This window comes from Bufo gargarizans, chromosome 8, assembly GCF_014858855.1.
Source record: "Bufo gargarizans isolate SCDJY-AF-19 chromosome 8, ASM1485885v1, whole genome shotgun sequence".
Classification (NCBI taxonomy): Eukaryota; Metazoa; Chordata; class Amphibia; order Anura; family Bufonidae; genus Bufo; species Bufo gargarizans.
Genome location: NC_058087.1, coordinates 31,296,404 through 31,400,428, shown reverse-complemented (window position 1 = coordinate 31,400,428; position 104,025 = coordinate 31,296,404). Strand labels below are relative to the sequence as shown.

At 43.9% G+C, this 104,025-nt stretch overlaps 4 protein-coding genes across 5 annotated transcripts; 3 read left to right on the top strand and 1 right to left on the bottom strand.

Annotated features, from left to right (window-relative positions):
* The first annotated feature begins 14,434 nt into the window (after positions 1-14,434).
* LOC122944447 (angio associated migratory cell protein) lies at positions 14,435-30,446 on the top strand. Its single transcript, XM_044302720.1, has 12 exons — positions 14,435-14,573; positions 15,236-15,415; positions 16,980-17,132; positions 18,524-18,643; positions 23,485-23,624; positions 25,650-25,794; positions 25,975-26,058; positions 26,274-26,389; positions 28,241-28,344; positions 28,899-28,989; positions 29,511-29,665; positions 29,932-30,446. The coding sequence occupies exons 2-12, from the start codon at positions 15,271-15,273 to the stop codon at positions 30,005-30,007; spliced, it is 1,329 nt and encodes a 442-aa protein (XP_044158655.1). The 5' UTR covers positions 14,435-14,573; positions 15,236-15,270; the 3' UTR covers positions 30,008-30,446.
* A 7,507-nt stretch (positions 30,447-37,953) lies between these two features.
* GPBAR1 (G protein-coupled bile acid receptor 1) lies at positions 37,954-50,912 on the top strand. The gene is made up of 2 exons (XM_044302723.1): positions 37,954-38,090; positions 47,361-50,912. The coding sequence occupies exon 2, from the start codon at positions 47,460-47,462 to the stop codon at positions 48,468-48,470; it is 1,011 nt and encodes a 336-aa protein (XP_044158658.1). The 5' UTR covers positions 37,954-38,090; positions 47,361-47,459; the 3' UTR covers positions 48,471-50,912.
* Positions 50,913-70,882: 19,970 nt separating this feature from the next.
* Positions 70,883-88,482, bottom strand: LOC122944446 (keratin, type II cytoskeletal 8-like). Its single transcript, XM_044302719.1, has 9 exons — positions 88,121-88,482; positions 80,809-81,017; positions 79,060-79,120; positions 75,529-75,624; positions 74,385-74,549; positions 74,057-74,182; positions 73,153-73,373; positions 71,833-71,882; positions 70,883-71,373 (listed from the first exon to the last, which is right to left on the bottom strand). The coding sequence occupies exons 1-9, from the start codon at positions 88,406-88,408 to the stop codon at positions 71,237-71,239; spliced, it is 1,353 nt and encodes a 450-aa protein (XP_044158654.1). The 5' UTR covers positions 88,409-88,482; the 3' UTR covers positions 70,883-71,236.
* A 1,740-nt stretch (positions 88,483-90,222) lies between these two features.
* Positions 90,223-101,752, top strand: LOC122944448 (keratin, type I cytoskeletal 18-like). Of its 2 annotated transcripts, none has more exons than XM_044302722.1 (8): positions 90,223-90,741; positions 92,702-92,784; positions 93,099-93,255; positions 96,415-96,579; positions 98,071-98,196; positions 98,356-98,576; positions 99,293-99,336; positions 101,622-101,752. In XM_044302722.1, exons 1-7 carry the CDS (start codon positions 90,364-90,366, stop codon positions 99,327-99,329), a joined length of 1,167 nt encoding a protein of 388 aa, XP_044158657.1. In that variant the 5' UTR covers positions 90,223-90,363; the 3' UTR covers positions 99,330-99,336; positions 101,622-101,752. The 2 variants fall into 2 exon arrangements, with proteins under 2 accessions (XP_044158657.1, XP_044158656.1); XM_044302721.1 differs by having other exon boundaries at positions 99,293-99,321; positions 101,622-101,731.
* The last annotated feature ends 2,273 nt before the right edge of the window (positions 101,753-104,025 follow it).

Here is a 104,025-nt window from a genome sequence, read left to right as displayed (position 1 = left end):
AATATCGATAGCCATTACTCACCTGTGAAATCCCTCTCTGCTCCAGCACTGCCTTAGCGATGACGTCCCCACTGCAGCCAATCGCTGGTCACATTCTGAACATGTCAGCATCACTGCTAGGCCTGTGATTGGCTGCAGTGGTCACGTGAATGATGTGTGTGACTTAATTGCTGCGAGGACCAGAGCAGCTGCGCTTGGGTGGCGGGACATTAAGGGGCGAGTACGTTTTTTAGTTTTTTTTTCATTAGTTATTTATTTATACCAATAAAATCCCAGACTACACTGTGTAACTGCTGAAGACAGTAATTGGCTGCAGTGATCACATAGTGATTGGTTACGTCGTCTGTGCAGAGACCAAGCTCTACATTAGTTACATGTCTTACTAGACCATGTAACTAGGGATGAGCGAATTTCATATTTTAAAATTTGTTTTCGGCTCGGGTTGTGGTATAATGTGAATTGCGTTACAGATTTCGTTACCACGGACCATAATTCAATTCCATGGCGGAATGCCTTTAGAGGACTCTCCTGCATAACGGAAACAAGATGGATCCGTTATGCAGGCCATAGACCGTTATGCATTCAGTCATGGAATTGCGTTATGGTTTGTGGTAACGGAATCAACAACGCAGTTCACATTATACCACAACCCGAACCGAAAACGAATTTCAAAATATGAAATTCGCTCATCTCTACGTGTGACTGCTGAGGCCAGTAATTGGCTGCAGTGTTCCCATGGGGATTAGTCAGGCACACGTGATTGCTGCATTGATTACGTCCCTTACTATACCATGTGACTGACTGCAGTGATCCATGGGAAATGGTTGGGAACGTCGTCTGTGGCTGCAATGATTACGTCTGACTATGCCACGTGACTGCTGAGGTCTGTGAGTGACTGCAGCGATCACATGGATTAGTCGGTCATCGCTGCAGAGACAGGCCTTGCATTGATTACGTCCCTGACTACACTATATGACCGCTAAAGACAGTAATTGGCTGCAGTGATCACATAGTGATTGGCCTGGAACGTCGTCTCTGCAGAGACCGGGCTCTACAATAATTGCGTCTCATACTGTACCATGTGACTGCTGAGGTCCGAGTGACTGCAGCCATCCCATGGATTAGTCGGGCACATCATCACTGCAGAGCATGTGGCTGCATTGATTAGGTCCCTGACTACACCTTGTGACAACTGAGGCCAGTATTTGGCTGCAGCGATCACATAGTGATTGGTCGGGCACGTCGTCTCTGCAGAGACCGGGCTCTACATTTTGTCTCGCTGTACTTTTTGTAGCAGCCGAGCTGTTCACTTGCATTACTGTTCAGCCCGAGATGCATCTGATACATCGGCTTTGTTTTCAGAAAAATGGCGGCTTCTCCTGTGGAGGTGGGATCGTTTTCTTCAGTCATTACAATGACTTGGACGTACCTTAGTGCACCTCAATATCTCCTTCACAGAAGTCTGTTACGTCTAGGATTCAGCAACCTCTGGCATCCCAGCCGCTGTTAAACTACAACTCCCATCATACTGCATTCAATGCTATGGGAGTTTTGAGAACAACTGAGCAAAGTGTGCATGCTGGGAATTGTAGTTTCACATGAGCCAGAGTACCGGAGGTTTCTGACCCCTGCTGTAAACTATTAAAGAGGACATTTTCTTATACCTGTCGTTCAGTTGTCATTATTTTCACCTTTTTGTAAATTGTGTGGTCACCTGTTGGCCCTAATTACCTGTTGTTTAATACCATTCGCTTGAAAGGGACTGAGCCGCGTCAAGGCCATGTGACCGATGAAATGACGTCACTGGCCTTGACAGAACTTGCACCGTTGATTGGCAGGGGGTGGCAGGAGTCAGTCCCCCACCAATCATATACTGAGGACTGATCCTGAGGATAGGTCATCAGTATTAAACACTTGGACAACCCCCTTAATGTATCATTTCATTTCTCTGCAATGGAAGTCTATGCCAAAAAGTATCAGTCGGTTTCCGATAAACCGGGCAGTGATGTCATGGGCGTTACTAGAAACCAAACTTCTCTTTCATTTTCAAAAATGTTCTGGCTTCGTCATAATGTTTAGCTTATTGTAGTCTGAGAATAGATGTGGGGCAGGCGGATATTGTCCTGCTCCCCTGCCCTCGTCTTATGGCTTCCTGACGTTTCAGTGCAAACCTCCCTCCCGCGATTCCACTCCTATAAAATGTAACAAGGCGCAAAACATGATACTCATACGGCACATGTATTTGGTATCCCCATAAAGGTAATAACCTCCGTAGGCCTGTATGATGACCACCTCAACCCTAGTATAAATTCACACCACGCATTAGTAGGCGCACGTTATTGCATCTTAAGACAACCTGCACACAACGTGGGTGAACGCGCATAAGATCCGCACAAATTTCAGTGCGAATTTCTGCAGCATATCTGCACCAAAATCCATGGTGTAACTGCGGGGTTTGTGGCAGATCTCCCCTTTCCATTGATACGGGTGAAATGCGCAGCTAAAACCACAAACATAATTAACATACTATTTGTAAATCCACAACAGGTCAATTTTCGCATGGAAAAAGAAATCTGCAAAGTGTGCTAATGTCATAGACGTTGCTGGTACTGTATTATACAGCGGTATTTCTGCATGAAAAACCGCATGTATTATGCTACGTGTGTAGGTGGCTAAAAGGACTTTTCCGACACTTAGATATAGGATCGAAGATGAGATAAGTCACCAATATCAGATTGTGGTTGGTCCGACAGCCGCCAGCACTGGAAACTAAAGAGCGGATGGAGCAGAAAGCCACTTGGTCGTGGCCAGGATCTGCAGTACGCCGCGGACAACGCCTTCTGCTTCCTAGTGTCCAGTGCTGGTGGCTGCCCAAAACTGCTGATATTTGGGGGTGCCACAGTGTCCACTGCTGTAAGGGAGCTGCAATATTACAGTTTTAGTTGTTTTTTGGCTTGTAAATATTGCCAAGAACTTCTGGTGTTTAAATACAATTTTTTTTTTTTTCAGTTTATTTCCTAGAAAAATCTATGGCAAAATGGCTAAAAACAATACAAAAAAAAACATCACATCCAGATGCAGCTCGATAAAAGCGAAAATGCAGTTGACCACAAAAAAATCCACCTCAAAGTTGAAAAAACATGACTTTGCTTGTTTGTCCCACGTTTCATATTTCTTGTAGACTTCCATTGAGCATCTCGAGCTGCTGTTTTTTTTTACCTTAAAAAAACAAAACAAAACACCTAATAGTGGCCATACTGGCTGCTTTGGGTAACTGAGCCAGTTCTACTTTACACCAGCTTGATAAATCTCCCCCTAAATTATTTTATAGAAAGATTCAAACATAAATTATTTTTGGTAACTTTAACTTATATACATTTTATTAAACAAAAACATATTTTAATGCATAAAAAGGTAATAAGTTTAGATCAGCTTGACACCTTATATGACCCTGGAGATCTCAGCGATGGTAACGTATCCGGGCGTCTCCACTATGGGGGATCTGTTCCTGGGTATGAACTGGTTAATTATTGTGCAGAAAACGAGGCAGGTGTAATATCAGAGCGAAAGCAATTCCATCTCATGAGCAGCAGGGGGCGCAGTGCCAGCGACTACACAGATTTGGGGAACCTCTCGCTCATGTATTCCCCCTTGTTAGCATCCCTCATCCTCTGTAGAGCCTTCATCTGCTCCAAGCGCCTCTTGTCAACTTTGTTCTTTGCAAACAAAAACAGCAGAATGCCGGAAGGCAAGCCGATCACCCTGCGGTGCAAATAACAGAGGATGTACATGGGGCTGACGAACTTTACAACAACCTAATAACAGATTACCATTAACCCACTTATCTGGTCTACGTGCATATACACATTACATTACTTAACATGTACTGATGCTCCAGAGCTGCACTCACTATTCTGCTGGTGCAGTCACTGTGTACATACATTACTTATCCTGTACTGATCCTGAGTTACATCCTGCATTATACTCCAGAGCTGCACTCACTGTGTACATACATTACTTATCCTGTACTGATCCTGAGTTACATCCTGTATTATACTCCAGAGCTGCACTCACTATTCTGCTGGTGCAGTCACTGTGTACATACATTACTTATCCTGTACTGATCCTGAGTTACATCCTGCATTATACTCCAGAGCTGCACTCACTGTGTACATACATTACTTATCCTGTACTGATCCTGAGTTACATCCTGTATTATACTCCAGAGCTGAACTCACTATTCTGCTGGTGCAGTCACTGTGTACATACATTACTTATCCTGTACTGATCCTGAGTTATATCCTGTATTATACTCCAGAGCTGCAGTCACTATTCTGCTGGTGCAGTCACTGTGTACATACATTACTTATCCTGTACTGATCCTGAGTTATATCCTGTATTATACTCCAGAGCTGCACTCACTATTCTGCTGTTGCAGTCACTGTGTATATACATTACTTATCCTGTACGGATCCTGCATTACACCCTGTATTATACTCCAGAGCTGCACTCACTATTCTGCTGGTGCAGTCACTGTGTACATACATTACTTATCCTGTACTGATCCTGAGTTTTACAGCAAGACACGGAGGCTCCTATTGCTATCTCCTTCTTTACTGTCCACCAATAGCAGCAAAGAAAAAATTTACATCACATAACGTAACCATAGTAACATCACCCTCCCCTCACAGTCCATATAACAGACGGCTCCTCCTCTCAATCTTCCTCTTTCTTTGCTGCTGCCACCAAGATAAGTACTCATTTTGGCAGCTCCTGTGTCTGTAGTTTGCATTATATTTAGATTGCTTTGTATTGCTTCTTATTTGTCACTTGCTTATATTACTTGCTTCTGTCAGCAGATATCATGCTGCTCATGGCTTGGGACTAGTTCCCTGCTCCCATTGCGGTTGCTGTTTTATTTTCCTCACATTTTGGGTCCGTTTTCCCTCCCCATAGGTTCCGCTTTGAGCGGTTTCACTGTGCGCCATTATAATATTCTATTGCAGGTTCCGTCTTACCCACATTGGCGCGGCGTTTTCCCGCGCTCTCCTCTGTCTCTGCCTATGGCCGCGTGATCTCGCGAGATCCCGGCGGCCATTTTGGTACTCCTTTGGCCGTCTCCCGCTTGTTCTCGCGGGATTTCGGCGGCCATTTTAGTTTTTTCTTGCGATACTCCTGCCGGGTCTCGCGCGACCTCGGCGGCACTTCCTGTTTCTCCGCATCCGTCCTGCGATCCAGTCGCGCGCTCCGCTACATTGGGTGACTAACCCTGTTTTCTTCCCTGCGCTGCTTGCCCTGCGATTTAGCTTCTCCCCGGTCTGTTAGACTTATCCTTTATCCCCACTTTAGCTCAGTGTAGCCAGTATCCCCTATCAGTTATATATATAGGGATAGCTTCGTTTTGCCCATCATGCCTCTATCTGATCCAGCCCCTGAGGCCTCTGCACCTTCACCCCCTGGGAGGGATGCCCTTAATGAGGTTGACACGCAGGCAGTAGCGCTGCAGCGCTTTGTCTCGGCCGCTATCACTGCTGCAATGGACTCTATGTCCTCTGTGCTGTCGCAGACTATTGCACAGGCACTGGCTAGCCGCCCGGTTTCATGGTCTGCACAGCCTGCGGCCCCCACTGCCCAGCTACCTCCATCTGTGAATATTCCTGTACCACAGGAACAAATGACTGGTGCGCCTCCGGCCACCCTTGAACACGCGCATAGATCGCGTAAGAGAGCCTTTCCGCGCCAGGCAGAACGGGCGCGGCCTTGGAAAAGCGCTAGAGCGCAACAAGTCAGCGATTCTGACGCTGAGATCGGGTCAGATGAGGAGGCTTTTGCTGAGGCTAGTGCTGATTCTGAGCACGAAACGCAGTCGGGTCCCAGTGCCCCACACTGCCCCACTCCTTCCACTTCTCAAGTGAAGGATTCCTCTGCTTCGGTTGCTCCGGCTTCTTCCCTGATTGACTCTTTGGGAGAGCCCATGTTTGACCCTAACGCCCTCCACCATCCCAGATCGGCGGAGTGGCTGCCGACAGACCATGTTGGCAAATACCTGGAGCACTGGGTCCGCCGCCCCCTTAGCAAGGAGGCGCGCAATAAGATGAAGGCTGAATGCCCTAGGCCCATTGTACCTAATAAGGTATGTGACACCCCTGTGGTGGATCCTAAGGTCTCACAATTTCTCGCCAAGTCCGGCTGGAATCCCCGTTAGGGGTTAGACTCAGCTCTGCGTAGCTGTCAGGACAAGCTCCTGGATGTGTTTGGTCCTCTGGCCAAATTGTTTGAGATGGCTGAGAATGCCAGGTCAGATGGGTCCCCTATTGACCCTGAGGAAATGAGTGGCTGGATCCAACGAGCGATCTGCATCGCTGGCAACGCCAATTCCTCTCTAGCAATTGAGAGAAGAAAGGCGATTCTATTTAGAATAGACCCGAAACTGGCCAACCTGGCCCTGACTGAATCAGGCGCAGATGCTCAGGGTCATCTTTTTGGCGATTCCTTTATTAAGGATTTGAGCCGGTTCGTGGGAGCATTCACTGCCCTAGATAAGGCCCAATCTTCCATTAGGAGAGTATTCCAGGGACGGGTCTCCACCAGGGCCGGCAGTGCTAGGGGCCGTCTGTCCGGCCGTTCCAATTTTCAACCCCGCAACGCGGGCAGAGGCTCCTTTCATCAACGCCCCGCCTTCCAGGAACAGAGATTTCCATCCCCTTTCTTCCCTGCCAGAGGTGGACAATGGCGTGGCAGATCTTACAGAGGGAATCAGTCTTCACGACGTCCTTTCGGTAAGTCCTCCCCCGAGGGGGGTTTCTTTGGATCATTGCATAGGGGGCAGACTCCGTCGTTTTTCCCCTGCTTGGGCGGCGATAACATCCGACCCTTGGGTTTTGTCCACTATAGAAGGCTTCCACGTGGAACTCGTGGGTTCGCCGGACCAGATTCCATTCCCTCCCACCTCCCTGCTGTCTCGCCCCGACGCCGCGCTGGTGGACCTAGAACTCACCTCCCTCTACCACAAGCGGGCGATCGAGAGGGCACCGCCACACACGACAGGGGTCGTCAGCTCTATCTTTCTGGTCCAGAAAAAAGGGGGTCAGATGCGCCCGGTTATCAATTTGCGGGCTCTGAATGCGATTGTCCGCTATCGCCACTTCAAGATGGAGGGCATCCATCTACTCCGAGATCTCCTTATGCCGGGCGATTGGTTTGTGAAACTGGACCTCAAGGACGCTTACTTGACAGTCCCGGTGTCCGCCCCTTCCAGGGACCTGCTGCGTTTTGTGTGGAAGGGAGAGATCTGGCGTTTCTCGTGCCTCCCTTTCGGCCTTTCCTCAGCGCCATGGTGTTTCACCAAGCTGATGCGTCCGGTTGTGGCCTGGCTCCGCAGTCGTGGGGTCCGCCTCATCATATACCTGGACGACATTCTTATCATGCATCAGTCGGCCCAGACTCTGTTAATACATCTTCGCTGGACGACGGACCTTCTAGCCCGTCTCGGTTTTCTCGTAAACCACGAGAAGTCGTGCTTGGTACCATCGCAGAGGATGGAATTTTTGGGTTTCACCGTGGATTCGATGTCGGAATCCCTCTCTCTACCCACGTCGAAATTGCGTTCCATACGCAAGGAACTCAGACATGCCCTGTCTCTGCCTCTGGTGTCTTTACGCCATCTGGCCAGAATCATCGGACTCCTCGCCTCTTCGATCCAAGCGGTGTTTCCAGCCCCTTTGCACTACAGGGCCCTTCAGCGCTTGAAAATAGCACATCTCCGTTCTGGCGCTGCGTTCGCAGACACTCTGACCCTGGACCCGGAATCTCGGGAAGAGATCACTTGGTGGATCGACAACCTGGAAGCCTGGAACGGCAGGGCGATATTCGGTTTACAACCCGATTTCACTGTCGAGTCGGACGCCAGTCTTCACGGCTGGGGTGCCCACTGCAACGGGATCTCCACGGGCGGCCGGTGGTCCACGGAAGAGGCGCGTCTTCATATCAACGCGTTGGAACTTCTTGCCGGTTCCTTTGCCATTCGGAGTTTCACCAACGGGATGGCTCGGGCGTGCATTCGTCTCCGGATGGACAATGTGTCTGCAGTGCGATACATCAACCGGTTGGGAGGTACGCGCTCGGCTACCTTGGCTCGGTTGGCAAAAGATTTCTGGTCTTTTTGTCTCTCCAGGGAGGTCATGGTTCAGGCGGAATATCTCCCGGGACTCCACAACAGTCGGGCGGATTGGGGCTCCCGCTACCTTACGGACAGCAGCGATTGGATGCTGGCTCCGGAGATTTTTTCCGAGTTATCCAGGAATTGGGGTCCTTTTGCTATAGACCTATTTGCCTCACGTCTCAACACCCAACTTCCGCGATTTTTCAGCTGGCGTCCGGATCCGGCAGCGGAGGCGGTGGACGCGTTCCTTCAACCGTGGTCCGGTCCGCTGATGTATGCATTCCCGCCATTTGCTATGATCCCGAGGATGATGTTACATGTTCGTCGTCAGCTGGCCGAGTTGGTGGTGGTGGTCCCTTTCTGGGGGACTCAGGCGTGGTTTCCGTCGCTGCTGGGTCTCCTGATAGATGTGCCTTTTCTTCTCCCGTTTCGGATGGATCTCCTCCAGGACCCTCGAGGATTACACCACCCGCTCCTGTCGGACGGATCTCTACGGCTGGTCGCGTGCCGGATCTCAGGAAACCTGGAGAAGTCGGCGATATTTCGGAGGCAACTAGACGCCTTTTGGACAACGCATGGGCTCCCGGCACCAGAAAATCTTATCGGGCAGCCTGGCGATCTTGGTCTGGTTGGTGCGTGGAACGGGACTTGGATCCCGTTTCGGCCCCTGTGACTCAGCTTTTGGATTTTCTTACCTCCCTCTTCGAAGCGGGTAAGGCTTATCGGACGATTAATTTGTTCAGGTCCGCTATTTCATCTTCTCATCAGGGTTTTGATGGTGTCCCTGCGGGACAGCACCCTTCCGTATGTCGCTTGCTTCGCGGTTCCCGCATGTCTCGTCCTCCCTGACCTCGCTTTACCACGACTTGGGATGTGTCTTTAGTCTTGTCCTTTTTGTCCAACTGGCCTGGTAACCCTGATCTCACGGTGCGGCAGTTGTCGGCCAAGTTATTGGTTCTTTTTTGCCTTATTTCCTGCAAGCGGGTCTCAGATGTTCGGGCGCTTGATCACGATGCCAGATCGTTTACTCCGGAGGGGGTCACCTTCAATATATCCAGACGTACGAAGACCAACATTAGGTCGGTGTCTTATCCGTCTTTCCCTTCTTCGCCGGCTCTTTGCCCGGTGGCTTGTTTGAGGGAGTATGAGTCCCGGACGCGTGCTTACCGGTCGTCTTCGGTTCCTCAGCTTTTCTTGTCCATTCGGCATCCGTTTGGTCCTGTGTCCAGCCCTACTTTGGCGCGCTGGATGAAGTGGGTTATGTCGTTAGCAGGAATTGATACTTCCATATTTACTGCTCATTCCGCTAGAGGCGCATCGGCTACCGCTTTGGCTGTTTCGGGTGCTCGATTGGAGGATATCCTACGTCTGGCGGACTGGTCTTCGGCATCAACATTCAGGGAGAATTATTTTAGACCGCCTCCACATTTGTTTTCTGCTGTTATTGCTCAACTTTAAACTTAGCAATAGGAGCCTCCGTGTCTTGCTGTAAAACTAGGTGATTTTCCTAGTCTATGACGGAAAGTCATGGTTTTATTAAAGACACGGAGGCGAGTATTGCCCGCCCTGGGGTTCCCTCCCTTACGATGTATTTTTGCGGTTTTCAGTCTGATTTGCATGATGTGTCGGCTATGTCGACTTAAGATATTTATTCTGGCAGGATCGCGTTGGACTTGCGATGTTTTGTTCTGCCCATTACTTAACCTGTTTATTACTTTCAGGAGGAAGTTGATTCGCTTCGGGTCTCCGTTGCCCTGTTCCAGTTATAGCCATGTTGGCTTTCGTTGAAAAGAAGATCCGGTGATCCGAGTTGCTGGGTTTCGTTGGGATGTTCCGGTGGTTCCGTGCTGGTCGTTTCCCGTTTCCAGGTTCCGGTTTCGTGTTCGGTGGTTCCGGTCATGGTGTCAGGCTCGTAAAGAAAGAGGAGGATTGAGAGGAGGAGCCGTCTGTTATATGGACTGTGAGGGGAGGGTGATGTTACTATGGTTACGTTATGTGATGTAAATTTTTTCTTTGCTGCTATTGGTGGACAGTAAAGAAGGAGATAGCAATACTCGCCTCCGTGTCTTTAATAAAACCATGACTTTCCGTCATAGACTAGGAAAATCACCTAGTTACATCCTGTATTATACTCCAGAGCTGCACTCACTATTATATAAGGGACAATGAAAGGGGTGTCTGTACTGTATCTAATGTGAAATTGACAATTTCCTGAACCCAAATCAGCAGAGTAAGCTCAGTACAGATACTCCCATGCAAAGAAAATGCTGGGGGATTTCAGCTCTGAAGCCTGTAGAATTGTCACTACCCTGGACCCAGATGTCCATTATTAGACCAGTGAATGTTAACCCCGTGTGACATGGGGGGGGGGGGGTATATTGGGGCGATCTGCAGACTCTTCCACTTACCATGCAATCCCCACTTTCTTCATAGGATTTTGGCCCTTGGCCCCTGCGACGTACATGCTGCTTCTGTGCACGGGCTCCTCATTCTTTCGGGCTGCACATAATGGAGACGCACTGTGCACGGATTTAGCCATTTCCGCTATTGAGGGTCTCGGGAAGAGGGTCCTTCTGCAGATGGCGCCCAGAAGAGAGCCTGAAACCAAAGACATAAAAGGGGAAGTAGTACTGTGCACCCGTCTACACACAATATAGAGAATGGGAAGTAGTACTGTGCACCGGTCTATACACAATATCGAGACTGGGAAGTAGTACTGTGCACCGGTCTATACACAATATCGAGACTGGGAAGTAGTACTGTGCACCGGTCTATACACAATATCGAGACTGGGAAGTAGTACTGTGCACCGGTCTATACACAATATAGAGAATGGGAAGTAGTACTGTGCACCGGTCTACACACAATATAGAGACTATGGGAAGTAGTACTGTGTACCAGTCTATACACAATATAGAGACTATGGGAAGTAGTACTGTGCACCGGTCTACACACAATATAGAGACTATGAGAAGTAGTACTGTGTACCAGTCTATACACAATATAGAGACTATGGGAAGTAGTACTGTGCACAAGTCTATACACAATACAGAGACTATGGGAAGTAGTACTGTGCACAAGTCTATACACAATACAGAGATTATGGGAAGTAGTACTGTGCACCCGTCTACACACAATACAGAGATTATGGGAAGTAGTACTGTGCACCCGTCTACACACAATATAGAGAATGGGAAGTAGTACTGTGCGCCGGTCTACACACAATATAGAGACTATGGGAAGTAGTACTGTGCACCAGTCTATACACAATACAGAGACTATGGGAAGTAGTACTGTGCACCAGTCTATACACAATACAGAGACTATGGGAAGTAGTACTGTGCACCAGTCTATACACAATACAGAGACTATGGGAAGTAGTACTGTGCAGTTAAGAAAAAGGTAAAACAAAATTATGATCACAAAACACAACATGAATAACCCAGTGTAACAGAGAAGCACTACAATTCCCAGCACCCTGCAGCCCTCCTCACTCATGCTGTGCCCCCATTACCCTTGCAGCTCCTGACACCCCCTGACAGCAGCACTGCCGCCCTGGAAGCTGCCATCTTGCACTGAGCCCGGCCTGCAGCACAGTTTCTAAAGCTGCTTCCTGCTGAACGCAAAGCATTGTGGGAGTTGTAGTCTTTTACCGATTCTCTGCTCTTGTTTTCAGATCCTCATTTTATAAACAGCAAGAAATAAAATAAACAATAGAATCTCGGCTACTTTCCCACTCGCGGCAGAGGATTCCGGCAGGCAGTTACGTCCGGACGCTAACGGATGCATTTGTGAGGCGGATCCATCTGACAAATGCATTGCAATACCAGATCCGTCTTTCCGGTTCTCATCCGAAACGACGGATCCAGTATTTTTTTTTCACATTTTTAAAGGTCTGTGCATGTGCAGATCGGGAAACTGGATCCGGTTTTCTGAAACACTTAGTACCGGATCTGACATTCCGACAAGCATGCTGCAGTATTTTCTCCGTCCAAAAAACGGAAGAGGGACTGAACTGGTGCATCCTGAACGGATCGCTCTCCATTCAGAATGCATTAGGATCAGTTCTTTTCCGGTATAGCGCCCCTGTGACGGAACTCTATACCGGAAAAGAATAACGCTAGTGTGAAAGTACCCTGACAATCTAACAATTCCTAAACTATGGATCGTTTAAAGAACTGTACCCCAAACAACAAAGTGATGGGGTCCCCCCACCGAGATCACTGGGGTCTGCTGTACTCCCCTCATAGCTGAGTGCCTTCATGTCCCACAAATTGTCAGCAGACAGGTGACCTGAATATCCCGGGCCCGGAAACAAGTCTGCACAAGGGGCCACAACCATTTATATGCAGCTCCACATACCTTAATATCGCACCTCCATAGACATCAACTAACTAAACTGAAATCAGCCCCTCATATTTGTTAGGTCATTGTTATGGGGGATCTGTGGATAACACTGTTATGGGGATCTGTGAATGACACTGTTATGGGGGATCTGCAAATAACACACTGTTATGGGGGATCTGTGGATAACACTGTTATGGGGATCTGTGAATGACACTGTTATGGGGGATCTGCGAATAACACACTGTTATGGTGGATCTGTGGATGACACTGCTATGGGGGATCTGTGGATAACACTGTTATGGGGATCTGTGGATGACACTGTTATGGGGGATCTGTGGATGACACTGTTATGGGGGATCTGTGGATGACACGCTGTTATGGGGGATCTGTGGATGACACTGTTATGGGGGATCTGTGGATAACACTGTTATGGGGATCTCTGAATGACACTGTTATGGGGGATCTGTGAATAACACACTGTTATGGGGGATCTGTGAATGACACACTGTTATGGGGATCTGTGGATGACACTGTTATGGTGGATCTGTGGATGGCACTGTTATGGGGGATATGTGGATGATACTGTTATGGGGGATCTGTGGATAACACTGTTATGGGGATCTGTGGATGACACTGTTATGGGGGATCTGTGGATGACACTGTTATGGGGGATCTGTGGATGACACTGTTATGGGGATCTGTGGATGACACTGTTATGGGGGATCTGTAGATGTCACTGTTATGGGGGATCTGTGGATAACACTGTTATGGGGATCTGTGGATGACACTGTTATGGGGGATCTGTGGATGACACTGTTATGGGGGATCTGTGGATGACACTGTTATGGGGGATCTGTGGATGACACTGTTATGGGGGGATCTGTGGATGACACTGTTATGGGGGGATCTGTGGATGACACTGTTATGGGGGGATCTGTGGATGACACTGTTATGGGGATCTGTGGATGACACTGTTATGGGGGATCTGTGGATGACACTGTTATGGGGGATCTGTGGATGACACTGCTATGGGGGGATCTGTGGATGACACCGTTATGGAGGATCTGTGGATGACACTGTTATGGGGGATCTGTGGGTGACACTGTTATGGGGGATCTGTGGGTGACACTGTTATGGGGGGGATCTGTGGATGACACTGTTATGGGGATCTGTGGATGACACACTGTTATGGGGGATCGTGGATGACACTGTTATGGGGATCTGTGGATGACACTGTTATGGGGATCTGTGGATGACATTGTTATGGGGATCTGTGGATGACACACTGTTATGGGGGATCTGTGGATGACACTGTTATGGGGATCTGTGGATGACACTGTTATGGGGGGATCTGTGGATGACACTGTTATGGGGGATCTGTGGATGACACTGTTATGGGGGATCTGTGGATGACACACTGTTATGGGGCGATCTGTGGATGACACTGTTATGGGGGATCTGTGGATGACACTGTTATGGGGGATCTGTGGATGACACTGTTGTGGGGGATCTGTGGATGACACTGTTATGGGGGATATGTGGATGACACTGTTGTGGGGGATCTGTGGATGACGCACTGTTATGGGGGATCTGTGGATGACACTGTTATGGGGAATCTGTGGATGACACTGTTATGGGGCGATCTGTGGATGACACTGTTGTGGGTGATCTGTGGATGACACTGTTGTGGGTGATCTGTGGATGATACTGTTGTGAGGGATCTCTTATACTGTCTTTCCTGCTTACTTTCCTTTACTTAGGACACTCCACTAACCAGAAGAACGCATATAAAACTACAACTCCCAAAATTCACCGCGGCGAGCATGCGCTCTGCACCTTGTTTACGTGCGCGAAGTGCGTTGTCACTCTGATTTGCTGGGAGGGGAGCTGCTTCTGATTGGTTACCGTCTGACAACCTGTCATGCTATTGGTTGCGGTGTGTACCGCCCTCGTCCCAGCTGACGGTTCAGGTTAGGTTTCGCCGTGTGCTGGGAAGGAGGAGCGCCCACGTGTGTCAGGCCGGAGCGGATCCCATGGGCGCATCATTCCTCTGCTAGTCTGTACTGTAAGTGCTCTCGGAGGTCCTGGAATAAACATGGAGCCCCCTGGTGGCAGCAGTAGGACACGGGGCGTGTGGGGGAGGGGTTAGTTGGGGGTCCCCGGTGGGTCATCACAGATGACTTCTTGAGCATAGGTGAGGGAAGCGGGGGGCTCAGGCCTGTGATGCCCACAGTTTAGGATCAGGTAACCAGGCTCCTTCTGTCCATTCCAATTTTGCAAGTGTTTGCCATTTCCAAGATCACTGCTTGCTGTCATTGGGTGGAAGCATTCCTGTTTACATCTGGAGGCTGAAAACATGTAAAGAACTTAGACACCCGTTGCTGAGGGTTTGTTACAGTTGTATTTGGCGAATAATGGCTGATACATTGTAGCAAACTCTCAGGGCCGGAGAAACATTAGTGTCTGTTATGTTAGACTATATAACACTGTAACAGACCTGTGTATAAAAGCTGTACAGGTTGTCAGCATGTGGACGTGAGCAGGAATGTTTCCATTCACTGATGGCAATGAGAGATCTTATAAAGAGTTATAGACGATGTAATAGACGCAGAGATTCTGCAATAAACCTGTTGTGTGTGAACTCACCCTGAACATTGACAGCTATTAAGTTCCTCTGTGTCGGTCTGCACTGTCTAGTGATTCTATTCCTCTTGCTCTCATTTTCAGAAAGTGCCGCCCTGTGTCCCAGTGCTCAGAAAGTGATGGAAGGAGCCGGTGACGGAGGAGGCTCTGGATCAGCCAGTCCAGAGCCGGAAGAAGGAGGCGCTGCAGCAGCCGCAGTGGACTTTCATGACGATGAAGAGATCATTGAGGTTCTGGAGCTAAATGAAGCAGAACCAGACCCAGGTAGGTGTTCAGGAGGGCGGGCAGAGCCCCTCGTGTATTGGTGGCATGGGGCTCATATGAAGATGCCGCCCTCTGGTCGTCCTTCACTGGATATTGGCTGATCGGCCTGCACAGCTTAGAGCAATGAGGAGCGGATCATCAGGGGGCGCCACTGGGACCATGGCCGAAACGGCTGCCTGCGATCCCCTGTGTAATCCAGAAAGGAGAGCAGCACAAATCCTGCCCATCTATTTGTATGACCGCCATGTACTACTACGTTTTCTTACATGTCCCCAACAGGTGCTGGGAGTGGATCCTCCGCCTGCCAGTCCCATGAGACGCCCCCTTTAATAGGGGCTCATCCAGTCCAATTATTTACACTGCAGGGATGGCTGTAAAAATGCAAAAAGTAGCAAAATTGTTGCGCAACTAAACCCAAAAAGTTGCGAAGCAAAAAGTTTCAGAGCGCAGGGTGCGATAAATTTCCTCTTTGAGTTTCATTTCCTCATCACTTTCAAGACCTCTGCTGCCTGACAGTGAATTATGCTTATATGCAGAGGGTAGTAAAGGAGTTGTGCAATCGGTACATATTGATGACTATCCTCAGAACAGGCCGTCAATATCTGATCAGTGGGAGTCCGACTCCCGGCGCCCCCCACCGATCAGCTCTTTGAAGAGGAGGCAGCGATGCTACGCAGTGTAAATACAAGTGAATGGAGTAACTACACTGCGCCGCTGCTGAGACGCCTGAGACGTTGCGGAGTGTGATCTTGAAGAGGGAGTGGAACTCGTACGGTCGCTGACTTCTCTTCAAAGAGCTGATTGGCCGGGGGTCGGACCACCACTGATCATATACTGATGTATGGCTGCGAAACCCCTTTAACCATTCCTGGGCATCTTAACCCTAAGTTCACACTTGAGCGTTTTACAGCGCGTTCCTACGCGCTGTAAAACGCGCAACACATGAAAACCAATGCTTCCCTATGGGGCTGGTTCACATTTTCGCGTTTTACAGCGCGTTTGAACGCGCTGTAAAACGCCCGACGCTCAAACAAGTACAGGAGCTTTTTTTGGCGCGTTTGACGCGCGTTTGGGCCATAGACTCTTTGGACAACACTGCTGTCAATCACCCAAACGCGCGTCAAACGCGCGTTCACTATTACAAAAAACGCGCATAAAAACGCGCGACAAAAATGCGCATAGAAACGCGCGTTTGAGAAACGCTTAGGTGTGAAACCAGGGTAAAGGGAATCTCACAGCGCTAGGAAAGATCCGTTAAGGAGACAGGTTTATTTAAAAAAATTCACTTCCCAATTTCAAATGCTGTATCTTTTGTATCTGATAGTATGGCGGCTCACGTTTACTAGGCGCATGTTAGGAAGGGGTTAAGCGTAACTTTACGTTCTAGTTATCACTGAGGAAGAACTTTAATCTTGTGCCCGCCATTCCGGCAGGTGTCCACCGGGGGCTCCTTAATGCTACAGTGCTCTTACCTCTCTACACTAAATGCATCCCTGACCCCCAACCCTTGAGCGGCAGGCTCTGGGGTGGGTCACTCAAGCTAACGTCCCCCTCTGCTCCGCAGATGACCTGGCCAGTGACATGGAGGACGTGGATTTTGCAGATGAACCAGAAGATGGAGAAATGGCAGTCGAGGAATGGGAGACGGAGGACGAGGGGGTGGAAGAAGGAGCCGAACCCCATGATGACAGCGAGCTGACTTACTCCAATCACACGGGTAGGTGCAGGACTGGACTACTGCATCAATGACTTTACATGAATTATTATTTCTTACCATTTTTAGTATCTCTGCTTGCTGTCTGTGAGTTGGAACACTTTTCTTTACATCCAGATGATCGGCTGCATCTCACAGCTGACAGTTTGCTACAAGTACAGCTTCCTCTGTGAGTTCAGTATCTCAGAAATCCAGATCAGCTTGTTACAGTTCTCCTGCAGGGATACAATGTACGTTACAGTTCTCCTGCAGGGATACAATGTATGTTACACTTCTCCTGCAGGGATACAATGTACGTTACAGTTCTCCTGCAGGGATACAATGTATGTTACAGTTCTCCTGCAGGGATACAATGTACGTTACAGTTCTCCTGCAGGGATACAATGTACGTTACAGTTCTCCTGCAGGGATACAATGTACGTTACAGTTCTCCTGCAGGGATACAATGTATGTTACAGTTCTCCTGCAGGGATACAATGTATGTTACAGTTCTCCTGCAGGGATACAATGTATGTTACAGTTCTCCTGCAGGGATACAATGTATGTTACAGTTCTCCTGCAGGGATACAATGTATGTTACAGTTCTCCTGCAGGGATACAATGTATGTTACAGTTCTCCTGCAGGGTTACAATGTATGTTACAGTTCGCGGGCAGGGATACAATGTATGTTACAGTTCTCCTGCAGGGATACAATGTATGTTACAGTTCTCCTGCAGGGGTACAATGTATGTTACAGTTCTCCTGCAGGGATACAATGTACGTTACACTTCTCCTGCAGGGATACAATGTACGTTACACTTCTCCTGCAGGGATACAATGTACGTTACACTTCTCCTGCAGGGATACAATGTACGTTACACTTCTCCTGCAGGGATACAATGTACGTTACACTTCTCCTGCAGGGATACAATGTACGTTACAGTTCTCCTGCAGGGATACAATGTACGTTACACTTCTCCTGCAGGGATACAATGTACGTTACACTTCTCCTGCAGGGATACAATGTACGTTACACTTCTCCTGCAGGGATACAATGTACGTTACAGTTCTCCTGCAGGGATACAATGTATGTTACAGTTCTCCTGCAGGGATACAATGTACGTTACAGTTCTCCTGCAGGGATACAATGTATGTTACAGTTCTCCTGCAGGGTTACAATGTACGTTACAGTTCTCCTGCAGGGATACAATGTACGTTACACTTCTCCTGCAGGGATACAATGTACGTTACACTTCTCCTGCAGGGATACAATGTACGTTACAGTTCTCCTGCAGGGGTACAATGTATGTTACAGTTCTCCTGCTCCGCTCCATACTAAGTGATTGTGTGGATCGGCGCAGTTTGTGCCCCCCTGTGAATATGTCTGTCATGTCACTGCTCTGTTTCTTGGCAGCTTCTGTGTTCTGCGTCAGTCTGGACCCCAAGGAGAGCGCTCTCGCTGTGACCGGAGGAGAAGACGATAAGGCCTGTGTATGGAGAATAAGTGATGGAGAGACGCTGTTTGAGTGCACGGGTAACTATCATATAGAACATACATGGATTCTCTCATTCTATGTGAGGCACAAGGCACAGTGAACCTCAATACCTAGCGCACCCCTATTGCTGAGTATTTAAAGGGGTTTTAATACGAGTGACTTATCCTCAGACCAGGTCACCAGTATCCGATTGGCGGTGGTCTGACAGCTGGGGACTAGAAGCAGCTCAGCCCCATAGAAGTGAATTGGGCTGAGCGCGATACCAAGTACAGCCGCTATGGCGCTGTGATTGGTTAGCTGAGAGAAGGCCTGGCGCTCACAGAAGTGCCTTCTCAAACAGCTGATTGGCATGGGCCCCGGGTCTGAATCAGATACCGATGACCTATCCTCGATAGGTCTTCAGTATTAAAATCTTGGAAAACCATTTTAATCAGGTTCAGTCAATATGCCATGAATATGGCCGATTGCAAAACCCCTTTAACCACCTCCGGACCGCCTAACGCACATGTGCGTTCCGGAGGTGGCAGCGCTGCGCACAGTCACGCATATACGCGTCATCTCGCGAGACGCGAGATGACGCGACTATGCGCGCGCGCATGCGCAGTTCGCGCCGGCATTTCGCACAGAGGTATTTCGTCAGCAACCTGCCAGCCAATGATCGTGGCTGGCAGGTTGCTGATTTTTAAAAAATCCAATCAAAGTGCCAGATAGCAGATCATATTAGTAAATATGATCTGTTATATGGCTGCCTGCTCCTCTGCTGGTTCTTTTCGTCGGTTGGATCCAGCAGAGGAGCAGGCTTCACAGTGAGTACACCAAACACCACACTATAGCCCCTGATCACCCCCCCTGAACCCCAATTAACCCTTTGATTACCCCTGTCAATCACAAGTGAAAAGAAAAAAGTGATCAGTGCAAACTGTCACTTTTTTTTTTCACTGTTATGGACCGTTAGGTTTTAGGTATAGTTTAGGTCCCTTGGTTAGGTAGTTAGCGATCAGTTAGCGCCCAGCCCACCGCACCGCAGTCCGTTATTCGCTGATTAGCGTATCGCTAATCAGCATTTGTACTTTTATAGTATCTGGAAGTGATCAAAACTGATCACGGTCAGATCTATAATAGTACTAGTGTCACTTTAGTTCGCCCTCCACCCAAAACGCAGTGTTTGCCCGATCAGGCCTGATCGGTCGCCCACACCCGCCCCACCGCAGTGACAAAAAAAATTTTTTTTTTGATCACTAACGCAGATGTGCGTTCCGGAGGTGGCAGCCCTGCGCACAGTCACGCATATATGCGTCATCTCGCGAGACGCGAGATTTCCTGTGAACGCGCGCACACAGGCGCGCGCGCTCACAGGAACGGAAGGTAAGCGAGTGGATCTCCAGCCTGCCAGCGGCGATCGCTCGCTGGCAGGCTGGAGATCCGAATTTTTTAACCCCTAACAGGTATATTAGACGCTGTTTTCATAACATCGTCTAATATACCTCCTACCTGGTCCTCTGGTGGTCCCTTTTGTTAGGATCGACCACCAGAGGACTCAGGTAGGTCAGTACAGTCGCACCAAACACCACACTACACTACACCCCCCCCCCCCGTCACTTATTAACCCCTTATAAACCCCTGATCACCCATGATCACCCCATATAAACTCCCTGATCACCCCCCTGTCATTGATCACCGCCCTGTCATTGATCACCCCCCTGTCAGGCTCCGTTCAGACGTCCGTATGATTTTTACGGATCCACGGATACATGGATCGGATCCGCAAAACGCATAGGGACGTCTAAATGGAGCCTTACAGGGGGGTGATCAATGACAGGCGGGTGATCACCCATATACACTCCCTGATCACCCCCTGTCATTGATCACCCCCTGTCATTGATCACCCCCCTGTAAGGCTCCATTCAGACGTCCGCATGTGTTTTGTGGATCCGATCCATGGATCCGTAAAAAATCATGCGGATGTCTGAATGGATCCTTACAGGGGGGGTGATCAGTGACAGGGGGGTGATCACCCTGATCACCCCCTGTCATTGATAACCCCCCTGTAAGGCTCCATTCAGACGTCCGCATGTGTTTTGTGGATCCGATCCATGGATCCATGGATCCGTAAAAAATCATGCGGATGTCTGAATGGAGCCTTACAGGGGGGGTGATCAGTGACAGGGGGGTGATCCAGGAGTCTATATGGGTGATCACCCCCCTGTCATTGATCACCCCCCCCCCCCCCCCCCCCCTGTAAGGCTCCATTCAGACATTTTTTTGGGCACAAGTTAGCGGAAATTTTTTGTTTGTTTTTGTTTTTGTTTTTTCTTACTAAGTCTCATATTCTACTAACTTGTGTCAAAAAATAAAATCTCACATGGACTCACCATACCCCTCACGGAATCCAAATGCGTAAACATTTTTAGACATTTATATTCCAGACTTCTTCTCACGCTTTAGGGCCCCTAAAAAGCCAGGGCAGTATAAATACCCCATTTCGGAAAGAAGACACCCCAAGGTATTCGCTGAGGGGCATATTGAGTCCATGAAAGATTGAAATTTTTGTCCTAAGTTAGCGGAAAGTGAGACTTTGTGAGAAAAAAACCCAAAAAATCTATTTCCGCTAACTTATGCAAAAAATAAAAAATTTCTAGGAACTCGCCAGGCCCCTCATTGAATACCTTGGGGTGTCTTCTTTCCAAAGTGGGGTCACATGTGGGGTATTTATACTGCCCTGGCTTTTTAGGGGCCCGAAAGCGTGAGAAGAAGTCTGGGATCCAAATGTCTAAAAATGCCCTCCTAAAAGGAATTTGGGCACCTTTGCGCATCTAGGCTGCAAAAAAGTGTCACACATCTGGTATCGCCGTACTCAGGAGAAGTTGGGGAATGTGTTTCGGGGTGTCATTTTACATATACCCATGCTGGGTGAGAGAAATATCTTGGTCAAATGCCAACTTTGTATAAAAAAATAGGAAAAGTTGTCTTTTGCCAAGATATTTCTCTCACCCAGCATGGTTATATGTAAAATGGCACCCCAAAACACATTCCCCAACTTCTCCTGAGTACGGCGATACCAGATGTGTGACACTTTTTTGCTGCCAAGGTGGGCAAAGGGGCACATATTCCAAAGTGCACCTTTCAGATTTTGCAGGCCATTTTTTACACATTTTGATTGCAAGGTACTTCTCACACATTTGGGCCCCTAAATTGCCAGGGCAGTATAACTACGCCACAAGTGACCCCATTTTGGAAAGAAGACACCCCAAGGTATTCCGTGAGGGGCATGGCGAGTTCCTAGAATTTTTTATTTTTTGTCGCAAGTTAGTGGAATATGAGACTTTGTAAGGAAAAAAGAGAAAAAAAAAATCATAATTTTCCGCTAACTTGTGACAAAAAATAAAAAATTCTAGGAACTCTCCATGCCCCTCACGGAATACCTTGGGGTGTCTTCTTTCCAAAATGGGGTCACTTGTGGCGTAGTTATACTGCCCTGGCAATTTAGGGGCCCAAATGTGTGAGAAGTACTTTGCAATCAAAATGTGTAAAAAATGGCCTGCAAAATCTGAAAGGTGCACTTTGGAATATGTGCCCCTTTGCCCACCTTGGCATCAAAAAAGTGTAACACATCTGGTATCGCCGTACTCAGGAGAAGTTGGGGAATGTGTTTTGGGGTGTCATTTTACATATACCCATGCTGGATGAGAGAAATATCTTGGCAAAAGACAACTTTTCCCATTTTTTTATACAAAGTTTGCATTTGACCAAGATATTTTTCTCACCCAGCATGGGTATATGTAAAATGACACCCCAAAACACATTCCCCAACTTCTCCTGAGTACGGCGATACCAGATGTGTGACACTTTTTTGCTGCCAAGGTGGGCAAAGGGGCACATATTCCAAAGTGCACCTTTTGGATTTCACCGGTCATTTTTTACACATTTTGATTGCAAGGTACTTCTTACACATTTGGGCCCCTAAATTGCCAGGGCAGTATAACTACCCCACAAGTGACCCCATTTTGGAAAGAAGACACCCCAAGGTATTCCGTAAGGGGCATGGCGAGTTCCTAGAATTTTTTATTTTTTGTCGCAAGTTAGTGGAATATGAGACTTTGTAAGGAAAAAAGAGAAAAAAAAAAATCATCATTTTCCGCTAACTTGTGACAAAAAATAAAAAGTTCTATGAACTCACTATGCCCATCAGCGAATACCTTAGGGTGTCTACTTTCCGAAATGGGGTCATTTGTGGGGGTTTTCTACTGTTTGGGCATTGTAGAACCTCAGGAAACATGACAGGTGCTCAGAAAGTCAGAGCTGTTTCAAAAAGCGGAAATTCACATTTTTGTACCATAGTGTGTAAACGCTATAACTTTTACCCAAACCATTTTTTTTTGCCCAAACATTTTTTTTTTTATCAAAGACATGTAGAACAATAAATTTGGCGAAAAATTTATATATGGATGTCGTTTTTTTTGCAAAATTTTACAGCTGAAAGTGAAAAATGTCTTTTTTTTTTGCAAAAAAATCGTTACATTTTGATTAATAACAAAAAAAGTAAAAATGTCAGCAGCAATGAAATACCACCAAATGAAAGCTCCATTAGTGAGAAGAAAAGGAGGTAAAATTCATTTGGGTGGTAAGTTGCATGACCGAGCGATAAACGGTGAAAGTAGTGTAGTGCCGAAGTGTAAAAAGTGCTCTGGTCATGAAGGGGGTTTCACCTAGCGGGGCTGAAGTGGTTAACATTGAACCTGTCAGATGCTAGGATCGTCCTGAGACATAGGTGGTATAGTTACAGAGGTCGTAGTTTGCATTTTATTCATTACTGTGCAGCTGCTTCATGCTGATGTATAGCACCGCAACCTCCTGATCTGCATCCATCAACATTTTCCAGGTCACAAGGACTCGGTCACCTGCGCAGCATTCAGTCATGACTCTACCATGGTGGCTACGGGAGACATGAGCGGTCTCATCAAGGTGTGGAAGGTGGAGGACACACAGGAGATCTGGTCATTCGAAGTGACTGACCTTGAAGTAAGAGGTTTTTCTCCATAGGAGCAGTATTGTAGTAGTTATATCCCTGTACATAGGAGCAGTATTATAGTAGTTATATTCTTGTACATAGGAGCAGTATTATAGTAGTTATATTCTTGTACATAGGAGGCAGTATTATAGTAGTTATATTCTTGTACATAGGGGCAGTATTATAGTGGTTATATTCTTGTACATAGGGGCAGTATTATAGTGGTTATATTCTTGTACATAGGAGGCAGTATTATAGTGGTTATATTCTTGTACATAGGAGGCAGTATTATAGTGGTTATATTCTTGTACATAGGAGGCAGTATGATAGTAGTTATATTCTTGTACATAGGAGCAGTATTATAGTAGTTATATTCTTGCACATAGGAGACAGTATTATAGTAGTTATATTCTTGTACATAGGGGCAGTATTATAGTAGTAATATTCTTGTACATAGGAGCAGTATTATAGTAGTTATATTCTTGCACATAGGAGACAGTATTATAGTAGTTATATTCTTGTACATAGGAGGCAGTATGATAGTAGTTATATTCTTGTACATAGGGGCAGTATTATAGTAGTTATATTCTTGTAGATAGGAGCAGTATTATAGTAGTTATATTCTTGTACATAGGAGCAGTATTATAGTAGTTATATTCTTGTACATAGGAGGCAGTATTATAGTAGTTATATTCCTGTACATAGGAGGCAGTATTATAGTAGTTATATTCCTGTACATAGAAGCAGTATTATAGTAGTTATATTCTTGTACATTGGAGCAGTATTATAGCAGTTATATTCTTGTACATAGGAGCAGTATTATAGTAGTTATATTCTTGTACATTGGAGCAGTATTATAGTAGTTATATTCTTGTACATAGGAGGCAGTATTATAGCAGTTATATTCTTGTACATAGGAGCAGTATTATAGTGGTTATATTCTTGTACATAGGAGCAGTATTATAGTAGTTATATTCTTGTACATAGGAGGCAGTATTATAGTGGTTATATTCTTGTACATAGGAGGCAGTATTATAGTAATTATATTCTTGTACATAGGAGGCAGTATGATAGTAATTATATTCTTGTATATAGGAGCAGTATTATAGTAGTTATATTCTTGTACATAGGAGCAGTATTATAGTAGTTATATTCTTGTACATAGGAGCAGTATTATAGCAGTTATATTCTTGTACATAGGAGCAGTATTATAGTAGTTATATTCTTGTACATAGGAGGCAGTATTATAGTAGTTTTATTATTGTACATAGGAGGCAGTATTATAGTAGTTTTATTATTGTACATAGGAGCAGTATTATAGTAGTTATATTCTTGTACATAGGAGCAGTATTATAGTAGTTATATTCTTGTACATAGGAGCAGTATTATAGTAGTTATATTCTTGTACATAGGAGCAGTGTTATAGTAGTTATATTCTTATACATAGGAGGCAGTATTATAGTAGTTATATTCTTGTACATAGGAACAGTATTATAGTAGTTATATTCTTGTACATAGGAGGCAGTATTATGGTAGTTATATTATTGTACATAGAGGCAGTATTATGGTAGTTATATTATTGTACATAGGAGCAGTATTATAGTAGTTATATTCTTGTACATAGGAGGCAGTATTATAGTAGTTATATTCTTGTACATAGGAGCAGTAATATAGTAGTTATATTCTTGTACATAGGAGGCAGTATTATAGTAGTTATATTCTTGTACATAGGAGCAGTATTATAGTAGTTATATTCTTATACATAGGGGCAGTATTATAGTAGTTATATTCTTGTACATAGGAGCAGTATTATAGTAGTTATATTCTTGTACATTGGAGCAGTATTATAGCAGTTATATTCTTGTACATAGGAGCAGTATTATAGTAGTTATATTCTTGTACATAGGAGGCAGTATTATAGTAGTTATATTCTTGTACATAGGAGGCAGTATTATAGTAGTTATATTCTTGTACATAGGAGGCAGATTAGAATAATTGTGTAAATAACTTGTTTCATTGAATCCCTTCCCTTGCAGTGGTTGGAGTGGCATCCTTGTGCCCATGTGTTACTTTGTGGTACAGCAGATGGCAATACTTGGATGTGGAAAATTCCCAGCGGAGAGTGTAAAACGTTTCAAGGTCCCAACTGCCCGGCTACCTGTGGACAGTTCTTACCAGATGGTGAGCTTGACTTGAGATGATGACAGATAACATAGGCTGTTTTTCATGATCTGCTGTTGTTAGGTCCCTTATCTGTATATTATATAGACTTGTAGCTCACTTCATCAGTTCCTATTTAGATTCCCTTCCAAAAATTAAAATCTTCGTTCATTTATTTTATTTTATTTTTTCCTTCTGAAGGCAAGACAGCAGTAGTTGGCTATGAAGATGGAAGCGTGCGGATATGGGACCTTAAGCAGGGGAGCACTGTGCATGTCTTGAAAGGTAAATGGGATATATCATTGTCCTGCAGCACTCCTAGTGGACACTCTGTGAATTGCGATATGTAAAGGAAACTCCTGGTGATGGTTTTGTTCACATTGTTCATTGTCGTGCACAACGTATTTTTTTCACTTATGGAAGAACATTTGGTTCACGCCGAAGTTGCAGCGTCTTTTGATGATTGTTGTCTCGATGGCTGATTTGCATTGTCCCTCTAGGTTCTGATGCTCATACAGGACCCTTAACATGTGTGTCCTCCAATGCTGACGGCAGCCTGATCCTCACCGGTTCTGTAGACTGCGACACCAAAATGGTGAACACGGCCACCGGGAAGGTGAGTCTTCCAGCTCATTGTCATATAACACTATGTAATAAAGTATCTGTCTCCTGCGTCTTATGGAACAGCGGAAGTCATTACAGACAACATCTCCACAATTGTGTGGTGCAGTTTGGTGGTGGGAATGGGGTCTTAGAGGGGTTGTCTCATGGGGACAGCTTATGTCTATATGCAGAGCAGCCCTTGGCCGACTGGGCTTTGCTCATTTATTAATTACATCGCCTCCTATTCATTTAAAGAAGTTGTCTCGCCATTAAATATCATTCATCTTACAGATAATACAAATATTTGCCATATACATGCATAAAAAACAACCCATACATAGTGTGTCATTCCCGGCTGGTCCTTTTACTTAATGTCGTCCCTCCTGGTGTTCATTTACTTACAGAGTGTGGGTCACCTGGTGTTAAAAGTGTACAGCAATGTGCATGTCCATCTTCTGGACTGCAGTGGTGGTCACACATGCTCAGTCACTCTCCCCACAGCCAGGTCTCTGGATAATGATCCTCTGTTCACTGCAGGGCAGCCAATAAAAATCTCTACTCGTCAGGGAAGGAGCAGCCTCCTCATTAATGTGGCAGTATAGCTGAGAACACTGCTGCTGGGGATTGCCTTGTGAGCAAGCAAGTAGTATTTCCTTTCCGTGCTCCAGACTTCATGGGACCATTATTATCTAAATATTTGCAAGGGCGCTTACTGGAAACCATACGTACAGCTGCTAGAGAGGGGAAGGAGACTTACTGGACACTATTATTATGGCTGCCAGAGGGAGAGAAGAGTTGACTGGAAGCTTACTGTGGACTATTATTATGGCTGCCAAAGGAGAGGAAAGCTGACTGGGAGCTTACTGGGGACTATAATTATAGGTGCCAGATGGAGAGGAGAGTTGACTAGGAGCTTACTGGGGACTATTTTTATGGCTGCCAGAGGGAGAGGAGGGTTGACTGGGAGCTTACTGGGGACTATTGCGGCTGCCAAAGGAGAGGAAAGCTGACTGGGAGCTTACTGGGGACTATAATTATAGCTGCCAGAGGGAGAGGAGAGTTGACTGGGAGCTTACTGGGGACTATAATTATAGCTGCCAGAGGGAGAGGAGAGTTGACTGAGAGCTTACTGGGGACTATTATTATGGCTGCCAGAGGAAGAGGAAAGCTGACTGGGAGCTTACTGGGGACTATAATTATAGCTGCCAGAGGGAGAGGAGAGTTGACTGGGAGCTTACTGGGGACTATTTTTATGGCTGCCAGAGGGAGAGGAGAGTTGACTGAGAGCTTACTGGGGACTATTATTATGGCTGCCAGAGGAAGAGGAAAGCTGACTGGGAGCTTACTGGGGACTATAATTATAGCTGCCAGAGGGAGAGGAGAGTTGACTGGAAGCTTACTGCGGACCATATTTATGGCTGCTAGAGATGGAAGAATAACTGTTGGTGGTGAGGAGAAGGGGGAGTGAAAGAAGTATATGCATGTGTAGGTCGGAGAGATAGGCCGTGTCCCTTCCATGAGCCCACACACAATGCTGAGGGGGTTACAGACAAGGAAACAAAACAATGAAAAAGGTATTTATTAATTTTTTGTAAAAAAGTCTAAAGTACTTTAAAATAATGGTAGATACCTTTTTGGAACATGTTATGTGATCTTGAGATAACCCATTTAACTAGCTTTCATGTCATGCCGCTTTCCCCCACTAGTGGCCGCTACAAAGGAGTTGATTGATCAGAGTTGATCACTGGAGGTTTCTGAAAGGGTCCCCCCCCCCCCCCCCCCCTTAATGAGCCGATCTTTTAGGCTCCGCCTTGGGATTCCCAGAGATGCATGTCTCACCCGTCTGCCTCTGTGTCTTCCCTAGGTTGTCGGAGTCTTCCGGACAGAGAGTAATGTTTCCAAAGCCTCTAAGCGAGAAGATGGTGAAACGGAAACCAATTCGGTAGAGTCCGTGGGATTCTGCAGCGCGTAAGTGCAGATGGTGACGACTCATTACGGCACACAGATGTCATGACCGCGACCACATGGTATCTCATGGCAAATCACACTTTTGAACAGCTTCTGGAAAATAAACTGCTGCCAATAGTCTTATAGATTGTAGAGAGATTGGCTTTAGGGTTGTGGTGCTGTGTTTCACGATGTGTTTAGAGCACCCCTCTGTTAGAAGTAAGCAATGGTCTGATCCACTATGGTGCAGTCAGTTGGGGAGAGAAGCCCTGTGTGCTGTGGAACAGACCACTGTATGCAGATATTGTAGGGGTGTTCTTACTGAACTTAGAAGTGCAGTTTTCATAATCAACAGGCACAAAATATTCTGAAATCCCAAAAAGGGACGAGTAACCCCACACTGGATCACCATAAGACTAATTGAGATGACGGCTCATTCATGCGGCGGGGCACAGGACCCGTCTTATGATCTGTGCAGGTCCCAGCAGGCAGACTATGACCAATCAGGGACTTATCATCTAGTTTGTCTATATATGAAAAGGCCGATATATTTCGAGCATATTGTGTCCTTGCAGTCTCCCTCTGGCCGCGGTCGGTTACCTGGATGGAACTCTTGCCGTTTACGACATTTCTACACAGACTCTACGTCACCGGTGTCAACATGAAGTGAGTGATCTCCATCTACCCTTCCTGTGCCGCCCTGTACAGGCTGAGTATGTTCCTTCGTCTCTATATGGGTTAGAGCACCCTTTTACTGCTGCGGAGCTCCAAATTCCTTTTGTGGGCATATATTGGAGCAGCCATTAGAGGGCGCTCTCTGTGATAGTTCAGTCTTATTTCACTATGTTGGGAGCTCCCTCTAGTGGCGGCAACAGGCAGCTGAAGATTGTATTTTAAATCTATGTCTATTTAAGGAGCTTTGGAGCTCTGTGTCCCAAAAAAACGGAGCTCTTTACCCATGCTGACATCACAGGTCACGTGATGTAACCGAGTCATCCGGTACATTAGCTAGGCTCAGCTCAGGTTGTGTTTGGCCCATATCTCTGACATATAGGTCTTCCCCCAAGGATTCCTATATGCACAGGGAAGCTGCCGGGCTCCGCGCCTTCATGTCATGTGACCCTAATCTACTATAAGTGGAGTGCGTCCACCGATGGGTGTAACGTCCGTCCCTCTCTGTTCCGTAGTCCGGCATCGTACAGCTCCTCTGGGAGGACAACTCGCCTGTGGTCTACACTTGCAGCTTGGACGGGGCCGTCAGGCTGTGGGACTCTCGATCGGGAAAAATGATCAGCGAATACTGCGGCCACACTGCCGAGATTCTGGACTTTGCACTTAACAAGTGAGTATTTAATTGGCCGCGACGACATCTAGTGGCCAAAACGCTACAGTGCAGACAAGAAAAGCTTGCTTTACAGCCTGCAGTAAAACGGAATATTAACCCTTCAACATCACTAGTGAGTAACAGGAAAGGGTTGGTGATGTCACATACTGAAGGGTGGGGCTATCCAGGCTGGACTGATGATGTCACTGCCCATTTCAAGTTCTGTAGGGCTCGACATGGCACAGTGACATTGATCCTTCTCTATGTTCTCTCCTCTGTTTCAGAGACGCTTCCATCGTGGTAACTGCCTCTGGGGATCACAAGGCGAAAGTATTCTGCGTGCAGAGGCCCGACCGTTAGACGTGCCCGTCCGCACCCTGTAAAGCTCACCCCCATTCTGTTCTGTTTGGATGCGTTTTACTTGCTACTGACAATTCCTTCTGTATATAGGTGGATATAAACTCAAACGAGGGGTCACGTGTATCCATCCTTCACACGGTCTTCGAGGGTGGTGGGGGGGGGCTGAGAAGGAAAAAGTTGTAGATGGTAAGAATTCTTGGTTACAAGCCATGACTTAAGTGGTGTCCAGCACTGAACGGACGTTGGACAGCGTAGATCAAGATGGCTGCCACCATGAGTGAGAATTAAGTGTTGATTTCAGTCATTATCTTAATTTCTTAGGCTACTTTCACCCTAGCGTTTACGTTTTCCGGTATTGAGATCCGTCATAGGGGCTCAATACCGGAAAGAAAAACGCTTCAGTTTTGTCCCCCTTCATTGTCAATGGGGACAAAACTGAACAGAACGGAGTCACCCGAATGCATCCCATTCCGTTTAGTTGCGTTCCCATATCGGAGAGCAAACCGCAACATGTTGTAGTTTGCTTTCTGTCCTGGGATGCGGATGCAAGACGGATCCGGCATTATCCCAATGCAAGTCAATGGGGACGGATCAGTTTTCTCGCCACAATAGAAAAAGGATCTGTCCCCCATTGACTTACAATGGAGTTCATGACGGATCCGTCTTGGCTATGTTACAGATAATACAACCGGATCCGTTCAGCACGGATGCAGACGGTCGTATGATCAGTAACGGAAGCGTTTTTGCTGAGCACCTGCCGGATCCAGTAAAAACGCTAGTGTGAAAGTCGCCTTAGAAATAGAATTAACTGGATTAATCGAATTTACCCAAAGTGCGACGACCTGGATCAAGGCTGTGTTTTTATAATTATTTTTTTTACATGTAAGGGCTCGTCATAAAGTCGCTTTTGCATTTCTAAGGCTTGGCGTTCACAAAAAATATAATATCTAATGATGATAAATATATGTATAATGTGTAAAATGATATATATCACCTATAGGAATCTTCAGGAACCGCTGCTGGGAATGTTTACTGAATAGAGCGGAAAAACGCACATTACCTTTAATAAATTCACTGCAGGCATGTTACTTAAAGGGGTTGGCTCACGAGAAATCTATATCATGATCCCGGGGGGGGGGGGGTCTGACTGTTGTGTCCCCCACTGATCACAAGAACAGGGGGTACCCTTTGTGAGTAAAGCCGTAATGCACATGCGTGTCCGCCATTCCATTCACTGTCTGTGGGCGCATGCGCGGCTATCCCCAGCATTACTTTACGATAGAACGGAGCGTTGGTCATGCAGAGGACCCTGTTCTCATGATCACTGGGGGGTCCCAGTAGTCAGATAACGTTGTTCGCTGGGCAACCCCTTTAAGAGTGCCAGCTGACTGGTCCGCCACTTTTATACGTGTGCTCCAGTCTATATATAGAAGAGAAACCAGTTATTTACAGTATAAGGCCTCATGCACACGACCGTTGTGTGCATCCGTGGCCGTTGTGCCGTTTTCCGTTTTTTTTTTTTTGCGGACCCATTGACTTTCAATGGGTCCGTGGAAAAATCGGAAAATGCACTGTTTGGCAGCCGCATCCGTGATCCGTGTTTCCTGGCCGTGAAAAAAATATGACCTGTACTATTTTTTTCACGGCCAATGGTTCACGGACCCATTCAAGTCAATGGGTCCGTGAAAAAACACGGATGCACACAAGATTGTCATCCGTGATCCGTGTATGTTTTTTCCTATCATTTCAATGGCAAACTTGACTTAGATTTTTTTTTTTCATTTTTCATGTCCGTGGATCCTCCAAAAATCAAGGAAGACCCACGGACGAAAAAACGGTCACAGATCACGGACCTACGGACCCCGTTTTTGCGGACCTTAAAAAAAAACGGTCGTGTGCATGAGGCCTTATACAGGTGTGTGATGCCTTCTCTGCGGTATATGTTCTCCATCAATTTACCCCTTCCTCCAAAATGGCGGCCTGTACAGTGGCGGCATCTCATACCTCGAGCGTTCTAATGATATGGACTTTCCAGCCAGCAGTTACGTTTCCCCTGTGATCAGAGCGTGCCTTAGTGCGCCTCCAAATCTCCTTCTACAGAGGCCTTTACTCCCCTCCCCCCGATGAGGCTGTGATCCCTGCGCGGAGCGATGAGCTCGTCCGATTATTTATACGACTTGTATTACTATACGTGAATGATGCTGTAGACAATTAAAGAGAAAGCTTTCATACACCGGTCGTTCAGTTGTCGTTATTTTTGACTTTCTTGTTAATTGTTTGGCCGCCCGTCGGCCCCAGTAATCGTACTTCACAGCATTGGTTAATTAGGTCTGTGAAAAGTACGTTTTTCAAAAAGTTGGTTAATTGTCAGTGATAGTAGTTATGTGGGCCTGCCAAATTCACAATATTTCACACAATATTCCTTCATTTTTCTTTTGCTAAAATTTGCAACAAACTTGCTACAACAGCAATAAGGCTACTTTCACATTAGCGCTAGCAGGGTCCGGCAGGGGAGGAGCCTGCCGGACCCATACTACTGCTAGTCCACGTGCCGCCGGAAGTCCACTCTGGCCACATTCACTATAATGGGCACGGGCCGGAGGTCCAGCCGCAGCGCGGTAAACATGCCGAGAGGCGGCCGGACAAAAACTGCAGCATGTTCCCGCCGTGCTGGTTTCCTGCTCCAGTTCACATCCCTGCTGTTCCACTTCAGTAGGAGGGATACAATAGAACAGTGTTTCCCAACCAGCGTGCCTCCAGCTGTTGCAAAACTACAACTCCCAGCATGCCTGGACAGCCTTTGGCTGTGCGAGTATGCTGGGAAGTGTAGTTTTGCAACAGCTGGAGGCACGCTGGTTGGGAAACACTGCAATAGAATGTAACAAAAATTATAAATGAAAACTACAATAAAAAGAATATAAAAATAAATAACAAAAGTAAAAACAAGATCACAAAGTAAAAGAAACAGACCATAAGAAAAAAATAGAATGATTCTACCGGGAGCTTTATTTTTTTAATTTAATTTATTTGATGCATTTTAAAATAATTAATTTTCCTCAATAATGACTCCTACAGAATCTACTGTACAATTTGAGTTAGATAATGGTGTTTTATGTATGATAGTCGTATAGATGTAAATGTAAGGCCACGTCTATGCCGTGATGTGTAAGGGCTTTTTTTTTTTTTTTTTTTTTTTTGTTCCGTTTTTTTTGCGTCCAGTATACGGAACCATTCATTTCAATGGCTCCGCAAAAAAAAGCAGAAGGTACTCCGTATGCCTTCCGTTTCCGTATTTCCGTTCAAAGATAGAACATGTCCTGTTATTGTCCGCATAACGGACAAGGATAGTACTGCTCTATCAGGGGCCAGCTGTTCCGTTCTGCAAAAAAACAGAATGCACACGGACGTCATCCGTATTTTTTGCGGATCTGTTTTTTGTGGACCTCAAAATACTGAAAAAGCCATACGGTCGTGTGCAAGAGGCCTAAGGCTGTAGGATATTTTATCATGGCCTTTTTACATATTTTGTGACCACATCGTTTGCAAATTTTTGTGCAAAAAAAATAAAATAATGCCTCCTACAGCCGTACAAATTTACTATAATTTAAGCCAGAAACAAGGTATTTTATATCACAAACCTGTGAGCAGGCCTGGATTTACTTTTCAGGTGCACTTAGTGCTAAAAGATGCACCAGATTTTATTTTTATTTTTTTAACAGCCTGTTCTAGGTAATGCGCTTTTAAAAAATAAAGAAACGGCAGAAAAACAAATGTAGAAAATGGCAAAAATCAATACAAAACAGTGTTTTTATGCTTTTTTTTTTAAGTGAAGAAGGTCTAAAAAACAGAAAGTAAACCTTGAGTCTTCACACAGGAAAATCAGATGACGAGATTAGATCTTCGAGGTTTAGATTTCCTTCCAAATCCGTTTTTTGGCACTTTATATGTCGGTGCAGTTTGCTTCAGAAGTCAAAAACATCAGAATCATTTTGCAGATAAATTTCCCCACAGATGATAAACAACCACAAAACCCACCGGACTGGAAATGAGGGAGTTTGGGAAATTATGGACGAGCACACGTCTTGGTGTGAAACAATTTGTGCAAAACTCTCACACCGGCCAGGAACAAAGGGGGTGAGGCGGGACGCAAGGATTCAGGGCAGTAAAAGGGAGCGTGCCCCTCAGACCCTGCACCGAGCGAAACTGATAATAAAGGTACCAAGTAAGAACTGTGCCCGGGGCCCACGGTTATCCGCACCGCCCGATGCCATGATGTCATCACTTGCAGCGACTTTATATCTCCTCTGATACGGAACTGAACGAGAAGTCACTATAATGGCGCCTCACAGTAAAGTGTCGTCACAGGGACAGACAGGGGAACGGATCTTCCAAACTGCAGCACCCATACAGGCGAACTATGGAAATTTTCGTGAATCTGGAAATGCACCCCCAGCGGGAGTTGTCCTGGAGGCCATGCTGGTGGTCGCCCCCTGCTTTCTCAGAAACTGGGAATATAATCTATGAATCGGACATTAGAAGACGGTCAATAAGCTTGTGTGGCAGGTCGTCTATTCAGGATTCAGCCACCGGGTGGCGCTGTTCTGTTGGTATCTATAGACCAGCGATCACTGACCTGAGGCTCTACAGCTGCAGTGGGTGGTACTACAAGTCCCAGCATGCCATAAAGCTGCACACTGTCACTGAGATGCTTGAGTCTATGGTTTCACGACCGGTGGAGAGTTACAGGTTGAAGCCTTTATGGACCTAGATGAGGGCAGAGCCATACTTTATATAATCGCTGTGTACGTCTGTGGCGTTCGTCCATGTGGAAGCCTCGAATGTTCCCATTCTGCGCGTAATCGCCTTGTGTGCACCCAGATATCTGAGCCCACCTGCCGGGGGAGCGTCTGCCACCATGTATCATAGATGGGGGTCAAACTTTTTAGTCAACTGAGCCAAAAATCAACAAATCCGTGATTGAAATTTCTTTTAAGAGCCAAATTTTTAAAACCTAAAATATATAGGAAGGTGCACTAATTTCAATAAGTGTCCGCTGATGATAATCAATATGAAGAAGACGACTAGCATAGTATGCGCATAAACCCATCAGGGTGACATAAACTTCAGGTGAAAACATAAAAAGACTATCGGCCGCAAAAGTCACACTATATTGAAATTGCCTCAGGCGGCACCCTATTTTTGTGGGGCTTATTAACTAAACTGCAATCTCTCACCTTTCTACAGTTTGATCACTGCATTGCCTTTTTATGTTGACATCGGACTTTGGGCCATGACATAAATGATTTCTATGTCTCATGTCGTCAATAGCACCAGTGAGGACTATTAGAGTGTGGTTTTACATATTTTTATATGTACTTTCTGTTATTTTGATCTTAAATATTATTTCATTTTATCTTTATAATTTTTTCTATTAAACTTGTATGCCGAGCCAGTGCCAGGCGTGCGCGCCTATTTTATTACTTTTTCTGTTTAGATAGTTTACATGCCATGTAAATGATGATGCCAAATAATTAATGAGAGTCACCTGTAGAAGGAGGTAGCGCGCACTCGACTATGGCGTCACGTTCGTAGCGCAGCAAGTGTTCCGTTCCTGTTGTGACGCAGCACGTTCCGACGTTTAGAAGGAGGTGTCTACACCCAAGTGAGGGCGATTACATGATGCGCGTGCGCTAATAGTGGGAGGATATTAGTGATGAGAGGGAGGTGCCATATTCGATTGAATATTCGTATTATATTCGCTGAAATCGAATATTCGTAATTATTTCATTTATCGCAAATAATATGCGATTAAATTAATCGTGCAATTATTATTTTTTTTTTATTATTTTTTTTTTATTCCCTTGTATAAGACAATGTTCCTATGACTATGGTTAGGCTAATATGTGTATTTTACGAATATTCTTAATATTGCTCTAACTTCATCTTTTAGAATATTACGACTATTCTAAAAGACGAAGTTAGAGCAATATTACGAATATTCGTAAAATACACATAGAGACTGTAATTTATGTGTACTGTTATTCCACTTTGGCATACTGCTCCCCGACAAGCGTCCCCGTCACCATGGGAACGCCTGTGCGTTAGAATATACCATCGGATCTGAGCTTTCACGATCTCAGGGAAAACTCAGATCCGATGGTATATTCTAACCCACAGGCGTTCCCATGGTGACGGGGACGCTTGTCGGGGAGGAGTATGCGAACAACTGTACAGATAGGAAAAAAATAATGCCAAAATTCTAAATAACGAATATATTAACTATATTGCTATTTATTCGTTTTTTAGAATATTCGTAATTTTATTTTCCATATGAAAACATGATTCCCCCCTGATTAAGTTGCTTGCGGGGTCAATGGCTTATTGACCCACAAGCAAGAAGCAGGGAGGAATCATATTTTCAGATAATAAAAAAAATAAAAAATATTTGATTTCGCGAATATATAGAACTATATTCTAAATATTTGCGAAATCTCGAAGTTACGATATTCGAGAAAAAAATTCGCAATTCGAATATTCGAGCTGAACACTGGAGGAGATATGGGCACGTGACATGAGATGTACACGCCCTCTCCAGCTTTGCGCAACACAAATGCGTTCCACAGGCAAGAAGACTGTAGTGCGTGCGTCACCAATCTGCAGGAGGGGTCGGTCTTTCGGCTATGTGGGAGCCCGCACCTGTAAGAGCCGCGGTTTGCCGACCACTGGTATAGGATATACTTAGAGGGGAGAGACCCCAAATATAACGTATCCTCAGCAAAGCTACCAACGAGACAGTGTAATGCTGCGCTGTGTATCTAATCCTCTCATGTGTCGTCATACTGTCTGCTCAGAGGTGTATCTAATCCCATCATATGTGATACATTCTGCAGAGCTGTTTTTAAGCCTATCTTATGTACCATTGTCTGCCGAGTTGTGTATCTAAGCCTATCATATGTGCTATTGTCTCCTGAGAGGTGTATCTAATCCTGTCACGTCGTGTACTCTGCTGCGTTGTGTATCTAAGCCTATGATATGTGATGCTGTCTCAGAGGACCAGACAGCACGATGCTCCTAGAAATGACTTTATACGCCCCCTCCGCATCACAGTATAACTAGTGATGTATTCAGATACACAGTTCAGCAGACAGTATCGCACATGACAGGCTTAGATACAGTGCACGGCTGACCGTATCGCATAATAGGCTTCGGTAAACAGCTCGGCCGACAGTGTCACACATGACAGGCTTAGATACACCAGCTCAGCAGATACACTCACACATGATAGGCTTAGATACACAGCTCAGCAGACAGTATCACACATGACAGGCTTAGATACACAGCTCAGCAGATACACTCACACAGGGTAGGATTAGATACACAGCTCAGTAGACAGTATCACACGTGATAGGCTTAGATACACCAGCTCAGCAGACAGTATTGCACGTGATAGGCTTAGATACACCAGCTCAGCAGACAGTATCGCACATGACAGGCTTAGATACACCAGCTCAGCAGATACACTCACACATGACAGGCTTAGATACACTCACACATTATAGGCTTGGATACACCAGCTCAGCAGATACACTCACACATTATAGGCTTAGATACACCAGCTCAGCAGACAGTATCGCACATGACAGGATTAGATACACCAGCTCAGCAGACAGTATCACACATGACAGGCTTATATACAGCATCTCTGTAGACAGTATCTCACATGACAGGCTTAGATACACCAGCTCAGCAGATACACTCACACATGACAGGCTTAGATACACTCACACATTATAGGCTTAGATACACCAGCTCAGCAGCACACCATTCCCGGACATCATTTTAGATTGCTGATTTGTGGGTTTCCTCTGCTCTTGGTGGTGTGTCTTCTGTTGCAGCCGGAGTCAGTGGGAGGGACAGGAGGACATCGCAGGACGTCCCCTCAATCCTGAAGACAGAAGTCATCTCTGACCGGATCACTCCCACCGCACAGAGGATCCAGAGGGCGCAGAGTTCAGACGCCCCCGGAGATTACCTGCATCCCCCATCCCAACTCGGGTACAGGGACACTGGCAGCCTTTGAATTGTAAGTCTTCTGTGTTTGAGAAGGTCAGACTCTCATGTAGCAGAGCTGAGCTTGTCAATGAATTGGTTTGCACTATGTGTACTTCTGCTTTGTCATAATGTAACAGTCGCTCGCAGTCCTATGTAAAACCATACCCTTGTAATATCGCCATAAGTGGTGGAAACTGACAAGCTCAGCTCTGCTACATCTGTGTTTCTCTATCGCTAGATGGCTGTTGGTATTACTAGGTTTCCTGGTCAGTAAGACTTGTGATGTTTTGTACGACTCCGGGGGCGATAACGGGATGAAACTTGTGCCGTATATTTAGTCTCTGTATAACGTATATATGTTGTGCTTCCATTCCTTGTCGTTTCCAAAATAACTGCTTGTTGTCAGGGAATTGTGAGCATTCTTACTTGTATTCTGTCTCAGGCAGCTGAAGGTTTGTTACAATGCGTTAGTGCAGGAAATCCCCAGCGACAAGGACCTTTCCAGACACCACCCGCAGACTGGTATGGCGCTGTTTCTGCAAGAAAGCAGCCATGTTTTTCTAATCATGGATCCCTTTAAAGTGCTCTTTCAAGGACTTTAAAGGGGTATTCTGCTTATAAAAAGTATAAGGGCTCGTTCACGCGAACGCGTGCTGCCTGTTTCCGTATTGCGGACCGCATTGGTGGATCCGCAATACACAGGCACCGTTGCATGGCCATTCCGCATCACGGATGCTGACCCATTCATTTCAATGGGCGATGCGGAACGGAAGAACGGAAAACTACGGAGTGCTTTCTGGGGTTTTGTTCCGTGCTTCCGCACCGTAAAAAGATAGAACTTGCTCTATCTTTTTGCGGAACGGAAGGATCGCGGACCCATTCAAGTGAATGGGTCTGCAATCCACATGTGTCTGCCCCACGGACGGTGCCCGTGCATTGTGGACCGCACGGGCACAGCCATCACACGTTCGTGTGAATGAGCCCTAACCCTGTGGATCCTCCCTGAAAAGGATGGAGCAACAACTGGTCAGAATAGTGCACTGCCGCTCCATTAATTTGTATGGGAGTGCCGGAGATAGCCAAATACAGAGGCGATCTCCGGCACTCCCCATACAAATAATTGGGGTGGCGGCGGCGGCGGCGTGCTTTTCCCACCAGCTTTCTAGAACCAGAATACTCCTTTAATATTGATGACTGACAGTCAGTCACGGAGGCCGGGTCTGGCACTTTAGCATAGTCCCATTCCAGCCCTGCAACTTTCTAGTCGAGTTTGTGTTTCAATTCTTTCCAATTCACATGATCTCTGCTTGCTTTCAGTGAACAGGATCATTCTTGTTTACATCCAGAGTCTAAAAACCTGTACAGACCTAATCCATCTTACAGCTGAGGGTTTGTTACCATTGTACCCAGTCTACACAATCCTCCGTAGGCTGATACATGTTACCTGCCTTGATACATTGTAACAAATTATCAGGACAGTAGAGATGTGCTGCTGCTGCTGTGTTTAGACTCGATACAGCTGTAACAAATCCTCAGCTGTGAGCAGCTATAGGTTTTCAGCTTCCGGATGTCTACATTGTTTCCGCATTCTCTTGGAGGAAGCAGAGCTCTTGAAAATGGTGAAGAACTGAGACACAGAGTCTATTAGAAAGTGGCAGAAGTGACTGTTACACAAGGGTTAGACCTCATTTCCTTACCTCCTATGGCTGGACCTGGGCGATATCGAGCTTGTCAGAAAACTGCACGATGATGTCAGGGAATCGCACAAGTAGCAATTCCATAATGGGTATCTGTAATGGAGATCATGGAACGATTTGATGATGATGATGATATATAAACTGGAGAAGTAATAAAGTCCACAGCAGATGATCATAAATCTCCGTCCTGTCCGCTGCTTTGCATGGAGACAATGCTCCCTCATGTGGCGGGAGGAGATGTGAGACGTCCGGTGCAGTATGGATCACACATCCACCATGAAGAAAGTTTTATTTAATTGTGCTGGGTAAGTGCTTGGACTAGTTTTAGGTTGGAGCAGCAGAGCACAGCGCTCCTGTGCCTCATGAGGGTAATACACATAGTCAGTGCTCATGGGCAACCCTATGATAAGCCTGCAGGGCAGAGGGAGTCTCACATTCACTGCCCTCTGCAGAACACAAATTAGCATTTCCAGGCAGCCTCTGCAGAATACAAGCTGCCATTTCCAGGCAGCCTCTGCAGAATACAAGCTGCCATTTCCAGACAGCCTCTGCAGAATACAAGCTGCCATTTCCAGGAGCCTCTGCAGAATAGCCATTCAGCCTGCAGAATACAAGCTGCCATTTCCAGGCAGCCTCTGCAGAATACAAGCTGCCATTTCCAGACAGCCTCTGCAGAATACAAGCTGCCATTTCCAGACAGCCTCTGCAGAATACAAGCTGCCATTTCCAGACAGCCTCTGCAGAATACAAGCTGCCATTTCCAGGGAGCCTCTGCAGAATACAAGCTGCCATTTCCAGGGAGCCTCTGCAGAATACAAGCTGCCATTTCCAGACAGCCTCTGCAGAATACAAGCTGCCATTTCCAGGGAGCCTCTGCAGAATACAAGCTGCCATTTTTAGGAAGCATCTGCAGAATACAAGCTGCCATTTTTAGGGAGCCTCTGCAGAATAGAATACAATCTGCCATTTCCAGGCAGCCCCTTGTATTGTGTCCACAAGATCTGCTGTGGGATCAAGACAACCTCAGGGAGAGAATTCTATAAGAATCCCAGACATCTTTTGAAACATTTTAATATTATTTATGTTCCTTTTCCTTCCCCTTTTAAGCTCTCTGCTTGATGTCAGTGAATAGGAACATGCATGCAGAATTTTAAAACTGAGAGTTTTGAATCACAGCTGAGAGTTTGCTACAATATTTCTCTGTGGTTTTGATATCAAGACTATACACCGCAGCAAACTTCAAGAAACATTAGGTTTGGGTGAGTTTTCAGTCTCTTGCGGTAAAATGTTCTCATTCACAGATGGTAAGCATAGATCTTGAATACAGATATGAACTGCAACCCAAAGTCACAAGACAGAAACTTTTTCTGCGGATTGAGGCTTACACAGTTACACAGATCTCTATCCTCTGACTTTGGGATGCAGATCCCAGCCATTTTTAATATCTATGGTTGCTGTCATTGAAAGGGGAACATTCTTGGCTACAGAGAGTGAAGACCTATCCTGGGCTTTCATTTCTCTCAGCTGAGGCTTTGCTACAATCGTATGCAGCCTCGACAATCCTCTGTGAACGAATCACATTGGAAGCCCAGGTCTCTCTGCGGTCCTGATAGTTTGCTCCAGTGTCTGGCTGCTGAGCTGTTTTTCTCACTGACTGGATACAACTGTAACAAACCCTCAGCGATGAGATGTGTTGGGTCTCTATAGGTTATCAGTCTAAATGTTTTGAACCCCAAATCTTGGAAATGATGAAAAACTGAAACAGAAAATCTATTAGAAATTTGCAGAACATTATAAAAAATTTACATAAAACCAGAAAATTCTTAAACGTCACGTTCAATACTTTTTCTGGATTTGAAGCTAGTCGGGCATGCTGAGAGTTGTAGTTTTGTAACAGGTGGAGTTGGAGAACACTTCACAAAACCACAATAATAATTGCGTGCGCTCTTTGTGGCCACGCTGAACATCCAGTTTTAGCAGTTTTGGGCTGGAAGTTAATTATTTGCTGTTTTCCAGCCCGGCCGCGTGTTTACCTTTCTTTTATAAGTAATAAATCTGTTTGCAAATCGGTTTGGCCGGAAAGCGGCATTCTTACGGACTCCTAGAAACTGTATTTACCCTCCCAATGAATCTGCGCCATTTTCCGCATGTTACCAGATATTGCTACATCTCGCCCTACACGCCAGGAGCGCCGCTCTATAGGGAAGTTAAACATTAAGCCGCCTCCTGTCACACCTCATTACTCCGAATTTATGGAAAATCCCGGAACTGAGACGTTTCTGCGGCTACTGCCAGTAATTACGTCATGAGGAAATGTACTAACGTTACATTATGGGGAATGTAGTGCAGTATGTCCTAGGCTTAGATACATTGTCTCAACAGACCGGATCACACGTGATAGGCTTAGATACACAACTCTGCAGACAGTATCGCCCATTATAGGCTTAGATACACAGCTCAGCAGACAGTTTCATACATTATAGGCTTAGATACAAATCTCGGCAGACAGTATCGCCCATTATAGGCTTAGATACACAGCTCTGCAGACAGTATCAAACATTATAGGCTTAGATACACAGCTCAGCAGACAGTATCGCCCATTATAGGCTTAGATACACAGCTCAGCACACAGTAACACCCATTATAGGCTTAGATACACAGCTCTGCAGACAGTATCACACATTAAAGCTTAAATACACAGCTCTACAGACAGTATCATACATTATAAGCTTAGATACACAGCTCTTGAGACAGTATCACACATTATAGGCTTAGATACACAACTCTGCAGACAGTATCACACATTGGCTTAGATACGCAGCTCTAGAGACAGTATTACACATGATAGATACACAGCTCATCAGATAGTATCACACATTATAGGCTTAGATACACAGCTTAGCAGACAGTATTATACATTATAGGCTTAGATACACAGCTCTGTAGACAGTATCATACATTAAAGCTTAGATACACAGCTCTGCAAACAGTATCACACTTTAATACACCAGCTCCATTGCTCATGCTCCTGATTACTGTATAATGATATGTAGGAGCATTACATGATGGGAGTTATAGTACCGTGCGGATTCCTACAGACATGGCCAGCAATGTGAAATCCAGATTCTAACCCACAGTCCACAGAATGCGGTTCATACAGAATACAGACGACACACAGGGTGAAGGATGGGTTCGCACGTGTAATTTATTGCTGTTTTTTTTCCCCTCCACTATTGTGTTTATTGGTACCTTTTGTTGCAGTAAAATCGCCAGCTCCAGCTGTTAGCTGAAGGTCTATGGGAAATATGAAACACAAGACACACAACAGTTTTTTTGCTCCTGGGGTTTTTATTCATTGGGTGGCTTTTAGTGTTTATGGCTTCTTTACATCTTGACATCTACATTACACAGGGAAAGCAGGATCTCTCTCTCCTCTTCTCCCTGCGCTACCAGCACCTGTCCCCTCCATCCCGGCTGAGACCATAGCCCGATGAAGAGGGGGCCGCTTTAATCTGCTCTATCTCAGGCTCTATAGCAGCCAGAGACATTAGCCTGGCCTTCTTTTAAAACTAAAAATCTAAATGATAAAATCAGTTGGAAGCAGAACCTTTAGAAACCAGCTTTTGTGACCTGCAGACCTCTCTCCTGACCCCGATTCTAAAGGATCGATCTCTGGCTGTATGGCAGCTAGCACCGCAATCCATATCTTGTTCTAAGCTTAGCTTGTCAGCTTCAAGAACAATCCTGGCTGCTATACAGACTAAGATAGAGGAGGCTACAGCAGCCTCCCCTCAGCTGGCTATGGTCTGAGCCTCCCTGATATTGCCATCCCCTCGCAGCCACTATGGCTGCTACAGCAGTAGTGTCAGCCCTGGACAGAAGAAGTCTTAGCTCATGAAGAACCATGAATGACCTACTATGCCCGGCTCTAGCATCCACCTGGGCATGCACCTAGGTGATGGCGCTCCTCCATTGCTGTTTCTGCTTACTGTTTGCTGATTAGAACAATATAAGTGAACGCTTCTTCACTGGCAGCGGCTATAAAAAGTCCATTCCCGGCACGGATGTTTATGCATTTTGCCTCCAACGCCCCATAAAGAAGGGAGAATTTTTTAGTCTTTTTATGGCTCTGGACCCATCCCTGACCATAAAGCAAGCTGTTGCTATAGTTTTCTAGGAAAGTCATTTGTGACCAGGGGAAGACTCGTAAACTCAGTGAAGAGAAACAGATTTTTATTCTCAGCCCTGCATGACTGCATCACCCATCATTATACTATGTAATGACTGGAAATGGGAGGGGGGTCGGTTAATCCTGGGGCTCCCCTGCTCAGCCATGATCCGACACCCATACATCTATGCACATACACATAGATGCATGACATGCACACATACAGTATACATACATATGGTCATGACACTGAGGCTGAATATGTCCATAGTCGTGTCTCTCCTGGAATAGGGGGGGGGGGGGTCCTTTGCACCCCCAGGAGAACCACAAACTTAGCTCTCTCCGTTTCTTTTCCTTCTTCTGCACATAATGTCAACCAGGATCGGAGGGAAGAATCAGGGAGGTGAATATCTGTGTGTCTGGTCTGAAGTCTCTAATGGGGTAGATTAGGGTCAGTAAAGGGGGGGGGGGGGGGGGGCTTTGGTCAAGGGATCTGGTCACGGGTCTGTTTTTTTTTTAGTTTGGGCTAGGGTCAGTATTTTTTTGAAGGGGTCTAAACTTTATATTTTTGAAGGTGTCTGGTCTGGGATTTCTATGTTTTAAGGGATTGATCTTGTAGAGGTCTGGTTTGGGATCTATGGGTCACATTTAAAAAAATATCTAAAACAAAAACAGATTTTTTGGGGGATTTTTTTTGGGCCCACAGCAACCAATCACAGTGAAGGCTGCGCTGTGATTGGTTGATGTAGGCAACAAAGACAGTTTCACAAATGTTCCCCTTATATTTTTTGTAGAATGTCTGGTCTGGGGTCTGTATTCTTTGGGGAGTCTGTATTTAGGTGTCTTATTTGGGGTTCTGGGATTTTTAGAGTCTGGTCCAAGTTCTATATTATACAATTTTTGGGGTCTTGTCTCGAGTCTGTGTCTTTTAGGGATCTGGTCTGGGGTTGGTATTTTTGGGGACTCCGATGTAGGTTCTATATTTATTTTTATTTTTTAGGAGGTTTGGTGTCTGTATTTTTAGGGGTCTAGACTCTACAGAAGGACTGTTTTAAGGTGAGTGGTCTGGGTTCACTATGAGCCTGTATTTGTTTAGGGGGTCTGGTTTGGAGGTCTTTTATTAGAGGTTCTAGGCTCTATTTTTAGAGTCTGGTCTGGGATTTTTATTATTATTACCCCATTGCAAATTACCTAAAATAGACCCTAGAACCTCTAAAAAAAAAAAAAAGACCTCCAAACCAGACCCCCTAAACAAATACATTGTGAACCCAGACCACTCACCTTAAAACAGTCCTTCTGTAGAGTCTATTTGCGTTTAGGAGTCTGGTGTGGTCTGCATTTTTTGGAGGGGGGGGGGGGGGGGCTGAAAAGGGTCATATTTGCTATTTGTGATTCCAATGCCATATGTTGTGGACATGTCATATTTAAATGTGTGGGGCATAAATCCCCAATATTTTGTGCTGTGTGCAATGCATGTTGTGCCTCCCTCTCAAATCTGCCTTATGTCCCTTCCCAAAAGGTATCAGGTATGATTATGTCCCCACTCAGTCATCGTGCTGCACAATTTCATAAAAGCACAGAACATACCTTACCACTACTATGCAATAGCCGCTGCAGATGTAATAGTGGTATAAAGTACATAATACCATTATACTGTATAATGGCCAGTGCCTATACAGTATATTAGCGCCATATAGTGCTCAAATAATACTGCTAGTAACATTTCAATAAAGAGATATACACTAACATTTAACAGGGTTTTGTTAGGGGTAGGGCTCCTGGTCATGCAGGGTAGATACATGAGCACAGGCTATACGCAGGTGTTTATAAGGCCACCATAACAGTGCAGCCACACTGATAATTGGGCTTATGAGGTCCAGCATGGACGCCCCCTCCTGAAGCTGACAGTAGAGCGTATATTTCATATGACCTATGGGTGAAAACGATAACATCAAGCTACGATGTACAACGGTGTGGTGGACAGATAGTATGACACTGGCCACCAGTACCTCTGAAGAATAGAGGGTGACCACTAGTGTTGAGCGCGAATATTCGAATAGCGAATATCACAACTTCGCTAATTCGCGAATATTTCGAATATAGTGCTATATATTCGCTATATCGAATATTCGTCATTTTTTTACATCTGAAAACATGATTCCTCCCTGCTTCTTTCTTGTGGGTCAATGAGTCATTGGCCCCGCAAGCAACTTAATCAGGAGGGAATCATGTTTTCATATGGAAAAAAAATTACGAATGTTCTAAAATACGAATATATAGTGAATATATTCGTTATTTAGAATATTTTTTATTTTTTAATGTGTACTGTTATTCCACTTCGGCATAAGCGTCCCCGTCACCATGGGAACGCCTGTGGGTTAGAAAATACCATCGGATCTGAGTTTTCCATGAGATCGTGAAAACTCAGATCCGATGGTATATTCTAACCCACAGGCGTTCCCATGGTGAGGGGGATGCTTGTCGGGGAGGAGTATGCCGAAGTGGAATAACAGTACACATTGAAAAAAAAAAAGACGAATATTCTAAATAACGAATATATTCGCTATATTGCTATAACTTCATTTTTTTGAATATTTGTCATATTCTAGAACAAGAATATATAGCAATATAGCGAATATTGGTAAAATACACATAGACTGCAATTTAGGTCATATAGTGCTATAAACTTTTTTTCATAGTCGTAATTTTTTTTCTCTTATGAACTTCAGATTTGAAGAAAAATTACAACTTTGAAAAAAAAAGGTTATAGCACTATATTAGCTAAATTGCTCTATATGTGTATGTTACGAATATTCGCTATATTGCTATATATTCGTTTTTTAGAATATTCGTCATAGTCTAAAACAAGAATATATAGCAATATAGCGAATATTCGCTAAATACAAATACAGAGCAATTTAGCTAATATATTAATATAATCTTTTTTTTATAGTCTTATTTTTTTTTCTCTTCTGAACTTCAAATTTGGGAAAAATTTACACTATAAAAAAAAAAATATTATAGCACTATATTAGCTTAGCTAAATTGCTCTGTTTGTATTTTCTCGAATATTCGCTATATTGCTATATATTCTTGTTTTAGAATATGACGAATATTCTTAAAACGAATATATAGCACTATATTTATTGCTATATATTCTTTTTTGATCAACTTTGCGCTACGCGATTTTTACAATTTAGATTAATCACAATCGCGAAAATAATCTCGAATACAAATATTCGCAAATATGAAACGAATATTCATGAAATATCGCAAATTCGAATATGGGACCTGCCGCTCATCACTAGTGACCACTAGAAAGAGGAAAATGGGCACCAGTAGCGGTCCATACTGGTGGCAGGCCTTGCAGAGATGAGGAAAGAGGTTGCTCCACCATTGCAGGTTGACTTCATATCCTTTATCTTCTTCCTTTCAGTGCATCCATTGCAAATCTCCATTGCTGTTTCTGAGCCATCTGGAGAATGTTCTCAGAGCCTCAGTTAAGGACGTGCCATAGTCGTTGACTCTGTGAGGGATGGAGTCAGATGAATCTAACAATTCATCAAATTTTAAAGACCAGGAGAGGCTGATCATCCTGTTATCCAGCCCTCTCTCAGCATTCATCATTTTCTCCAACCTTTTCATCATCATTGGGATCGTGTTCAACAAGAAGTTACACAATACGGCCAACTACTTCTTCCTCAGTCTGTTGTTTGCCGACTTCTTCACCGGGGTTCTCCTGCCCTGTATCCCTCGGATGAAGTTCAACAAGGACCTGGGTTATAATGGCTGTTTTCTTGCCTTCATATCTCCAAACTTCTTCTTTCTGTCATTCTTGGTCAACTTGTTGATGGTGCACTATGAGAAGTACCTGTGCATCATCTACCCTTTGCACTATCGTGAAATATGGGTGCACCGCTGTGTCCCTCTTTCCTTGTTCTTGGCGTGGACTTTGCCGTTGGTGTTCTCTTGCCTTCCGTTGCTGGGTTGGAATAATTGGGCAAACAACTGCACCTGCTCCTATAAGCATGTGTTCCCAAACGGTTATATATACCTGGAGACGTATGGGGTGGTCATCCCGGCCATCTTGGCAATGAGCTTCATCACCATCAAGCTGCTTTCAGTGGCCAGGAGGCAACTGAAGGAGATCAAGAAGCTCCACCGATCAGTGCAGAGGGAGGTGGTGACAGAGATGGAGCGCCAAATGGACTTGAGATTCGCCAAGTGTATTGCCATCTTCTCCTTGACTTTTTTTATCTGTTGGGTTCCTTACATTGCTCTTCTTCAGGTCTCAGTGCTGGCCATCGAGAAATATGAAATCAGTATATGGATTGTCCTGACTCTTGCATGTGTGGGGAGTGGCAGTGCTGCTGTCATCCCCGTCATTTTGGGATTAAGTCACCGGCAGTACACTGAACTCTGGAGGAACCTGTGTAAAAAATATTGCCAGTCCTGCTGCAAGCCCAGAGGGAAGCCAACAAGTCACCACCATGACATGAAGAGCAAGGAAGAGACTCTGGAGGATGAATTAACTTCTGTGAAATGATGACATGGTGCCATATATGACTTGACAGCTGGGTCCACTCTTAGTGCCAGGCAATGCTTTAAGGTAGTTCCAGAGATGGCACTCTGCACTAATGGGTGGCACTAACTTCCAATATGCCAAGATTAAGTTATTATCAACACCATTGTGAATGTTAGGTTCCTATATTTGGTGATCTACTGATGGGGACCCTCACTGGTTCCTGAACTCCTTCAGCACTGGCACCTTACCCTGTATGCCCAACACATCACCTTTAAGGGAGGTTTCCATGGGGAAAAAACTGCTGATTTATTATCTATGTGTAATCGGTGGTGGCTCAACTCCTGCCGATCTGTATAAAGAATGGACTACTGTGGCCCAATGGCCACCAAGGCCTCTCCAATGTCAATCTAGGCATGTAGGTGCATCCATAAATTGGTACTGCAGCTCAGCCCCATGCAATTAGAAGTGTAGGTCTAGGACCCCAATGTAAAGCCAATCAGCACTCCTCGCCTACCATATGCCATTGGTAATAGTGGTGTCATCTCATGTGACAGTAGAAGTAGAAGAACGCCAGACCATAGGAGTCAAGCGTGTGGACAACAAGGGGTGCACTTTCACAACCGGTTGTTCAATAAACTTCAATTTATTTAATGATGACGCGTTTCGGGGTACCGCTGACCTATCATTATGTGCCCCCCTGATAGAGCTGTAACAGGGAGTATACCTGCTTCTACCTAACAGCCCCCAAGAGTGCCAAAAAGGGGCTAATAAGAAAGCACTTACTGGTTGTGTGCAGTCACATGGTGTATCACATGATGCTTCTCAGTACTGCTGAGTGGCTGGGAGAAACCATGTGATCAGTGTTATTACCATGTGACTCCACAAACAGGAAGTTCTTCCTTTTTTGCCCTTTTTGACTATTTTGCGGGCTAATTAATGGATATGATTGTGCACACTATTATAACCCTATGATGACATCACACGGGTACCCTTATTTTAATAGGTCTAGTACATACTTGCCAACTTTCTAACTGGTGTTTGCAGGAGATTAACCAGTCCCCTATTAGGCTAGACATGCCCGTTTCATCATAATCACACCCCTTTACATGCCGTGGCACCACCCCTTCCTCAGCGCTTTCCTGCTGGGGGTCTGATGATGTCACACCACTAGGGACTAGTCTTCTAGAGCAGTGTTTCCCAACCAGTGTGCCTCCAGCTGTTGCAAAACTACAACTCCCAGCATGCCCAAAGGCTGTCCAGGCATGCTGGGAGTTGTAGTTTTGCAACAGCTGGAGGCACAGTGGTTGGGAAACACTGTTCTAGAGGATTCCTCAGCACCTGAGAGATTTGCCTACTTTTCCAGGAGTTTGGGAGGTCTCCCTGTGTTTAGGGAGAATTGGTATAGTATAGGTATATGTATTATATTGATAGGTAATCTTTAAATTGGTGGCCTCATGATGACATCATAAAGGGGGTCTTCTGCTTGAGATCCCCCTCAGTTATCCACAGCCACTAACAAATAGTGATTTTTATTCTGGTGGTCGCTGCTATTAGGGATGGAGTCTGTGGCATCTGCCCAATGTGCCCCAATAAGGTATAGGAAATGGGATTCTCCAAAACCAGGCAGCCCCATTTAAGGGAGCAGCTCTTGTATGATGGTTCTTCAGTCAGACCGCTGCATCTAGTTGCTGAGTGAGGTACAGACTTTTCCATCTCCTTCGTGCTTCGATGTCCTGTCCATGCCCTTGTGAGCAGCTGGACTCTGTCATGGAGGAGAATCTACAAGGTCTGCAAACAATGAAGCTACTCTGCGCGGGATAAACAGAAGTTTCTGGAGGGAAAGACCTTCTTCCTGTTCCTTCATTGTATTGTGTCACTCAGGCTGTTGTGATGTCATCAGTGCATTCTCTATGTCAGGGACTGCGGACCTCCAACTTTTGCAAAACTACAACTCCCAACATACCCTGACAGCTGCAGAAGAGTCAAAGTGTATCAATCTATGACATAGAGTCTATGTCATAGATTGATACACTTTGACTCTTCTGCAGCTGTCAGGGTATGTTGGGAGTTGTAATTTTACCAAAACTAGATGACCCGGGTTGCAGATCATGGTCCTAGAAATGTTTATTGTCATTGTTAGCCATTGTCTTTTGTATTGTTTTTCCATTTTCATGACAACCATTATGTTCTGTGTGCCAAAACTTGCCATTTTGTTATTTGAATTATTGGTTTTGTAGATCTGTGAGGTTATTTTCGTGGTAAAAATGTTCTTAGAGCCTGATTGTTGGACACAGCTTCATTTCTATTAAATGGCGGTTTATTGCTTTAACACAACTTCTGCTTTCTAGTATCAATCAATTTTCCTTGTAAATTGGGTAAATATCTGATGAGTAACGTAATTTGTATGAGATGACAGGGTGGAGAAGGTAAGACCAAACTGAAATAACTACTGTCATACTGCTGCCCCCTATGTACAAGAATATAACTACTATAATACTGCCTCCTATGTACAAGAATATAACTACTATAATACTGCTCCTATGTGCAAGAATATAACTACTATAATACTGCCACTATGTACAAGAATATAACTGCTATAATACTGCCTCCTATGTACAAGAATATAACTACTATAATACTGCTCCTATGTACAAGAATATAACTACTATAATACTGCTCCTATGTACAAGAATATAACTACTATAATACTGCTCCTATGTACAAGAATATAACTACTATAATACTGCCTCCTATGTACAAGAATATAACTACTATAATACTGCTCCTATGCACAAGAATATAACTACTATAATACTGCTCCTATGTACAAGAATATAACTACTATAATACTGCTCCTATGTACAAGAATATAACTACTATAATACTGCCTCCTATGTACAAGACTATAACTACTATAATACTGCTCCTATGTACAAGAATATAACTACTATAATACTGCCTCCTATGTACAAGAATATAACTACTATAATACTGCTCCTATGCACAAGAATATAACTACTATAATACTGCTCCTATGTACAAGAATATAACTACTATAATACTGCTCCTATGTACAAGAATATAACTACTATAATACTGCTCCCATGTGCAAGAATATAACTACTATAATACTGCTCCTATGTACAAGAATATAACTACTATAATACTGCCTCCTATGTACAAGAATATACCCACTATCATACTGCTCCTATGTACAAGAATATAACTACTATAATACTGCTCCTATGTACAAGGATATAACTACTATAATACTGCTCCTATGTACAAGAATATAGTTCTATAATTCTGCAGAAAGAGGAGGGTTCTAGCCAGGAAAATTAAATTAAAAGTGAAATATTTATTGAATCGTCTTTAGAATCCCTTGGTACACCAGACACAGGAATACAACAACACAACATTCACACTTTTCGGATACTAGATGCGCTCTTAGTCATACTGTAGAAGTTCAGAATACCGTACTCACAACTTTTTAAATGTGCACCGGAATCATAAAGTCAATGATGGACACTGGGGTGAAGCAGAAGATATTAACCCTTATATTCCCTTATGATATACAAACCTTCCCAATAAAATATAAAAAACAAAGTATATAAATGTAATCCATGTCTATAGTCTCCGGATCTAGGAAGATCAATGTGATATCTCCTTTTTTTTTTATGATTAATTTAGTTTTGTTATAAACCAGTTGATGTGTTTTTAGCCCTTTTTCAGACTCCTTGTATGAACTGTTATGACGTCTGCTGCGGTTTCTGTTTTTGGGGTGTCGGGCCGGTCCTTTGTACCTGCAGATGACACCAATGTGATAGATGCAGCTTTATCTTATCAGTGATTGCCATCTTATCTCCGCAGTGATCACCATTAGGCTCAGTGGTTGCTGGGCACATATGGTCGTGTGCAGACCTGGCTGCTTTCTTCCATCTCGGACATGTAAGGGGCCCATTAGTCACGAGCCGTATTTCATCACCTACAGTACGGGGTGTGGCCTCTCATGATTCAGCGCAGGCAATGAACTTCAGATTGGATGGAAATCAATTTACTGATTGGACAGACAGAGGCCGCCATGACAAGGAACGTGTCTGCTAAAAATCAACTCTTGTTCAGCTTTTAGCCAGGTCTAGGGGGCAACTGTATTCCAGGAGACATTTTTTGCAGCTTTGCTATTTATTCACACGGTCACCCCGGCTTTATAGCGGTGCATAGCCCCTGCACTCTCCCTCTATGGCTACGTTTACAACATCCGCTCTTTTCATTCCGGGATTACGTTGTAGCTTTGCAGGGTCGAGGAATCTATGTTGACCTTTTAATAGCTGCTTTTTGCAATCGCCACAGTCCACCTGCTCCCTCCAGGACCGCGGCACAGAGAAGGGCAGCACTAGCGCAGGAGGACGTCATTAAAACAGCTCCACATCTCTATCTATTGCTAGAAAATGGGGGAGTTCCTTGTTTTCTTGGAGGGTGTTTCATACCTGATTTTCTAGCTTTTCCATCCGTAGAGCAGGGGCTGTGCAATTCTACAAAGCTCGGGTGACTCTGTGACAAAATTATTATTTCTCCAGCAAAAAACAATGGCCCCTGTGCAGAAAGATCTGCTACGTGAGGACCCCTGCAAACAGCTCCCTATATCTCAGCCTCCTTGGAGAGCGAGGCATTGGGACTAATTACAGTTCTCCTTAATTTTCTATGATTTCAGTACATTTTTCAGCACTTCTGTATATATTAGTAAGGTCCAAGATAGCAGTGCTTAATGCTGTATCTCATCTACATTGTGCTACCGTCTGCTGAGCCAATGTACCTAAGCCTGTCATGTGTGATACTGCCTGCTGAACTGTATATCTAAGCTTATCATGTGTGATACTGCCTGCTGAGCTGTGTATCTAAGCTTATCATGTGTGATACTGCCTGCTGAACTGTATATCTAAGCTTATCATGTGTGATACTGCCTGCTGAGCTGTGTATCTAAGCTTATCATGTGTGATACTGCCTGCTGAACTGTATATCTAAGCTTATCATGTGTGATACTGCCTGCTGAGCTGTGTATCTAAGCTTATCATGTGCGATACTGCCTGCTGAACTGTATATCTAAGCTTATTATGTGTGATACTGCCTGCTGAGCTGTGTATCTAAGCTTATCATGTGTGATACTGCCTGCTGAGCTGTATATCTAAGCTTATTATGTGTGATACTGCCTGCTGAGCTGTGTATCTAAGCTTATCATGTGTGATACTGCCTGCTGAACTGTATATCTAAGCTTATCATGTGTAATACTGCCTGCTGAACTGTGTATCTAAGCTTATCATGTGTGATACTGCTTGCTGAACTGTATATCTAAGCTTATCATGTGTGATACTGCCTGCTGAGCTGTGTATCTAAGCTTATCGTGTGTAATACTGCCTGCTGAGCTGTATATCTAAGCTTATCATGCGTGATACTGCCTGCTGAGCTGTGTATCTAAGCTTATCATGTGTGATACTGCCTGCTGAGCTGTATATCTAAGCTTATCTTGTGTGATACTGCCTGCTGAACTGTGTATCTAAGCTTATCATGTGTGATACTGCCTGCTGAGCTGTGTCTCTAAGCCTATAATTAGTGTTCAGCGAAGCATTTAAAGCGGAATTTGGTCCGAAATTTTCAAAAACTTTTTTGCAATGAATTTGAATTTCCTCGCCTTTTGTGGTAACGAATCAATGTTACTAAAGTGAAAGTAAGAAGCCCCGGAATGCAAGATCACCCATAATGCTTTGCATCCAGCCAATCAGTAAGCAGCCATGCCCTGTGATGTCACAGCCCTGTAAGACCCTCACCCCGCGTGGTCTCCGCCATTGTCCTGTGAGCTGAGCTTATGGAGAAATGAGGCAAATGCGCATGTGCTAGGGACAGTGTTCCTGAAAACGATTAATAGAAGAATATTGGAGAGGGAGAGTATAGGGAGAATGTAGGGAGAGTACAGGGACAGTGCAGGGAGACATTCTGTGTCAGTGTTAATTACTTATTTCTACAGCAGCCATAAACTAAGATATGTAATTCAATGCCAATAAGATGGAAGCCTTTATTACTCCAGTGCCAGCGTGCCAACCAATACCATCCAGTCTGCACCCCTTAGGGGGGGCCAGATCTTAATGACCATCCTCATCTTTTGCTGTTTTTACTGCTTCCAAATATTCATTCTGGGTCTCCATGTCCTAGAAAAGTCAGCAAGAGGCAGAGAGAGGAGGAGCAGGATGTTCAGGATGACATATTCTCATCGATATAAGATAATGTGGAAAAGGAGGAAAAGCAGATGGCAGAAGGAGGGCTCCACCTGTAGGGCAGGAGAGCGCTGGGCTTGGAGCAGTGGATATGCCAGAGCTAATTAGTATTCAGTGTTTACTGTAAAATAACCTGCAGGAGATTTTAGGCCAGAACAGCAATAATCTGCATATTGTCTCCCCAGCCAAACCCCAGACCGCGGCCATTAACAATGAAGGACTATACAGTGCGGTCTTCATTATTAAATATAAGGCAGCTGCTAATTGGCTGCACAGTTCTTTACCACAGCATGGCCGCTCAGTCTGCAGTACCATAAGGCAGAGAGGCCGGGGTATACCTGATTTATAGTGATTCCTGACAAATGAATTTGGAACAAATCGAGTTTTTTGGTGAACTTTGGTGAAGTTGCCGATCACTGCCTATAATGTGTGAAACTGTGCAGAGCTGCTGTATCTAAGCCTATTATGTGATACTGCTTGCTGAGCTGCTGTATCTAAGCCCAACGTGTGTGATACTGTCTGCTAAACTGAGGTAAGCATTTCATGTGTTATATTGCCTGCTGAGCTGATGTATCTAAGTCTGTCAATCTCTGAAAGCCCCGCGGCCGCACATCCCCTGTCATGTAATGTTACCGAATATATTCTTTATAATAATGTGTTCTGGAGTCATTGTAATGAATTTGTGTTGCTATACACAATAATGTAGCAGAGCTGAGTTTGTGGTGATTTTACCCCGAGGTTTGTAGTTTTATATAGAACTGTTGGTATATGTTAACTAGACATCTCCATGCATCACACCAACAAATCCAGCTCTGCTACATCTGCATGTGTTATAGAATCTCTTTCTATGCACTTTTGCAACATAATGTCACTGCCATCCTCATCCTGTGGAAGTGAAACCAACAACATATAAGAAATCATCTTCAGCGAAGACATTCAGGCTCCTTCTTGATGTCTACAAGAAAGTCATAGACACAAGAAGAAGTCGCAGGCCACCCCCCTCCCCCCCCCTTCTGCCAGACTCATGGTGATCAGCAGGTCTTCATTTAGTCATGGGGTCATCCACAACCCTTTTAAGCTTTATTTATATAATTTCCCATCCACACTGACCCTTATGATAGACCCCCTAGTTTCCACCAGAAGACCATGACAGTGCTATAGGGATGCAGAGGTAACCCCAATGCTATGCTGGGTCCTCCGGACACTTTTGAGGTGTCACCACGTGTTGCTGCTCTCCAGAGGGGGTGGTAAGGCGTGGTGCACCCCAATGGCAAATAAGTCCAGAGAGTCAGGGTCTGCAGTAAGCCAGTGTGCTTCTTTACTGGAGGAACTCCAGTCTCCGCTTTGGTAGCAGAAGGTTCTGTGCTGAGAAAAGACCTGAGCTATCTGCCTCTCTTTCTTGGAAGGCTGGTACCTTGGCCAAAGGGCTGGTGGCCCAGGGTCTGTGGCGGAGTATCCTCGTCTCAGCGTCTTCTGTTGATCACTCATGCAGTCTGGCAGAATCTTTTCTACTGAACATTGGTCCCTGCGGACCTCTAGGGGCTCTGACCGCTCTACTTTTATAACCGTTTCTAACTGATCTAGAACCTTCCAGTGGAAGGAGTGAAACTGAAGAAGCTCAGCCTAAGGGATCATGCACGCAGTCTGCAAAAAACGGATCCTCAAAAAATATGGATGACATCCGTTTGCATTCCGTATTTTGCAAAACAGAACAGCCGGCCCCTAATAGAACTGTCCTATCCTTGTCCGTAATGCAGACAATAATAGGACATGCGGAAAGAAAATACGGAAACGGAAGGCAACAAGGAGTAACTTTAGTTTTTTGGCGGACCCATTGAAATGAATGGTTCCGTATACAGTCCGCAAAATAAACAGAACGGACAAGGAAAGAAAATACGTTCATCTGTATGAGGTTTAACAGAAACAATAAATATCTATACAATAAATGCCAGACCGCTTGCAATCAATGTACATTTCTATTAGTAAATAAGTAAATACATAAGTTAAAACAAAGTGTAAGTGCAGGGAAAAAGGCAACATCTACTGGAGGAGAACACAGTGGGAATAGCTTATATATATCACAAAAAAAGGGGAACAAATAAAGTGCAATGATTATCAATGGCAAAATGTGCGGGACAAGAAACAATTACCCATACTGTGTCTCCTCCTGGATGGCACCAGCCCCGACGCGTGTTTTGGCGAATCAGATGTCGCCTTTTTCCTTGCACTTGCAGTTTGTTTCAAATTATGTATTTATTTATTTACTAATTAAAAATTTACATTGATGGCAAGTGGTCTAGCATTTATTCTATAGGTATTTATGTTATTGCTATAACTATGCCATAGGCTGAAACATTGCCTATGTCATCAGTGGTGGTTTATCACTTCTATGTATCACCTCTAATTGGTTGGTATTTTGTTTCCTAACAGAAACAATGTTGCAGTTCAAGGCTGCCATAGACCTGTATTGTGCCTCAATGCAAGTCAATGGGAATGACTAAGCGTGAACAAAAGTCTGAGACCTCTTGCACACGACCGTGTGCTGGCCATGTCTGCAAATTAAATGGGTCAGCGATCCGTCCGTTCCGCAAAAAGATAGGACAAGTTCTATCTTTTTGCGGAACGGAAGCACGAACGGAACCCCACAAGATCACTCCATAGTGCTTCGGTTCCGTGGTTCCGTTCCGCACCGCATCTCTGGATTTGCAGACCTATTCAAGTGAATGGGTCCGCATCCGTGATGCGGAATGCACCCGGCCCGTGTCCCGTGTATTGCAGACCCGCTGTATGCTGGCCACAATATGGCCACAGGAGACACACGGTCGTGAGCAAGAGGCCTGACTGAACTGAACCAGAGGGTCAAAAGTTTACTATGTGTGACTTTTCCCTCCAAACCTCAGCACTGTATAGTCCCTAGTGACAGCAGTGGAAAATTACCAGCTTCTCAGTGCACAAGCTGGAAATTCCCAAAGTCTCCCAGTATTAGCTGGCTGTGTATTAACCCTTTCCAAAGTGCTGTGCAAAATAAAACAGTATAAGTGTAAATAATGGCATACATCACAGTGTAAGTTAATCCTTCACAGTGCACTAAAGTAGTGAATTGATGGCTTTGCATAGCAGCCATTAGGGAAAATGCCCACAAACGTCCATAGTCCAAAGTAGCCTTGCTTTAAGACACTACAGGGGCAGTGGTAAGAAGTCTGGCACTGACCTGCAGTGATGGGGGGGGGGGCCTGGTCCAGGCTCTGAATTAATCTCAGCAGTCTGGTCTGGGGTTTGTATTAATATTGTGATGTGGGGTCTGAATAAATTTTAGCAGTCTCTTCTGGGATCTGAATTAAAGGGGTGTGACACAGTGAGGGGTTGTGTCTGGCAAGGCAGGTATTTTCCTCCCAGCATGTGCGGCTGGGCTGGTTTCTAGCCAGGTGAGGTCAAATACTGGACAGGAGTTTAAGTGCCGGTCTGGGTTTTGGCAGCACCTGGCTGTCCTTAAATAGGCAGCTGGGCTCAGCAGAGATGTCTCTCTGTTTTTGGGATCTGAGACTTTGTGCCGTGCTGGGGGGCTAAGAGTCGCATGCTGGTGAAACAGGCCCCCTAAAGCCTGCTGTGGACACTCGAGACCAGACTGCTAAAATTAATTCAGACCTCAGAAATTAATTCAGAGTCCAGACCGGGCTCTTTAGATTAAATCACATCCCAGACCGACCTACTAAAATAATTCAGACCGTGGACCAGACTGCTGAGATTAATGCTATGAGGGGATGTTTTCATCCGTGTACAGGAAGAAGCAGCGGCGGTGCGGGGACCAGGAGCGGCGCGGGGAGCGGAGTTAGTATATTTCGTATGAGGGGCCCGGCAGATGGGGGGCTGTTTATGACATTGGATAACCCCTTTAATTTAGTGGTCTAGTCTGGAAATTTATTTTCTGGGGTCTGAATTAATCTTTGAAGTCTGGCATGTGGTCTGCATTAATCTCAGCAGTCTGGTCCACGCTCTGAATTCATTTAGTAGGTCGGTCTGGGATGTGATTTAATCTAAAGAGCCCGGTCTGGACTCTGAATTAATTTCTGAGGTCTGAATTAATTTTAGCAGTCTGGTCTCGAGTGTCAAATAATCTTAACAGTCTATTCTGTGATGTGAATTAATCTCAGCAGTCTGGTCTAGGGTCTGAATTAAATTCTAGGATCTGAACTTTAGGGGACAGCATGAGGTCTGAATGGCGTTTACAGGTACAGGTTCTTAATTTTTTGGGGGTTGTAATTGGACCTATATTAAAATTATTGGAGTAACCCTCCAGTATGCATTCATATACAGTGAGCTCCCCCTACTGGTGGCTTAAGACAATTCAAATAAGAATTATATTATTCAACTCTATGGCAATGTGACCAAAAGCTGAGGTTTGCTATTCTGTCACAGGAAAATACAACTACGACTCCCATCAAGATATAAAATGATGGATTTACTGTGGGGTCCTGTAATCTCTGGATTTCGTCGTGAACTATATAATCTGCATCATGGAAACACAGGACTGGCAGTAAATGTGTGGTCCCAGCCTGGTGCACAATGAACACATTACAATGTTTGACTGGAGAGATGTTCTGCGGGCACCTGATCTCTCAGCTCATAAATTTCAAGACTGCAAACACAAAACTGTCCAGTGGCGGATCTCGCCCTGACATACAGGTGGATTAATGTGTTTGCTGTGAGGACTTATTCATACAGGTAAACAGTCCCGTTAAGTAGCAGCCTGCTCACCTGTCCCTCGGTTTCCGGGCACAGAATATCCAGCGCGGACGTCCCTGACAGGCTGAGACCTTTACCAGAGCAGCCATTAGTGCATCAGGAAGAATTTCACCCAGAAGGTGCAATATGAAGAGGATTTCATTAGTCGTCTTCCTCCATCTGTCTATTCAGCCATCTGTTCCTTGGAAAGCTGGGTGACTACTAATAAGGTCAATAGATCAGCTCTGACAGATGGTTCTGCAGTAAATAGCGGGAAGAATTTATGATTCCTCTGCACAGATGACAAGAATCACTAAGATACAGCAGTGAGCGCCACTATCAGAATCACAGGGTATGTCCATATGTGTATTGTACTCCAGAGCTGCACTCACAATTCTGCTCGTTGACAAACACATCACTGACAGCTTAAGGCTACATTCACACATCCGGATTTTCAGTCTGCATCCGAAATGCTTTTTTGGTGGATAGCACGCAGACCCATTAATTTCTATGAAGCTGCAAAAAATGATTACAAATGTAGAGTCGTGTGAATGCCCCCTTACTGTGCTCCCATAATGCAAGGTGCAGCTAGATTGTCAAATAACAGATAACTGTATGCAGCTCTGGAGTATGATACAGGATGTAGCTCAGCATCAGTACAGGATAAGTAATGTAATGTATGTACACAGTGACTCCACCAGCAGAATAATGAGTGCAGCTCTGGAGAATAATGCAGGATGTAACTCAGGATCAGTACAGGATAAGTAATGTAATGTATGTACACAGTGACTGCACCAGCAGAATAGTGAGTGCAGCTCTGGGGTATGATACAGGATGTAACTCAGCATCAGTACAGGATAAGTAATGTAATGTATGTACACGGTGACAGCACCAGCAGAATAGTGAGTGCAGTTCTGGAGTATAATACAGGATGTAACTAAGGATCAGTACAGGATAAGTAATGTAATGTATGTACACGGTGACAGCACCAGCAGAATAGTGAGTGCAGCTCTGGAGTATAATACAGGATGTAACTCAGGATCAATACCGGATAAGTAATGTAATGTATGTACACAGTGACTCCACCAGCAGAATAGTGAGCGCAGCTCTGGAGTATAATGCAGGATGTAACTAAGGATCAGTACAGGATAAGTAATGTAATGTATGTACACGGTGACAGCACCAGCAGAATAGTGAGTGCAGCTCTGGAGTATAATACAGGATGTAACTCAGGATCAATACCGGATAAGTAATGTAATGTATGTACACAGTGACTGCACCAGCAGAATAGTGAGTGCAGCTCCGGGGTATAATACAGGATGTAACTCAGGATCAGTACAGGATAAGTAATGTAATGTATGTACACGGTGACTGCACCAGCAGAATAGTGAGTGCAGCTCTGGAGTATAATACAGGATGTAACTCAGGATCAGTACAGGATAAGTAATGTAATGTATGTATACAGTAACTGCACCAGCAGAATAATGAGTGCAGCTCTGGAGTATAATACAGGATGTAACTCAGGATCAGTACAGGATAAGTAATGGATGTACACAGTGACTGCACCAGCAGAATAGTGAGTGCAGCTCTGGAGTATAATACAGGATGTAACTCAGGATCAGTACAGGATAAGTAATGTAATGTATGTACACAGTGACTGCACCAGCAGAATAGTGAGCGCAGCTCTGGAGCATAATACAGGATGTAACTCAGGATCAGTACAGGATAAGTAATGTAATGTATGTACACAGTGACTGCACCAGCAGAATAGTGAGTGCAGCTCTGGAGTATAATACAGGATGTAACTCAGGATCAGTACAGGATAAGTAATGTATGTACACAGTGACTGCACCAGCAGAATAGTGAGTGCAGCTCTGGAGTATAATACAGGATGTAACTCAGGATCAGTACAGGATAAGTAATGTAATGTATGTACACAGTGACTGCACCAGCAGAATAGTGAGTGCAGCTCTGGAGTATAATACAGGATGTAACTCAGGATCAGTACAGGATAAGTAATGTATGTACACAGTGACTGCTCCAGCTGAATAGTGAGTGCAGCTCTGGAGTATAATACAGGATGTAACTCAGGATCAGTACAGGATAAGTAATGTAATGTATGTACACAGTGACTGCACCAGCAGAATAGTGAGTGCAGCTCTGGAGCATAATACAGGATGTAACTCAGGATCAGTACAGGATAAGTAATGGATGTACACAGTGACTCCACCAGCAGAATAGTGAGTGCAACTCTGGAGTATAATGCAGGATGTAACTCAGGATCAGTACAGGATAAGTAATGTAATGTATGTACACAGTGACTGCACCAGCAGAATAGTGAGTGCAGCTCTGGAGTATAATACAGGATGTAACTCAGGATCAGTACAGGATAAGTAATGTATGTACACAGTGACTGCACCAGCAGAACAGTGAGTGCAGCTCTGGAGTATAATACAGGATGTAACTCAGGATCAGTACAGGATAAGTAATGTATGTACACAGTGACTGCACCAGCAGAATAGTGAGCGCAGCTCTGGAGCATAATACAGGATGTAACTCAGGATCAGTACAGGATAAGTAATGTATGTACACAATGACTGCACCAGCAGAATAGTGAGCGCAGCTCTGGAGCATAATACAGGATGTAACTCAGGATCAGTACAGGATAAGTAATGTATGTACACAATGACTGCACCAGCAGAATAGTGAGTGCAGCTCTGGAGCATAATACAGGATATAACTCAGGATCAGTACAGGATAAGTAATGTAATGTATGTACACAGTGACTGCACCAGCAGAATAGTGAGCGCAGCTCTGGAGCATAATACAGGATGTAACTCAGGATCAGTACAGGATAAGTGATGTAATGTATGTAAGCAGTGACTCAATTTTTTATGTAGATATTTCCTATATTTTGTTTCTAGTTGTAGATACAAGTTATCCTCCTCCTTCCTCAGCCCTTGTTCCTATGTATTGTATGCGTCCTCTGTCTGGAGGTGTCTGGCACATTACGCAGATCTGCTCCTCCATACAATTAGTTTGCATTCCTGCCCTGCTCCCGGTCACCTCACTTTCCTCTTGCCGTTCCCCTGCCCCCCGTGCCCTTCGCCTTTTTTTAAACTTGTTAAGTGTTTCCTCTATTTGTTATGTTATTATATGTTTAGATTCCTCTGGCTCATATCCAGGAACCATCAGGGAAAATCATGAATTTCCGTGAAATGAAGACAGTGGTTGGGTGTCATTGGTGGAGAGGAATAATTCAAGGGCGTGACATAAGTGAAAGTCATGACTGAACTCTGCAAAGGGTAAGGGGAGCTTAAGCGGAAATATGAGGGCGTTAATGTGACGCTAAATTTTCTTATAATGTTTTAGTTTTTCTTAAAGACACAGTAACACATCTCGGTGGCTGATCTTCTCATATTGCAGCTCCCTTAGGTAGTAGCTCATTGTGATGGGGAGGGACCTCCCAAACCTTATGAGAAGCACTTGGGATAACCCTCCCTGCCACCGATGAACTCATTTATAAAACAAAGTGCAATGAGCTCCCTCTAGTGGCGGATGCAGGTACATTTTTACTATTGAATACTATGTCTATGCAGGGGATTTGGAGCTCTCTGTCAGGAAAACAGGACTCGAATCATATAAAAGATATATTTTAGTAATCATAACATCTTAAAATGACAGGGTGCCAAAGGGTGTAAGTCTACTATCACATAGTATTATACAGGCTTTTATGAAGCCACAGCAGTACTTTTAGTAGCAGCATGCTGCTTCACCAGCACCCATAGGAATAGCATAATGCTAGATAAACACCCATAGGTGCAGTGTAATGCCAGAAGAGTCACCTATAAGACAAGCATGATACTAAGAAGCACCCGTAGGTGCGGCATAATCCAGGAGAGTCATATAGAAGAGAAGCATAATGCTAGATAAACACCCATATGAGACAAGCATGATGCTAAGAATAATCCATAGGAACAGTACCATGCTGGACAGGAACCCATAGGTGCAGCACGATGCAGGAGAGTTGCATGATGTCCTGAGGAACCCATAGACAGGACATACTTTTGTGCAATCACCTATAAGAGTAGCAAGATGCAGGACATGGATAAATATTTTCTTACTGCAAAAGCTGTATGGCCACCCCCAGGTAATTTCCTCTCTAAGACGGCTTCTGCACTGATAATGGGATGAAAATTTAAGGAAAAGGAAGAAAAAAAAAACTGTAAAAATATTAGTAAAAATATTTCATAATAAAATAATTTCAAAGAAAAAAAAATTCAAATATAATTAGACAGTTCTCTCAATGTGAAATTTCAGAAGAGCGCATTATGCATATTCCTGGGGTTATCAGAGGTCCTCAGCTGGAGATGTGGGCCTGAGATTTAGACTACACCAATAAACATGTTTATCTGATTTCCCATTTGGTGAGCAAATGAAGATAATGTGAATGACATCATTATTGAATTAGCAGAGCAGCATGAACATTGGATGACCCCAAGCGGGCCAGCCGCTGTCGCACAGTGCTTCCGATTAGAAATGTCAGGTTATGATGAAGTTTGACTGAGTATTATTATTCTGATTAAAGACATTAAACATAATACTGACTGGAGGTAACATCAAAATATATGAGGTACTGGAGTAATGGGGTATCCTTGATGAGAAATTATGCCAAAGTAAAATATTGTGTTACAATTCATTATAGTAATAAAAAGCAAACTTCTAAAGCAAAATTAACCTGTTATACATTACATTATTAGACTGTCCAATATTTACAAAAATATAACTACTATAATACTGCTCCTATGTATAAGAATATAACTACTGTAATACTGCCTCCTATGTACAAGAATATAACTACAATAACACTGCCTCCTATGTACAAGAATATAACTACTATAATACTGCTCCTATGTATAAGAATATAACTACTATACTACTGCCTCCTATGTACAAGAATATAACTACTATAATACTGCTCCTATGTACAAGAATATAACTACTATAATACTGCTCCTATGTACAAGAATATAACTACTATAATACTGCTCCTATGTACAAGAATATAACTACTATAATACTGCTCCTATGTACAAGAATATAACTACTATAATACTGCCTCCTATGTACAAGAATAGAACTACTATAATACTGCTCCTATGTACAAGAATATAACTACTATAATACTGCTCCTATGTACAAGAATATAGCTACTATAATACTGCCTCCTATGTACAAGAATAGAACTACTATAATACTGCTCCTATGTACAAGAATATAACTACTATAATACTGCCTCCTATGTACAAGAATATAACTACTATAATACTGCCTCCTATGTACAAGAATATAACTACTATAATACTGCCTCCTATGTACAAGAATATAACTACTATAATACTGCCTCCTATGTACAAGAATATAACTACTATAATACTGCTCCTATGTACAAGAATATAACTACTATAATACTGCTCCTGTGTACAAGAATATAACTACTATAATACTGCTCCTATATACAAGAATATAACTACTATAATACTGCTCCTATGTACAAGAATATAACTACTATAATACTGCTCCTATGTACAGGAATATAACTACTATAATACTGCTCCTATGTACAAGAATATAACTACTATAATACTGCTCCTATGTACAAGAATATAACTACTATAATACTGCTCCTATGTACAAGGATATAACTACTATAATACGGCTCCTATGTACAAGAATATAACTACTATAATACTGCTTCTATGTACAAGAATATAACTGCTATAATACTCCCTCCTATGTACAAGAATATAACTACTATAATACTGCTCCTATGTATAAGAATATAACTACTATACTACTGCTCCTATGTACAAGAATATAACTACTATAATACTGCTCCTATGTACAAGAATATAACTACTATAATACTGCTCCTATGTACAAGAATATAACTACTATAATACTGCCTCCTATGTACAAGAATATAACTACTATAATACTGCTCCTATGTACAAGAATATAACTACTATAATACTGCTCCTATGTACAAGAATATAACTACTATAATACTGCTCCTATATACAAGAATATAACTACTATAATACTGCTCCTATGTACAAGAATATAACTACTATAATACTGCTCCTATGTACAAGAATATAACTACTATAATACTGCTCCTATGTACAGGAATATAACTACTATAATACTGCTCCTATGTACAAGAATATAACTACTATAATACTGCTCCTATGTACAAGGATATAACTACTATAATACTGCTCCTATGTACAGGAATATAACTACTATAATACTGCTCCTATGTACAAGAATATAACTACTATAATACGGCTCCTATGTACAAGAATATAACTACTATAATACTGCTTCTATGTACAAGAATATAACTACTATAATACTCCCTCCTATGTACAAGAATATAACTACTATAATACTGCTCCTATGTATAAGAATATAACTACTATACTACTGCTCCTATGTACAAGAATATAACTACTATACTACTGCTCCTATGTACAAGAATATAACTACTATAATACTGCTCCTATGTACAAGAATATAACTACTATAATACTGCTCCTATGTACAAGAATATAACTACTATAATACTGCTCCTATGTACAAGAATATAACTACTATAATACTGCCTCCTATGTACAAGAATATAACTACAATAATACTGCTCCTATGTACAAGAATAGAACTACTATCTTTCCAGCTGCGTCTATGTACAAGAATATAACTACTATAATACTGCTCCTATATACAAGAATATAACTACTATAATACTGCCCCTATGTACAAGAATATAACTACTATAATACTGCCTCCTATGTACAAGAATATAACTACTATAATACTGCTCCTATATACAAGAATATAACTACTATAATACTGCCCCTATGTACAAGAATATAACTACTATAAGTCTGCTTGATATAGTTAATAATAGAAAGTGAGTTGTGGGATTGTCTTCTTAATCTTCCAGTCCAACCTCCCATCTATAGGTTTTCTGTCTATACCTTGTTCCTTATAGTTATTGTGTTTCTCTTGTATGTAACAGAATTTGTATTAAATATCCTGTATTATAATTTGAAGAGCAATAAATACTTCTCTTGGTCCATGTAGGGGCTGAAATGGCGCCATATTGGATCACTGAGTTTTCCCAGAAACAGTACTTTTCTGGTATTTTTTATTTTTTTGTTCTTTATGGAAGATTTCCTAGTACATTGGTCACAACAAGCACAGATACATATAGACACGGAGTCCGCTGCTCCTTATCATATGCAGACTCTGTTCCCACACGTCCACCATTTCTTTATAAGGCAGTGAATCCCGTCCATGGGTCATTATCCGCCTGATAAACTGGGAATGAACCAGCCATGGAGGATGCTATTTATACTGATAACTAATGAAGCTTTCATCTCAATGTAAATCACGTCCTGCTGACATTTTGCAGGGTCCAGCACAGCCGAGCCTCCAGGGGAGTTCACAGCCTTGTTACTGATTGCTGCCGGTGGTCGCACACATTACATTGACTCATTATAGATGGTGAGATGCAGAATGTGCGCCCAGTGACAGGCACATCATCACTTCCAGGACAGCCCTGGGGCTTCTCATAGGGATTATCAGCAAAGCCAAGATCTTAAAGGAAACATCCATCCACATTTCCTATGGATTCACAAGTTACAGGGGAAAACACAACAGAAGAAATAGAAACATAAAAACTTTAAAAGTAAAAATGAATTGAAAAACTTTCACTAAAACAAAATGTCAATGTTCTAATTATCTCAAGCAATAAAACAGCTAGGGTGGGTAATACATTATATACAGCCGCTGTTGGGCTTCTGACCCCTTATCCTTCATGAAACTTCCCTAATCTTAGTCACTATAGATCTAGTAGCTACTAAACCCAGTTAACGTGCTGTCACGGACGTTCTCGCAACAGGTGGCAGGAGATCGGTGAGACTGGCAACACGTGGTTTGATCTGACAGGTTTTCCCTGTGGATCAATAGGCGTCTGTGTTGTTTCTGGTAATGTCCCCTTGCCTCAGGTGTTGCTGATGTGGCCATTTAACCTTCCTTATTTATTGTTGCTTCTCCCACAATGCTGTGCGGTTTATAGCTTCAGTTTGAGTTGTGGAGAGCTGGTGTGTGGATCTTGGCGGAGTTCCTGGTGCTTCCATAGCCCCTTTGAAGTTAAGTCTTTCTTTACCCTTTTGTATTTTGTTTGGGTTCTGTGTGTTGCATTTCCCTATTGTTTGTATTAGGCCTGTAGGACACTCCTTTTTGTCCTTCCTTTTGAAGGAACAGGTAGTCTTGTCACTGCCATTAGTACCAGGGTCCTATAGGGCTAGATAGGACTCTAGTAATACACTTACCTCTGGGATCTGTTCATACTGGTAGACAGTCAGGATTTTGGTTAGGGTTTTACTAGGAGGTGTCCATCTTCCTTCCCTAGTTCTCAGGCCTGATTCCCTGTCCCCCCCCCCTTCCCTCTTATGCTCGGTGTGGCGTTTCCCTCCCACACCGAAGCGTGACACGTGTTCCTTCTTCTAGACCTGTCCTCCTCTTTCTACATTACTCTGTGCTCCTACTATACCTGCCTTCCACCTTCTACATTATTCTGTGTTCTTCCCTCTAGACCTGTCCTCTGCCTTCTACATTACTCTGTGCTCCTCCTTCTAGATCTGTCCTCTGCCTTCCCTTCTGCATTACTCTGTGCTCATCCTCTACCTTACACCTATATTTTTCTGTGCTCCTCATTCACGACTTGTCCTCCGCCTTCTACACTACTCTGTGCTCCTCCTTCTAGACCTGTCCTCCGCCTTCTACACTACTCTGTGCTCCTCCTTCTAGACCTGTCCTCCGCCTTCTACACTACTCTGTGCTCCTCCTTCTAGACCTGTCCTCCGCCTTCTACAGTACTCTGTGCTCCTCCTTCTAGACCTGTTCTCCGCCTTCTACACTACTCTGTGCTCCTCCTTCTAGACCTGTCCTCCGCCTTCTACACTACTCTGTGCTCCTCCTTCTAGACCTGTTCTCCGCCTTCTACACTACTCTGTGCTCCTCCTTCTAGACCTGTTCTCCACCTTCTACACTACTCTGTGCTCCTCCTTCTAGACCTGTTCTCCACCTTCTACACTACTCTGTGCTCCTCCTTCTAGACCTGTCCTCCGCCTTCTACACTACTCTGTGCTCCTCCTTCTAGACCTGTCCTCCACCTTCTACACTACTCTGTGCTCCTCCTTCTAGACCTGTCCTCCGCCTTCTACACTACTCTGTGCTCCTCCTTCTAGACCTGTCCTCCGCCTTCTACACTACTCTGTGCTCCTCTTTCTAGACCTGTCCTCCGCCTTCTACACTACTCTGTGCTCCTTCTTCTAGACCTGTCCTCCGCCGTCTTCACTACTCTGTGCTCCTCCTTCTAGACCTGTCCTCCGCCGTCTTCACTACTCTGTGCTCCTCCTTCTAGACCTGTCCTCCACCTTTTACACTACTCTGTGCTCCTCCTTCTAGACCTGTCCTCCACCTTTTACACTACTCTGTGCTCCTCCTTCTAGACCTGACCTCCACCTTTTACACTACTCTGTACTCCTCCTTCTAGACCTGTCCTCTGCCTTCTACATTGCTCTGTGCTCCTCCTTCTAGGTATGTCCTCTGCCTTCTTCATTACTCTGTGCTTTCTAGACTTGTCCTCCACCTTCTTTAGTACTCTATGTTGCTTCTTCTAGACCTGTCCTCTGCCTTCTTAATTTTTTTTATGCTTTTTCTTCTAGACCTGTCCTCCCTGTTGGATATGTATTATGTGATGTGCTGTGTGGGTCTTACACTGGGGAGAAATGCCAACAGCACAAGCAGTGTTAGACTGGGGTTCCTTTGACCCACGAGAGGAAATTATTCTTGGTGCCCAAACCCCATATCATTAATAAAGTCCATAAATTGAATCAAAGAAATAGTCCCTAGAGGCAAGTGATTGGCTTCAAAGTCAAAGCCATATAGGCACTCGACCCCCCAACATACAACACACACTAGGGTCAATTTGTCTATTTGTATATTTTTGGAGAGTGGGGGTAAACCGGAGTACCCGTAGGAAACTCACACAAGCACAGGGCGAACATACAAACTCCATGCAGGTGATGTGCCTGGTTGGATTGAAACCCCAGCTCTACAAGGCACCAGTGCTAACCACTGAGCCACCGTGCTGCCCTGAGGAGTCATACTGCCTGGGGCAGGATGTGATGGACCATTGCAGATGAGCTGCACTGGGGACAGTGAAAAATGTCCTGTGGATATACTGCAGGGTATTGCACTGTACTGTAAGTATTGTAAGTGTGTTTTATAAACACAGTGAAAGCATGCCTAGGAGATGATCAGTAGCAGGCGGGCAGATTGAAGTGCAACCTGGGAAGCTGCTGCTGAATACAAAGCCAGCAATAGTCATTTGTGTAGTTATCTAGCAGTGGAGGTGATTGATACTAGTTAGAGATGAGCCAATCAATTCGTATTCGATTCTTCTCATCAAGCAGAGTTCTAATCTACACCTGTGATGGGCTGTCCAAAAGCTGAAGACATTATCGCTGCTACTTGGTGGACAGGGCTGGACAGCTTGGCCGTCCCCGACAATCTCGTGCCTGCTTTGCTGCTCTACCTCCATGACTGTAGCAGCAACTGTGCATGTGCTGCTACACTTCTGTATAGTGGCGCATGAACAGTCTGCTCCGGAAGCCAAAGCAGAACCTCTGCACTCGGAGCAGCAGTGCAGGCACAAGATTGTCAGGGCTCGCTGAGATGTCTGCTCTGTCACTCATGCGGTAAGGGGGTGTCTACAGCTTTGGGGACACCCCGTCACATTTGTAGAACTCTGCTTCTACGATAGAAGTGCTAAAGCCAGCGACTGCAGTGATCATGTGGTTAGTAAGCAGACGGGGACCATGGAATGGGTTTAGCCTTAAAGCATTTACTGCATTTAAAAAACATACTTTATTCCCTGGACAACCCCTTTAGGGTATGGTGGGGGTAGTAATACTTTCACAGCTCAGGGTCATTGGATTCAGTGTAGACAGTGCTCTGCGAGTTAAATGTATCAGTGGCACAAATATGTTCTCAAAGTTTGTTACTAGTCGATTCACAAGAGCACAGTCGGCACACAACTGGTGCGCGGTGCACGTGTCCAGGGTTGGCGTCCCGCTTACATATACAAAGAAAAGTCTGGCACTCGCAGGATGGATGCAGTTCTATGTATTGCCACATCAGAAGAAAAGTGACGCGTTTCGACTCTACAATCGAGTTGTAGAGTCGAAACGCGTCACTTCTCTTCTGATTTGGCAATAAATAGAACTGAATCCATCCTGCGAGTGCTGGCCTTCTCTTTGCATATGAGTTTGTTACAATGTATCAGTTTATAGTCCAGGCTGTTTAGCACCCAGAGGATTGTCTAGAATGAATACAATTGTAACAAACCCCCAGCTGTGAGAGGAAGATAGAAAACGATGGATTTTTTGAATTGATCAGCAGGTTTTTAGTATAGTTATACCACATTTTACATCCTCCACTGCAGCCATCACCCAGAATGCATTTCCCCTCGCCCTTTTTTCGCTGTAGCAGCGCAGACACATGGGGGATCGGCTCAGCGTGACATCAATTTTTATTTAGCTTTTTGTGTGGAGTTGTCAGAGGCAGTGACAGAAATCAGCAGGTTTGTTCGTGTGTGCGCAAGTGTTGGTGGAGCTCTGCAGTGTGGGCGTCCGCAGCGTCGGCTCCTCCGTGCACGGCTCACTAATGGGAATAGTGACTGGCCTCCGAGACTGGTTTGCCATCAGTTGTTTCAATCGTCTTGACCAGAACAACTTTCTTTGGGTTCGGGGAATTTCGTGTCACAGAAGAAGTTCTCCCGTCAAAGTTTAAGAAGCCGGCTGCAGAAATAAAATGGAGAAATGTGAATAATTAGTATCACACAGACTTAGATACACCAGCTCAGCAGACAGTATCAAACCTGCTAGGCTTAGATACACCAGCTCAGTAAACTGTGTGATACATGATAGGCTTAGATACAGCAGCTCAGCAGATTGTATCACACATGATAGACTTAGATACACCCCTCAGCCTACTGTCACACATGATAGGCTTAGATGCAGCCGCACTGCAGACAGTATCACACATAATAGGCTTAGATACATCAGTTCAGCAGACAGTATCGCACAGGACAGACATAGATGCAGCAGTCTTGGCCAGTCTGACCACCAGCATTGATCTTGGTCACGGGCCCCAGATGCCAAGGGAGAAGGAATTTGGGAACAAAGGAAAATGCCAAGATAAACTTCATAACTTATTTCTCACATTTCCATGGAAACTCCAGTGAAAAAAACACTCACCCAATTTATCCATAGCTGAAACCTGGGAACTGGAGGGATGATGGTTCAATCTAAAAGAAACCACAGATCTACAGTCATCTAACATAGGAAAAAGTAAGGAGGTCATTTACTAACAGAAATACGTCTATATTAGGTGTATTTCTGGCGCAGATTGCGGCGCAAAGGTTGGGGAAAGGGTTGGGCCGGCAGGCTGGTCTCATTCATTTATGCAAGGGAGCTGGCATAGATTTAGAAATTGTGGTGGATACGATGAAATTATGTAGAGGCCAACACCGCCAGCTATAGGGGTTGTTAAGACTGGCGTCAAAATGCTGATCTTAATAAATGACCCCCTAAGTGTGTGTCCAACAACAACTTTGCAGACTGTTTCCAATGGCAAACAGCAGAATAGTGAGTGCAGCTCTGGAGTATAATACAGGATGTAACTCAGGATCAGTACAGGATAAGTAATGTATGTACACAGTGACTGCACCAGCAGAATAGTGAGTGCAGCTCTGGAGTATAATACAGGATGTAACTCAGTATCAGTACAGGATAAGTAATGTATGTACACAGTGACTGCACCAGCAGAATAGTGAGTGCAGCTCTGGGGTATAATACAGGATGTAACCCAGGATCAGTACAGGATAAGTAATGTATGTGCACAGTGACTGCACCAGCAGAATAGTGAGTGCAGCTCTGGGGTATAATACAGGATTTAACTCAGGATCAGTACAGGATAAGTAATGTATGTACACAGTGACTCCACCAGCAGAATAGTGAGTGCAGCTCTGGAGTATAATACAGGATGTAACTCAGGATCAGTACAGGATAAGTAATGTATGTACACTGTGACTGCACCAGCAGAATAGTGAGTGCAGCTCTGGAGTATAATACAGGATGTAACTCAGGATCAGTACAGGATAAGTAATGTATGTACACAGTGACTGCACCAGCAGAATAGTGAGTACAGCTCTGGAGTATAATACAGGATGTAACTGAGGATCAGTACAGGATAAGTAATGTAATGTATGTACACAGTGACTGCACCAGCAGAATAGTGAGTGCAGCTCTGGGGTATAATACAGGATGTAACTCAGGATCAGTACAGGATAAGTAATGTATGTACACAGTGACTGCACCAGCAGAATAGTGAGTGCAGCTCTGGAGTATAATACAGTTTTACTACAGGTATGATTTAAAGTACACTGTCCGTACAGTGATGGAGCAGACTGCACTGTACCAGCAGAGCTCAGTGGCATTTGGTAGAATAACACAGCTTTCCAGCAGTAAGGTAATTTCCAAACCATAGGTGTCCAGAGATGCTTTCTCTCCACTCACCGGGTCTCCTCGCCCTCCAGCAGTTTTCGGTAGGTAGCGATCTCAATGTCCAGCGCCAGCTTGGTGTTCATCAGATCCTGGTATTCTTTCACTTTGCGAGCCATATCCTGCTTTGCCTTCCTCAGGGCGTCTTCCAGATCCTGGGCGTGACCCTTGGCGTTCTGTATAGCTTGTTCCCCAGTCTCCTCTGTGTGGGCGATGGTGTTCTCCAGACTGGTCCTCTGAGAGAGAAAGATGGAGAAGACTGGATGAAAAAGTTGTGTAAAAATTCTAGTAGGAGATAGAGAAGAGTCCACCTGAGCAGGGGCCGCCCCCTATGGATACTGGAAACTGGGGCTCGCTCTATGGTGCCCAACGCCTAAAGAGTGATTACCCAATCCTATACACAGCTTTGGTGCCATGACGTTAGCATGGTGGCCCTATATGGCGGAAACCATTGGTTGCCATCAGACCCACTAAGTGTCTGAGAGCAAGGGACACCTCAGGGGCTGTCTCTATAAAGGCGAAATTATTAGGTGGCTATCTATGCCAGTCCAAAGGCGCCCAGTACATATGGGGCCCACTGCCACCCTATAGACAGCTTCCTAAAGGATATTAAGAATTTATGGAGCCTATGTACTGCTCTTGCATGCAAGTCTTCTGCTGACTATGTGCGCCCCCCTGAGGACACTATGAGAGGTGCAGCACTTGGCATTATATGGTGGCAATGGAACTGCCATGGTCAGGGAGGCTGTGATTGGCACAGTGGCGGTGGGCACTATGGCTGTGTTTGGTATTGTCGGCAACATTCCTGGCACTGTTGGATTGGGACCTTTTCTCTACCACTGCAAGGGATGTGGCTAAAAGCAAAATAGGCGAGTCAGCAGGTGGATCTGAGTAGGGTGTCCCCCAAGGGCCCATGTACCTGGTTCTTTAGGGCCTCATTGTCGCTGTTGACCCTCTGTATCATCCGGTGAAGATCCACCACCTCGTTCTTCAGAGCCTTCAACTCATCACTTGTCCGTTTACCCTGATTGACCAAATCATCAATCTGTGGATGAAGTAAAAAAAGTTATGAGCTGATTGACATCAGAGGATCCTATGTGTAGGGCAGGGGCCTCCATAGTGAAAAACTGGCCCCATAGCATAAATCTAAGCGTGGCCCCCCTTACTAAAAAGAGGTCCACGACCTGTTTCTTCCACTCTGTTCCCATCATTTGTAGGGAACGGAGAGGACACAATAAGACTCGCACCTTGCTCTTGTACCAGTGCTCGGCCTCCTGACGGCTCTTGTCCGCCATGTTCTGGTACTGTGCCCGGACCTCGTCCATAACCTGCTTCATCTCCAGATCTCGGTTATTGTCCATTTCTACCGTCACTTTGTCGCTGTGCACCTGAGACTGCAGCTCCCGAATTTCCTTCAGCAGAAAAAAAAAAAATCTCACACTTCAACTCAAAAGGTGAAAAAACACTCCCAGTAACTATACGCCATTGACCTGTGCATTTTCAGTGACATCTATGTATGTACTTACATTAGAAATCTTATATTTTCACTAATTTTACCTTTTAAGTGATAATTCAGAAAAAGAGAAATAAATTGGCCAAGATGTAATAAGCCTGGACTCCTGACTGATACGCTTTACCTGCACTGATACACTGTAGCAAACTCTCAGGACAGAAGAGAGTCTTGTGTTGCTGATGATGTGTTTAGCTCACAGAGGATACAATTGTAACAAACCCTTATCTGGGAGAAGTATAAGGCTGGTTTCAGACGAGCGAGTGTCACGCTCCGGACTCGCAGCTCAGCTCCCGTCATGAACTTCCAGCACTGCTGCGGTGGCAGCATTATGTCCGTGTTATCCAGTACATGCCAGACCTCGAAGGGTTACATAGCATCATAAATCAATACAATTCTATGCGACCCCGTCAGTGCTGGAAGGTCAGGAGCGTGAGGCACGAGCTCGTCCTTACGTCTCTAGCTTTTCATTCACTAACAGCAAGCAGATAGCTTTACTTTTCCACCCCCAGGTTTTAAAAGAAGGAATTTTCCCGGGGATGTGAATGCTGTTAAAGGGGCCTCCCATACCCAGGACCTACCTCTATGAGCTACAGACAAGGACCTGGCAACCCTGTGTATAACACAGACCCATTGATTTCTATGGCTTAGTATAGGTCAGGAGTTGGCGACTTCCGGCACTCCAGCAGTGGTGAAACTACGACTCCCAGCATGCTCTATTTACTTCTATGGGGGTTCTAAGAACAGCCAAGCAAGTGTGCATCCTGGGAGTAGTAGTGCCAGAGGTTGCTGATCCCTGGTATAGGTCATCATTTCCCATGGGACCCTGGATCCCACAACGAGCTCCTCATTGGAAGGCTTGCACTTGTCCGGTACTTTACCTCCTCATACAGCTGCTTCAGAACCTCCAGCTCATCTGTCAGGCTTTCCAGCTTGGATTCATTGTCCACCTTGTGGAGGTAAGTGTCATCCAGGTCCTGAGGGGGCAGAAGAGATTAAAAGGAAGAACATTTCATTATAAAGTCAAGGGGAAACCCTGTAGGTAGAGTGAGTCTTATTGTAGGTAAGGGGTGGACTGAGGGTTCCCTCAAGCCTTGGTCTGTGATAGGCCTGGTGCAAGGGGTCAACATTTTAGTTTGATTTAATCTATAAAATATCTACTATCTATAACAAAAACAAATGAAAGCAGCACGGCAGACAAAAAGTAAATGGTGTTCCTGCGGCTACGGAGACAATCCCGTATCCGAAAGTTGCATAAAATCCCACGCTCTCCCGGGGATGGGAATAAAAATAGTGTCCTTTATTCACCAGCGCGACGTTTCAGTCCTCTCACTGGGACCTTTCTCAAGCAGTGATACATAACAATGGTGCTGGGTACATATATATATATAAATATATATATAGGTTAAACTAGATAATTGATAATAATACATTATTGTCAGAAAAATCATTAAAAAAAAAAATGATTTAAAACACAATATAAATTCATGTGATACTCCCTATTAATCCCTAATGTGATGATGCATAATGCTCATTAATATTCACATAACATACCGCATTTTTAGGCCCATAAGACGCACCTAGGTTTTAGAGGGGGACAATAAGAAAAAAATATTTTTCATGACACCTTAGGTCAATCCACCAATTAGACCGCCAATGTTAATAAGATCCCAATCAGACCTCAGCTCAGACCCCAATGTAAATGACCCCCAATCAGACCTCAGATAAGAGCCCCATGTCTCCTCTCAGCCCCCAGTAGCCACATATATGACCCAAGTAGCCTCATACAGGTGAAACTTGAAAAATTAGAATATCGTGCAAAGTTCATTTATTTCAGTAATACAACTTAAAAGGTGAAACTAATATATGAGACTCATTACAGGCAAAGCGAGATATTTCAAGCCTTTATTTGGTATAATTTGGATGATTACGGCTTACAGCTTATGACATCCCAAAGTCACAATCTCAGGTCCCCTTTGCTCAGGGGGTATGGATTAATCAGCTGACTAGAGGGCGACACTTTGAGCCTAGAATATTGAACCTTTTCACAAAATCCAAATTTTAAGCTGCATTAATACAACTCCTTTTAATTTGTATTACTGAAATAAATGGACTTTTGCACGAAATTCTAATTTTTGGAGTTTCACCTGTATATGCCCCCAGTAGTCTCTCTTCAGCCCCCCAGTACCCTCATATATGCCCCCAGTAGTCTCTCTTCAGCCCCCAGTACACTCATATATGCCCTCAGTAGTCTCTCTTCAGCCCCCAGTACCCTCATATATGCCCCAGTAGTCTCTCTTCAGCCCCCAGTACCCTCATATATGCCCCCAGTAGTCTCTCTTCAGCCCCCAGTACCCTCATATATGTCCCCAGTACCCTCATATATGCCCCCAGTAGTCTCTCTTCAGCCCCCAGTACCCTCATATATGCCCCCAGTAGTCTCTCTTCAGTCCCCCAGTACCCTCATATATGCCCCTAGTATTCTCTCTTCAGCCCCCAGTACCCTCATATGTCCCCAGTACCCTCATATATGCCCCCAGTAGTCTCTCTTCAGCCCCAGTACCCTCATATATGTCCCCACCCTATACCTGCCATCTATGCCCTTCAGTAGTCTCTCTTCAGCCCCCAGTACCCTCATATATGCCCCAGTAGTCTCTCTCAGCGCCCCCAGTACCCTCATATATGCCCCCAGTAGTCTCTCTTCAGCACCCAGTACCCTCATATATGTCCCCAGTACCCTCATATATGCCCCCAGTAGTCTCTCTTCAGCCCCCAGTAGTCTCTCTTCCAGCCCCCAGTACCCTCATATATGCCCCCCAGTACCCTCATATATGCCCTCAGTAGTCTCTCTTCAGCCACCAGTACCCTCATATATGCCCCAGTAGTCTCTCTTCAGCCCCCAGTACCCTCATATATGCCCCCAGTAGTCTCTCTTCAGCCCCCAGTACCCTCATATATGCCCCCAGTACCCTCATATATGCCCTCAGTAGTCTCTCTTCAGCCCCCAGTACCTTCATATATGCCCCCAGTAGTCTCTCTTCAGCCCCCAGCAGCATCCATCAGCCTCATATGAAATAAAAAAGAAAAAAAACCTCACCTTTACTGCTCATGACGCTGCCGCTCCTCACCTCCTGCGCTCAGTCTTCCTCCTCTTCAGTCCGCTGTGCTGTGACCTGGCGTGCACAGCGTGAGGTCACAGCGCGCGCTCACACTGTGCGCAACCCTGCACAGCCGAGGACCAGGAAGCGGTGAGTACAGAGCCTTCACCACTTCCCATTCCTTCGGTACTAATGAATCGCTTCCAAAATGGAAACGCTTCATTAGTATTCGCCCCATAAGACGCAGGGGCATTTCCCCCCACTTTTTGGGCAGGAAAAAATGCGTCTTATGGGGCGAAAAATACGGTAATTATATCCATATACATGAATCCTCCATCCAGTGACATAATTGATATATTAAAAACTCATGTGCACAGCTTAATTAAAAACAAAATTGAAACCCCACATGCGTTCGGCGTCAAACAAAGCCAACTGCGCATGCGCAGAAGTAAAGTAAATAACTTGTGGAGCGCAGGAAGCGGTAATGAGGTGGAACGCACAAGCGGGTGTCAGCTGACACGTGAGCGCGATCCACCACATGACCACCTCCCCGGCATACTCCTCATTGATCTCCTCTCACTATAAATGTACATCTTGCGCGCACTACTGAAAACAATTACTTTTAAAGTAGGTTATCATTATATAATATGTTACTAGCCAGAGGGAGAGAAAGTGCGCGCAGGATGTACATTTATAGTGAGGAGATCAATGAGTTCAGCCCAAGTATGCCGGGGAGGCGGTCATGTGGTGGATTGCGCTCACGTGGCGGTCAGCTGACAGCCGCTTGTGTGCGTTCCATCTCATTGTCGCTTCCTGTGCTCCACAAGTTATTTACTTTACTTTTTTTAATTTTTCTGACAATTATGTATTATCAATGATCTAGTTTAAGCTATATATATATATATATATATGTACCCAGCACCATTGTTATGTATCACTGCTTGAGAAAAGTCCCAGTGAGAGGACTGGAACGTCACGCTGGTGAATAAAGAACAACCCTGGGAGAGCGTGGGATTTTCTTCTTTATCTATCTATCTATCTATCTATCTATCTATCTATCTATCTATCTATCTATCTATCTATATCAGCAGATTCCCTGTAATAAACTATCTACCATTTTGAGAAGTTATTTCATCCCAATAATCTTATTACAATATCGATACATTGTTACTCGTTGTCACTTGCAGTACCACTTTTGTCCACTAGTATTAGCTGATATTTGCCATAGATATCAATGCAGCAGCACCCCCATCTTCAATTCTTAACTGAAAGGCATGTATGACTAAGTTCGACCCTGAAGTTCATCACACGCACCTTCTTCGTCAGCACAAAATCATTTTCTAGTTGATTCCTTCTGTTGATTTCATCCTCGTATCTGCAGAAGCAAAGAAGAAAGGTGGAGAAGACAATTGACAATCTTCTTCCCCATAACCACCAAAGACTTCAACATATGTAAAGATGACATAAAATCTACACACAAATAAGAGGTTGTGTCACAAAACATATTCCACATTTTTCAAATCAGCGCCTGGATCTGAATACATTTTTAATTAATTACTTGTTATTAAAAATTTTGTATAGCCAGTGAGCTATTCTATAAAATGTATCTGTATAGCGCCACCTGCTGTCTGTTCCGTTCCTTATTTTCTTTTCTCTGTCTCACTAGGCTGGTCGCATGCGCTCCGTTTAAATCTTCAACTGCCACCAGCCACATGTTTTGTTAGAAGCCGTGGCAGTTACAAGGAGAGCGCTGCAGCAGAAAGGACACGTCCCCTCAGCTGTCAGGCCGAAGATAATGTAGCAGAGTAATTGTAGCAGTGAAAAGGGAGATCTAAAATGGGATCACTTTTTTTCTACTCTAGGGGTGCATCAGGGCGTCTTCAAATGGCACATGGTGTCAAAAAACCAGTCCAGGAAAATCTGCCTTCCAAAAACCGTATGGCATTCCTTTCCTTCTGCACCCTGCCGTGTGCCTGTACAGCGGTTTACGACCCCATATGGGGTGTTTCTGTAAACTACAGAAACAGAGCCATAAATATGGAGTTTTGTTTGGCTGTTAACCCTTGCTTTGTAACTGGAAAAACATGATTAAAATAGAAAATCTGCCCAAAAAGTTAAATTTTTTCCATTAATTCTTGTGGAACACCTAAAGGGTTAACAAAGTTTGTAAAATCAGTTTTGAATACCTTGAGGGGTGTAGTTTCTAGAATGGGGTCATTTTTGGGTGGTTTCTATTACGTAAGCCTCACAAAGTGACTTCAGACCTGAACTGGTCCTTGAAAAGTTGGTTTTTGAAAATTTCTGAAAAATTTCCAGATTTGCTTCTAAACTTCTAACCCTTGTAACATCCCCAAAAAATAAAATGTCATTCCCAAAATGATCCAAACATGAAGTAGACATATGGGGAATGTAAAGTAATAACTGTTTTTGTAGGTATTACTATGTATTATAGAAGTAGAGAAATTGAAACTTGGAAATTAGCAAATTTTTCCAAATTTTTGGCAAATTTTGTATTTTTTTATAAATAAAAAAAATATAAAAATTTGACTCAATTTTACCAGTGTCATGAAGTACAATATGTGATGAAAAAAAAAAAAAACAATCTCAGAATGGTCTGGATAAGTCAAAGCGTTTTAAAGTTATCACCACATATAGTGACACTGGTCAGATTTGCAAAAAATTGCCTGGTCCTTAAGGAGTTAAAGGCTTATTAGTTGAGTACTATATGGCAGTATTATCATGGAACTATTATATGGCATGATTATTTCTGCACTATGTGGCAGTATTAATATGAGCACCGTATGGCACTTTTATTGGCACTGTATGGTTGCATTGTTTAGTGATGGTGGGGCAGTATTATCACAACCCTGGGCTCTCCGCAGACCTGGGCCCATCCCTGGCTGTGATCAGACACTATAGTGCGGCTGCCCAACATATTGTTATCTTGTCAGTCTGAGAGCTGGCATGATGTATAAATCTGAAGCTGACCCAGTGCCCCCATATAAGTCCTATGTATCCAGCATTTACTCTGCTCCACCGCCCTGTACAGGAGAATATACTGACCGGCTCTTGAGTTCCTCCACCACGGATTGCATGTTCTGGAGCGCGGCCTGCAGCTTGTCCTTCTCATGCAGGAGGCCATCGATCTGCTGCTTCAGGTGGTTGCTGGACGTCAGGATTATATGATCAGTGTTTGACTTATATGTGTCCTTCTCCTTCAGGAGATGCAGCTGGGTCTTAAGGACCTTGTTCTGTCTTTCCAGGTCCCGGACCTGTCAGCGAGCAATAATCATTACAGTGGAGGATCATTAGTCATGTGAGGCATTAGAATTATTATGTTAATATGTTGCAAGAAAGTCAGGAATAATAATTTACACATGACTGCAGGATCTGACTACAAAGGGTTTCTTGTAGTCTGGTACCATGGAGACACCTGACTCTGCATGGGAGCTGTGTACACAAAACAGGAATTGTTTCATTTAGCATTTTTTTTATGCACTTTTAGCAATAAAAATGGTTACAAAAGGGATCCTTACAGTAGTGACCTCGCAGGATTAAGGGTTGCAGTTTTGGCTTTTATTTCAGCAGAAGGTAGAGGGCTTGGCAATCATTATCATTGTATCTTAGAGGGTATACATTTTCTTTCAGTCAAATAGTTTACTATGGAGACATCTAATTGTGCATAGGAACTTTATACACAAAACCGGCTCAGCAAAGTTGCTTCATTTTGCATTTTAGATGCTTTGATCAATAGAAAAATGATTGCAAAAGGGACCATGGTGTTTAGAAAGCAGCCACTAGGCGGCGCAGGGGAGGCTTTGGGCTAAATCTAAATACAATTGATATCCAGAAATTTACAAAGAAACCAAAACAAAAAATTAGCATAAATAAAAAACAAATAATTGATCATTTCAAGGATTTTTGTGTGTTTAATTTTTAATCTTTATCCTTGGGCACCTTATGGTGGAACTAGTTGTAGGAAATGATTGCAAAAATTTATAGTGGAAACCCGTGATTTTATTGCGATTTTTTTTACTGCGGAGCTCAATTATTACAGGAATGCTCAGTATTTATATAACAATAAGATCTACAACCTACAATATCATCATGTGAACCCCCTGATGATCATTCAGCTCATAGAAACATCTGCTACAAAATGACAAACCAAATGTATCAACAAAGAGACAGAGTTTATAAATGGTTACAGCAGAGTTTGCTACAAAAATAATGTTTCCTTTTTCTATTTTATTTATGGGAATCTGTGATGGAGTTTGTAAAATTTATTATCCATGCCTAAAATTTATTTTGTCGCAAGATATTATTACTGGAACAAATCATAAGATTTGGCAGAAGAGTTGATATTTTTTACTATTTTTATCCAAGTAGCCAAGAACACAATAACATTTAACTTCTGCCTTGTTATTACCACTTATCTCCACTAGATGGTGCTGCAGGGGCCAGGTTGTCCATTGCCATTTCTTATAGGGGTGTTCTGCTTTCAGTAACCCTTTTGGAAGCTAATGTGTCCGCTTCCCCCATATAACAAATAGGGTAATAGGATTCACACACACTTAAAGGAACCAGACTATGTGCTAGGCATAACAACAGTGACTCAACTTCACCTGGAAATGTTCCTTTAATTGTGCCAAGTGGACTTCAGGGCTCTGGAGCAGCCCATATAATAAACTGGATATTCCAGTAGCCCTGACTGTGACATTGCTGCTGCCCAATATAAATCTAACCTAGGTACCAGTACAGAATGCCAAATGCAACCCTGTGCCTTAAATCCCATCTAATCTGCCACATAACGGACACCAGGCAGTGAATAGATGAACACTATTGGATTCCAGTGTACGCATTCTACCTAATGTCCATAAGATCTATAATAATGAAGTATTCACAATGTTAGGGCTCGTTTACACGAACAAGTGCTGCCCGTTGACGTATTTCGGACCGCATTTGCGGATCCGCAATACACGGGCACCAATCCGTGTGCATTCCGCATCACGGATGAGGACCAATTCACTTTAATGGGTCTGCAAATCCGGCACGGAAGCACGGAACGGAACACTACGGAGTGCTTTCTGGGGTTCCGTTTCGTGCCTCCGCACGGCAAAAAGATGGAAAATGTTCTATCTTTTTGCGGAACGGAGAGATCGCGGACCCATTCAAGTGAATAGGTCCAAGATCCCCATGCGGCTGGGCCACAGTCGGTGTCCGTGCATTGTGGACCGCAATTTGCGGTCCACAGCACAGGCACGGGCTTCACACGGTCATGTGAACGAGCCCTTATTGCACCCCCACATGGCCCAGTGACAGCATTGCTGTTCTCTTGTATTACAAAGAAGCTTGCAGCCCCCTGAAGTACACTCTATGCACCCCCAATAAGGATGCCCCTGTACGGGGTGATAGCTATAGGGGTGCAGAGGTAGTTGTCACCCCCACTGAAGATACCAGATTGGGGAAAGGAAAGGGGGTCAATATAGATTTTGGATTGGGGCCCAGGTACTTTAGGTTACACCTCTGCCCTTGCATCCTGGCACACAGTCCCTCATGGCGCAGCGCCAGCTCCTGTGCCCGTACCATGAGAACTGCACTTAGATTATTCCTGACCACGAAACCCAAACAGCGGGCACTGAGCACACAGGTGTGTGGCTGCACAGGGAGGTTGGCATCGTAATACCAGCTGGGAGGATACTGTCATAGGGATTATGCTGCCCATGTTTACTGAGGGCATTATTCACAATACCCCAGTAATGACATAAGATCCGTCCATTATTCCCTGAGGCTGACATTCATTTTCTCACCATTCTGTCTGTGTCCTGTGCCCAGGATTAGAGTCCTGGGTTACCGCGTCCTGCGGTTACCGTGTCACACGGGATCATACAAGGTGAACGTGACCCTGACTCAGCCAAAAAGTTTATTCCCTGTCTGAGAAACGAGACTTTACAGAGATTTCAGGTTAAATAGCTTAGTCATCATATGAAAAGTTCTGCCACTTTGTGTTTCAATTTCCCATCATTTTCAAGATCTCTGCTTGCTGCACATAGATGGAAAGCCTGTCCTGACTCAATATTTCTCACAGAAGGAGGTTACTTACAACGGTTGTCAGTCTGGACTTTGTGAGCCAAACGATCGGATCTCCGGTCTGTTAAAATGTATCAAACTATCAGGGCAGGAGAGATATGATCTGCCTATGTGGTTGGCTCACAGAGGATTGTCTAGACTGGATACAACTGTACCAAATGCACAGCTGTGAGAAGTAGAAGGTCAGGATGGGTTTTGAGCCTGTAAAAAAACAGGAATGTTTCATGCACTGTCAGCTAGCAGAGGTTTTGAAAATAGGGAGGGACCGCAAATTGTTTTCATATATACTAATGTTAGATCACTACCCCCAAATTTAAGATATCATATATATTATATGTATGACCTGATAGCGCTGGTGGAACTAGAACTGACAGGGCCACACAGCAAATTTTTGAATAACACCCCCTCCCCTCAGTTCCCTTAATGCAGACCTCAGACCAGACTAAAAAATAAATAGTCACCTCTCTTCTCCTCCTGCGTGCGCCTCTGCACATGACATTCACTGTGCACATTACATACTGTCCTGAAGCTTCTCTGCCGGAGAAGAGGAGCAGAGAGCAGTGAGTAATTCCAGTGCAAGGACTAGGAGCACTGTACTCACCACTCCCTGGGCCCTGAAAGTAAATCCATTTGCCCTCCTCCAGGTCCCCTGCTTCCATGGTAGCTATGCCTCTGCCTGCTAGGACCCCCCCAGGGACCAGCCTTTAAGTCAGGGCACAACACATCCATGTGCTTCCCACCAAAACAAACTCATTCAGATGAATGGCACTGATTCTCTGCAACAAAATCTGCCGTGTGTGAAGGCACCTTAAAGCTTGTGTGAAACTACGAGCTATGTGTTCCTGCAAACCGGCCGCCCAACGTTGCTTCTTCCATCTCCAGTAACTCCGCTACATCAATTCTGCTACGCTAGTCTTCAGCAACTCTGCTACATTAACTCTGCTACACTGGTCTCCAGTAACTCTTCTACATCAAATCTGCTACACTGGTCTCCAGTAACTCTGCTACATCAAATCTGCTACACCAGTCTCCAGTAACTCTGCTACATCAAATCTGCTACACCAGTCCCCAGTAACTCTGCTACATTAACTTTGATAACCATTCTCCAGTAACTCTGCTACATCAAATCTGCTACACCAGTCTCCAGTAAAGAATGGAGTGAGAAGAACGCAGAGTGCACATGAAGGGTATTCGTATGTTGCAGATCTGTGATTTGCTGAACGAAATACAGACACCGTCAAGTGCATGAGGCCTAACTCAGCTACACCAATCTTCAGTTTTACTCTTCTACATCAGCCTTCTGTTCTGGTTATCAGACCTCCAGCTCTGATGCATTGAGCCTACATCACCACAACCCTGGGTCAACAACTCTACTGCACGGGTTCTCCAGCTCTGCTGCATTGGTTGTCCAGTTCTCATACACTGGCTGTCTAGCTCTGCTGCACTTGTCCTCCTGCTCTACTGAACAGGCGCTGCCTATCCATTCTGCTCTACAGAACAAGCCACTTGGTGGCTCCAATTCACCAGATGAGAGCATAATGCTTCATAATATATCTGTACAGGGGAGATCTAGTTTTATGAAATTGGTCAATTATAAAATGTAGTCTGCCTGCATCCACCACTAGGGGGAGCTCACTGCACTTACATTTTTACAGCTACGGTAGTATTGAACTGGATTCTATATAAGGCAGTATGCAACAAGCTGTAGGTAAGTGTTGTGACAGTGTCTTCGCAGGTGGGGAAAACACTGACTCCATAGTAGTCATTGGTCCGTCCTCCACGGTAGGTACTGCACTGTTCTGCAATGTGTAATTGTACTCTGCTACATATATTTGGCTCTCAAGGTTTGTGCGCAGGAAATATTCACACCTGCGAAGCTTTAGATGTTGTGGTTCCCTGTAATAGAACACTGAATGTCCTGTACATCAATGATCGATATCCGCTGGGTGTAGTATTCTGTAGGGGAGATACACCTGGGTGTCCATTTTTAAAGGGTATGCCGATTTTTTAAAACATTTTTTGTTATTGCATCAATGAATCCAAGATAAAATATGAAGCAACATTGCATATAGACTTATGTCTATGTGTTTCCATGGTAACAGATTACAAACCCTTTGTAGTCTGATCCTGCAGTCCTATGTCAGTCCTCTGTTCTGACCCCCCACTTCTTGATAATCTGCAAACAGCAGATCATCAATATCTGATTAGTAGGAGTCTGACTTTCAGATGCCACAGCGCTGCGACCTCCTCGCAGCTCACCAAGCACAGCGCCGTACATTGTATAGTGGCTGCACTTGATATTACAGCCCAGCCCCATTACTTGAATGTGACTGAGCTGCAGCAACAGGCCGAACAAAAGGCCTCTTCAAACATGAGGTGGGACGAGTCAGACATAAGGGGGCTAGGAAAAACGGTGCACCATATTTACAAAACATTGCTCCGCCCCTCTGGTCCGAGTATCCAGTAAAACAAAGGGGCGTTGCTAGGTAATCTCCATAGTGCAACTTTGTATCAATGAACTCTACTGGATACTTACACCAAAAATGATGCACACTGGGGCATACGTAGAAGAAACTGGTCCCCACAGCAAAGATATAGCTGGGCCCCCCATTAGGGAGCCCACAGGACAGAAAACCCTTCCATAACCCTTTGGCTACATGCACACAAACGTTGTTTGTTTCCGTGTCCGTTCCGTTTTTTTTTTTTTGCGGATAGGATGGGGGACCCATTCATTTCAATGTAGCCCCGCAAAAAGAAAAATAGAACATGTCCTATTCTTGTCCATTTTATGCATTTTTACATTAGAGCCGCCCAAAAAAAAAAAAAAAACTATGGCATACGGATGTCATCTTTTTTTTTTTTTTGCGGATCTGCAATTTGTGGACCGCAAAACACATACGGTCGTGTGCATGTAGCCTTTTGCTGATTCCTCAACCCCCCTCTGTTTGCTATTTATGCAGTTCCTTCTATTTTGGAGGGGAGTCCTGCACAGGTAATTGCCACCCAAGGGAATGAGACCAATGGGACTGAGCCCCTTCTCTCCGAGGGTCTGCCTCTATGCCATGCATGGCCATACACCATAGAAAACTCTGCCGGCAGTTTTACCGGTATTTGTTGCTGTGTTCAAATCGGTTGTTTTGACAAGTAAACAGTCGTTTAACCCACAGATCTGCGCACAAGCAATGTGAAAACTGCGCTAATTTGCAATAATAACAATGTTGGTGCAGTTTTTGGCCGCACTGTGGATGCTGCCCTTTCTGATCCGGTCTTATTTCTGAGGATGTGAGATAACGGAGCAATGATCAGTCCTTCTAATCAGTAACATGGTGCCGTCAATCGTTTGCTGCGGGTTATACAAAATTTCTGCGTCATTTTGCCATGATAATCGCGCCAAAACATGAGCTGTGTGAGCACAGCCTAAAGGGCTTATCCAAGTTCTACTCATACATTTTACATGAAATGACACATTGTAGCAAACAGAATAGGAGAGATCAGAGACAGTATCACACATGATAACATTAGATACATTAGCTCAGCAGGCAGTATCACACATGATAACATTAGATACATCAGCTCAGCAGGCAGTATCACACATGATAACATTAGATACATCAGCTCAGCAGGCAGTATCACACATGATAACATTAGATACATCAGCTCAGCAGGAAGTATCACAAATGATAGGCTTAGATACACAGCTCAGCAGACAGTATCACACATGATAGGCTTAGATACAGAAGCTCAGCAGGAAGTATCACAGATGATAGGATTAGATACCAAGTTTGGCAGACAGTATCACACATTATAGGATTAGATACACAGCCCAGCGAACAATATAATGGATGACAGGATTAGATACATTGACTCAGCAAATAGAATAACATGATAGGCTTAGAAACTGCAGCTCAACAGACAGTATCACACATGATAGAATTACATACTCCAGCTCGATAGCACATGATAGGACTAGATACACATTTTAGCAGACAGTATCACACATGATAGGCTTAGATACACGGCTCAGCAGACAGTATCAAACATGATAGGATTAGATACAACAGCTCAGCAGACAGTATCACACATGATAGGATTAGATACACAGCTCAGCAGACAGTATCACACATAATAGGGTTAGATACAACAGCTCAGCAGACAGTATCACACATGATAGGCTTAGATACAGAAGCTCAGCAGGAAGTATCACAGTCATAAATGGCTGATAACAGGGAACAATAGAACAAATTCAATGAGAGAGGAAACAAGCTGCAGTTTTATTGCCCCCCTTTACCTTGTCTATGAAGTTGACAAACTGGTTGTTGAGCCCCTTGATCTGCTCCTTCTCCTGGTTCCTCATCTGGTGCAGTTTGGGGTCCACCTCCAGGTTGGGGAGAGAGGAGAGCAGGAAGGTGCTGGACCCGGGGGAGATCCTGGAGAGGTTCAGGCCGCTGATGGTTCGCTGCAATCCAGGCTGGTAGCCATTGCTTGCCCGGAAGACGGTGGGCTGTAATGACAGCGAGCCGTGGGACCTACTGCTGAACCCCCGGGTGGTGGCATAGCGGTTTCTGGATAGGCTCATGGTGCTGGTGGCCGGGAGGAATCTGGGACTTGGTGCAGGCAGCAAAGAGCAGAAATGTAGCCCTGAGAGGACGGCTCCTTGTGATATCTGTTGGCTTTTCCTTCTTGCTTATTGACACATTATTTGAATGGACGTTCCTCCTCCGGAGGTTGGGTTGGAGTATGGCTGCTGTCCAGACCCTTCCCCAGATGTCACCACCTCATCAGCAAACACTGTGCTTGTCTCCAATTACTGTACCCCACTGTGACATGGAGACCATACCTCCTAACTTTTTGGATAGTCAAACAGGGACATTTATAGTTCATTGCATGAAAGTCAATTTTTTCTGCATATTTACACAGTTTTCTTAGTGTACAAAAATTATCTGAATAGACAAATTTCTAAAATACAAATTGTATCAAATACTGAAATAATATACAGAGAGGAACCAGACAAACACTTTCTGGATCAATATTGTAAATGTGACAATTCAAATCTATATCTCAGATCAAAAAGAGGGACACAGGGACTTGGTTCAAAAATAGGGACTGTCCCTCCAAAAGAGAGACACTTGGGAGGTCTGATGGAGACCCCCAAAAAATTGAACCCTGGCATAATGCATGGTGCCAACCAGTTGCTGAGAGCCTCTTTGCAAGAACAGCAGGAGGGTCCCTTGGTCTCCAATTATTAAGCGTCCTCCTGTCTCTCCAGCAACTCACCAGTAAGTGTGAGCCCCTAAATTAATTACAGAAGTCCTCACTATAGCCAAGCTAAGAGAGAGAGTGGGATTCTCTATATTGGTTTTAAGGTGGCAGAGAAACCCCTGTGCGGTGCCCCTGGTGCCACCAGCTATCTGTGATACTACAAGTCTACAGAGCAGGGGGCTTCAGGGATATCAAAGGTGGTCCCACAAAGGATCTGTACATTATAAGGGCCCATGCACACGGCCGTGGCTGTATTGTGGCCCGAATACAGCGGGTCCGCAATACACGAGCACCGGCCGTGTGCACCCCGCACCATGTGATTCTGTGCGGTGCGGAGGCACGAATTGGTAGCACTATGGAGTGCTTCCATGGGTTTTCTGTCCGTTCCTCAGCACCACAAAAAAGTAATGCATGCACTACTTTTTTGCGGTGTGGACTGTCGGAATGCGGATCAAGCAAATGGGTCCACGATCCGCATGCAGCTGCCCCACGGTCGGTGCCCGTGCATTGTGGACAGCAATTTGCAGTCCGCAGCATAGGCCCGGCCAGCACACGGTCATGTGCATGAGCCCTAAGACTGTATTGCAAGGTCTGAGGAACCTCAATAGACATCAAGATGGAATCCAGTCAGTGGAGGACTTCTGAGGGACCTGACGCATGACATGGGGTGATGGACATCTAAAAGTAATTTCCAGAACTTGATGTTCCATTAAACAGAGAGGATGTCCAGCAGGGCCATTGCTGTAACTTGTGGTTCTCCTCTGCATTCAGAGAGGTCACCCTTTTTTGAGTGAAAAATCAGGGCAACATCATTAAGAATCCATAACGTGACAGCAGGGGGTTTGGAAGTTTATGGAAGCTGCTCACCATAGAAGATGCTTGAGACTGGGATCCCAGGCATTTTTGGTGCAGTTTTTGATACAATTCAAGGATCAAATGGGAACTATAAGAGAAAGTCTTGTACTTCTTCCCTCTGGATTCACTTCTGCATGTGTGTTTCCAGTCATGAGTTCCAGCACATGGAGGTTGTCCTGTACAGTCCCTGCCTCTCCCTCATTAATATTACCGCACACGTCACCTGTATACATGTACGCCCAGCCTCACCTGTGAGCAGTTCATGCCTCAGCTGCAACAAGTCTCCATACAAACCCTAGCAGAGCACCTTCTGCAAGCCTCTCCAGCCTGTCTGCACTGGACTCTTTAGGTGGACCCTGACTTGACCTTCAGTTTTACACCTCCTCACTCCATCTTCTCCCAAGTCTTCTCATCTTCATGTCTTTCCAAATGTCTTCTAAAGCCCCGAGCTGGCGCAGCAGCTCATCAAGCCAAATTGGCGCAGGGGATTTCAGGGTGTCAGGCTCCAGACTCCAGGCATTGCGTTCAGGTTTGGATCTGTCAGCAATTAAATCGGTTATGGACTCTTCTCTCCCTTCCCTGCGTTCTGGGTTGGACACTTTCATTCAGAACAACCATCAGGAGGCCATGCAGGAGCTGAATGAACGTCTTGCCGGCTATCTCCAGCGTGTCAGGGGTCTGGAGGAAGAAAACCGAAAACTGCAAGAGGAGATTGAGGACATATCTGCCAAGAAGACTCAAGGTCCTAGAGACTGGGAGACTCACCAGGCGCCCCTGCTTCAGCTGAGAAAGCAGGTAAGGTCCTCCATGATAATTCTGATGGACATGGCAGAGAGGTAGCTCGTAGCTCCTGGTGCAAACAACGGTGCCAGTAAATGACAATGACAACAAAGATGGTGACGTAATGATAAAATGTAGTAAAGTTACATCACTCCATCTAGTGCCAGCTGTAAACCCCTGGGCATAGGGCCCAACTACAATACTTATGTGTGCTCTATCAGATATAGGAGGTCTTGGATGGTAAGACCTGTGATCATGGCTCTTCTGCTCCAAGCCTTTATTACTATAGTCATTTCCAAGCACCGTACGTGACAATTTGTATAAATGAAAATAGTTAAGCTTGATAAATCACATTGCTGTAAAAATGATGAGATCAGGATCGATATTTACAATGACCCACCTTGTCCAGTTTCCTTCATGCTGGTTCTAAGGATCGTACTGATCAGATCTATTCACATTCATGCCCTGTGTTTGTTCATCGCAGGGTTGTGACGTCCCTTGGCCTGCGGTCAGGCATTACCCGGCATGTGCCGTGTTGCCTTACAAGCTGCAGTTGTTTGTGTTCTCATAGGAGAAGAAAATGCATCTGAGGATGAGAATCGTATGAGTATCTTTGTCTATGAGTTATTAACCGCGTCACATGTACAGAACCGCATAAATAATACCACCTTACTGAGTACAAATATAATATCACCATATAGAGCCCAAATAATATTTCCCTATAAATCCCAAATAATATGACCCGATAGAGCACAAATAATATCACCATAAAAAGCTCAAGTAATATCACTGTATAGAACCCAAATAATATCGCAATATAGAGCCCAACATGTATCACAGTAGGCAGCCCAAATAATATCACTGTATCGAAATAAAATATCACAAATCAGATCCAAAGTAATATCACTGTATAGAGCCCAAATAATATCAAAAGTATAGAGTCCAAATAGTATGACCATATAGAGTCCAAATAATATCACTGTATAGGAAAAAAATAAGATCACAAACAAGATCAAAAGTAATATCACTGTATAGAGCCCAAATAATATCAAAAGTATACAGCCCAAATAGTATGACCATATAGAGTCCAAATAATATCACAGTATTCGAAAAAAATAATATCACAATATAGAGCCCAACATGTATCACAGTAGGCAGCCCAAATAATATCACTGTATAGAAATAAAATAATATCACAAATCAGATCCAAAGTAATATCACTGTATAGAGCCCAAATAGTATCAAAAGTATAGAGACCAAATAGTATCAAAAGTATAGAGTCCAAATAGTATGACCATATAGAGTACAAATAATATCACTGTATTGGAAAAAAATAATATCACAAATCAGATCCCAAGTAATATCACTGTATAGAGCCCAAATAGTATCAAAGTATAGAGTCCAAATAATATCACCATTTAGGGCCCAAGTTACATCACAATAGATAATGTCATAATGTGTATCACCATATAATGTATAAATTACTGTCATGCAATGTATTAATATGTCAATACAGTTCTCAAAAAATACCATACATTTCCTTTATAACACAGACCTACAATATCCAAGTAAAACCACACTAGATGACACCAATGCCATACAGGGCCACATAATATTGACACATAGTGGGAGATTTGCCCATAGCAACCAATCAGTTTACACCTTTCATTTTTCAGAGCAACTTTAAAAACTTGGAATCTGATTGGTTGCTATGGGGAACTAAACCAGTTTTTATTCACACCAGATTTGATAAATCTCCCTTATAATGTGCAAATATTCAATTACAGGTTATCAAAAATCCCATCAAACAATCACAACCCAAGCAATACCTTCATACAGTGTGCAAATAATACCGTACACTGCTGTAAATAAAGCGATCATGGTTAAGAGAATCCCCAAGTGGGAACAGTGGACGTGCCGGCTGACAGACCCAAGATTCAGATATTTTCTTTTTTTTTTTTTGTTTTCTCTGAAGGTGGAAGATTTGAATATGGACAATGCCAAACTCTTGCTGCAAATAGATAATGCCAGGCTGGCAGCAGATGACTTTAGAGTGAAGTAAGTAAATGGCAATGTTATGAGAGATCATGATATGACTAGATGATTAAAAATAACACAAGGTTAACATTTTTGTAATCTGTGTTTTTAATTGTTGCCGTTATTCTCAGCAGCACAGAGTATTTAAAGTATAGGAGGGTGCAGATCTCATGGGAAGTCACAGACTGCTAGTTGTATATGAGGAGGAGGGTGTCCCAGTAACACACAGTATGTTCTCTCAAACTAAAATAAACTACAGTATAATATGATGATCATATACAAAATGTATTTGTAATCATGTGAGTGACTAAAAGACTACAATTAATCAACTGCAGGCTGGAGTCAGAACAAGTCATCTGTGATGGGGTCCACAAGGACACTCAGGGACTGCGCAAGATGATAGATGACACCAATTTCCTGCGGATGAAATTGGAATCTGAGGTAGAGTCCCTAAGAGAAGAGCTGGCCCATCTTCATAAGGATCACAGTGAGGTGAGTGTGATACTGCCTGCAATGTGCAAGAATATACAGTAACTACTATAATACTGCTCCTATGTACAAGAATATAACTACTATAATACTGCTCCTATGTATAAGAATATAACTACTATAATACTGCTCCTATGTACAAGAATATAACTACTATAATACTGCTCCTATGTACAAGAATATAACTACTATAATACTGCCTCCTATGTACAAGAATATAACTACTATAATACTGCTCCTATGTATAAGAATATAACTACTATAATACTGCTCCTATGTACAAGAATATAACTACTATAATACTGCCTCCTATGTACAAGAATATAACTACTATAATACTGCCTCCTATGTACAAGAGTATAACTACTATAATACTGCCTCCTATGTACAAGAATATAACTACTATAATACTGCCTCCTATGTACAAGAATATAACTACTATAATACTGCTCCTATGTACAAGAATATAACTACTATAATACTGCTCCTATGTACAAGAATATAACTACTATAATACTGCCTCCTATGTACAAGAATATAACCACTATAATACTGCTCCTATGTACAAGAATATAAATACTATAATACTGCTCCTATGTACAAGAATATAACTACTATAATACTGCCTCCTATGTACAGGAATATAACTACTATAATGCTGCTCCTATGTACAAGAATATAACTGCTATAATACTGCCACCTATGTACAAGAATATAACTACTATAATACTGCTCCTATGTACAAGAATATAACTACTATAATACTGCACCTATGTACAAGAATATAACTACTATAATACTGCCTCATATGTACAAGAATATAACAACTATAATACTGCTCCTATGTACAAGAATATATCTACTATAATACTGCTCCTATGTACAGGAATATAACTACTATAATGCTGCTCCTATGTACAAGAATATAACTACTATAATACTGCTCCTATGTACAGGAATATAACTACTATAATACTGCCCTCTATGTACAAGAATATAACTACTATAATACTGCCTCCTATGTACAAGACTATAACTACTATAATACTGCTCCTATGTACAAGAATATAACTACTATAATACTGCTCCTATGTACAAGAAAATAACTACTATAATACTGCTCCTATGTACAGGAATATAACTACTATAATACTGCATCATATGTTCAAGAATATATCTACTATAATACTGCCTCCTATGTACAAGAATATAACTACTATAATACTGCACCTTTCTACAAGAATATAACTACTATAATACTGCTCCTATGTACAGGAATATAACTACTATAATACTGCTCCTATGTACAAGAATATAACTACTATAATACTGCTCCTATGTACAAGAATATAACTACTATAATACTGCTCCTATGTACAAGAATATAACTACTATAATACTGCTCCTATGTACAAGAATATAACTACTATAATACTGCTCCTATGTACAAGAATATAACTACTATAATACTGCTCCTATGTACAAGAATATAACTACTATAATACTGCTCCTATGTACAAGAATATAACTACTATAATACTGCTCCTATGTACAAGAATATAACTACTATAATACTGCCTCCTATGTACAAGAATATAACTACTATAATACTGCTCCTATGTACAAGAATATAACTACTATAATACTGCCTCCTATGTACAAGAATATAACTACTATAATACTGCCTCCTATGTACAAGAATATAACTACTATAATACTGCCTCCTATGTACAAGAATATAACTACTATAATACTGCCTCCTATGTACAAGAATATAACTACTATAATACTGCTCCTATGTACAAGAATATAACTACTATAATACTGCTCCTATGTACAAGAATATAACTACTATAATACTGCCTCCTATGTACAAGAATATAACTACTATAATACTGCCTCCTATGTACAAGAATATAACCACTATAATACTGCTCCTATGTACAAGAATATAACTACTATAATACTGCTCCTATGTACAAGAATATAACTACTATAATACTGCCTCCTATGTACAGGAATATAACTACTATAATGCTGCTCCTATGTACAAGAATATAACTGCTATACTACTGCTCCTATGTACAAGAATATAACTACTATAATACTGCCCCTATGTACAAGAATATAACTACTATAATACTGCCTCCTATGTACAAGACTATAACTACTATAATACTGCTCCTATGTACAGGAATATAACTACTATAATACTGCATCATATGTTCAAGAATATATCTACTATAATACTGCCTCCTATGTACAAGAATATAACTACTATAATACTGCTCCTATGTACAAGAATATAACTACTATAATACTGCTCCTATGTACAAGAATATAACTACTATAATACTGCTCCTATGTACAAGAATATAACTACTATAATACTGCCCCCTATATACAAGAATATAAATACTATAATACTGCTCCTATGTACAAGAAAATAACTACTATAATACTGCTCCTATGTACAAGAAAATAACTACTATAATACTGCTCCTATGTACAAGAAAATAACTACTATAATACTGCTCCTATGTACAAGAATATAACTACTATAATACTGCACCTTTCTACAAGAATATATCTACTATAATACTGCTCCTATGTACAAGAATATAACTAGGGAACATCTATTTGAAATGTGTCCTGAGTAAGAAGAGTTAATGGGACTTGTATGGAAACCCTCCCCTTGTGTAGTATAGAGCAGTGTTTCCCAACCAGTGTGCCTCCAGCTGTTGCAAAACTACAACTCCCAGCATGCCCGGACAGCCTTTGGTTGTGCGGGCATGCTGGGAGTTGTAGTTTTGCAACAGGTGGAGGCACACTGGTTGGGAAACACTGGTATAGAGGAGCCCTGTTTATTTAGCGGGTGTGCTCCTATCCAGGTTCCTATGCTTTATGTTTGGTTATTATTAACCAGTGAGGGGTTTCCTATATTTGTATAATTCATTGAGTAACTTCGCCAGTGCTTTTCGTTGTGTGTGTTGTTGTTCGGTTATGTTTTCTCTCCATTCCAGTCACATCCAAAGCTGCATTTAGAATTCTTCTTGCTGTCTCATGGGATCAGTCGGCATTATGCTGACAGACCCTCCCCTAACACTGACAGATACGCCCTCTAGTGGTGCTAATGTCCTCCATGGTCTCTCTATATTACAGGAAGTGGCCGCCCTGCAGGCGCTCATAGCCAATAACAACGTGAAGGTTGAAGTCGACGCACCCAAAAAGCCAGACTTGAATGAAAGCATTGCCCAGATCCGCAGCCAGTATGAGAAAATGGCCGAGCAGAACCGAGCGGAGGCTGAAAATGCATACCAAAGCAAGGCAAGGCGCCTAATAGTGCAAATTGACTCTGATTAAAGCTACATGCACACGACCATATGTGTTTTGCGATCCGCAAATTGCTGATCCGCAAAAAAAAAAGAATGATATCCGTTTTTTTTTTTTTGCAGATCCATTGTAACAATTCCTAAAACGGACAAGAATAGGACATGTTCTATTTTTTTTTTTTGCGGGGCTACGGAATGGGTCTGCATCCCATCCGCAAAAAAAAAAACGGAACAGACATGGAAACAAACAACGTTCGTGTGCATGTCGCCTTACCCTGTTTTAAAGTATCAGTCTCCAACCCACAAATAGACTCCTTAAAATAATATAGAATTATACTACATTATTTTCTTTTTCTTAAAGGGGAAGTACACTTTTTGTTATCATATGCAAGTTAGGGCTACGTGCCAGCTTTTGCCCGTGCGACCCAAAAGTGCAATGTCACGCTGCTAAAATCGAATCTAGTGAATGCGACGGTGCTGAGATACATCAGGTCTGGATTTTTGCTGCCATCATAATCCAGTCATGGTTACTTGTAAACTGACCACATTCATTACCATGAGTTACAATGTATCAGTGCCACATTGCCCTGTCCTCAAGTGGCCGTGTCACCCTAGCCTAGCTCTCCTCCATAGAGGTTACATGTGCACTTGGCAGCTGAAGACATCTGTGTTGGTCCCATGTTCATATGTGCCCGCATTGCTGAGAATAATGATGTTCTAATATATGCAAATGAGCCTCTTGGAGCAATGTGGGCGTTGCCGTTACACCTAGAGGCTCTGCTCTCTCTGCAGCTGCCACGCTCTCTCCACTTTGATTGACAGGACCAGACATTATGATGTGTTCACTACCTGGCCCTGTCAATCAAAGTGCAGAGGTCGCAGCAGCTGCAGAGAGAGCTGAGCCTCTAGGTGTAACGGTAACACCCCCACTGCTCCTAGGGGCTCATTTGCATATATTAGAACATCATTATTCTCAACAACCTATGAACATGGGACCAACACGGATGTCTTCAGCTTCCAAGTGCACATGTAACAGGTCAGCCAGTTTCCTAGGTGCAAAACTGCTGACAGATGCCCTTTAATGGAGCTGAAGCATGACACTGCAAAACATCACTTTTCTCAGCAATGCACATATGAACATGAGACCAACACAGATGCCTTCAGCTTGCTTGGCGCATGCAACAGGTCATTGATATAAATCTGCTGACAGATGCCCTTTAACCCCTACACTAACCATAACACAATGTAACAGTTTCGCTTGGAATGCTCCTTTAAAAAAGCTGCACTTTTTCCCCACAGACATAGACTGGATAGGGAGGGAGGCGAGAGCAGGGCCAGTGCATTTTTAGGAAGCCTGGGTGACTCGGTGACTCAACGATAGATCCATAGCATCTAAACATGACTGCTACAACTTTGGGGGGGGGGGGGGGGGGGGAATAATACTGGAATATAAGATAATTACTAAAGTTTGTATACTGTGCCGTAGTTTGACGCCCTTTCCCAGGAGACCAGTGTGAACACAAAGGCTCTGGAGCAAACCAAGAACGAGGTGGCCGACCTCCGGCGCCAGCTGCAGTCTTTGGAGATGGAACGTCAGACCATGCAAAAGACGGTGAGCAGGACCCTCGTTTATAGGATTCAGGATCAGTTTAGGGGCTGTCACAAATGCGCACCATTAAATCGAAGCACAAATTGCGCCATTTTGGTCTACAAAAAGTTTTGTGCCTCCACTGTACTCAATGACCTCCCTTCCATGTGTCTTCATTGACAGGTGGACTCTTTAGATCACGTCTTGAAGGACACAGAGGATCACTACGGATCCAACTTGGAGGAACTGAACCGTCACCTGAGTCAACTCCAGGATGAACTAGCCGCCTGTCGTTCCGACATCGAGCGCCAAGTCCGGGAGTACGACAACCTGCTGAACCTAAAGTCCAAGCTGGAGAACGAGATCCACGCTTACCGCTCCCTGCTGGAAGGAGTGACAGACAAGTAAAGACCACATGCGATAAACCCCTCATTTTATACAATATGAGGATATGAATTCTGATTATATTTATGTTACAAATGATACAAATAGAATCATTGTAACACATTGTGTAATCGGAATATAAATACATTCGTAACAGATATGCGTCCCTTAAATATTTCCAGACGTTCCCATGTCCCACTCGTTCTGCACTGGTCCCTGTTTTTAACCCCTTAATAACATGACCCATTATGTCTTCCTTTTTGAGAGTCAGAACTTTTTTTTTTAACTACAGGTTGTTACAATTATGCCATAACGTAAATGTACATTTTAATATTTTTATTAAATCTTTTCCATATTCCTTGAACAAGTTTTATTTTCCAGCGGCGGAGATTCATGAGTTTTTTTTGGGGGGGGGATGAGTTGTTTTTGCTAGTGTCATTTTGGGATACATAACTCATTGATTAGATGTTATGAATTTTTATTAGGGGGGATTAACAAGGGAAAAAATGCAGTTGTGCAATTGTCTTTTGGGATGATTTTATTTTTACGATGTAACATTTGAACTTTATTAGGAGTATGTGGGCTGTGGTTGGATACAATGTTCCGGTGATGTCACAGTATCCAGAAACCAGTGTAAAATGATTGGGAGCTGCAACATGGCGGTTTTCCAAAAAATTTGTACTTTTTGGCAAATCCCTAATTAATGTAACTGATATTCTGATTTTATGTGTTTCAGGGACAGCCCAGAGTCTGCGGTTAAAGGGGGTAAGTGAACATTAGGTAAGAATACAGTTGAACTGCTCGGGCCAGTTGAAAAATGTGTGTGGGGGTGAATTTATTAAGACAGGAGTTTTTAAATTCCATACCTAATCAGAAGTGCATTAAATAAATTTCGAGGAAATTTGGCGCATCATTTGGCAGTCCATGCTATGAGCTGGCATAGAGTTAATGCCACATGTACAGAAATTTGCAACTTTTTCACGTACAATCTTTCAAAAATGTGCCCTTTGATTTGTGGTATAAAGAGAAGATTCATCTTTGCTAAGACTTCATTTCTGTGTTGGGGAATTGCATTATGAGCGATTTTCTTATAAATTCCTTAATTTCTCCCTTTATGAGCAGAAAAGGATCGAGGCCATAGGAGGGCAGAGCGGCTGTTGCAATGTGCTAGCGACCATCACCAATCCCTGAACGCAGGTCTCATCTTGCAAATTAGATTTCTCACAGAATCTCTGCCCTTTACTGTATTTCTTTTCTGCGTTGCTATAGCGATTACGTAAGCATTGTCACCACCACTTCTCCCCCTCAATCCCCCATTCATAAAAACCTGTCATCCACCTACTAGAAGTATAGAAGAAAATTGCTTACAATGCAATTACTGAACACAGAAGCCTTGTAACCAGGAGCCATAAATGACAAAAAGTTTTGCAACTTATTAATATCATTTGTGTTTACATTCCTCACCATTTTACAGATCTATGCTTGCGGTTAGTGAATTGGAACATTCTTGTTGTATATAAAAATATGTTACAGTTGTATTCAGTCTAGACAATCCTCTGTGAGCTGAACACATTGTCAGCACAAATCCCTCCTGTTCTGATAGTTTGTTACAATGTATCAGTCTGATGTTTAGAATCTATGGCCCATAAAGAATATAACTGTAACAAACCCTCAACTATGAGAAGTGTTATTACCACGGCAGACTTGACATCAAGGGTCTTGGCTGCACAATACTTTAATACACTGTGAGACATATCTGAGACATTTTCTAATTTCTTGATTTAATAATGAAATAGTCATTTTCAATAGCAACTGTCTTTTAAATCAGAGAAAACAGGGCCTAGAAAAAATAAATGAACTCTGCTAGATTTTCTCTAAACAGGCTGGCACCTCAGGGGTGTGTCCTTTTTCAGGGTGCATGCCCTTTCTGCTGCATCTCTCTCCCTATCATAGCTCAGGGGTTGTGTCCTTTCTGCTGCAGCTCTCTCCCTATCACAGCTCAGGGTGTGTCCTTTTTCAGGGGTTGTGTCCTTTCTGCTGCAGCTCTCTCCCTATCACAGCTCAGGGTGTGTGTCCTTTCTCACAGGGCATGTCCTTTCTGCTGCAGCTCTCTCCCTATCATAGCTCAGGGGTTGTGTACTTTCTGCTGCAGCTCTCTCCCTATCATAGCTCAGGGGTTGTGTCCTTTCTGCTGCAGCTCTCTCCCTATCACAGCTCAGGGGTGTGTCCTTTTTCAGGGGTTGTGTCCTTTCTGCTGCAGCTCTCTCCCTATCACAGCTCAGGGTGTGTGTCCTTTCTCACAGGGCATGTCCTTTCTGCTGCATCTCTCTCCCTATCATAGCTCAGGGGTTGTGTCCTTTCTGCTGCAGCTCTCTCCCTATCACAGCTCAGGGTGCCTGTCCTTTCCACAGGGCATGTCCTTTCTGCTGCAGCTCTCTCCATGTAACTGTCACAGTTTCAATCAGAAGATATGGCTGGTGGCAGTTGAAGGATGGAACTGAACATATGCGACCACCTCAGTGAGGTGACTGAGGTGGACAGAGATAAGGAAATAAACAGCAGGAGGCGCTATACAGATACACTTTCCTGAATAAGGCCATATGCACATGACTGTATGCCAGCCGTGCCCGCTGTCTTCGGAAGCAGACCCATTCACTTGAATGGGGTCCGCGATCTACATCCGACGGTCCACACTGCAAAAAAGTGGTGCATGCGATGCGGAGACACGGACAGAAAACCCAGAGCAGCACTCCATAGTGCTTCCGATCTATGCCTCTGTTACGCACCACACTGTATCTTCCAGATTGCGGATCCATTCAAGCGGTACAGTGTGCACATGGGTGGTACCCGTATATTGTGGACCGCAATACGGGCATGGCCGGCACACGGTTGTGTGCATGAGGCCTAACTCATTGCAATACAAGATTTTTATTTACATGCGATTGCAAAAGTATTCACCTCTAGTTGTTGGTTTGAAAACTGTAGAATATTTTTTGTTGGCCGGATTACAGGAACGGATTATCTACATTGAGGAGATTACTGATGTTTTTTTGGCTCCTTTACAGGACCGACCACGATACAGAAGGTGACAGTCACTAAGCACGAGGTTGTGGATGGAAAAGTAGTGTCTGCAGCAACTGAGGAAACCATTAAATAAGATGGCGGTGGAAACGACGGGACCGCCACTGTACGCGGGATCTATTAATAAAGTTAAAGAGAACTTATTTTTAGTGCATTTTCATTTTTTAATGGTAGGCGATATATGACTATTAGACCTGTGCAGTACACACATACATACAGTGCCTTGCAAAAGTATTCACCCCCCTTGACTTTTTTTGTGTTTTGTTACATTATTAAGTTCAATGTTTTGCTAATCTGAATTTTATGTGAGGGATCAGAACACAATAGTCCAAGTCGGTGAAGTGAAATGAGAAAAATATATAAATCAAACTATTGTTTGGAAATAGAAAATAGAAAATTGTCATGTGCGTATGTATTCACCCCCTTTGTTAGGAAGCCCATAAAATGCTCTGGTGCAACCAATTACCTTCAGAAGTCACATGATTAGTGAAATGATGTCACCTGTGTGCAATCTAAGTGTCACATGATCTGTCATTACATATACACGCCTTTTTTGAAAGGCTTCAGAGGCATCAACACTTAAAGGGAACCTGTCATGTGGATATTTGATTATAATCTAACTAATTATATACAATCATTAACTACTAAAAAGTACCTTAGATGTATTCACTTACTGGTGTGACAGATGGTTACCTCATAATAGTCACAAAGATGCCACATGCTAATGAGCTGATTTGAGTCCAGTGTGATGTCATTGAGTCCAGCGTATATTTAATTCAGAGCTATAGCCACTCCCCTGCCCACCTGCTGCTGATTCATATGGAAATAACTGTCATTCAGCAGCAGGTGGGCGGGGAGAGTCAGGAGCTCATGAATATTCAGGACTCATCATTATCAGCTGGAGCTTTTCAATTCAAGATGTTGGCAGATTGACTGGGTCAATTAAAGAAAGTGACCCAGCATTTTGCTAAGAGAATCAGTCACTTATTTATGTTGCCCTTAGTTAGGACACCATAAAACTGGTGACAGGTTCCCTTTAAGCAAGAGGCATCACTCACTAAACACTGCCATTAAGACTGAGGAGCTCTCCAAACAAGTAAGGGACAATGTTGTCGAGAAGTACAAGTCAAGGTTACGTTATAAAAAAATATCCAAGAGTCGGCCGGCCACCAAACCTCACGGACCGGGCAAGGAGGGCATTAATCAGAGAGGCAGCACAGAGACCTAAGGTGACCCTGGAGGAGCTGCAGAGGTCCACAGCAGAGACTGGAGGATCTGTACATAGGACGACAATAAGCCGTACGCTCCATAGAGTTGGGCTTTATGGCAGAGTGGCCAGAAGAAGCCATTACTGTCAGCTAAAAACAAAAAGGCTCGTTGTGAGGCTGTGAAAAGGCCTGTGGGAGACTCCCAAAATGTGTGGAGGAAGGGGCTCTGGTCTGAGGAGACGAAAATGGAACTTTTCAGCCATCAAAGAAAACGCTATGTCTGGTGGAAACCCAACACATCACATCACCCAAAGAACACCATCCCCACAGTGAGACCTGGTGGTGGCTGCATCATACTGGGGGATGGGACTGGGAAACTGGTCAGAGTGGAGGGAAAGATGGACAGTGCTAAATACAGGGATATTCTTGAGCAGAACCTGCCCCACTCTGTGCGTGATCTGAGGCGAGGACGGAGGTCCACCTTCCAGCAGGACAATGACCCCAAACACACGGCTAAAGCAACACTCGAGGGATTTAAGGGGAGACATGTAAATGTGTTGGAACGGCCGAGTCACAGCCCAGATCTCAATCCAATAGAAGATCTGTGGTCAGACGTAAAGATTGCTGTTCACAAGCGCAAACATCCGACCTGAAGGAGCCGGAGAAGTTCTACAAGGAGGAACGGGCAACAATCCCAGCGGTAAGATGTGGTGACTGCTCATAGAGACTTATCCAAAGAGACTTGGAGCTGTGATTGCTGCAAAAGGCGGCTCTACAAAGTATTGACTTCAGGGGGTGAATAGTTCTGCACATTGACCTTTTCTGTTATTTTGTCCTATTTGTTGTTTGCTTCACAATAAAAAAATAAAAAAAAACATCTTCAAAGTTGTCGGCATGTGCTGTACATTACATGAATACTTTTGCAGCGCACTGTAGTTCCCAGTGAAACGAATGCACTGTCAATCTAACATACACAGATGGATTGACTTGTCGTCAGACACGGGGGTCAACAAGTGACAACGGTCTTGCCCCTAAAAACAAACTCTGAGGCTGCGAATACAGAGTTTTGGTTAAAGTAATTTAATATGGCAATGGGAATCCAGAAAAGCAGATATTCTAGCATTGCCAATAATAGGGGGTTTTCTAGAGCAAAAAGAAAAGAATGGTGGCAGTGGGTTTC

What these genes read in the sequence shown, in the direction of transcription:
- LOC122944447 (XM_044302720.1), top strand. Translation starts at nt 15,271, where the DNA reads ATGGAAGGAGCCGGTGACGGAGGAGGCTCTGGATCAGCCAGTCCAGAG. An exon ending in GACTTACTCCAATCACACGG is followed by an intron (nt 17,133 to 18,523) that starts GTAGGTGCAGGA and finishes GTTTCTTGGCAG; the next exon opens with CTTCTGTGTTCTGCGTCAGT. An exon ending in CACTGTGCATGTCTTGAAAG is followed by an intron (nt 26,059 to 26,273) that starts GTAAATGGGATA and finishes TTGTCCCTCTAG; the next exon opens with GTTCTGATGCTCATACAGGA.
- GPBAR1 (XM_044302723.1), top strand. Translation starts at nt 47,460, where the DNA reads ATGGAGTCAGATGAATCTAACAATTCATCAAATTTTAAAGACCAGGAG.
- LOC122944446 (XM_044302719.1), bottom strand. Translation starts at nt 88,408, where the DNA reads ATGAGCCTATCCAGAAACCGCTATGCCACCACCCGGGGGTTCAGCAGT. An exon ending in ATTTTGTGCTGACGAAGAAG is followed by an intron (nt 75,625 to 79,059) that starts GTGCGTGTGATG and finishes CTGCCCCCTCAG; the next exon opens with GACCTGGATGACACTTACCT. An exon ending in ATGAGGCCCTAAAGAACCAG is followed by an intron (nt 73,374 to 74,056) that starts GTACATGGGCCC and finishes TTTCTCTCTCAG; the next exon opens with AGGACCAGTCTGGAGAACAC.
- LOC122944448 (XM_044302721.1), top strand. Translation starts at nt 90,364, where the DNA reads ATGTCTTTCCAAATGTCTTCTAAAGCCCCGAGCTGGCGCAGCAGCTCA. An exon ending in TGCTTCAGCTGAGAAAGCAG is followed by an intron (nt 90,742 to 92,701) that starts GTAAGGTCCTCC and finishes TTTTCTCTGAAG; the next exon opens with GTGGAAGATTTGAATATGGA. An exon ending in CTGGAAGGAGTGACAGACAA is followed by an intron (nt 98,577 to 99,292) that starts GTAAAGACCACA and finishes TATGTGTTTCAG; the next exon opens with GGACAGCCCAGAGTCTGCGG.